We start from the raw sequence: 144,179 nt of genomic DNA, 5'->3' as shown, positions 1-144,179 counted from the left end.
TCTTAAAGGTGCACCCTGTTTATGTATTTTTGGTAAACCGTACAGGTTTGGTGTAGACTCCCCTGGGTACAGCCTGTGGTATGAGGTCCGGTCAACAGCCTTGTCCTGTTCTAACTGCTTCAGACAGTCTATCGCCCTCTTGCTGTAGCCACTTCCTGGGTCTCGTTTCAGGGGCTCATAAGTATTTTCATCACTGAGTAGTGACAAAATTTTCTCATGATAGTCTTTCTGGTTTAGCAATACTGTGCACCTACCCTTGTCTGCTGGAAGGATGATAATGTTGTTGTCATCACTAAGTGATGTGAGTGCCTTCTTCTCCTCCATGGTGATGTTGGATGCTGGAGGCTTTGCATTGCTGAGACAGGCCAAAACTTTCATCTGTAGTTGCTCTGCTTCCACTTCTGCAATATTGTTGTTTCGAATTGCTGTTTCTGTGGCTGTGATCAGCTCCACTAGCGGGATTTGTCTCAGTGTGACAGCAAAATTCAACCCTTTAGCAAGGATGTTTTTCTCTGTTTGGGTGAGCTGTCTGTCAGACAAATTCTTCACCCACTTGTCCACATCCTCGGTGTCGCATCCTTCTCTCTTCTGGTCACTGAGGACACTCTCCGTATTTTGCGGTGGTTTCTGATGTACAACAAGTAAGTCAAACTTCCTTTGTTGCCTGTACTGTTTATAAGATTGGGGAAACCTGCAGTCAGCTGAGACTGAAGAAGTCATTTGGATGAGTGACGAAACGTTTCTCGCACAAAAAACGCTGAATGAAGATGAACAGAATCAACTTTTGGACATTAATTCAAGGACACACGGGACTTGGATTGCTTTAAGCCGTGCTCCATGCAAACTAAACCAAATAATGTGTTTGCAGCACAATATCCACATTGCAAGTTCTGATGTCACTACCAACTTTTCATTGATTAAGCACAATACTAATCATGCTGGAGAACAAAACAGCACGACACTAGCAACATGACACTTCCTGTTGCTAGTGTCTGCCTGCTAAAGGCACCCAGTCTAAAACAGGGAATCCTGAAGGCAGGGAGACATGTATATATGCCAAGTCTTAATGGCCTTTGGAGAAAAGTGCAATTAAACGCTCAATCATGTGAGTTTATCAAAGAAGAAAAATAAGCATGTGTAGATTTCTATCAGTGAGTGAGGGCGTTAAGAAACAACCAGTGTTGGGTAAGTTACTTTAAAATAGTAACTTAGTTACATTACTAGTTACTTCTCTCAAAAGTAACTCAGTTACTTCAAGTTACTCGTTACTTTCAGAGTAACTAGTTACTAGGGAAAGTAACTTTGGTTTTACTCAGAATTCTCTTGTTAATGTGTTTCTTCCATAACTTTGCCAGTTTTCTAGCTTGCTTACTTGCCACAAGTGCACTGTGCCACCTACCAATAGAAAGGAAAAGATAATGTGCATATTTCCACAAGAGAAATCCCACGCCTGGACCGTCATTGACTGCTGCCATGATTCTAGCCTACGTCACAGAGTCATGTGCGCCTTTTACATCCAACACAAAAACTGCAGTCGTGGTGCTTTCGATTGTACTCAGAACTCGGAAATTCTGTCTTCTGAATAGGAAGATGTAGGTAACACCAGACTGCAGATGAGCTGCATACAGGGCTGGACTGGGACAGAAAATCGTCCCGGGCATTTTGACTAGAGACCGGCCCACCATTATAGGAAAAATCATAAAGCCTTTGAATGAAAATAAACACTGTTGTGACAGTGATGTTCACTGTTTTGATGGTATATATGCATCAATCTATCAATCGTTTGTTGTAAGATTCAGATAATTATTTTTTAAAAGCGAGACATTTTAAATGAGAATAAGAAAGAAAAGTATTTCTTTGTGCCCCCCATTCCCTGTTAATGCCCTACATGCCCCCCTGGCAACACTTTGCTAGATCCGCACCTGCACAGTTACCAGCTGTCAGCTACTTAGAAAAGGATCCTGGTGTTATTTGTCTCTCAGAAACAGTTCATAACTTCCCTTCAACTCATTCATGTCACCTAAAAGGTAAACCTGTTTCTCCATCAGCTGTTCAGCTCTGATGATTCAGTAAGGACATCTCCTGGTTTCATCTTCATGTTTCCCTCTCACCAGATAACCAAACCATATCATGACCAGCAGCTTTACAGCTGTGGCTCCAGCAAACATCAGCTGATACTAGAAATTAATATTAAATAAATTCTAACAACAGCTGATCAAGCTTAAACGTGCTGCTGTTGTTTAGCGCGACATCCGCTGGTTTCCTCTTTCGGCGCAAAGTGGGCGATAAACAAACAAGAGAGCCGATCAGCTGATCATTGATCAGTTTCATGATTGAAGTAGAAACAGGAGAGGGAGGGGGGAGAATGAAAGAAGAAGAGGCAGCTGTGCAGCAAAGACAGAATAACTCCAGCTTTGTGCCTTTTTCATTGTAGCTGAATTACGGGACAAACTGTTCCTTTTCACCTCAACAAGAAATGCGTAATATTTCTCTGAATACCAGACGGGACGGTTGGCAACTCTAATAACTTATGAACAAAATAAAGTTCAACATCAGTAACATAGCACCCACCCAGCTGTATAGAAACTCCATCATGCTAGCTAGCACGCAGTACGGAAAAAGTCAGAATAACGAAAATAAACTCCACCTAAACTTGGTTCATATCTGACCCAGAGAGACTGCAGGTCATAACTTCTTACCTGAAGTTCAGTTCACACTTGGACCGGCGGCCGCCTCGGGTCTCTTTTCCTTCTGCGTCCCCTTTCCTTCATCCACCTGCTGCCTCCACCACTTGCTAATGTTACTGAATCGGTGGAAGCTCCGCGATAGCCACCACACGAAGTAACGAGTAACGAGCCTATCTAAACCCCAGTAACGACTAACGCGTTCCTGATTTTGGCATAATAACTAGTTACCGTGCTCGTTACCACAATAATAACGTAGTTACTGTAACCAACAGTTACTGTGTCCCATCACTGGAAACAACACACTGATGTGCGGGTGTTTCATGTGTTTTTCACACGTCAAAGGCAAAGAGTTCAACAGCACACTTATTTGTCATGATTGCCAGCACAAGCACACATAGGCTATGACTGAACAAAGGCACACATGTTCTCATTTCCTTCACAGTGTCTCATGGGATCCTGCTAGCAATCCATTTGCTGACACACCAGGGGTGCCAAACTCATTTTAGTTCAGGGCCCAAATGGACAAATGTCTATTCTCATGTAGGCCGGACTGGGAAAGGACAGTTCAAAAAGTACAAGCACAACATAGCTGTTAATTACAAAACACCTCAAGTTATTTAAGAAATTCTGAAGACAAAGAACACAAACACACAGTGTCTCAGTGATTCACAGGACTATCATGCAGCACTTTCACAGTTAGGTCGCATAGTTTATTTGACTCCCGATACCTGGCATCTTTTAGCTTTCTCCAGCTCATCAATATCAGGTGTCACATTCTGAGTGGTAGCTAACTTCAGGATGTGATTCAAGTGCTTGTGTGTGAGCCTTGAGCGCAGTTTTGTTTTATTTTTGCTCATTGCAGAGAAAACTTGCTCACAAAGATAATTGGTTGTGAACATGCACAACAGTTTTGCAGCGAGGACTGTCAAGTTGGGGTAACCTGTCAAGAGATTATGATAAAATGTGTTTGAGCCAGTTGTGGCAAATTTGCCCTTCAAATCCGAGTCACGCTGCAAGTCTATTATTTTAAGTTGGACGCTGACGGGCAGAGAGAGGGATTCACGGAGGGACGCAACTGGAACAGGAGTTTCTTTTTTGAAAAATTGCAGCTCATTTTTTACTTTACAAAATCATCTCGTGGGCCGGATTAAACCTGTTTGCTTCAATAAGCCCCTTGGTTGCTTTGTCTCATGTTTTGGGACATTATGCATCTGCATTATGAAACAGTGCCTAATCAGTTTTACTACATTTAGCTGATGTGAGCAGACAGTATGTGTCTGAACACCCCAGAATTCAGTCGGCTGCTTCTGTCCTGTGTTACATCATCAATAAACAGAATCACCTGCACTGATAGCTAAGCTATTTATTTTCCAGGATATAGTTACATCGTTACTTTGTTAGAGTTATTTGATATTATATTTTGCACTATCCAACTGTATATTACTGTATACTAGTATTCTTATGGCATATATTTGTATATCTTATTCCCATGTTCCTCTGTCTCTTTTGCTGCATTGAGCATGTGCATGACAAAAGAATTTCCCAAGGGATAAAGTTCTTCTTATCTTATCTTAGTGTCCCAATGCCACTGGCAGCTGTGCACACTCAAACCTGCACGTTTTACAGATGTGGTGTGCTTTGGATCATGAGCGGTTCCAGGAGCTCTGATTAGCAGTGGCGTGTCTAGAAAATTTTTGTTGGGGGGGCCAGGTAGGGGCACAGATTTGGAGAAGGGTGGCAGATGTAATTGGCAGATAATGTTTAAAAAAAATTATACCAACCGTTAACCATAATTCAATAACCCTATAAACATAATAACCGAATGCGCTTTTAACTCTTATTAGAATGAGATTTTAACCACTACGGTGCAAAGTTTTTAGATACTGCGTTGATAAAGTACAAGAGATACAATCAGTCAGTGTTTACTCAGCATTCAAGGACAGCAATATTTGCATAGTATTTTTACTGACATATAGTGCACATATGTTTTGGGCAAAAAACAAACAATTGACAAATTAGCCAGTTCCAATGTAAAACTTTATCTGCCTGTTAAAAAAGAAGATAATCTTCTCACAAACTGGTGTTTGATTTTGAAACAGGAAAAAAGTGGGGAAACAACTGAAAAGACTAATATTTGAATAAAACCTGAAAGCAAGTAAATACTTTCTATGCTGCCTTATGGTAAACTTTGGTAATATTGATAAAGAACAACACTGGCTGATGATGAAATACAGTCAGCTGGCATGGTGACACTGCCAGTATTAACCTGCAGGACTGGACTGGGACAGAAAATCGGGCATTTTGACTACAGACCGGCCCCCCAGGTATTAAAGCCATAAAGACTTTGAATGAAAACAAATGCTGTTGTGACAGTGCCATATGGAAAAGAAATAGTAAAAACTTATATGACTTAACTCATGAAAGTGGCCACTTTCTCATTACTTTCATATATTGTTTTAGTAAGTATCCAAAACATACAAGATTCATTATATAATCTTTCAAGGGATCTTATACCTGTTTTTACTCTTGTATGCTTTTCATACAAGTTTCACACAAGACAGATACAAACTTTATAAGATTTAACTGACGGTAAAAAGTCAGCACAATGAAAATAAACTCCACCTAAACTTGGTTTATATCTGACCCAGATAGACTGCAGGTCATAACTTCTTACCTGAAGTTCAGTTCACCTGACACTCGGACTGGTGGCCGCCTCGGGTCTCTCCTCCTGCCTCCCCTTCCCTCATCCACCTGCTGGCCTCTGTGGAAGCCCCGCCATAGCCACCACCAAACAACTGAGTTATTTTCACACATCGACCTGCATCTGGCCAATCCACCACCTCTCATTGTTCATGCCCTTACAAAAAAAAATAAAAAATAAGTCACCAGGCATATACCCGGTATGCCCGATGGCCAGTCCAGCTATGTTAACCTGCAACCAAATCTGCAGCTCCATACAGCAATGTTACGACTTAGATTATATCTTATAACTCATAACTCTTATGTTAGCTGCCCTCAGTAGCATACTGTCTGAAATATTCCACGGCTGCAATAATTCTTTAAGTGTTATTTTTTCCTTGGTATTCTAATTTCACCAAAGTTTACTAAACTCAACAAACTTAATATTACTTACCGGGACATTTATTCTGTCCTCATTTTCTTTCACCGAAAAATTGTTTCCTGCAGTGCCGTCTTTCTGCTTGGCTCTCCTACCTTTCATTCTGACATTCTGACCTTAATATAACTCCTAACCTTAGCTCAGAATGTAAACATGTAATTGTATAAAGAAGCAGTGGTTACCATTCCATAGTAGTTACTGTTGACCATTATGGGACCTCGGCTCCTTAAATAGACGTATTCCTCCCACCAGTCACTCACCTAGAGCCGAAACAGGAATCTAAAGTCTTTCATTCCAAATCATGAAGCAGTGATCACTCACAGATTACAGAGCTGGCAAAATAACATTTACTCAAGTAAAAGTTTACTGAACCCAAGTATTATCCTGAGATACTTTCATTAATAAAAATGCAAATACTGAACGTATGCATTTCATGCTTTAAATAATCATATATTTAGAAGATGCTATACTTTTCTGCACTGGCAGGCGAGGACAGGAAACATTTCAGGCACCTTCACATCAATATTATGGCTGTGAAGCGACTCACTGTGAGTAAAACAAAGTGTTTGTCAAAACTGCAGCAGAGCCACCACAAACACATTTAACTCATTCAAAGCTCAGAGCCAGAAGCTTCAGGTTAAAAGTAGTGCTGTCAAAATTATACGTTAACGCAAATGAATCCGCCATCACGGTCAACGTAATATATAACGTATCTGGAGTGAAGAATAGTGATGGGATTTCCGGCTCTTTTTAGAGATCCGGCTCTTTCGGCTCAGCTCACTAAAAAGAGCCTGATCTTTCGGCTCCGAACCGGCTCTTCAGGTTGTTTTGTTGCTTTAATTAATTTATTATTAACAATAATATAAAATTATGCACAAAAGGAATTACTAATGTAAAAAAAAGTGGTTTTATTTATATATGTTTATATATAAATATTTACGGTGGCCCCCTAAATATTTTTATTTATACTTATATTTATATATTTATACTTATATTTATATTTATACTTTATACTTTTATTTATTCACTCCACATAAAATGTAATAAATAAATCATATAATACAAAAACAAACTATTCACAGGTCAACTTTTAACTATTTCAATTTTCATTTTTTTCCTTTTAAACAATTTAAAGTGAAACAACACAAAACACTGCAAATCACAACACAATTAAATATAAATTAAAATATGAAAACAAAAAGAACATGCACATTCTCTGTCATATGGACCTGCATGAATAAACTTTCTGAATCCTTTATCATCTGCAACTGAAAATAGTTGTGGATGATTACTATACCTTTCTAATGCTGGGCTCACACTGTGCGATTTTTGGCCCATTTTGAGCCGATTTTTGAGTCGTGCGACCGTTTTGGCGATCGGCCCGATTTTGGCCTTCATCATGCGTTGTGCATCGTGTAGTATACGTGGGGTAACGAGAAGCGATTGACACCTCACGACCAGCTCCCGATCATTAATTGCTTGGTCGTGAGGATTTCAAACCTGTTTGAAATCCTCGCGACCGTCGTGAGGGTGTCACCGCAGTTTCTCACACTGCGCACGCGCAAACACAAATGTCAGCGAAAAAGACGGCGCAGCACAGCTGTGCAGCGTGTGATCTGGACACAAGCGATGGAGGCACAACTTGTAGAACTTTGGGAAGCTCATCCGAGCCTTTTCGATGTGGCCTCACAAAATTATCACGAACACAACAACCGTGAAAATAGTTGGATCTACACTGCTGCTCAATCACAGCTGCCTGATCAATGTTTTTCATTAGCAATTTAGCAAAGTTGATGGTGGTGGTGTGTCTGTGTGAGTGAAAGACATAGAGGGAGAGCGAGCGACAGAATTTCTGTTATAACCTTCATTTTATGGACGCACACAGTGTGAGCACTCAGGTCGCATCAGAGCATCGGGTCGTATAGTGTGAGACCTGCATCGTGACCTATGAACTTCTAAACCCTGCGAGTCAACCGTAGAGTTTGAGCAGAAGCTGAATCGCGCGACTGAAAAAATCGCACAGTGTCTGCCCAGCTTAATGTGACGTTGTTGTCCCTGGCTCTCTCTCTCTCCCTCCCGCTCTGTTCCTGTGCTACTGAGAGTGTACCTATCGCCCCTCCCCCCTCTGCCCAGCGCAAAGCACAAGGCTCGCACGCAAGTGAAGCGGAAAAATAGTGTGAGTGAGACGGTGAGAGAGAAAAAAAAAAAACAACCCACGGCAAGCGATAAAGAGCCGGTGTTGTGCCAAAGTAGTTACCCCCGGCAAAAATTGTTTCCCCATCTACGAGAACGCGCAAAGTAGGAGGAGCCACTTGCCCAGCTCCGTTCTGTACGCTACTTGTCACTGATCTGCAGTCGACGCAATAAAGAGTAAAAGCTGGAAAACAGCAGACTCTATTAATTTCATAGTTTCGTGACATTGTAATGTGTCGTGTGGAAGACAATTTACCTTAAACTGTACACTGAAATAACCTGCTGGGAATACTTTGTCTAGAAAAAGACTTTGATACTATAATACTGTAAAACCCGACGCGATTATGGAAACACGTCGCTCTCCGGTGAATTTACACTCAGTTTACACTTTGCAGCGAAGCTATCATGAAGGAGTTTATTTGCAAAATAAGTCACAGTATAACCAATAAGTACAGTAACTTTGAAGAGGATTTCTTCTTCACAGCAAAAGTTATGGAGGGATACAGATTTTATCAGGCTGTGTGGCATCAGTTGTTAAAATGTGTGCCCCCCCCCCCCCCATCTATAATGCACATTGGCAGAGTTTTTCTTTGTAAATAAATAAAATTTAAAACAACATTTAAATACATATATTTATCGTCTTTGTAAGTAACAGGGCTTTTCAAAATTTTGCAAGTTAGTTTTGGCCAACCTTTTGTAGGCCTACTTGACTCAAACATTGTCAAATTTTTCCAAAATCTCCGGTCACGTGGGTTTTCCTCATCAATTATGCAAATTAGCTCACGTTGTGCACACAAACCGAAAAACCAGAGTGCCTCTGAGATTACTTTACAATTTGTTTTCGAAAATAACAAACACCACAAGAGGATGGAACCAGACGAGTACAAGATTTTGGTTGCATATGAACTGAAAGGCGAGTATCCAGCGCTTTTCAACGAAAAAGAGAAATTTCTTCTCCGAAGAAAAGCTGCTATTTATGACATTGAAGGTAATAACTGCAACTTCGTAGCGTTTATAAATGTCATCAATACATATATATTAACACATATACAATTTTTTACTGACAGAATGTGGAATTGAACTACTTTGAGTTGATATTTGTATTAAAAATAACTCCATGATATCTGAAGGCCATTAGTTATAATTACTATACACATCCATCACTTTTTTTAGTATCAGTAATACAGTCTTGTGTGTGGCATAATCTTTTTGGCTTCTGAAGTAGTCATACTGTCATAAATATAGAGAACCAGTCCAATAGTCACCCCCAAATTATATCACATACATAACTGATTCATTACATTCAAGATGTATTGTCATGACTTTTACCACATATAGACCTGTCGTGGTTTAAACAGCTATGATAAACTTTTCTATTTTCTTGTTTATGTTTAGGGGAGCAGCTGTTTTACTGGCGCTACAAAGGCACAGACAAAACCATAAAGACAACAGTAGTCTGTGGGGCTGATGAGGCAAACACAATTTTTTCAGATTTTCATGCCAGTCCTACTGGGGCCCATTGCGGGCAAACAAAAACAAGAGAAGCCATTTCAAAGCAGCTCTACTGGCCACGAATGTCAGTAGACATCGATAACTGGGTGGGTACTCCAAAACAAACTCTATGTAATTCTACTACAGCTAACTTATTTTAAGAGGAACACAGCAATGTTTTTGTATCTCTCAAAATAAGTTATGTAAACCTTGATCATCAACTCTTGTGTTTCTTATTGAATTGAATTACCTTTGACTGGATGCTGTAATGTTTGGACTCAGAACTAAAAAACAAGTGACCACCAAATACTCGCCTTATTACCTAATGTTTGGCAGAGAGGCTCGCTATCCTTCCGAAATCCCAGAAGAGTTCATGGTATGTCTTTCTGTCTGTGACAAACTACACGAAAATCCCACACAATGAAACTTTTTTAGTTTTTGAGGCACAGGCAGATCAGTTTCACCGCCATAAAAGCACTACACCACTGAATATTTTTATGGATCGTTCCACCCCTCAATAACAGTTTTCTTCATGTCCAATCAATACACTGAAGCTTTGCCAGAAATACATTGTGTCTTAAAACTTAAGACACTTAATGTCAATTTTTGCAAAGTTGGTGACAAAGTTTTAAGAGCTAACATAAGAAGCCAGCAGAGGAAACTTGAAGCAAACTTTTTAGGGCCTTACATTATTACAGCAATCCAAGGTAAAAGTGCAGATCTTCAGGATTCCAATGGGACAATCATTCCAAAAGTAAATAAGTTAAGCAAAGACAGCATGCCAAGAGTGCCACACCGGGGTTTAAAGAAAACAGCAGCCACATTACTAACAGCACAAGGTCCAGCAGTACCACAAGCTGCAGCAGCTCCAGCATCTGCTCTAGCTTGACAGGCTACAGCAGCACCAGTGGCGGTAGCACCATCACCACCTCCTCCGAGAGCTACACAGGCTACACCACCAATGGCATCACTTACATCACTACCAGTTCAAACACAACATCCATCTCCAGTTCCACAAGGTATAGCAATAACGGTGTCAGATCCAGAGTCAGGAGCAACAGCACAGAAAGAGAACGAACCACCAGAACCAGCCACAAGTGCTACAGCACCAGAACACGCTACAGCTCTACAAACCAAATCCCAAACAGCAGCAGACCCAGCCTCACAGACCATAACAGCAGACCAGGGGTCCGTTCTTCGTACCTCGCTAAGTACCGTAAGTTAGCTGGATTTGATTGTTGACGATTTCGCGTGATCTTGGATCGTTCGGTTCTCCGAAGCTCATCCAGGACTTGCTGTCATAGCAACAGAGCCGTAAGCGTAAACCTGCTCGGGAGCAGGCTTACTTTATGTAAACAGGATTAGATCGCGGCCACTCAGGTATGTCCGCTTCATGTATACGAAAGCAACAGCGATATTTTACCACTGTTTCACCATAAATAAATATTATCAATGTAACTAAAGATAATGCAGCACTTGATCCTTTTATTGATTTCATACAGATACATACAGGTCATTTCCTAAAAAAAGGGAAATGTACTATTAATCATTCTATTTCATGTATGTGATTATTACAGATGTAATTCATATTTCAGAGTAGTAATTGTAAATTACTTCGTGTAATCAAGATGAGAGACCACGGCTATAAAAGCGAAGGTGGATTTGGGAAGTCTGTCGCAGCCATGTCCTGTCCGTTTACGCGAGCAACCCATTGCGGAAGGTGCAAGATTGATAAGGAGAGTTTTCAGAATTCAGCGTATATTGCGGGACAGACAGGATCCTTTAGCTCAGCGCGACAGTGTGCTCATAGAGAGATATCGATAACTTGTTGACGAGGGGGTGCAGGACCACCACCTGTCTTTTTTTTTGCTCTGCCCTTTTCTTGGTTGCTGTTATGAACAAACAAACAGATTATTTCAGGGTCTCTTTTCAAGAGACGAAAAGCAATATAAGTGATAAATATTACCATTCTGTAGAATATTCTTATATTTCACTTTTACTTGTTCCCATGTTCTAGTGGGTCCTGTTGTGGCTCTAATGTGAAAGGGGATATAATATAACATATTATAATATAATATAATGTAATATAATATTGGATAATATGGTGTGATATGATAAATCTACCCTACCGCCTACTGGTGTTGGCCAGAGGGGCCGATGGCGCAATATGGCAGCCTGGCTTCTGTCAGTCTGCCCCAGGGCAGCTGTGGCTACAACCGTAGCTGCCTCCACCAGTGTGTGAATGTGAGAGTGAATGAATAGTGGCATTGTAAAGCGCTTTGGGTGCCTTGAAAAGCGCTATATAAATCCACTCCATTATTATTGTTATTATTAAATCACTTACGAGTTTGATTTGTCAGCAACTTTCTGCCAGCCCTCTCTCCTTGCTTTTGCAGCCTTTGCAGTGTTCCCTTGCGTTTTAATTAAACTCTGAAACTCCTGAAATCCCTCACTCAAGAGTTCTTGCTCTGCTGCCGAAAAATACCGAGCGCGCTCCTTCGACATTTTCGCCAACCAATCAAAGGGTTGCCGATCAATGTTTCTACTATCGATGCGTAGCTCCTGTTAAGCCACCCAGTGATCTCACATTACTTCATCCAGCTGTACTAATCGTCAACAACAGGTGTGTTCGGAGAACCGGAATAGCGAGCTCAAAGTTAGCGCGATGATTTGATCTTGGATGTGTCATTTGATCTTGGATGTAGTAAGCGAGGTACGAAGAACGGACCCCAGGCCTCAAAGACCACAACAGCAGACCCAGCCTCAAAGACCATGTTAGAGCCAATCTATAGAGAAATATTTTTGATACTGTTTCAGTTATTATGTTACATGTTTAATTTTGTATAATATGTTGTTAGAGAATAAATGTTGCGCGTTTAATTTGTGTCGGGTAAGAAAACATTACAGCGCATGTGTGGTAGCAGGTTAGAGTGAGCCAGGACGGCAATGGAAATGTGCGCTGTAGCAGCAAATAGTTTTTTGACCGTGACATCTTTTGTTTGTATGTACGAGTCAGAAATAAATCTGAACAGCTCACATTAAGAAGTGGAAGAAGTATTTTTTCGAAGCTTGGGACAGAAATTCGCCACTACAGACCACAACAGCAGACCCAGCCTCACAGACCACAACAGCAGACCCAGCCTCACAGACCACAGCTTCAAATGCTACAACCACATAAGCCTCACCTCCACAGATTACAGCCCAGCAATCTACAGCACAAACCATAGAAGCAACAGTTCCACCTGTGACACCAGCCCCAGCAACAGCCTCACAAGCTACCCCTGCACCACCTCCAGCATCACCACCTCAAAGATACACTGAACCTGTTGCAGAGAAATGTAAATAAATATAATATTTTTTTATTTTTTTAAAAAGGACTTTTGTTCCTATGACAGTGTTTGTTTCAGTACTCTGTAGATCATGGCATAGCAAATTTTACACCTTTAACCAGATTTTTTTTAGGTATATTTCTTAAAAGAATCTTTAAATTTAACAATATGTTAATGCTTAAAAAAAAAAAAAAAAACCTTCATGGGGCAAAACATTATAGAAAACTTGTAAAAGGATGTAAGCCACGTGTGTAAAATTACACAAATGAAAAAGTGAGTCCTTCAAAACTGAATCTTTCTTTTGTTGTTGTGTAACCCAGAATGTTCATGATTGATATTGTACATCTGATGTACACTAAGAGTGAAAAGTTTGGACACACTTTCATTTTAATGTTGCTTCTTAATTTCCCTGTCTATTTTGTAGATTCATTGTTGATTAGAACTCCAGGCATCAAAACTATGAATGGACACATATGGAGCACTAACCCTAACACAAAGGATGTAGTAAACCAGTATGAAAGAACCAAAAATATTTTTTATATCTTGGATTCTTCAAATTAGCCACTCTTTGCTTTGATCACTGCTTTGCACACTCTAGGCCTTCTGTCAGTGAGCTTCATGGGGTAGTCACCTAAGATGATTGTCACTGCATGAAAAGCATGAACACACAGAAAAACACTGAATGGGAAGGTGTGTCCCTAACTAGTAGTGTATGTTCATCATTTTCTTCTTTTCTAAAATTGCTGTCATATATGCTGCTAGTGACATAGAATGCCCACTACAAGAAGTATATTAATGTTGTGATGATGACTGCCTGCCAGCAACAGTTCGAAAGATCAAATACTCTTTAAGACGCTGCTTTTAACAGCCCAGAAATTGACACTCTATTTTAGAGATGATAAAACTAGTTTTGGAGGAGAAAAATAACATTTTTCCAGAAATGGTTATGTAATAGTAAAGGCCACAGGTGCAAGCCTTGAGCCTGAGTATTTTAAAATATATTCATGTAGCTTCAACTAAACATAATTTTAAAAAAAATGTTGTAATAGGTGTTTCTGCTGGAAAAAAGATTTGATAGGGGGCAAGAGCATTTCTATTTCTATTTTTTCTAAATTCCTTTTCTTTTATTAATATGAATTTATTTAAATTTATTTAAATTTAAACATTGTAAGTGTAACTTTACCCCCAAATAAAAGCAAATTTAAGTGCTCTTTTTTTCCTACAAAATACATTGTTAAACCATGTGCCCATTTTAACAGCATTTTAAAAGTATTTACCCTGAAACACGCCTTTTGTCAGACAACTACATAAGAAATTATGCATTTTAAATTTTGATTTACATTTTGCCCTGCTGACTTATCTCTTTTTCTCATTACTTTTTGTAGATATAATGGATGCCTGGGCTGGAAAGAGTCCTCACATTCTACTCTCAAAAATTGGTGCTTACAAATTATTCTACTGGGATATCCAACAAATTGGTCCGGAGATGGAGTTGGAAAGTGAGGTACAGTGATCTTTACTGACAACAATGCAACTATCAGTGTTTTATTCCTTGACAACAGTTAAAAGTCTATTAATGCATATCTTGCGATCATGGTGAGACAATGCAATCATCATAATTTAGCAAAAGCAGCATTCATTGATTCATTTTCAATGACTGCCATTTGGAAGAGAAAAGCTCCAAGACTCAAGGTAGGTATCTCTAGAAAGAACCTTGTGTGTATTGTTTAAGTACCTCGGATCATATCCACATCCAGATTTAGATTGGATAACAGCTTATGGAGAAAGAATGAATTGAGACTGGGGTTTGTAGATGTGGATAGTTTATTAGACTTGCCAGTTCTGTTTTGTTCTGTGCTTGTCTGGTTTCCTCCTTTTTTATTTTTTGTACACACTCCAATCAATGCTGAGATTTGCAAACATTTGGGCTAATATCTCTTTTGAAATCATCAACACTGCTTCATCTCTTTAATAGGTACCTTTTTATTCTCAAGTGATTCATACGTCACTGTTAAAGAGGCTTAAACATTATTCTGCAGATGGTACAAGGATCGCATTGAAAATGAGTGAAAAATGAACTCCATGTCCAAAAAAATCCTTAGAAAGACCTTTATTAGTCTTGGAGGAAGTAATGTGCAAAACCACTTCTAAAAAATATAAGATAGTTCAGCTTCTTGCACAGGTTAAAGAAATGAGGGGTGAATCATGGCTGTCGCAGAGTACTTTATAAGTGGATGATATATATCATAAATTGCTTTAATAAAAAAGGACTCTAAACAACATGTTATTGCATTTCTTTTTTTTTAATGTCTGAAGTTAATATTTTTATTCTTTTGTTTCAATTTAAGATCAAACCCATGGAGCATGAAGTCATTCTGGGAACTGTAAATGAACATCATCACTGGACGTTAGTGGTAAAAAAAAAAATTGCATTTAAAATATTCATCAAATCAGTTTTATAAGACAAATTCATGGCATACAGATAGTCTTAAGTATTGAATTATTACATGTAATTCTCCACATAATTTTACTGTAGGTCATTTACCCACAAGAAAAGAAGTCGCTGTATCTTGATCCACTCGGAGAAACTAAACAAGGTATCCAAAATTGTTTGGAATCAACAAGGTAAGGATAAATGTTGAAATTTATTTTGACCCTTTTTTAAACTCTTTGTTGCTGTTGTTATTTTTGTGTTTATTATGACAATTATAAGTATGATGTCAATCAAAAAAAAAATGGTACTCACAATTAAAAAACTAGCAGTAACAGTTTTAAATGTTTGTGTTGGCCTTCTGATATTGTGGTGTTATGGGTTAATTTTGCCTTTAAAGAGAAGTCTCCCCATGTTTCAATGTTTATTTGAGGACCTGATGTCTGTATGAGATGTTTTTACATTAGAAAATAGAGCACGGGGAGAATAATGTTTAGTAGTTGCATAAAGTGTTGTGGAGGTTTAGCAATAAAACATCAGACAAATGTCTAAAATAATTTCACATAGGTTATACATGTGTGAATTTCATCTTTGCTCCTCCTCCACATCTCTTCAAAGTGTACTGTGTAAGTGATTGATTTCTATATCATGGGCCGAAACAGGGGAAAAAAGCACAAGTAATTGTTCACGGAAATGCATTGTAGACTTTTAAAAAGTAATGATTTTAACAAAACAGTGTGGTCAGTGTTCCTAACTTGATGTTCAACAGACACTTAAGCTCTCCATACTGTTCGCCTTTTTGTGTCACCAAAATTTTACGATATTAGCCTATTTAGTCATCTTAGAATCTCTTTTTCAGTTTGCTGAAAAGATCTTGCGAAAAGAGTCAGTAGACTTTCCGTCTACAAAAAAAGGCCAGAAACACACACAGGCTGCAAATTGCCACCACTCCTCTCCTAGAGACAGGTAACTCATTTTCCACCATTCAGTGTTCAGACATCGTGAATATTTTCATCATGATGGCTGTAGAAACAAACCATATAGTTGTTTGAATGAACTAATAAGTGCAGTAGGTAGTATACTCTATGTGCAATTTTTCACTTTTTAAAACAGATGACTTGACAAACATCTGTCATTTCTGCGGGGAAGAAGAGCATGCAACTGACAACAAATGGGTAATGACATCAAGAAAGACTGCTAAATGTTATGATCAATTCCCATAAATGAAATTTTAACATTGGGATTTTTAATTATTTATTTTTTTACAGATTTAGTGTGAGATGTGTTTGCGGTGGTTCCACCAGCTCTGCGTGAAAAGCCCACCACCAGAAGATGTGTTTATTTGTTTCGCTTGTACATAGTTGACACTAAAGGTCCACAGCTAGTGTTCTTATGGCACACATTGTTGAGAACACATATCTACATATATAGATGTAGATGTTAAATTAAGAAGTCTAAAAAAAGAAAATGGTCTCCAAAGTTATTTGTCACGGTCGGACGGTTCTTTCCCGACGACCCTGCTTGTGTTTATGTTTTCTGTGTGTGTGTGTTTGCTTCTCCCTCCCTGGTCCTCGGGGCTGTTTACGGAAGTGCGCGCCATGGGAGAGGCGTGTCCTGGCGACTGTCGTCATTGGGAGTCCCTCTTCGCTGTTGTCGGCCCACCTGCAGCTGATTACCGGACCAGCCGTTGGTAATCATTCCTCCCGGCTAGAAAGGGGTATTTAACCTGGACTCGCGGCGACAGTCGACATGGGATTATTACTCCGAACTGGTATAGTCTGTGCGAGCAGTGTGAGCTTGTTATTCGGCTAGCGTGTGGCTAACGGTGGATTTTCCTTCTTCCTCCAGGAGGGGCAAGCGGAGAAGCGAGTTGGGGAGCACACACACTAAGGGAGTTACAACATGGAACGCACTGGGAGCAAGGGACGAGCATGATTGGAAAATTGCACTTTTGAGTGAATTGTAGGACTTGTCTGTCTGTTTCACTGTAAATAAACGCACTGTGTTTCTGTGAAGAAGAACCGCGCCTGGGTCCCTCTTTTCCGTGACATTATTGTAGTTATTAGCTATATGACTTATTTTGCAAATATACCCTTTGTGATAGCAACGCCAATATGGATTACAGATGGGGGGGCACACATTTTGGCAGCCAATGCCACACAGCCTGATAAAATCTGTATCCCTCCATAACTTTTTCTGTGAAGAAGAAATCCTCTCCAAAGTTACTGTACTTATTGGTTATACTGTGATTGATTTTGCAAATAAACTCCTTCGTGATAGCTTCGCTACAAAGTGTAAACTGAGTGCAAATTCACCGGAGAGCGACGTGTTTCCATAATCGCGTCGGGTTTTACAGTATTATAGTATCAAAGTCTTTTTCTAGACAAAGTATTCCCAGCAGGTTATTTCAGTGTACAGTTTAAGGTAAATTGTCTTCCACACGACACATTACAATGTCACGAAACTATGAAATTAATAGAGTCTGCTGTTTTCCAGCTTTTACTCTTTATTGCGTCGAGTGCAGATCAGTGACAAGTAGCGTACAGAACGGAGCTGGGCAAGTGGCTCCTCCTACTTTGCGCGTTCTCGTAGATGGGGAAACAATTTTTGCCGGGGGTAACTACTTTGGCACAACACCGGCTCGCGTCGTTCACGTCAAAGATCCGGTCTATTTCGTTCGCGACCGACACATCACTAGTGTAGAATGACTCAAACTCTCTGAAATGTTTCTGTCAACGCATTTTGGGCAGTTTGTCCAAGTAGAGTTACCTTCGCACATACGCAAATGGGCAGTTGATGTGGTAGTGACGCAGCTGAGCCAATCAACTATGCAAGATGATAAACGCACATTTGCCATCTAGATAGGAAAAAGTATTATGCACATTGTGCAAGAAGGAATTTTCTTTTCACCAAAGCACTTCCAGCATAAACTATCACATTGACGTGAAGCATACGTTAGTCGGGGATGCTGCTAGGACTTTGGCTAACGCGTCACCCAACTTGCGACAAATTACTCACGAAGCATCAAGGACTCAGTAAGTCAGCCTCGAACATATTGATTGGCACAATGCCAAGTGGATTGCAACAAACTGCTGAGCTGTTAATATCGTTGAGAACACGCGCTTTACAGAGCTTTGATTCCTCATCTCAAAGACTTTAAGTGCCTCCTCGAGAGTGACAGAGAGGAGTGGATAAATGTTTACAGAGTTTTCTGTTAACATGAATGTTCAAGATGTTCAATAAACGCGTTAAGTGTGTATATTTCCCCTTTTTTCTCGAATCCGTTTGCTCATGCAAGATGAAATGCTATTAATATAAATAAAAAAAATTAATGATATTTAATTGTGATTAATCAAAAGTAATCCACATTAACCCTGTGATGAATCAGATTGAACATTTTAATTGTTTGAGAGCACTAATATATATTATATATTAGTGTACTATTAGTATGTAGGTTTAGCTTGATTACACCCAACACTGATGAGGCTGAAGTGCTAATCAGTGAAATCATGAACACAGAAAAGTAGTGTCAGCTTGAGATCCACCATCCAGCAACATTTGGAAAGTGTCAGATTGGCAACAGCTTCAAGAAGGCTGATTTCTTTTTTGTCTTTATTTTGATAAGTTTATTTGCCACATAATGCTTTGGACACGTCAGATCTGTGTTGAGAGGACTCAGAAGTACAACACAAAAGCAAAGCTTTTAAAGCCGAAAAAGGGCCTTTATTTGCAAAAATACATTGCAGGTCTATATATACATATATATATATACATATATATATATATATACATATATATATATATATATATATATATATATATATATATCTAGATCTATCTAGATCTATCTATCTCTATCTATATAGATATATCTCTATCTATCTATATCTATATAGATATATCTATCTATCTATATCTATATAGATATATCTATCTATCTATCTATCTATATAGATCTATCTATCTATCTATCTATCTAGATCTATCTATCTATCTATCTATCTAGATCTATCTATCTATCTATCTATATAGATCTATCTATCTATCTATCTATATAGATCTATCTATCTATCTATATAGATCTATCTATCTATCTATATCTATCTATCTATCTATCTATATAGATATATCTATCTATCTATCTATCTATATAGATATATCTATCTATCTATCTATCTATATAGATATATCTATCTATCTATCTATCTATCTATCTATATAGATATATCTATCTATCTATCTATATAGATATATCTATCTATCTATATAGATATATCTATCTATCTATATAGATATATCTATCTATCTATATAGATATATCTATCTATCTATATAGATATATCTATATATCTATCTATCTATATAGATATATCTATATATCTATCTATCTATATAGATATATATATATATATATATCTATAAACACCCAGCACGCCCCTGCGGGCGGTTTATCCTTCAAGCTCGGGTCCTCTACCAGAGGCCTGGGAGCTTGAGGGTCCTGCGCAGTATCTTAGCTGTTCCCAGGACTGCGCTCTTCTGGACAGAGATCTCCAATGTTGTTCCCGGGATCTGCTGGAGCCACTCGCCTAGCTTGGGAGTCACCGCACCTAGTGCTCCGATTACCACTAGGACCACCGTCACCTTCAACCTCCACATCTTCTCGAGCTCTTCTCTGAGCCCTTGGTATTTCTCCAGCTTCTCGTGTTCCTTCCTCCTGATGTTGCTGTCATTCGGAACCGCTACATCGATCACTGCGGCCGTCTTCTTCTGTTTGTCGACCACCACTATGTCCGGTTGGTTAGCCACCACCATTTTTTCCCGTCTGTATCTGGAAGTCCCACAGGATCTTAGCTCGGTCATTCTCCACCACCCTTGGGGGCATCTCCCATTTTGACCTCGGGACTTCCAGGTTATACTCGGCACAGATGTTCCTGTACACTATGCTGACCACTTGGTTATGGCGTTCCATGTATGCCTTGCCTGCTAGCATCTTGCACCCTGCTGTTATGTGCTGGATTGTCTCTGGGGCATCTTTACACAGCCTGCACCTGGGGTCTTGCCTGGTGTGATAGACCCCAGCCTCAATGGATCTTGTGCTCAGTGCTTGTTCCTGTGCAGGCATGTAAAGTAAGTAAGTAAAACTTTATTTATATAGCACCTTTCAAGATAAAAATCACAAAGTGCTTCACAGAAGCTAAAACCTAAAAATAAAAATCAACTAAAAGCAAGTTTAAAAAGATGGGTTTTTAGCCGTTTGTTAAAAGCAACCACTGAGTCCACAGATCTCAGGCTCAAAGGGAGAGAGTTCCACAATCTGGGGGCCACAGTTCCAAAAGGTTTGTCGCCTTTTGTTTTCAGCCTCGTGTGCTGGACAGCAAGCAAGCCCTGGTCACATGACCTCAGGGACCTGCTGGGAATGTATGGATGTAAAAGTTCACTTATATATGTTGGTGCTTGTCCATGCAGGGCCCTGAAAGTCAAGGTCAAAACCTTAAACTGGATCCTGAATTTAACGGAGAGCCAGTGCAGCTGAATCAGCAGGGGTGTGACATGGGAGGACTTGGAGGACTTGGTCAGAAGCTTTGCAGCAGCGTTCTGAACAACTTGCAGACGCTCCAAAGAGGCTTTACATAAACAAGTAAACAAAGAATTACAGTAGTCCAGACGAGATGAAACAAATGCATTAATGACAATTTCTAATTCGGAGCGCGATACAATGGGACTCAGCTTAGCAATGTTTCTCAAATGATAAAAACAGGAGCGAACCAAAGATTTTACATGGGCATCCAAAGTCAGAGCTGAGTCAATACTAACACCAAGGCTCCTGATAGACTGTTTTGCAAATGTAGCAATGATTAGTGCTTCCGTGCTGTCTTTCAGTCCAGCTTTGTACAGCCACTGGTAGGATTTCTGGATATCAGCCACCTCCTCTATCTGCTGGTGGTACATACCGTGCAGGGGCCTGTCCTTCCATGATGGTTCCTCGCCTTCCTCCACTTTCTTGGGTTTCTGCTCCCTGAGGTATTCACTGAGCACTCGGTCAGTTGGGGCCATCTTCCCAATGTATTCTTGGATGTTCGTTGTCTCATCCTGGACTGTGGTGCTGACACTCACCAGTCCCCGGCCCCCTTCCTTCCGCTTAGCGTACAGCCTCAGGGTGCTGGACTTGGGGTGAAACCCTCCATGCATGGTAAGGAGCTTTCTTGTCTCGATGTCAGTGGCTTCTATCTCCTTCTTTGGCCAGCCTATTACCCCAGCAGGGTACCTGATCACGGGCAGGGCGTACGTGTTGATGGCCCGGATCTTGTTCTTACCATTCAGCTGACTCCTCAGGACTTGCCTGACCCTCTGCAGGTACTTGGTGGTTCAGCTTTCCTAGTGGCCTCTTCGTGGTTCCCATTCGCCTGCGGGATCCCCAGGTACTTGTAACTGTCCTCTATGTCTGCAATGTTGCCTTCTGGTAGTTTGATCCCCTCTGTTCTGGCTACCTTCCCTCTCTTTGTTATCATCCAACTACACTTCTCCAGTCCGAACGACATTCTGATGTCATTGCTGTATATCCTGGTAGTGTGGATCAGTGAATCGATGTCTCGTTCACTCTTGGCATACAGCTTGATGTCATCCATGTACAGGAGGTGGCTGACAACTGCTTCATTCCGTAGTCTGTATCCATAGCCAGTATTGTTAATGATCTCACTGAGGGGGTTCAGGCCTATGCAGAACAGCAGTGGGGACAGAGCATCTCCTTGGTAGATCCCGCACTTGATGGTGACTTGTGCTATGGGCTTGAGTATGTCCGCCACATCCCCATTGAGTTCCTGATGAAGGCTCTCAGGGTCCTGTTGATCTTATATAGTTCTAGGCATTCCAGGATCCAGCTGTGGGGCATTGAGTCATAGGCCTTCTTGTAATCAATCCAGGCAGTGCACAGGTTGGTCAGTCTGGTCTTGCAGTCTTGGCTGACTGCTTGGTCTGCCAGTAGCTGGCGTTTTGCGCCTCTGGTATTCTTGCCCATCCCTTTCTGTGCCCCGCTCATGTATTGACCCATGTGCCTGTTCATCTTAGCCGCCATGATGCCTGATAGGAGTTTCCACGTGGTGCTGAGGCAGATTATTGGTCGGTAGTTTGAGGGGACTGGTCACTTCTGGGGGTCCTTGAGTATCAGGACTGTCCGGCCTTCGGTTAGCCATTCCGGGTGTCTCTCGTTAACTAGCAGCTGGTTCATTATTCATTCAGGTGCTCGTGGAGTGCAGTCAGCTTCTTCAGCCAGTAGGCGTGAACAATGTCAGGGCCAATGTTCCCTCTAAGCTGCTCATGTGCGCAATTGCGCACTGCTGGCACAGTCTCTGTGCACATAAAATCTGCGTTGCGCACAAAAAAAAAAAAATCTAACCTGAATTGAAATTAAAATTAATACTTCAACAATCCTGTTTTGCAGTGTTAGTGAGTGACTGGCTGCTCCCATTTGGGATTAGAACGATGCCAACTTATCCCATAGTTCAGCCAATAATGCGTATATACGCAGCCAATCAACGTCATTGACAGGCTATGACAGCGTCCTTATGTGCCCACACCGGTGTTTTAGCAAAGCGGCTGATGTGGAGTGAAGCCACGTTAATGACAACGTGTACAACCATTGGAGATGTGAGCAGGACAGACGGAACAACAGACGGAAAAAGTGTGGACTTTATACCAGTTTTTAAAATTGTGTTGATCGGCCACGTAAAACCAGAGTTGTGATAAAAAAATAAAAATAAAATAAAAATAGGCAATGTTTGTTTTTCTTCCTGAATACTATAATTGTTTATATTTGCTGCGGGAAGAAACGGTAAAAACGGCGTTTTATAAGAAAAAAGGCTCGAAAGCCTTTGAGCAAAAACAAACCCCACCCCCCTCTTCCTTTCCTATTCGTCCAAGAAAGTACCATGTCGACCAATCAAAAAATGATATGGCAACGTGGCATCTAGTTGTTAAGAAACGGGGTGAATTTTTAGGAGTGACGGCGGTGTTTTGAGATGTGAGAGATTTGAGACGTTTAGTGCAAATCTTGTGTAGTTAGTGTGTAGTGTAGTTTCGTTGTGTGTGTCAGAACAATGAGGCGACGGCTGAATGTTACAGGTGTTACAGCAGTGATACATCTGCTGCTGTCAGGCCTGCAGGTATCAGGCTGTTGTTCTCCTTCATCGCATAGTGGACAGAAATTATTTTTTTGGAGTGGCACAAATAATTTTGTGTGGCATCAGATTTGATGCAGAACAGCTGATTGTTCTGTAAATAGTTTGAAATGTTTATTGAAAAAAAAAAAATCGCCTTGGCTGCATTAAAAAAAAAAGCTGCAAAAAACTTTGTTTGCATAACTCAGTTACTTTTTTTGAAGAACTATATAAATAATTGCCCAACATTGGTCGTTATATACTGTATTTTGCAGACAGAGTTACAGGACTCTCTCCCAGACCACAGACTCATAATACAAGTCAGAGATTTAAAAAATAAAATTAAAAAAACAAAACAAAAGAAAGACAGTTGTGTTTTCAAAATTGGAGTTCAAGTTATTTTTACTTCCAATAGTGTTAACATACTGCACAGGTCAATGACTAGAATTTTTTAATTTTTCATTGTAAGTGGGGCCAAAGCAGTTAATTAAAAGTCGTCTAACATAAATGTAAATGCTGTAATTTGATTATTTTAAACAGTAGCACTGCCAGGCTTCTACCTTTCTACCTTTAAAACCCGGAGAGCAGCCAAATGGCTTTTAGCTAAGCTTTAGCTTCAGCGAAGTGGAAGCTAAATTGGCTAGTCATTCATATGTAAATTAGGTTGTTACCTGGGAATTCTGGAGGGGAGGGGGGGGTGTGTGATTGAGGGGGTGGGGGAGCTGCTAAAAGCTGTGAACTTCCTTTTGTGTTCGTCTTGATGCATTCTCAATCATCCAGGGAAATAAATCTCCAAAAGTCACCAACTTGGAGTGTTTCAGTTTGCCATCTTAGGGAGAAATCAACACACATGGGTGTATGTCCTTTGTTGCTGAGATTTATTGATAAAAACAGTACAAAAAAAAAAAAAAAAAAAAAAAAAAACCAACCATTTGTACACATATTTACAAATGGCCTGCTGAGTGGTGCACGGAGCATGTTCATTGGTTCATGGACCTCCCTGAACTAATGGCATTTATTGCAATTGTCATCTTGCGGGGGGTTAACAGGGTTCCATCTCTAAATGACTGCTGGTCAGCAAACCTGGGAAACCCACAGATCATTGGAACTATGGCACGAAACCGCTTCCAAGACATCATGCAACACCTACGCTTTGATGACAAGTCCACCCGCAGTGATCGAGCAAAGACTGATAAGTTCGCTGCAATTTCCAGTGTGTGGGGATCATTTGTCACCAACTGCATCACGTGCTACAACCCTGGTCTACATATCACCGTTGATGAACAGCTTTTCCCATCAAAGACTCGGTGCTGTTTCCTGCAGAATATTGCAAGTAAACCTGACAAGTTTGGGATCAAGTTTTGGGTGGCTTGCGACCTAAAATCCAAGTACATTTGCAATGTCTTCCCATATCTTGGCAAGGACCCCAATCGTCCCACTGGGGAGAGACTTTCTGACAATGTAGTAATGAGGCTGATGGAACCATTCCTAGACAAGGGCAGAAATGTTACCACGGACAATTTTTTCACATCGCTTTCACTTGCGCAAAAACTTCTTAGACGGAAAACCACCATCCTCGGCCCAGTCAACAAGATTCGCAGGAAAATTCCTCAATCCACTAGACAGATCGCAATGAATTCACCACTCAGGTATGTTGCAGGTCTTTTGTGGTTCTATGTTTATGTGTTTCATTGTGTGTAAAAGGGCTATGGAAATAACAATTTATCTTATTTCTTAGGTGTTTTCAGGAACACGGCAACTGACCAGCGCTGTGTTCCTCTGCGGACAGTGTACTCCCGAACCATCTGGTCCATCACATCCACGCCACACTTTGTTTTGTTGTAAAGGGTGACAGTGTTTGGCTTCCTTTTGATAGTGTTATCAGTCTGAACCACGCTGTGCATGCTGCTAAGAATATAGACTTCTTCCGTTTGGCCGCATATGCCGTCAGCGTGGCAGCAGAGGTTGAAAACACCTAAGAAATAAGATAAATGGATAGTACTGGATGGTACTTGGATTTTAGGTCGCAAGCCACCCAAAACTTGATCCCAAACTTGTCAGGTTTACTTGCAATATTCTGCAGGAAACAGCACCGAGTCTTTGATGGGAAAAGCTGTTCATCAACGGTGATATGTAGACCAGGGTTGTAGCACGTGATGCAGTTGGTGACAAATGATCCCCACACACTGGAAATTGCAGCGAACTTATCAGTCTTTGCTCGATCACTGCGGGTGGACTTGTCATCAAAGCGTAGGTGTTGCATGATGTCTTGGAAGCGGTTCCATGCCATAGTTCCAATGATCTGTGGGTTTCCCAGGTTTGCTGACCAGCAGTCACGTAAAGATGGAACCCTGTTAACCCCCCGCAAGATGACAATTGCAATAAATGCCATTAGTTCAGGGAGGTCCATGAACCAATGAACATGCTCCGTGCACCACTCAGCAGGCCATTTGTAAATATGTGTACAAATGGTTGGTTTTTTGTACTGTTTTTATCAATAAATCTCAGCAACAAAGAACATACACCCATGTGTGTTGATTTCTCCCTAAGATGGCAAACTGAAACACTCCAAGTTGGTGACTTTTGGAGATTTATTTCCCTGGATGATTGAGAATGCATCAAGACGAACACAAAAGGAAGTTCACAGCTTTTAGCAGCTCCCCCACCCCCTCATCCACACACCCCCACTCCTCTCCCTCCAGAATTCCCAGGTAACAACCTAATTTACATATAAATGACTAGCCAATTTAGCTTCCACTTCGCTGAAGCTAAAGCCTAGCTAAAAGCCATTTGGCTGCTCTCTGGGTTTTAAAGGTAGAAAAGCCAAATGGCTGCTCTCCGGGAGTTTAATTAATAAACCATGTGACTGGGCTGGATTAGATGCCGGCAGACTCCCTCATCGGCACCAATATTCCTAATGTAACAAGCCCGGTGTAGTTCTTCTGGCAAGAACTTGGTCACTTAAAACCAGTACAGCAGTAAAACATTTTACATGAGGTGGACAGTTTATTGCTTGGACGTGGAGCTGGGGTAATCCACAAAACCTTCTTGATTTGCGACTGCAGAGCAGGTACATGAATAGGCATGCTGCGGCTTGTTCGGTCTCACTCTTCTTCACATTCTTCACAAGTTTATCCTCCTTTCGAGCTCAGAGTCATTCACAGACCACCTTTTCTTCATCTGGAGTGTTAACAAGCTGTATAGAGCAGATCCTCGTACCCAGATTCTGCGATGGCCAAATTTAGAAAAGATTTTCTCATCAGTCCGGAACTTCTAAAGATGTGTTCTGTGTGGGCAAGGGCTTTCAATTATGGTGGTTTCAGGTGAATTTATGATGATGGAACTTTCAGGTGTCTGTATGATAAAGAGAAAGAGAGAAGTGTTTAGTCTGTGTATTATCAAGTCAAGTGTTTGCTTGACTCGTGAAACAAACTGAGACTGGACACTTGTAGATGCACGAGGGGGGCGACAGCTAAGCTGGGTTAGAACAGATCTAACCCAGGCAGCTGAAAAATCAAGCCACTGTTGCAGTCCCCAATCTGCAGTTGCTCTAATCAGGTCCCTTGAGTATGTTTACAGCCTGTTAGAGAAAATGCCCAGGGTCTCTGTGGCAGAATGAATGGCTGTAGTCAGCTCTTATCAGTCCAAAAGTTATGGCTGCGTAGTCCATATCTTTGGGTAAGCTTTCAAGTGGAGCGGAGTAGAGCTCGCTTTACACCCTGGGCTGTGTATCTGAACTGTGATCTTTTCCAAAACCTAAGTAGTTTTGTTGCTTAGACCTCCATGTATCAGACAATACAATAGAAATAGAGGTAGTCAGTAAGTGAAAGTACATTTAAAATCCATGCGTCAAACAAAATGTCTGTGTTGACAGTCATGTGGCCTAAATCTTTTTTTTGCATCGTTGTGGAAATTTGGGGATTTCTTGGGACTGTTATAAAAGCGTACATCTTTTATAACTTTACGAAAACAAGAATTTGGTGCAAATGTTTGAATTTATTTTGGACATTCTCTAATCCGCACCGTGTCAGAATTATACACGCATGCTCCAATATATAGATCAACCACCCCTATTAATATTAATGTCACGGCGAGTGAGATGAGCCGTGTGGGAAATAAAGGAGGATCCAAAAGCAGGCACTTGTAAAGGGGTGAGGGTGGTTTATTATATACGAAATAAATATAGACAAACAGCAAATGGAGCACGAACTAAACTAGACTGGAAACAACTAAACTACAGAGCAGAAACCTGGACAAGAATGAGAACGAGCAGAGGAGAATGACAATGGACAGCAGGGAGAACACATGGGTGAGACATGGTGGATACACAGACGGACCAGCAACTACAAACACAGAAGACGCGACTTAAATACACACAGAGAAACACAGGGAGATTACACACAGGTGGGGAACACAGCTGAGAGTAATCAACAAGACGAGACAGAGGTAAAACTGAACACACACTCACACGAGACTCAGACCTTCACAATAAAACAGGAACAAGAAACCATCACACAAAGACGCAGACTCGACACAGAGACAGACAGAAAAAACAATATTGTTATTATTGTTTTATAGTATTGTTCTGTTTGTTCTTATCCTCCTGCTGCTAAACTAATTTCCCCTTGTGGGACAATAAAGAAATTGAATTGAAAATGACACATGGAACTAAACTAAACCTGCAAAAACATGACAACTCAAAATACTGGGTCAAACTGACCCAGAACCGTGACAATTAATGTAAATGTCCTTTAGCCAGTTGCACAACAACCAGGTGCTTTTCATAGCCAAGAACCGTCTTATGGTTGGATGCTTGAACCCTCTTCTTGGCTGAACTGGTAAAGAGTCATTCGTCTCAAATTCTGTAGAATTTTAGCTTTAAATATCACACATACTTTACATACTACATACTAACATTTTCAGTGGCCTTTCTTGCCATCAAAATAAACCTGGATCTGTAATTTGGGACCGGTACATTAAAAAAAAAAAAAAAAAAATGTCTGCGTGCTGACAAGTTAAAAATATATTTTTTTTTAATACAGGAAGTGCAGAATTATTAGGCAAATGAGTATTTTGTCCACATCATCCTCTTCATGCATGTTGTCTTACTCCAAGCTGTATAGGCTCGAAAGCCTACTACCAATTAAGCATATTAGGTGATGTGCATCTCTGTAATGAGAAGGGGTGTGGTCTAATGACATCAACACCCTATATCAGGTGTGCATAATTATTAGGCAACGTCCTTTCCTTTGGCAAAATGGGTCAAAAGAAGGACTTGACAGGCTCAGAAAAGTCAAAAATAGTGAGATATCTTGCAGAGGGATGCAGCAGTCTCAAAATTGCAAAGCTTCTGAAGCGTGATCATCGAACAATCAAGCGTTTCATTCAAAATAGTCAACAGGGTCGCAAGAAGCGTGTGGAAAAACCAAGGCGCAAAATAACTGCCCATGAACTGAGAAAAGTCAAGCGTGCAGCTGCCAAGATGCCACTTGCCACCAGTTTGGCCATATTTCAGAGCTGCAACATCACTGGAGTGCCCAAAAGCACAAGGTGTGCAATACTCAGAGACATGGCCAAGGTAAGAAAGGCTGAAAGACGACCACCACTGAACAAGACACACAAGCTGAAACGTCAAGACTGGGCCAAGAAATATCTCAAGACTGGTTTTTCTAAGGTTTTATGGACTGATGAAATGAGAGTGAGTCTTGATGGGCCAGATGGATGGGCCCGTGGCTGGATTGGTAAAGGGCAGAGAGCTCCAGTCCCACTCAGACGCCAGCAAGGTGGAGGTGGAGTACTGGTTTGGGCTGGTATCATCAAAGATGAGCTTGTGGGGCCTTTTCGGGTTGAGGATGGAGTCAAGCTCAACTCCCAGTCCTACTGCCAGTTTCTGGAAGACACCTTCTTCAAGCAGTGGTACAGGAAGAAGTCTGCATCCTTCAAGAAAAACATGATTTTCATGCAGGACAATGCTCCATCACACGCGTCCAAGTACTCCACAGCGTGGCTGGCAAGAAAGGGTATAAAAGAAGAAAAACTAATGACATGGCCTCCTTGTTCACCTGATCTGAACCCCATTGAGAACCTGTGGTCCATCATCAAATGTGAGATTTACAAGGAGGGAAAACAGTACACCTCTCTGAACAGTGTCTGGGAGGCTGTGGTTGCTGCTGCACGCAATGTTGATGGTGAACAGATCAAAACACTGACAGAATCCATGGATGGCAGGCTTTTGAGTATCCTTGCAAAGAAAGGTGGCTATATTGGTCGCTGATTTGTTTTTGTTTGGTTTTTGAATGTCAGAAATGTATATTTGTGAATGTGGAGATGTTATATTGGTGTCACTGGTAAAAATAAATAATTGAAATGGGTATATATTTGTTTTTTGTTAAGTTGCCTAATAATTATGCACAGTAATAGTCACCTGCACACACAGATATCCCCCTAAAATAGCTAAAACTAAAAACAAACTAAAAACTACTTCCACAAACATTCAGCTTTGATATTAATGAGTTTTTTGGGTTCATTGAGGACATTGTTGTTGTTCAATAATAAAATTATTCCTAAAAAAAATACAACTTGCCTAATAATTCTGCACTCCCTGTATGTCCCATATTTGTACAGACACTAGTAAAAAACTTGCAAAAGGGATAATTTCTGAATGGTGTATTACTGAATTTCCCAATGCAAAAAACAGGTAATTTCTTTTCAACATAAAATTGTTAGCCACAAAAAAAAGAAAAAAGAAAGAAAGAAAATCACTTCTCTTTTCAGCTCCTTGCAAAAGAAATTTATCCCAGTGAACTGTGTTTCTTCCCAGCAGAGAGAAGTCCAGTATGGAGCACACAAACAGACCTGGATTATTATTCTTTTTCAAGAGCTGTTGGAAAAGAACATTTTAGTAGCTACAACTTGATGCCTTCTGACAAAAAAGCAAACTTATTATTAAATCAGTCAAGGCTGCGTTTCTGTTTGTTTTATAATCCATTCTGGTCTAATTCAACCATCAGTCAAGGAAACCACGTGTGTGAAACATTAAGTCTTTTAAAAGGCACCGTTTATGAAAGTAGTAGTATAGTAAAAAATTACCATTAATAAAATGGAACCCTCTCCAATGTCGCTGCGAAATGTGTTACGCTAAAAAGAGAAGAAAATAATACTGTTAAAGCACAAACACCCTGACCAGGGTTTAACACAAAGTGGACTCCACAAATGTTAAGAAACAGACAAATCACTTCTGTTGTTCTTATTACTGAAATTCATTAGCAAGTAAGACTATAATAAAGACTCAGTCACAAATAGCTGAGTTGAAAACATTTCAAAGTATATTAAAAATTATATTAAAGAGACAATGTCCTAAGTAAACACGAGCTGTTACACTGTGGTTGAAAGGTTTGTCACTGAAATCTTAGTTTGTTTGCACCTTTATTTTCCATTATCTGCATTTGTCATTCAAAATCTAGTTTAAACTTCATTCCATCGAGCACAGCGACTAGGCTTTCATGAAAATCCTTTCATAAATATTTGTGATATGATGTGATATTCAGATCCCCCCCTTATAATAGAGACATGCAAGAGCCCACCCCTCTCACTTCATGCTTTCAAATAACTGCAACTTTAATTGGATCCTAATTCTCCGAGCTTCAGTCACAGTGTAGCATCCATCAGTAGCATCCACAGTCTTAAAAAAATATCTGTACCACTGTCATCGCCTCTTCTTCTTTCAAGTTTGGAATCTGAAGCAGAAATGAGACAGAAGCCAAAGTCAAAGTTAATTTCCTCATCAAAGTGACAAATTTGCTATTACGTAAAGTTTAACACATACTCTGTCATGTTCTCACAGAAATTATACAGGAATTGATCTTCTGATTCTGATGAATAACAATATGTCTGGGTAAATGCTGCTATACCCTTGTATAGAGCAGGACGATATGACCTAAAATATTTATCACGATATACTTTTGAAAATTTGAGATAACGATATAACTGACAATATAATTGACACGAGACAAAATTCTTTACAACTCCACAACTTTATTAGTGCAAAAAAAAAAAAAAAACCCAATGATTTTCACTTAAACAAGCAGCTGTTTTTTATGTCCAAGTTATGTAAAAATTTATAAGTGCAAATGCAAATTCCTCGCTGACAGTTTAACCAAAAGGCATTTCCAGTGGAAACTGGCCGACATATCCTCAGCATAACCATGTATAATATCCACAACACTTAAAAAGAGCTTATACACACACACACCCAATACAGTAATATTATGTTGAAGCACAGTACGCATCGCTCCGCCTACGATAGCCGTAATGCTCCGGCAATCCATCAAGCGGTGCGGCTTCGTAGCTTAGCAAAGTCGTACTGAAACATTTGACAGATTTTCGAGCGCCGTGTACATGAAATCGTTTCGAGGTCAGTAAACACAACCAGAGTTCATACATAAGGCACACGGGATTATAAGGGGCTCTGTCGACTTTCAGAAAAATCAAAGGATTGATTTTAAGTGTGCCGTATTTTCCAAACACGGTAATAACGACGGCCCGCTAGCATGCGCTACCAAAAATAGTGCTTTGTTGTGTATCTGACGGACGAAAGCTGAACCAGTTCCACACCAGTGAAGCTGCAGCATTTTTACAAACCTGGGGCCCGTTCTTCGTACCTCGCTAAGTAGGTTAGCTGGATTTGATTGTTGACGATTTCGCGTGATCTTGGATCGTTCGGTTCCCCGAAGCTCATCCGGGACTTGCTGCCATAGCAACAGAGCCGTAAGCGTAAACCTGCTCGGAAGCAGGCTTACTTTATGTAAACAGGATTAGATCGCGGCCACGCAGGTATGTCCGCTTCATTTATACGAAAGCAACAGCAATATTCCACCACTGTTTCACCATAAATAAATATTATCAATGTAACTAAAGATAATGCAGTACTTGATCCTGCAGCACTTGATCCATTTATTGATTTCATACAGATACATACAGGTCATTTCCTAAAAAAGGGAAATGTACTATTAACATTCTATTACATGTATGTGATTATTACAGATGTAATTCATATTTCAGAGTAGTAATAGTAAATTACTTTGTGTAATCAAGATGGGAGACCACGGCTATAAAAGCGAAGGGGGATTTGGGAAGTCTGTTGCAGCCATGTCCTGTCCTTTTACGCGAGCAACCCATTGCGGAAGGTGCAAGATTGATAAGGAGAGTCCTCAGAATTCAGCGTATATTGCGGGACAGACAGGATCCTTTAGCTCAGCGCGACAGTGTGCTCATTGAGAGATATCGATATTCCCGTGAGGGTATTATTTACTTAACCAACTTGTTGACGAGGGGGTGCAGGACCACCACCTGTCTTTTTTTTTGCTCTGCCCTTTTCTTGGTTGCTGTTATGAACAAACAAACAGATTATTTCAGGGTCTCTTTTCAAGAGACGAAAAGCAATATAAGTGATAAATATTACCATTCTGTAGAATATTCGTATATTTCACTTTTACTTGTTCCCATGTGCTAGTGGGTCCTGTCGTGGCTCTAATGTGAAAGAGGATATAATGTAATATAATATAATATAATAAATCTACCCTACAGTCTACTGGTTTTGGCCAGAGGGGCCGATGGCGCGATATGGCAGCCTGGCTTCTGTCAGTCTGCCCCAGGGCAGCTGTGGCTACAACCGTAGCTGCCTCCACCAGTGTGTGAATGTGAGAGTGAATGAATAGTGGCATTGTAAAGCGCTTTGGGTGCCTTGGAAAGCGCTATATAAATCCAATCCATCATTATTATTATTATTAAATCACTTACGAGTTTGATTTGTCAGCAACTTCCTGCCAGCCCTCTCTCCTTGCTTTTGCAGCCTTTGCAGTGTTCCCTTGCATTTTAATTAAACTCTGAAACTCCTGAAATCCCTCACTCAAGAGTTCTTGCTCTGCTGCCGAAAAATACCGAGCGCGCTCCTTCGACATTTTCGCCGACCAATCAAAAAGTTGCCGATCAATGTTTCTACTATCGATGCGTAGCCCCTTTTACGGCACCCAGTGATCTCACATTACTTCATCCAACTGTACTGATCGTCAACAGCAGGTGTGTTCGGGGAACCGGATTGGCGAGCTCACGGTTAGCGCGATGGTTTGGTCTTGGATGTGTCATTTGATCTTGGATGTAGTAAGCGACGTACGAAGAACGGGCCCCAGTTCTGGTTTCATTCATCAATCCGCTTTCGCTCTTCTCATTCTCCGTCGCCGCCATGCTTTTTCCGCCATGTGCGTATGAAAACAAAGGCACTGCACATGCGTGTTTCACCCATATTCTATCGCGATATTTTCTTATCGTTGCCCAACATTATACCGATGTTACCGTGAACGGTATGATATGGCCCAGCCCTACCCTTGTATTCTTTAAGCCACAGGTATCACACACATGGAGAAGTTTCAGATTTCTGACGTTTTACTGTATTGTCATAGCTTTTCACAATTTTCTCTACTGATAAAGACTTTGCTATCATAATACACAAAACAAAGTAATTAGATAAGAGTTCAATAATAACCATTAAAAAAACAAAACATCAAATTTCCTCCTTTTCAGTATTACTGTAAATTTCAATTCCACAAAGGAAGACCGTTTATTTGAAAAACTGGAATTTTATGTGAATTTATGGGAATTATTCTCCTTTTTTCTGTAATTTTACACATTTAGCCATGCTGGAAGATTTCTTTCATGTACTATAGCAGCATTTGTTTATGATTTAGAAAAACTGAGAGAATACTGTTGAAACTGCACTATTTTTATACACTCAACAAAAATATAAACGCAACACCTTTGTTACTGCTCCCATTCCCCATGGGATGGACGTAGAGACCTAAAATTCATTCCAGATACACAATATAACCATCCCTCCCAAACAGTGGTCACAAATCAGTCCAAATGTGTGGTAGTGGGCACATCTGCTATATTGAGATAATCCATCCCACCTCACAGGTGTGCCACATCAGGATGCAGATCTGACATCATGAGTAGTGCACAGGTGTACCTCAGACTGCCCACAACAAAAGGCCACCCTGGAATGTGCAGTTTTGTCTCACAGCAAAATGCCACAGATGCCACAAGCAATGAGGGAGCGTGCAATTGGCATGCTGACAGCAGGAATGTCAACCAGATCTGTTGCCCGTGCATTGAATGTTCATTTCTCAACCATAAGCCGTCTCCACAGGCGTTTCAGAGAATATGGCAGCACATCCAACCGGCCTCACCACCGCAGACCTCGTGTAACCACACCAGCCCAGGACCTCCACATCCAGCAGGTTCACCTCCAAGATCGTCTGAGACCAGCCACCCAGACAGCTGCTGGAACAATTGGTTTGCACAACCAAACAATTTCTGCACAAACTGTCAGAAACCGTCTCAGGGACGCTCAACTGCATGCCCGTCGTCCTCATCGGGGTCTTGACCTGACTCCAGCTCGTCGCCGTAACAGACTTGTGTGGGCAAATGCTCACATTCGATGGCGTCTGGCACGTTGGGAGAGGTGTGCGCTTCACGGATGAATCATGGTTCACATTGTTCAGGGCAGATGGCAGCTGAGAATGTCCCAGTTCTTGCATGGCCAGCATACTCACCGGACAAGTCACCCATTGAGCATGTTCGGGATGTGCTTGACCGGCGTATACGACAGCGTGTACCAGTTCCCACGAATATCCAACAACCTCGCACAGCCATTGAAGTGGAGTGGACCAACATTCCACAGGCCACAATTGACAATCTGATAGACTCCATGCGACGATGTGTTGCACTGCATGAGGCAAATGGTGGTCACACCAGATACTGACCGGTTCTGGGTCCCCAGACCCCCAATAGCGCAAAAAAACTGCACATTCCAGGGTGGCCTTTTGTTGTGGGCAGTCTGAGGTACACCTGTGCACTACTCATGATGTCAGATCAGCATCCTGATGTGGCACACCTGTGAGGTGGGATGGATTATCTCAATATAGCAGATGTGTCCACTACCACACATTTGGACTGATTTGTGACCACTGTTTGGGAGGGATGGTTATATTGTGTATCTGGAATGAATTTTAGGTCTCTACGTCCATCCCATGGGGAATGGGAGCAGTAACAAAGGTGTTGTGTTTATATTTTTGTTGAGTGTATTAAATATGGATTAAATGTGTAGTTGGACATCCTTACATCTCTGCTTTAAGCAACAATCACATCTGAGCTCCCACTCACCTCATTACTCCTTTGAAGCCTCTGCGTGTACATGTAAAAAGCCACCGCCCAAAGGAAGTTGGTGAAGGTAAGGACACCTATTATAATGTGTAGGACTGTTTAAGAAGAGATTGAATATCTATTAAGTTCAAAATAACAGTCCCTTGATAACACATATTTATGCATGAATAAAAATTGTTGGGCTACTAAGAAACTTGTGCTCTAACAGAAAAGGCTCCAAAAAAGGGCCTAGAAAACTTTTTATATTTAACTAGACTATGTCTATATTTAATAGATATAGTACACACTGTATAGTTGCGCTTTTTTAAAGCGCTAAAATATGGTGCAAAATCTCCAAAAGTGGATTCTGATCATCTGAACGTAGCATTTGTGGGAGAAACGGTCTTTCCCTTTTCACGTAGATGGCCTCCTTGACTCCGCGCTCAAACCAGCGTTCCTCCCTGTCCAGGATGTTACATCCTCATCATTGAGTGTCCACTGGCCTGTAGGTGTAAAGACTGCAGAGTCCTGGCCTGACGAGGTAGCTCTTCTGTGTTGTGCCATCCTCTTAGCCAGAGGTTGTTTGGTTTCCCCGATGTATAAATCCTGACAATCCTCCTGCACTTAACAGCGTACACTATGTTACTCTGTGTCGAGGGACCGATCCTTGGGGTGGACCAATTTTTGGCGCAGCGTGTTTTGGGGTTTAAAAGCCACAGAGACCCGGTGTTTAGAAAAAAATGCATCTCAACTTCTCCGATACTCCTGACACGTACGGGATCACTACAGGTTTTTGCTTTGGCAGGACGCTACGTCCAGATGAACAGAATCAACTTTTGGTGATTTACCTACCTGGATGATTGAGCATCGTCAAGTGCAAAATTCTGTAATTAGTTTTATTATTTAAAAAATTATTTTTGGTTTAAGAATTTGATTTTTTTTTTTTTTCAAAGTGGCGGATCGCTTTTTGAATTCACCAGTTTCATTAAAGCATGTTTGGTACTACAACAAAATTGTCCATATACATTTTACTGAAGTAAGAAAAAGTTACGAATAAAACAAGCTTACTGCGCGCTTTTTTTCCAGCACCTATGGAAGAAAGGAAAGACTGTATGAGAGCAATGCAATTGAACACATTACATCAGAGCAAAAACGAAAACAAAGTCAGGAAAAACTATACTAGTAATATAGTATAACTATGAACTACATTCTTTGTTTATTTCAGTAAAAACTTACTTTCGCCCTGCAATGTTTCTGTGAAAGAAAGAAAAGACTGTATAAGTACAACAGCAAAAAACCCTTTTTAATCCGAGTACAGCATCAAGACAGTTAAACTTGTGGGACATTGTTGTGGTCAGGAAAGTAGCAGAGGAGGTTGTTAGTCATTTTCAGCTGCTTTGGTGTTAATGAAATCCACAATGCACTAGAGGGGCAACAACGAGACAAAGGAATGGTTGCACAGCTGGAGGACACTGACCTTTTTCCCTCCTTATCTTTTCTGACTGCTTTTCGCTAGTTTTGCATTTGACTGGGGCCAGTGTCATTACTGGTAGCGTGATGGGATGCCTGAACCCTACAGAGGTCACACAGATAGTCCAGAAGGTTTTCCGTCTCTCCCAGCACAGTTTCAAGAGCATAGAGGAGATTCTACGACAGGTAGTTACTCAGAGAGCTCGACAGGATTTTAGAAGGTCCTTAACCCATCAGCGTGACCGGTATCTGCTCCTTTGTGCAAGGAGGAACAAGATGAGCACTGCTAGGCTACATAATGATCTCGAGCAGGCCACTGGTGTGAATGTCTCTAACCAAACAATCAGAAACAGACTTCATGGTCTGAGGGCCCGAATTTATAAAATACCAGAACTGGCAGGTTCACCACTGGCGCCCTGTATTTTTCACCAATGAGTGCAGGTTTTAGGGTCTTGTTCACGAGTGAGTGGAGAGGAAACTGAGAGACTGACAAACGCATTGGGGTGGTGAACAAATTCCTGAGTCACTGCCATCAGTAGACTGTAGTGAAAACCTGATTGATAGGAACTCAATGTTCCTCACATCAGTGGAGGAAAAAGAAATAATTGACATTGTACACATGTGCAAATATAAAACATCTACTGATTGTAATGATATTGACATGAAAATCGTCAAGAAGGTGATTGAAGGAATTGTAGGACCTCTAACATATATTTGCAACTTATTTCAGACGGAAAAGTGCCAAACAAAATGAAAATAGCTAAAGTTGTGCCGCTGTATAAAACCGGGGATAGACGCCACTTCACAAATTACAGGCCTGTTTCTTTACTACCACAATTCTCCAAAATCCTAGAAAACCTGTTTAATAAACATTAGACAAATTCTTAGATAAATATAAATTACTCTGACAGTCAATATGGATTCAGATCAAAAAGATCAACATCTCTGGCATTAATCGGATCAATTGAGGAGATTACGAATGCTATAGATCAGAAACAGTATGCAGCTGGAGTATTTCTGGATCTCAAGAAAGCATTCGACACAATCAATCATGACATATTAATTAATAAACTGGAACGGTATGGGATTAGGGGGGTTGTACTGCAATGGGTGAAAAATTATTTGATCAACTGGTCTCTGAATGCTATTGACACCCTTTTCTCAACGAGAAATCTGGGCTCGGGAGAGCCTGAGTGCCCTGGAGGGACTTTCCCTGCCGGATACACGATGGACGGGTGGCAGAACTGGAGGATCATGTGCCTGGCGGGACTGTCGATCGAGGACGCTGAAGATATCTATCTATTCGGAACCATGATAACAGGGTTCATGCTGATCGGAGTTGGCTTAGCCCTGGTTTATCGGAGAAATAAGAGAGCGGAACCGGCTGTTCAAACCCCCCCAAGGCTGCCCGCTGGAATCGAAATGGAACGAGGCGCAACCTCTCACAACGAACGTAATATGGTCAACACCTTGGAGACGCTTGCAGCTGCTGTGAAGGCTCAAAACAACACCATTGAGCGTATGAGGGGAAACATCAGAGAGAGGCCTGCTCAAAATGAGACCCTTGAGCGACAGTTGGAAAACATCGCGGAACGGATCACTGCAGTTGTGAGGTCTCAGAATCAAAAGAATGATAACACCATGGAACAGAAGTTTGATACCATCATGGGGAGGCTCGCGACTCTCCAACGGAAATTAACAAAACCAACATAAACATTGCGGATCCCCATCACGGCGCCAGCTGCAGGCCCAAGGCTGGAGCCGAACAATCACTCCCTGATAACGACTGTGTTACGGCTATTCTTCCCATCCCATGCAAGGACACCTGGATTGGCTGGAGGACTGTTTACTTAGCCTGATAGGCCGAAGGACACTGTCTCAGCTAAACTATGGACACGCACACACACACACACACTTACACTGATAAGCACTCACTCATCCCCCCTCCCTTTCCAACGCCTTCGATGCTTGTGCCCTCCCGGGGAAGATAGCAGTCAACTGGACCAGCACAGATGCTGCAGGACCGGATGCGCTGTCTACACCGGCTCTCTCTTACCCTTTACCCGCCCCTGTTGCTTATCTTGTGTTTCTATGGTGTATTGATAGTCATGTGCTTTTGTGCTGAGGTGTTTTTTCTGTTATCAAACTGTTCTCCCACTAGGAGCTCAGTCTGAGTGGAGTTTTTTTTTCTCCTCCTCTTACCTCATGTTATGTATTTTCGTTGTTTTTTTTCCTATCAGCCTACCTTTCTGACATGTCTGCCCAATGTGATGTTTGTGTAAAGTTGGTCAGAAGGTTCCTTTGTAAGTGCGCATGCGCCATTAGCGTGCTGCCTGCTGTAACCCTAATTTCCCTCGGGATGAATAAAGTATTCTGATTCTGATTCCTCATCATGCTTGGACATTGCTTGTGGTGTTCCACAAGGCTCTGTACTGGGTCCAAAATTATTTATTATTTATATAAATGATATTTGTAAGGCATCTGATATATTAAAATTAGTATTATTTGCAGATGACACAAATATTTTTTGTTCTGGGGGAATCTAAAGGAGCTGCTGGATACAATTACTTCAGAAATGTGCAAAATTAAAAAGTGGTTTAACAGGAACAAACTATCACTAAATCCAAGTAAAACTAAAATAATCTTATTTGGGAATTCCCTTAGAAATGCACAAGTGCAGATTCATTTAGATGGTGTGGAAATTGAAGGAGTACTTGAACATAAGTTTCTTGGTGTGATTATAGATGATAAATTAAACTGGAAGTCTCATAAATCATATACATAACAAAATTTCAAGAAGTGTCTCAATCTTGAGTAAAGTAAAACACATTCTGGACCACAAATCACTCCACATTCTCTATTGTTCCCTGATTGCACCGTATTTGAATTACTGTGCAGAGGTTTGGGGCAATACTTACAAATGTTCGCTATCATCAATCTTTATATTACAAAAAAGGGCCATAAGGATAATCCATAAAACTGGTTACAGAGATCATACAAATCCACTATTCTTAAAATCAAAAATTCTAAAATTCACAGATCTGGTTCATTTTCTCACAGCACAAATTATATATAAAGCAAGAAATAACCTGCTTCCTGACAATATTCTAAAAATGTTTTCTAAAAGGGAACGGGGATACAATTTGAGGGGGGAATTAAATTTAAAACATCCTCGTATCCGTACAACATTAAAAGGTTTTTGCATCTCTGTGTGTGGAGTGAAGCTGTGGAACAGACTAAGTAAAGATATGAAGCAATGTCCAAGCATGGCACAGTTTAAAAAGCGGTTTAAGGATATGGTTTTTACAGGGTACAGGGAAAAGGTAGAGATTTGATAGGATGTTCTTGTCTAATATTTTCATGTGTGTGCGCGCGTCTCACACACACACACACACACACACACACACACACACACACCTATATATATAAAAAATACACATGACATATAATGTAATTGCAAGGAGGTATTTCTGTAATCTATTGATACTAGATAGTGGAAAAGGGGTGGGATTAAATAAGCTTATGCTTCTTCCTGCTCCTTTTTGAACATGAAAGTTATTTGGAGTTGTGGTTGCTCGTTTTCCTTTTGTTTTGCTTTGTTCATTTGTCTCTTTTAATTCTATTTTGTTGTACTTTTTCAACATGTTCAAAATAAAGATTCAATCAATGGTACTGCAATGAAATTTCAGCAAAACGGGCTGCTGTATCATATTTTACTTTGATTTTCAGACCTACTTTGAATTCAGCCCTCTGTAGGTTGTCCATTCATTCCTGACACATTATCCAGTTCTTGTCAGTATAAATTTCCAACAAAAATCTTCCCCTTTGTGATCTTAAGGAAAAAATCATATTGCTAAATTTTTTTCAGCAGTGTTTGATAGTCAGAATTTTTATTGTTGTTGTTGTTTTTAAACTTTGAGACATTCCAACAATCAAGAATGACAACACAACAGATTGGTGCAGCATAGAGTTTTGCATAGCAAATTTCTGGTGCTGACAGGGGCAGTGTTTAAAAAAGAAAAAAAAAAAAAAGTGCAACAAAGTGCCTTTAACTCTCATTCCTTACAATGGCCAAGAGCATAAGGTATGAAACTGCTGGTCTTTCAGATTAAAGAGACTTTCAAATAAAGTAATTTCATTAGCAAAATTCAGGAAAGTATCTTTTAAAAATGAAGAAGAAAACATTATGGGCGATCGTGGCTCAAGAGTTGGGCGTTCGCCTTGTAATCGGAAGGTTGCCGGTTCGAGCCCCGGCTTGGACAGTCTCGGTCGTTGTGTCCTTGGGCAAGACACTTCACCCATTGCCTACTGGTGGTGGTCAGAGGGCCCGGTGGCGCCAGTGTCAGGCAGCCTCGCCTCTGTCAGTGCGCCCCAGGGTGGCTGTGGCTACAATGTAGCTGCCATCACCAGTGTGTGAATGTGTGTGTGAATGGATGGATGACTGGGTGTGTAAAGCGCTTTGGGGTCCTTAGGGACTAGTAAAGCGCTATATAAATACAGGCCATTTACCATTTATCCTAACTAGTAGTGCAATGTCTTTTCACAAAAGTTTTTATTATTATTACCCTTACCTGGACATTAACTATGCATGCTATGCAATTCTCTTTACTGGATGGTTGATTCAGCTGCAGCTGAATACGTTGTCAGAATGATCATTAATCACTGACGTAACTTACCATCCTTCTGTTGCAAATTCAACGGGGATGATGGAGTTGTTATTGTTGCTTCTGTGGTTGCTGTTGCAGAAGGTGTCGCTGTCGTCTTATTTGTTGTTGCTTCTGTGGTTGCTGTTGCAGAAGGTGTCGCTGTCGTCTTATTTGTTGTTGCTTCTGTGGTTGCTGTTGCAGAAGGTGTCGCTGTCGTCTTATTTGTTGTTGCTTCTGTGGTTGCTGTTGCAGAAGGTGTCGCTGTCGTCTTATTTGTTGTTGCTTCTGTGGTTGCAGTTGCAGAAGGTGTCACTGTCGTCTTATTTGTTGTTGCTTCTGTGGTTGCTGTTGCAGAAGGTGTCGCTGTCGTCTTATTTGTTGTTGCTTCTGTGGTTGCTGTTGCAGAAGGTGTCGCTGTCGTCTTATTTGTTGTTGCTTCTGTGGTTGCTGTTGCAGAAGGTGTCGCTGTCGTCTTATTTGTTGTTGCTTCTGTGGTTGCTGTTGCAGAAGGTGTCGCTGTCGTCTTATTTGTTGTTGCTTCTGTGGTTGCAGTTGCAGAAGGTGTCGCTGTCGTCTTATTTGTTGTTGCTTCTGTGGTTGCTGTTGCAGAAGGTGTCGCTGTCGTCTTATTTGTTGTTGCTTCTGTGGTTGCTGTTGCAGAAGGTGTCGCTGTCGTCTTATTTGTTGTTGCTTCTGTGGTTGCTGTTGCAGAAGGTGTCGCTGTCGTCTTATTTGTTGTTGCTTCTGTGGTTGCAGTTGCAGAAGGTGTCGCTGTCGTCTTATTTGTTGTTGCTTCTGTGGTTGCTGTTGCAGAAGGTGTCGCTGTCGTCTTATTTGTTGTTGCTTCTGTGGTTGTTGCTGTTGCAGAAGGTGTCGCTGTCGTCTTATTTGTTGTTGCTTCTGTGGTTGTTGCTGTTGCAGAAGGTGTCGCTGTCGTCTTATTTGTTGTTGCTTCTGTGGTTGCTGTTGCAGAAGGTGTCGCTGTCGTCTTATTTGTTGTTGCTTCTGTGGTTGTTGTTGCAGAAGGTGTCGCTGTCGTCTTATTTGTTGTTGCTTCTGTGGTTGTTGCTGTTGCAGAAGGTGTCGCTGTCGTCTTATTTGTTGTTGCTTCTGTGGTTGTTGCTGTTGCAGAAGGTGTCGCTGTCGTCTTATTTGTTGTTGCTTCTGTGGTTGCTGTTGCAGAAGGTGTCGCTGTCGTCTTATTTGTTGTTGCTTCTGTGGTTGTTGTTGCAGAAGGTGTCGCTGTCGTCTTATTTGTTGTTGCTTCTGTGGTTGCTGTTGTAGCAGTACAGGCTGTTGGTGTTGTCGTTTTTGCTGCTGATGTTGGTGGTGGATTGAGTAAACATAAAGGTGGTTTAATAAATGTAATCACAGGGATTTTAAAGGTACAGAAAACTTAAGTATTTAGAGTTTGTCATACATTAATTATGTTAGTGGTCATAAAAATACATTTTGGGGGAAATTTCAGACCGTTTCCAAATTAATTATTAAGATTCTAAATCACTGGGTGATTTAACAGGTTGGTGTGAGAACTTCAGAAACTGCCTGAGATTTTCCTGTATACCCGGGACCACACAGAGGACCTTTCTGTGAAGGGCTGCACACTGACCAGTACATTTAAAACATGACACTGTTTTACAAATGACTTTTTGTAAATTTGTGAATTTTCTATTACAAAATGTTTATTTAGCTGCTTTACAACAGTTTGGTGTTCTCTAGCTCAAAACACAGAAAAGCTTACTTGCAAAATACTGAAATGTTTCCAAATGTTAATCTTAACAGATAAAGCTTAGGAAATATGATCAAATATGTATTTCGTCCATGTGTGAAACTCAAAGTTTCTTTAAAGTCAGGATATTTACATAAAACAAAAACAAAATAAAAAAAACAAAAAAGAAACTTAGAGGTTTCTTTAAACATTTTTCTTGAATATACCTCTGTTAGCGTGAATTGTTATGTTGTCATTTTTATGCTTGCCAACTCTGATGAAAGAATTCCACTGTCCCCACCCACACACACACACACACCCACCCTTGTCTTAGAACCACGTGGACGTTGCTTTGCTGTGATGTGTTTTGTGTGAACTGTTTCTCAATAAAAAGCAGCGAGAGGAGGCCAGATTTGGGGCACCTAATCAGAAAGTGCAAGTGAAACGATCGATCGCTTTTGCCTTGTTTTTTTTTTTTCCACGGGAATAAGTCCTGGATACTGGATGGGTCTGAGTTTAGACCCAACAACCTCCATTGGATGGAGTCTGACTGCTTTTAATCTCATTTTTGGGCAAAGAATAGAAAGACAGCAGCAGCTGCCAAGCACTGGAAAAAATGTCTTTTTTTTTTCCATCTGCTAAACAGCAATTTCCAAAATAGAAAAACAAATATTCATCTTTTCCAATAAAATGAAAAATATAAGTCGCACTGTATGTGTGTGCATCCTCTTTTAGAAGTGAAAAGAAATTTCTTGTTCAGTCAAACACGGAGAACACACTTTGTTGTCGTTTTTCTGCTTTTAATGGCTAATCTTGATCAAATATAAAGTTTATGGCTGTATGATGGTCAACTGGGTATTTTTAGGATTTTTTTTTTTTTTTAAAGTAAATTTCTAGGATCTGACATCAGCTAGAAGCAAAACACACACATGCACTGTTTCAGCATTAATAAATAAAATGTGTTTCCTACCTGGGTTGGGAGAATCTCGCTTACACACTTTTTCTAAACAAAAAAGAAAAGAGAAAAATATGGAGACAAGGTTGTGAATTTTAAAGTCAACACACTGTAAAACATCCCAGTCACACATTGTTTAAAACCGAAACAAAACAACAGAAAATGTGGATGTAGGTTTCAGTACCTGTACACACATCTCCACACCGGCAGACACAATAGCAGCATGGACACACATGCTTACAATGACGTAAATACAAAGCGCCGACCCGACGCATCAGAATTGTGAGATGTCGGCTTTCTCATCCGACGGCACGAACGCAGACACGCTGTCGGGGCTGAAACCCGACATGTCACAGATTCTGATGCTGCAGGTTTCATCACTCTCCAACCAAAGTTCACTGAACCAGCAGGAAAAGAAGATCAAAACTACGCTTCACATTTGATAAACATCGTCTGTGTACTTCGAGGACAGTTTCCCATCTCAAATTTCTGTTTTCTGCATTATTTGCTTGCTTTTTAGTCTACTGTTGTGCACAGCACTGCACTGCCGTTTTGTTTGTTCAAAAATTACCTGTGACAAGAAAGTTTAAAGAAATGTAAACTTTTTAAAATTATACCAAATTGCAAATCTCTTAGCTATGTCTCTGATAACACCTCTGTAACTTTGCTCAGCAGCATCAGGTAATGTTCATATGCTGAGTTCAGTTTCAACTGCAGAATATTTTTAGGGTTATCTGCTATAAAAAATAAATAAATAAATAAAAAACAGGCCAGGAAAATCACCTTCATGTTTTTTCTGTTTCATCCTCAGTTACTACAAAGGCATCTGCTGTGATGGTTACACCTTTGATAAAGTCTCACAAGTGTCAGTACTGATACGTGATCAGAATTATAATATTTCTGACTGTCTGAGGCAAAATTTCCCCGATTGAAATCGAATCGAAACCTTGTGAATGGGAATCGAATCGGTCATAGAAATCAGTGACCATAGACCTGTGTATGTGTACTTACCGTACACTTTACAGATGTCTTCTGCAGTGGGTTTTTGTGATCCTCCATTTGTTTTGTCTTTGGTGAAAAAGAAGAAAAATGTTAGCGGTAAGAACCAGAAGTTCATTTTAGGTTTATTGTAGGAGATCCACATTTTACGGTTTGAGGAAGACCTGCTCCTTTTCTTTCTCTGAATTTCTAAAATGTCTAAGCTCGTTACAACAGTCGGTGTCACAGTGTTGCTTCTCACAAAGACATTCAAGCAGCAAGTCTTTAAACTAACCACAGCTGAATGTTAGACAAGTATCAAAATGAGGCGATACCTCGTAGACCCTTGGCTATATTTGTCAAGCACATGAAGTGGTAGAAAGGGACACTGATGTTCTCATCCGCCTCGTTACATGGCGGTTTATAGCCCTGCAGGACAAACAACATGTTTATCAGATATAATCCTTGTTTAACCTGAGCAGGAAAAAACAAACAAAACTTGAAGAAGAAGAGATTTGTTTCCTTGCCATGTTATTCTCGTCCTTAAAACAGTCCCGTAGAAAGCAGGTATTTTCTGTTTTGCTGTTAGCACAGTCTTTGGCTTCCGTTAAACTACATACAATGATGTCCTGCAATGAAAGAAGGGCACATTTATCATTAACCAAATATAAGTCACTCCAACATAAACTTAAATACATTTGGACATTTTCTAGTTTTTAAACAATGTTTCACAAAGTTACCTCAGACTTGTTCATTATTTTGACGGTAATATTCTCTGGCAGCCTGTGTAGTGTAGTTGTATTCTAAACATAGAGAAATGGTAAAGAAGCAAAATACATCAATAGTTATGTTTATTTTTAGTGAGTGATCATCACAACTGAAACTGCAAAAATCCAAAGAGAGTGAAATATATTGGCTGCTAAAACACAAATCTGCTGGGGTTGGAGGCCCCAGAGGGCTGCTGGTTGTCTAGAACCTGATCCCAACACCCAAATCTGATTGTTGGCTTTGTCTGTCATTTCATTGTTTTAAATAAAAATGTAATCATTCAGAATTACAAGAAAATGGAAACAAAAAAATGTCACCAAAGGCACCAGGAAGTTTTTGTATCATATATCTTTAACTAAACTTTTTTTGGGAAAGTAATGTACAAGCTATAATGACACCAAACCCTTGTTTTATATTCTCAACAGATTGCATACAAAGCTTACAATCTCTGACCTTGTGCTCACCACAAGTCCTTAAAAATGTATTTTTTCCATCACTGACAACAAGTAAAAACTTAACTTGGAGCTCTGTGTGTTTCACACTGAAACAGACGCAGACTTCCACACTTTCTTTACAGACCATTTAAATATGGGACCACTTTTAAAGTAGCTTATTAGCTCCTAAGATGTAGACAACAGCATAATGCAGTTAAGCAGAAGTAAACACTCATTACAGTCTTTGAATATTTGTTGTTTTGGGGCCTGATTTACATCATCCTCATATTACCTTTTATCTTAACACCCTTGTCATCCAGCATTAGAGATCAGCCTATTAAGAAATTTAATAATTAGGGAAAATAACATTTTTTGTTACCCAGTCTTTTTTTGTGAAGTGGTCCATACAACCTGCTTCTGATGGCTCGATCGGGATTACCTGGTAGACAAAAGGTTGTTTAATTAGACGGACAGAATTACCACCATATAATGAACATAACTTGTATAACACTATATAAACTAAACTAATGCAGACCTAAATTTAAGGAGGACAGGCTACCAAAAAATGACAAATGAGTACTTTAGGTCTCATAGCTTTTTAATAAAACCAGAAGTTACAGTAATCAACAAAACATTAAAACTAAAAACATTCGCGCGCCTCTCGAAACTATTAAGTTCGGATCACCAAGAGCACATTTTACAGCACTTATATAAAAGCAAATAGAGTAAAACTGCAAAGAGAACACTCACACTAAAAAGCAACAGGCAGAGAAAACAGCCGTGTGACGTCATGATTCCCTCTGTGATCTTTGCAAACTACAGTGAAACAAAAAAAAAGCAGGAGAAAGGTATATTATGGACACAGACACACAGAAGATTTAAAAAATAAAACGAAATCCCAGAAATAAACCCTAGACAAAACATATCTGTCAACTAAGGTGTAGGTCTGTTAGGTTATGTTGTGGTCAATGTTCCCTCTAATTTTTCACGTGTCTGAGCGAACACACAAACTCCCTGAGCGATCTCTTGGACCACTGTGAGCGACATCAGACGTGTGACATCAGACGTGTGCCAGCATGACCACAGTGCACTGTGGTCATGCTGGCATCGAATCCATCGAAGTTTCATGGTTTATTAAAATAATCAAATTACAGCATTTACATTTATGTTAGATGACTTTTAATTAACTGCTTTAGCCCACTTACAATGAAAATGGAAAAAAAAAAAATCTTGTTCGTGACCTGTGTAGCATGTTAACACTATTGGAAGCAAAAATAACTTGCACTCCAATTTTGAAAACAATTTTCTTTTCTTTTTTTATAAAGCTCTGAGAGAGTCTGTAACTCTGTCGGCAAAATACAGTATATAATGACCAATGGTGGGCAATTAATTATATAGTTACTTCTTCAAAAAAGTAACTCAGTTTGGCAAACAAAGTTTTTTGCAGCTTTTTTTTTTTTTTTTTTTTTTTTTTTAAAATGCAGCCAAGGCGTTTTTTAAACAAACATTTCAAACTATTTACAGAACAGCTGTTCTGCATCAAATCTGATGCCACACAAATTATTTGTGCCACTCCAAAAAAATAATTCCTGTCCACTATGAGATGAAGGAGACCAACAGCCTGATACCTGCAGGCCTGACAGCAGGAGATGTATCACTGCTGTAACACCTGTAACACTCAGCAGTCGCCTCATTGTTCTGACACACAACAACACTATTGACTACACTACACACTAACTACACAAGATTTGCGCTAAACGTCGCAAATATCTCACATCTCAAAACACCGCCATAACTCCTAAAACTTCCCCCTTCCTAAACAACTAAATGCCACGTTGCCATATCATTTTTTGATTGGTCGACATGGTACTTTTTTGGACGAATAGGAAAGGCAGAGGGGGGTGGGGTTTGTTTTTGCTCACAGGTGGAGAGTGCTTTCAAGCCTTTTCTCTTATAAATCGCAGACCAAGAGGACCGGAAGTGCGAGGCTATGAAATGGGACCGTTCAGCCTTCAGGAGTTTATTAAAGGCAGCCATCTGCTCCTTGCTCCCTAAAATATAACAGGACATTGGAGTCCATCTCACACTTCAGTTCAATCAGTTTTCTGTTTGACGTTTATTCAGCTGTGTGAAAACTGGAACTTTAATTTCAGCAAAACCGATTTAATCAAGGACAAATAAAACACTGAAAAAAGCCAAACAATAACATTTTTGTGACTTATATATTGTGCTTAACCCAAGTAGCGAAAGACCACGGAGGTCTGAAAACAATGTTCCGGGAGTCCGATGTTCTCGGTGGCTCTAATGAGCCTTAAACCCCGGGTCCCCTATTGAGCTGGTATGGAGGACCACAAGAGCCACGCGCATCGAAATAAAAAAAAAAAAAAAAAAATTCGTGCTTAAATAATGAATTGTAGAATAAAATCTGCATTTGTAAATTCATTTTTGAATTCCAATTTAATAAACTGATTTTTAAAATGCTTTTTAAGTCTTCATTTCAAAAACCTTTTTTTGAATTGCACTTTAATAAACTGCATTTCAAAATCCATTTCCCTTTCCTGTTCGCTCAGGGAATAACATGTGGATTAGCAGTTGGATTAACAACTTCATTTTAAAAATCCTGCTGCTATTCAAAGGAGATTGGTTGGTCAGACACAGGCTGTCTGCCAGCCTGGATTTTTCTAGCTCATAGCTTCACCCTGCTAAGAAGCGTGTGTGCTTGTACAAAGGCCGTTCAGCCTCGGGAGGGACCCTGCAGCGAAACGGAGAGCACAACCTCTGACTGAGTGCCTGTCTGACCACCTGTGAAGGTAACGTGCTAACATGGCTAACGCTAGCATCACCGCACGTAGCCCCGTTATTTTAAGGTCATCTTAGCTCGTGAAAGTTTTACGTCGCAGCTGTACGAGCTCGCTACGTGTTCTCTAAGCTGCTGTGCTCTTCACAAATAAAGCTGGAAGCAGCTCAGACTATTAGAACCCGTAGGGTTGCCAACCGTCCCTTAAAAAACGGAATCGTCCCGTATTTCGAAACAAAAGTACACGTCCCGTATTGAGCTAATAAGGGACGCACTTTGTCCCGTAATACAGTGAGAATCAAAAGTAGTCTATAAATGTTTATGGAATTAACACTTTGTTTGAAAACATAATTCCCAGCCCCTCTCCTGCTTTGTGACCAATGAGCTGACAGCACACTTATGACAATTCGAGTATGACAATTCAGATTATCTCATTGGTCGAGGAAAGGTCGCTTGCGGAGAAAATACCGGAAGACAACAGATGACCACAACAAGAAGCATGGCCAACAGGGAAACAAACGCCGACACTGCGGTGCAAGTCTCGGACGACAGTACACCTAAAGCTGGGCAGACACTGTGCGATTTTTTCAGTCACGTTATTCAGCTCCTGCTCAAACTGCACGATTGACTCGCAGAGGTTAGAAGTTGGTAGGTCACGATGCAGGTCTCACACTATACGGCCCGATGCTCTGATGCGACCTGAGAGCTCACACTGTGCCTCCATAACATGAAGGTTATAACAGAAAATCTGTCGCTCGCTCTGTCTCTCTGTCTTTCACTCACACAGACACACTACCACCATCAACTTTGCTAAATTGCTAATGAAAAACATGATCAGGCAGCTGTGATTGAGCAGCGATGTAGATCCAACTATTTTCACGGTTGTTGTGGTCGTGATAATTTTGTGATGCCACATCGAAAAGGCTCGGATGAGCTTTCCAAAGTTCTACAAGTTGTGCCTCCATCGCTTGTGTCCAGATCACACGCTGCACTGCTGTGCTGCTCCATCTTTTTCACCAACGTTTACGTGTTTGCGCGCGCGCAGTGTGAGCGGCTGTGGTGACACCCTCACAAGCGATTGATGATCGGGAGCTGGTCGTGAGGTGTTAATCACTTCTCGTTACCCCACGTATACTACACGATGCACGATGAAGGCCAAAATCGGTCCGATCACTCAAAAATCGGCTCAAAATGGGCCAAAAACCGCACAGTGTAAGCCCAGCATTAGAGCAGCAATGTTTGTTCCCCTCAGAGAAAGGGAAGAATGGGAAAAGGAAAACACCTGGCTGGAAAACGTTAATATGGGCATGTGCAGTGAATATCAGCGCTATGTGGCCAGAAGTGTGATAATATAATTTATTTTGTGTAATAAATGACTGCAAGGATAGATGATTACAACAAATAGATGACTAATACATAAAAGTAATACATAGATGAATAATGATGATGAGTTATGATGCGTAATCATGGGAACAAGTGGGTTTACAAACAGGAGCAGCTGATTAGAAAAGCTGAAATAATACCTCAACTGAAGCCAATTGTACTAAATGCACTAAATGTGCACTGTTACAAGAATGTTTTTCTTTCTATTGTTTTCTATTATTTTAAGTTAAGCAGGACAGAGTTCTTTTAATGAAAGATTTACTTATATTCTCAAAAGTTAAGCATGACAGGCTTCTGTTTAAGAAAGAGACCTGTTTTACTGTGTTAATGTTGTCATTTTGAGCTAAAAATAAATGGCTAAATGATCATTTGTTTCACATGTGTTCATATCACAAAGAATAGAATATGCATCTACTTAAATCAACTTCAAGTCAAATGGTTAAAAAAATAATTTCACACACAAAAAAAGAGCTAGAAAATTCACCACACTGGGAAGGGTGAAGACAACTGGGTCGCCCGGCCCTGGCCACGAGGTGTCCCTTATTTATTTTTCAGGGAGTTGGCAACCCTAAGAACCAGCACTGAGGCCTGTTACATTTATACAGCGTTAGAGCAACAGCTGCAGCCTACAGCCTTTAAACTAGCGATTAAAATGCTGACAGTAAACTCGTCAGTCCAGATGTTACCACATTACTTTGTGATACTTAAGAGTTAAAACAACTGAGACAGGCTGATTAAAACAACATCTGTCAGTTCTCACATTTAATATATCAAGACTGGAGATCACACTACTGATTTCAGTTCATTTAATATGTGAGTGCACAGATTCATTCTCAACTGGACATAAACGATGATCAAAGGTTGTATATATGATGAATTCATCAAATCCCAGCCTCTAACACGGTGCGCTGAATCTTAGCTTTGAATGTCCAGTATATTCTAATCAGTGCAATGTAAGAATTCACTGAACCTACGGTATCTACACCTGTGTGGCAAAGACACAGATAATGAAATTTAATTGTTAATACAATATATATCATGAGAAACGAAAACTGAAATTGATTCAGCTCAGTACTTTTCTCTGTATGCTCTGATTATAAAGGCCTTAAATTCTGTGATATATACTGTAAATGATTTTCACAGAGGTCTTAAAGTAGTTAAATCTCTGCTGATAGTCTGGTTGTTTATATTTTCACGTTTTTGTCTCTGTAGGGCTGTTTGATGACGATTTGGACTCCTCTGGGAGATGTCACACCCACATCTGTTCCATGCTGCAGCCATGGATGGTGTTATAGCTCTGAGTCAGCTTTGGGCCATCAGACGCACACACTGGAAAACCAGCACCTGGACTTCGTCATGCTGCTGTTGTGAAAATACTGGTTACTTGTAGTTTTCTCAGTATAATAAAGTGATCCATTGCTCCCACTTCAAAAGTGTTAATTAGCTCTGACATCTGTCTCTGTAAGCAGTGATTTATCAGCACAAAGTATTGACAGATCAAAGGCATTCATTACAGTGATCCACAGCACCACATGTTAATGTGTTTGTTTTATTTAGTATCACTGATCAGTCTGTGCTGCAAATTTCCTCACTGTCAGGGTTTTGACTAAAGTCTATCTTTATTGTTTCTGCACACCACACAGTTTGTTTCCTCCATTATTTTATCATTTAAATTATTATTAACTCATTCACTGCCATTGACGTCCATAGACGTCAATGGCAGTCAACGTAAGTTGAACTGAAGCCCACCAGCAGTAAAAGTAGACCTGCAAGGAGGTGCAGGGTTTGAGCACGTATGGGATTGCGCAGTGAGACAAAAATGTGGTGCAAGTCTTGTTGTGTTTCACTGCCAGCCATTTGAAAATGGCTGGCAGTGAATGAGTTAATAACGATTATAGATACAAACCCAAATCCAATTTTGTTAATAAATCTAAAGGCAAAATACAATGATTTTCAAATCTCATTGTGACAAAGTGGGTGAGAACACCATTTGTCCATTTTCTTAGTTGACGTTCTTGTTTTGAATTAACCATATTTCATATGTAGTGTTGCGGCTCCTTCAACCAATGGCCGCGGCAGGCTAAACATGAGGACACAGATGACTCGCAACAACAAACTGATAAAATACACTTCTGTACCATTTGCTCCTTTTATTCCACATGCAACTGTCCAATATATAAATCAGCACATGGGATTAACTATTAAACAAATGCACAAACAAATAACTGCAACTCACCAATAACTAGGGTTGCCAACTCCCTGAAATATAAATAAGGGACACCTCGTGGCCAGGGCCGGGCGACCCAGTTGTCTTCACCCTTCCCAGTGTGGTGAATTTTCTAGCTCTTTTTTTTGTGTGTGAAATTATTTTTTTAACCATTTGACTTGAAGTTGATTTAAGTAGATGCATATTCTATTCTTTGTGATATGAACACATGTGAAACAAATGATCATTTAGCCATTTATTTTTAGCTCAAAATGACAACATTAACACAGTAAAACAGGTCTCTTTCTTAAACAGAAGCCTGTCATGCTTAACTTTTGAGAATATAAGTAAATCTTTCTTTAAAAGAACTCTGTCCTGCTTAACTTAAAATAATAGAAAACAATAGAAAGAAAAACATTCTTGTAACAGTGCACATTTAGTACAATTGGCTTCAGTTGAGGTATTATTTCAGCTTTTCTAATGCTAATCAGCTGCTCCTGTTTGTAAACCCGCTTGTTCCCATGATTACGCATCATAACTCATCATCATTATTCATCTATGTATTACTTTTATGTATTAGTCATCTATTTGTTGTAATCATCTATCCTTGCAGTTGTTTATTACACAAAATAAATTATATTATCACACTTCTGGCCACATAGCGCTGATATTCACTGCACATGCCCATATTAACTTTTTCCAGCCAGGTGTTTTCCTTTTCCCATTCTTCCCTTTCTCTGAGGGGAACAAACATTGCTGCTCTAATGCTGGGCTCACACTGTGCGATTTTTGGCCCATTTTGAGCCGATTTTTGAGTGATCGGACCGATTTTGGCCTTCATCGTGCGTCGTGTAGTATACGTGGGGTAACGAGAAGTGATTAACACCTCACGACCAACTCCCGATCATCAATCGCTCGTGAGGGTCTCACCACAGCCGCTCACACTGCTCGCGCACAAACACGTAAACGCCGTGAAAAAGACGGAGCAGCACGGCTGTGCAGCGTGTGATCTGGACACAAGCGATGGAGGCACAACTTGTAGAACTTTGGAAAGCTCATCTGAGCCTTTTCGATGTGGCATCACAAAATTATCACGACCACAACAACCGTGAAAATAGTTGGATTTACACTGCTGCTCAATCACAGCTGCCTGATCATGTTTTTCATTAGCAATTTAGCAAAGTTGATGGTGGTGGTGTGTCTGTGTGAGTGAAAGACAGACAGAGAGAGCGAGCGACAGATTTTCTGTTATAACCTTCATGTTATGGAGGCACAGTGTGAGCACTCAGGTCGCATCAGAGCATCGGGCCGTATAGTGTGAGACCCTGCATCGTGACCTACCAACTGCGAGTCAATCGTGCAGTTTGAGCAGGAGCTGAATAACGTGACTGGAAAAAAAAAAAAAAAAAAAAAAAAAAAAAAAAAAAAAAAAAAAAAAAATCGCACAGTGTCTGCCCAGCTTTAGGTGTACTGTCGTCCGAGACTTGCACCGCAGTGTCTGCGTTTGTTCCCCTGTTGGCCATGCTTCTTGTTGTGGTCATCTGTTGTCTTCCGGTATTTTCTCCGTAAGCGACCTTTCCTCGACCAATGAGATGAGTGGTAATCTGAATTGTCATACTCGTAAGTGTGCTGTCAGCTCATTGGTCACAAAGCAGGAGAGGGGCTTGGAATTATGTTTTCAAACAAAGCGTTAATTCCATTAAAAGTTATAGACTACTTTTGATTCTCACTGTATTACGGGACAAAGTGCGTCCCTTATTAGCTCAATACGGGACGTGTACTTTTGTTTCTAAATACGGGACGATTCCGTATTTTAAGGGACGGTTGGCAACCCTACCAATAACTGCACTAATTACAATGCCAACTTACAGTTTGACCTATGGCATCAATTAGTGCACAAATACACATAAACCATCAAGTTCCAGTCAAAATACATCAAAATCATTCAAGCTGCGGTCAACAGAAAGTTTTGCCTCATGCTCATCCTACCTTTCTGCTCATCAACATCAGGTGTCGTGAACAGGCGAGTGCAACCACATTTATCATCTACCACACCCATGAGACACGCCCCACACCCATGCACCAATACAGTGAGTCCATTTAAACCAACCCACTTAGTCAAAAAGGAACAACTCATATGGCTCCTACATACCGGCCCCTAATTATTTTAGAGCAATAATTACATCATACTTACCATGTAGGAGACGAAGGCTACATTCACACTGCAGGTCTTAATGCTCAATTCCGATTGTTTGATCAAATCCGATTTTTTTGTCTGCTTGTTCACACTACAAATAAAATGCGACAGCAAACGCACTCTAGTGTGAACGTGTTACACCACTCCAGGACAACTTGGTGTAAACAGCAGAACCGAGTTTATTTGGGTACTTCAGAACCGTGGCTTTCACATACAGAGCCCAAGAATACACTCTTCTTCTTTTCCTTTTTCGAACATAGTTTTTCTTTTTTCGTGACTGCCCCCTACTGGTGGAAAAACATGTAGCAGCCAAAAATCCAAACATATAGTTGAATAACACAAATACCAACAGATTTATGCAATGTTTTGGACATATTTTAGCTTTACACTTTACCAAGTGCTACATTCCTCCCCTGCTAAATAAATGTTGTCCCAACATTGAGGAAACATGACAATAAGAAACAAAAATAAACAACTATAGTTCTCTTTTCCTTGTGACAACGTAGAGATGGCGTAAGTCGGAATAGGGTTTAGCAGTGCTTTAAGATCACTTTCACGATGCACTATTGGACCTCAGGTGACAGAATCGCATGTTACTCTCTTACCAGATAAGCATCGGCTTATAACAATGCTGAGTTGTTTCCAACAGTCCACATACAAGCACCGCAGCAATTTCCTAATGTTGTAAACCTGCTCAACATTTGGCAATAAACCCCATTCTGATTATTACCCTCTAAGACATTACTATCACTTTATCATGTGCTCCGGAGCTTATCAACTTAGATAGTAACCATTTAATCACAATTAACCTCAAACATAACGATCCAATGTCTTACGCTACCATCCCCAAAAGTATCAAATACTTGTGTCACCATACTGGTAAGGCCTTGTAAGTCCCCATACATTTTTGAAAAATAACATCATTTAAATTAAAAAAAACTCTTTCACAGTTCAATAATAATTAACTGGCACATAAGCTGCATAGTAAGGCATTTGTAGAGCAGGCCAAGGTACTCCAAACTGGTCATAGAATGGCGGTGCTGCTGCACTGGCATACAATGGGTTAACACTGTGACCAATTGCTCTTTGAACTGGTTGGCCAAACGCATCATAAGTCAATATTTTCCGTGGACATCTGTCCCTCTGAGATCTTCTCGGCTGCGGTTCCGACAGTTCTGGGTTCATTTCACTGGGCTGACCTGGCGAAGCAACAGTGTCTGATGATGCTGAGGTGTCATGTTCAGCGTTACCTTGTCCATTCACCATTTCTACTTGAAACTCTTCAGCATCCACTCTAAGCTCCGTGCTCTTTCGCTGAAGGTCCTGGTCCAGTTCAGTAGCAGGTGCAGACACCATTAAATCCCCTTGAGGCTGACAGTGGTGGTGCCTCACTCTCTGAGACCAATACTGTTCTTCATCATCTGAGCTCTCTATATGGTTCGATGCGTCTTGTTAGCATGTTTTGGTTCGTGCAACTGGTCCGTCCGGTTATTGTCTCCCCAGAAACATTTCCGTTGTCTTTTTTCCTATTTCCATTGTGTTGTGTGTGCTTTTGCAACGTTTTTCTTCTTGCAAGCGGTTTTTTTCTTGCAAGCGGTTTCTGAAGTTGCAGTCCGTTTGGCCTCTCAGGGCCACCGTACATTTGCATCAACAGCATGAACTAAAATGGCCATTTTAATCTCTGGATCATTTAAAGAGATCTTTCCAAAATCAAGGTTCACTGGCCAATTAATTTCTGGTTCAGCAAGAAACTTTGGCCATGACAACCAGGAATCATCCATTTTTACCTGATTGCACCTAAAAGGTAAACCAATGGTCTAATGACCATCAACCAATTTAAGAGTCCATCACTGACTTCATAAACTGCTGATCTTCTCTAGACAAAGCAAATTGCTCATCCTGAATACATTCTGGAAAATCAGCCTTCATTTGACGTTCCCACAGCTCATCCAATCTTGCCACGGAAATCCTATTGAAACTCACATCAAAAATGTCAGTCTTACGATCCTCTCTGAGAGGACCATTCACCGTCCAACCCAGCATAGTTTTTACTGCATAGGGACCTCCATCCTGACTTCTAACAACCTCCCATGGCTCTAAAGCCTTGGGCACATTGGTCCCGATCAACAGGTCTACCCCGGAATTTATCTCCAGTATCTTAACAGGGCTCTAGAGTGCGACCAAATTTTTCAGTGGTGCGACTAAAAATATATATATATTTGGTTGCACCTGTGCGACCAACTGTTCGGGTAGCAAAAAATAAATTAATTAATTAAAAAAAATCAAAAAAAAATCTGCAACCTTCCCTGTGGTCAACAACAGACACACATTATGCCCCTATCATGGAAGTGCAGGTGGAAGTGGGAGGTGAGTAGCTTGACTAAAGCGACATCAATTCATTATATCCTGAATCGACTTTTAAATATAACCGTGTTTTGCCAGAAACGCCAGATTCTCAGATTAAAGCTCACAAAACCATTTCAACAACAACCAAACAGCAGATGAGAGCAGGTACACGGACTCCACACAAAGACGTAAACACAGACCCGACGCATCAGAATCAGCTTTGTCTTTCTCGGCTTTCTCACCCGACGGCCCGTAGACGGACACGCTGTCGGAGCTCAGCGATCCCGATGCATCCGGTCCGCTGTGTTTACGTCTTTTTGCGCCGATTCTGAGCTGCAGGTTTTGTCTCTCCAACCAAAATCCACCGAGCCAGCAGCAAAAGAAGCAGCAAACTGCGCTTCACATTTGATCAATGTCGTCATGAATTTTGCTGTTTTGCTTCCACGACTATTAAAATCACACTTCATGCACAGCTAGCTCTCTCTCTCTCTCTCTGTACTTCAAGAACAGTTTCCTGTCTCCAATCTCTGTTTTCTGTATTATTCATTGGCTTATTACCCACCAGTCTACCGTTGTTTACAGCGCTGTGGCTGCTGTCTTTTTCTTTTTCACTTAAATGACCTCGGACAAGAAAGCCTGTTTTTTCTGTTGTTCAATACTGAAGAAATTTAAACTTTATATGCAGAACATTGTAGAATATTTTTAAGGTTATCTGCTATAAAAAGCCAGACCAGGAAAATCTCCTTCATGTTTTCCTGTGTTTTATTCTCAGTTACTTTCACACAAAGGCATCTGCTGTGATGTTCACAATTCTGATAAAGTCAGTACTGATAAATGATCAGAATTATAATATTTCTGACTGTCTGAGGCCAAGTTGAATCGAACCGGGACTTTGAAAACCGGAATCGAATGGATTATAGAGATCAGTGATGATACCCAGCCCTAGTGAGCAGCCTAGGCAGGACAGAAGTGGATGTAGCTGTAATAGGAAAAGAACTATTGCTAACTTTTCTGTTAAGGCCTGATCCTTCTGAAATTCATAGCCAGTGCTCTGACACGGTGTCATCAATCTTTGAATGCTGAAAAAGCACAGTGTATCCAGAAAAACACATATTATATCAATTATAAAATTTGTGTGCGCCTAACTTTTGTACCGGTACGCCTAACTTTTTAAAGTTAGGCGTACCGGTACGCCCATGGCAAAAAGTTAGTCTAGAGCCCTGCTTAATATAGCGCAAATGTGGCCATCTATCGAGATCTTCCTGTCGAGGAATATTACATTGATGAACAGGCATGCTTTTCTGAGTAAATAAGTCAGGCAAGTCACAGTAGTGATCTAAATCCAAACCAGCTACTTCAAAATCTGAAACAACATAACTACTGACCATTTTCTCCTGACCCATTGTCCGCAAAAGAATGCCAGTTTTCCTTCCTGAAAGATTCAGCCTATTCATGAGCCCTTCAGTACAAAATGAAGCTGGGCTCCCAGGATCTAGGAAAGCATAGGTTATCAGTGACTGATTACCTTTCTTGGCCTTCACTCTAACGGGTATTATGGACAGAGCACTATTTTACTCACTGGCCCCAGTAACACCACTGCTTTGCACAGCACATGAAGGACCTTCATCTGGTGGTTCTCCCCCTCCTATAGTTTGCACTGCAACACTTTCCCTCCGCTTGGAGTGAATATGTAAGAGTGTGGGGTGTTTCTGTTTACAGACTTTACACAAGAGACGTTTCCTACAGTCCTTGCTTCTGTGCCCAATGCGCAGACAACCATAACACACGCCATTCTCTTTCAAAAAAGATAATCTTTCAAAGTGCAACTTTCTTTCAAATGAAGGACACAAATCCAACATATGCCCTGCTCCACAAAACAAGCAAACCTTGGTCACAACTGAACCACTCTCTCGCCTCAATCTTCCCTTCCACCTTGGCCACTGTAGTAGCAAAACTACTCCGCTTAGCCTTAGGGTAAAACTGAGACTTACCTCGCCTCTTTTCTGGTGGCTGTCGGAGGATCATGTATATCTCCAAACAATGGGTCACTTGCGATCTTAACTTGCCTTTCAACAAACTCAACATCGCTAAAAACCACTTTACGTTGAAACCTCTCCTGCAGATCGCAGACAACATTCCTCCATTTATCCCTGAGCTTATAGGGTAACTTTTTTTTTTTTTTTTTATAACTGCTTGCATATTAGCAGAGACATCCAACTCATGCAAGGACTCAACATCTCCCATTGCATTACAACATTGCCTTAATAAAAACCCATTTTCCTGCAAAGCCTTCACATCATCAGATTTTATAGGTGGCCATTTACTGACCCTTTCAATGTAGGCAGCAGCAATTTTCAGCGAAGTTCTCTTGGAGCAAAGATTTAGCTTTAGCATATCCATACTCAGCAGGCATATACTGACAGCTTCGGACCATTTCTCTGGGATGGCCTCTAGTGTATTGCACGAGAAAATATAAACAAATCTTAGCACTGTGAGCTTGACTCTCCACCATGTGCTCAAAAGCTCTCATAAATGTTTGATATTGCAAAGGATCGCCATCAAATAACTGAATGTCACGACTTGGTAGCAAAAACAGAGACTGCTGCTCAGCCAGTAAAGTTGTCATTTCATTTTGTTTCTTCAAAACTGACTAGATGATCATAACCCTCACCACCTTGCACTGTATGTGTAAGAGGTTTCGATTGTGCGTGAGACTGCGACATCATCCGAGTAGTCGAAACTGCACCTGGAAATACCTGATATAACTTCGTCTCCGACTGTTCCAACGAAACAACCTTAGGCTGAGAAGTATTTTTAACCTCTGGGCCTCACATCCAATACATGTGCTTGATGATCACTTGCATCGACACCCTGATATGGTTGCTCTGGTAACACAGGCTTGAACGTCGGAGCATTGGGATTTAAAAACGACTAAACGCCCCTGCTCTCGTTCTAAATACGAATTCATTCCATCAGATTTACCATTAACAGCACTTGAGACTCGGGACATTTCAGAAGTTTTTAAAACATTCACCTTTGCTGCTGAGGCTGCTATTTCAGTCAAGCAGCTCCTTTCTTTTCTTAGGCTGTGTTTCTTGTTCTTCCAAAGCATGCTTTTCTTTCAACAACCTCTGTCGAACAAGAAGGGCAGCCATGTCAGCCTCTGCCGTTATGTGTGCTGACAAGGCAGATGAAACCATTGAGCCACTGAGTGATGATTTACTTTTCCTACAACTTCTGCTTGCAACATTAGAGACGCTATCACTTGGATTAACATCATCTATCGCAGCACCTTTACCAACATTCCCGGCGTGCCTAGAAGCACCAGAACCATTTCCAGCAGGTAATACATCAGAAGACTCAACACCAGGTGGATTTAAATGTGGCAAATCAAGCTCAGACACCTGATTTCTACTCTTCAGGTTTCCCTTTGCATCATGAAGCAATTTCTTTATCTCTTCCATAAACTCAGTATTATGTGCTTGCACACTTATAAACCAAGCAGTTTGTTTTTCTTGCTCCTCTTGAGGAAGCAAAGGAAGCAAGGTTTCATGCAGACGAGTTGCCTCATTAAGCAACACAGACAAATTCTCTAACTGAGCCTGAACAGTGGAAACATTATCTTCAGATTGCTTTAATTCTTTAACCTTTATGACCTTTTTAATTTTATTAATCTTAGTGTGACGTTCTGTTTGAAGCTGTCTTTTCTTTCCATCCGCATCACCACATTGTATTAATTGGCGTGTCTCCATTTTTTTCAAAACATTACAAAATCCAAACACTAAACTGCAACTATGCCACACATATTGATTCCAACACATCAACTTGATGACATTCCCTTCAATAAACCTTGGACACACACAATTAACAGGAGCAATATCCCCCACTATCTGCCTATTAAACCTAACTCAACCTAGTCTTCCGTACATACTAGCGGTGGGTATTTATGTACCTCCATACTGTCAGCTGTGAGGAAGACAAACTGTCTTAAACACAAACTGCGGCGGTACTCCCAAGCCAATGGCTTCAGCCGCCTGATGCACAATACCTAGAAAGCAAATCAGTACAACGCCTAGTGCAGCTGTACTGCTGAAACCTAACGGGAATAAGACTCCTGAAAGAAATCTGTTGTGTGTAGCCAAAGGCTTCGTCTAAAAGCTGCATGGACAAAGGCAACAGCAAACTATAAAACTCATCTATATATAAATAATCCAATAAAACCTACAAACTTTTCTGTTGACAATTTGTTGCGGCTCCTCCAACCAATGGCCGCGGCAGGCTAAACATGAGGACACAGATGACGCACAACAATAAATGCATAAAATACACTTCTGTATCATTTGCTCCTTTTATTCCACATGCAACTGTCCAATATATAAATCAGCACATGGGATTAACTATTAAACAAATGCACAGATTGCACAAACAAATAACTGCAACTCACCAATAACTGCACTAATTACAATGCCAACACACAGTTTGGCCTATGGCTAGTGATGGGACGTTCTGTATCGAGGCTTCGGAGCGTGTGTCGAGTAATGGAGGGGGCGTTTCCGCGAAGCGCGTATCGAGGCTTGCTTCATTTATGGGAGGAGCTGAAAATGATGACGTCCGAAGCCTCGCTGCCCGGCTGTACCACGTGACTGGTTCATGAAGCGGTTCGAACTTTGCCGCAAATAATCATTTTCCATACTGCCAGCATAACTATACACAGTATACTGCCATCACTACAATATACATGTTTTACACACTCCTTTTGTTGTTGACATTTACAGGCTGTGTGCAAAATGCCACACTCTTCAAATTCATGCCAGCTATTATTTTTACGTCCAGTAGGTGTCCTGCTAGAGCAAATGAAGCTTCATGAAGCTTCGCGTTGGGGTGAACCAATTGGATGAAAAGCTCCAGTGCTTCATGGGGCTTCATCTGCCCATCACTACCTATGGCATCAATTAGTGCACAAATACACATAAACCATCAAGTTCCAGTCAAAATACATCAAAATCATTCAAGCTGCAGTCAACAGAAAGTTTTGCCTCATGCTCATCCTACCTTTCTGCTCATCAACACCAGGTGCGGTGAACAGGTGAGTGCAACCAGATTTATCATCTACCACACCCATGAGACACGCCCCACACCCGTGCACCAATACAGTGAGTCCATTTAAACCAACCCACTTAGTCAAAAAGGAACAACTCATATGGCTCCTACATGTAGTCTGCAATAGGCAAACATCTACTATCCCAGGTTTCTTTATGTTTTGCACTTTTACAGATTATATAATATAACATCTTGGTTTAAATCAATTCCTACGAGTTTGTTAAGTTAACATGTTCTTTATTTCAACTGTTAATTTTTATTGTTTAAAGTTACCTTACCTACCTGTCTTACAGAAACAAAAGGAGGAAATGTTGTTTTACTTCCTGCTTTATACCTTCTGGGTTAATCTGAGATCACAGGAAGAGACCAAGTAGTTTACATTGAGTAGGCTAACCACGTTATCAAATTAATGCATTTAAGGTGAACTAGCAAACACCGTCGTAGTTACATGCGGCTGTCTTGTTTGATGGCAGATACTCCCTTCTCCCTGGACAAAAAGGCTAAAATGACCAAAGAAAAAGTGGAAAACAGCTAAACGTGAGAGGTTTTTGGATAAAGTTGGTGGTTTGTTTTTTTTTTCAATGATTAAGCACTGCTTCCAGCCAAGAGTGATACCATATATGCCCCATAGCTGCAGAAAAGGCTAACATTGTTATCTTTTTACAAAAAACAGCTAAACATGAGAGGTTTTAGGACAAAGTTTGTGTTCTTGATTCTTTAAGCACCGATTCGAGCACCGTTTAAGCACCAGCACCGTTTCAAAAGTACCGGTATGGGATAAAACCTAAACGATACCCATCCCTAATGATGGTAACAATCTCCAACCTCCTCTGAGCCTTCCTTCAAAACACCGAGCAATGCACAGCTTCTCAGACGTAAAGACTGGCAGAATCTCATCATCTGCAGTACATCTAATCGAAACACTCAGCCAAAAGTCTGAAAATTAGTTGATCCTGTAATGGATATTAGTGCATGGGCTCAGCACCACACTTTGAGAGATCACTATCTGTGAACTCTGTTCACTGTGTGATCCGCATCTGCATTGAGGATGTTTGAAACACTGTCATTTTCTCTGAGCCTCATTTAAAATAAAAAATCTAAATTTTAAATTTCTTTCAACTTCAAAACATGTTGATGATGTAATTTAGCCATTTAAATCAGCTGTGTTCAAGATATATCTAAAACCCTGCAGGACCCCAGCCTTGAGGCCTGGAGCTTCCCAACCCTGTTTTAAAGCAACATCTGCTCCCATCCAGATGACGCCTCTTGAATATAGCACAAAAATAGCAAGACGATGCTAAAACACACGCACTGCATCTATTACAGTAGAAGTAGAAGAAAACAGTAGAAGAAAAGCCTGCCTGCCATGCACACCTTTTAACAAGTCACACATTTAAGGTGTGATGAAACAAAAAAAAAAAGGAAAAAGCAGACCCGGACTGCTGAGCAGATAGAGTCCTCCAGGATAGCATTCCTCTCAAGCATCTGCCTGCTATGTTCCCAGACTGTAGTTACAGGAAGAGCTGATGTTATAGTGTGGTAAACTTGACACTATCCAGATGGTTTTGAGACATGCTCTAGTTATCAACATTATTATTAAACAACAACATGTCTGTTGTGTAAATCAGATCAGTAACAGGCAAAGATTAGTCCCAATTTTGGTTCCGATCATCACATAAACTTTTGTTCCTAAACAAGCAACAGGTCAGCTGAAGAATCCTTATTGTTACCTAGAAATGTACCTGGGACAGAATTTTTAAATCAAACTTTTGTTTCACAATTGTTGCGCTTTGTTTTGAAATCTTACTTGGTAAAAGGTTAAAATGAAGCATGAATGCTGGTGACCAAGTTCGCCACGTATGTAGCTCACGCCGAAGGCAATAGTCATGCACAGTGGCGGTCCTAGCCTGTTTGGCGCCCTGGGTGAACACTCCATCTGACATCCCCCCCCCACACACACACACACGCACACAAAGACACACACACACGGACACACATACATAAAACATATTAAGGGTTGTACATTAACATAAAACTGTTGTCGGGACCACACTGAATTTCACCAGAGAAGCACACACACATGTGAAGAGAGAGAGAGAGTATGCATTGTATGCAAACAGCTACCAAACAGCCATCATAATTCGTCATACAATGAGAACAGGACAAATCAACAACTGACAATGACTAATTAATATTAAACTGTGTATCATAATGTATTGTTTGGAGTTTAGTCTGTTACTGTTGCTATTTTTTCCATTTCTTCTTGGAGCAACTGTAACTCACATAATTTCCTTAGGGATTAATAAAGTATTCTGATTCTCATTGTTTCAGGATGACCTGCCATTATCCAACGACACATCTGCTTACCTGTATCTGTTGCTCGTTTCTCCTCCTCTTCTTTTCTCTTTTTTCTAAACTGAGCACCTGATGGCTTTGAACTTTTCTTTCCTACACCTTAGTTCACAGATTCGCTTTGTCTTTATTTCTTGGATTTCGCTCAACCCAGGATTCAAATCATGCAAGGGCGTAGATTTGGCATGGACCACCAATATTCAGCGATTATTGAATTGTCCCCACCAATAATTTGATCGCTTCGAGTAAAGAAAAACAAACCCAATAGAAAGAAAAAAAAACGATCTGTCGACATCTCATTCACCCAGCGGTGCAGAAAGAGTTCAATTACGTTCTCTACTGGAGTCCTACGTCATGTGACAAATATGGCAATGTGATTGGCTGTGCCTTTCAGGGAGCTCTGCAGCAAACCTGCGCTGCCAGGAGGAGAGGAGGACGGCAGCAAAAAGGAAGAACCTGGATATAAGAAAGTATTTTTCAAAGAAACCTGTAAGTCACTTAAAGCCAAGTTCACTCATAAAATGTGTCATAATAACGTTACAGGCTATGCTAGGCTTTGGCCCACATCAGTCTAAAATTGTATGTAACCATGAATAACGTGTTTTGGAAACTAACTGCACAACAGGCGGCACTATTAGTTCTCTCAGTCTCAGAGCAGCATTTCTAATTTTGATTGAAACTGTCAGAGAAAACGGAGCCTCGAGCAGCCAGGATATTAGTTTACAGAGGCTGTTAAAATGATATGTCTAACGTTAAAATGTTGGTGACACAATAATTTCATCCTAATGGTGCTGACATATTCATAGGGTTAATTTTTGAGACAAAATGTCATGAGGTAGTCATGATTTTGCAAATATTCCAACCAACACAAAGCTCAGGGAGTAATGGTGACACAAGATCACAGGTGAAATGATGACTTGATGGTTCATGACTGTATTTGAAGCACATGTGTGACTGCATGTATGTGGAGTGTCTCACTGTTATTCATCAGGTGACAGAGGCAGCTCTGCCATGTTGTAGCTCAGACAGAGGTGGAGAGGCGAGGTCACAGGTGACTGATGAGTTGGTGCTACAGATTAACTAGTATTTATTATCATGACAATTGTTAGGCTGCTGATGTAAATTGATTCATTAGTGTATGTTTGACAAAGAATCTGAATTGACATGTCTCACTTTTTATATGGCACGAATCCATGTGTTATTTTGTCAGATGACAATATGTCCTAGTGCAGTCAGAGGGGAGGAGCCAGGGCCAAAGCTGAGGCACATCAAGCACACAATAATACTTTTAATCTGAGGATAAAACGCAGGTACTGAGGCTGTAAGAAGCTTCAGTGCTCTCAGAAGACTAAAAAGATGGGTAAGGTTAGCAATGACTCAAATGAGATTAAACAATGCTGCTGTGTGTCCACCAGGAGAGGCTGGACAGTATAGATGGAAAACCAATATGCCAGCAGTTTATCTCAGTTAACGAGAGGAGCAGGCATGTGGTTGGCTGCTTCACATAGTGGACATTGAGTTGTTGTGTGGGACACCAGTAGTCCATGTCTGTTGCTGTAACAGTAGTTCATGTTTGGAATAAAACATCCCAGCTCACTGAGTTAATCGGGGCAGTAGTGCCTAAAATGTTGCAGAATTTTGCTGAGAGATCTTTTACTTTGTGGTCATCTGAGATGAGTAGTTTTATGGACAAAACCCAGCAGGTCATTCAGTGTTCCCTTAGTGTTGATGTGTCAGAGATGTTGGTGTAACTGAAGTAATGTTGTTAAGTCCTTAAAGTCATATTCTTTTATTGTCATGACTGTATTTGAAGCTATTTTTATACCTGATTTATATGGAATATGGCTGAAGTGAACTAAAGCCTAAAATAGTCATTTGTTTAATAGTAATTTAACATTATATAATTCACATATAAAACTATGAATTGTGATTTTAAATGGTTTAAAAGCATGTAGAATAACATATGTACCAAGTATATTTCTCCTCTTTTTATTAAGAAGCAAAAACAAAAAGGAAAAAAGAAACAGGGCAGGGTTCGGTGGTTCCGTCCCCACCAATGCCAAAACCAAATCTATGCCCTTGAAATCATGAATACATAATGGGCTTGGATTGACAATATTAGGAATGAAATGCGCTCTATTTGGAAGCAGCCGGCCCCGCCCCTTTCGACGGGTTGTGTGTGTGTGAGACTTTAAATCATCAAACTGTAAATTATAAATTTTAAATTGTTATTGATCCCTTTACCCCGAGTCCTAAAGTGTATATTTGTTTTCTTACTCTTCTTATATTTATTGTTTGTTTACTTGCACTGCTGTAACTGGAGCGTCGTCTCGTCTCTGGACTGTATGGAGCGGCGATGACAATAAAGTTTACTTTGACTTCAGCAGCGAGCATGCGCACCGAGGGCTCTCACGCTCACTTTTCGCACACAGAATTTCGAAAAAACATCGGTGCAAATTATAAGTCTGTATCATGATGTCTGGTGTTTTCGTGTTTGTTGGTTATTAGATGCAGCTCCAGCCAGAGACTCCCCCGCCGACCCGCCCTCTCCTCCCTGTGCCGCAAGCAGCAGGCGCACCTCGCAAACGGAGGGCGCCCTTACTCCCGACAAAAGGGCGATAGAAAACCGATCCTAAAATGCGCTGGCCCTCCACCACGATGCACCCCTGGGCCACCGCCCGTATCAAAAACCGCTACTGGTCACGCAGGCATGATACCCACGAATCCGCTCTTTGTACGTGTTTCTATCGTTAACGGTGAACGGCGACGGGATTAAAACACTCTGAAGTCGGATGATTGTTTCTGATTTACCCCCTCGGATGTGTGCGTGTATCGACAGATCGATAACAGCTGACCTAGAACTCAAGCATGTTCTTTATTCTGAAAACGCGCTCTGCTCACGGCGCACACATTATATGCCTGAACCAACTTTGCACAAATTTCACATTATTTTCGCTCGTCACACTGCGCACAAGATACTTTGACAGGCGTCACAGCGCTACTGCTCAGCCACATGTCTATGTCCAGTTAACTGAACACGCGCAACACCGATTTCGCAGAAAAGCTAAAGATGACCCAATTTCAGCGACACACACTGAACACACAGTTAGAATGAAGAATGCTCTTTGCTGCCTACCTTGGAGAGATGCTGATTCGTTCTGGCATCTTTACTTTCACTTTCAGCTTTCGTAGTGTTGCACGTCGTCATCGCCGGAGTTTCCAGACTATTGCCCGGGGCCTATTTAAATTGAATTATGAATTATTTTTGTCACAAAAGCAGAGGCGGAGCCAGACATTTGAAAGGGTAGTATGCATGTGGGATTTTCTTTGGGGGGGGAGGTTATAAATGACTGAAAGATTAATTGGCTCTGTTTTGAGTTTTGTTTAAAAAAATGGCTTCATATAGGGAAAAATATATATCACATGTGCAGGACACCTTAAACTAGTTTTTTAATTAAGCAGCGAGGCAGAACAAAGTCGGGGCTGTATCAAGACACAGGGACTAAACCCCAATTCAACCAGACCCAGAACTGATCCAGAATTAAAACAGGACTACAACAGTTCAAAATCAGGACTACTGAGGACTTAACCAAGACAGAATCAGAACTAGATGATAGTAGCACTAAAAATCATCATAGACCTGCACTACACTTATTTTTTAATTCTACCAAAGTCCACTATTTAGATTGAGAAAAGTTTATATAATTATTTATCCTTGTTGTGCAAACAAGCCTGCATAACTTAATAAATATAGAATTTGAAAAATAACAAACCTAAAAAGAAACACTAGGTACGAGATACATGAGGACCTGTGATACGGTGATACTTGTGGTAAACAACCATTTGACTAACGTGTGTCTCACCTGCTCTTGTTCATCTCTGTTCTGTCCTCATTCTCTCTCTCCCTCTTTGTGCTGACAATCAAGCCAAACACCAACATCATCAAATATACATGTACACTGAAAAATGTTTTGTTCAATTTACTAAATTTTTTTATGACAAGTGGTTGCACGAAATAAATTTGTTTGAATCCAGAAATATTTTTTAAGTTAACAGAATTTAATTTAAGCGAGTAAAGCCAACATATATTTTTTAAGCTACTTTAACTTAACTGTTGTGGATACGACTTAGTCAAATAATATTAGTAATTCCAACTAAGGTTGTGTTAAGTGTACCAGAATAATTTGTTTCCTTTAAACTTATGTCCCAAAGTTATATTCAAATCAATAAAATTGTTAATTTGTCTCTATTTCAATTAAGTAAATTTTACTTAAAAAAAATATTGCTTACCCTGATTTGTAGTTCTTTTTAATAACGCCAATAATGAAAACTACAAAATTCTTTCACATCATTTATTAATGCAAAATTTGTTGCAAACAGAATAAGAATCCACATGTAAGGGAAATTGCTGTAATTTGTATAATACAAATTACAAAACTTTTGCCTATGAACTAATAGCTTTAAAAAGCTCTATTCAAACAAAACAGAAACAACAGACAAGAGAAATGTTAACCAATGTTTCTCTTCCTCTAACAAAGAATAAAACACTGCCAGCGGTATAAAGTATCACAATTAGAAACTGATGCATCCACAAACTAACCAAAGTTTCAGACTTGCTGTTCTGCGATCCATATTTAGAAATTGCATTTTAATAAGGTAATTAGACTTAAAACTAAACTTGTGTTTTCCTTACTGCTTTCCATTCTAGTCCTTCCTTGAGGATTCTGAATGTTTTACATGTTTTCTGACCTAACATACTTGCGTCAAAACAATAGTCCTAAAGTGTTACCAGTGTGCTGCAGTGTGGTAATCATGCAATTATTATTTATTTATTTATTTTTAAATCAGGTGAGTTAACACTGATTATAGGGCAGCAGCTATCAAGGACCGGAATAAAGAAAAATTGCTTCGGTAAACTGAATAATTACAAAGTTGCTCTTCAAGCTACTCAAATGTACCAAACGTGAAACATTCATTATTGAAAGTGAAAATGTTCAATCAAAACATAACACAGAACGTGAGAACGAATGATGGTTATACAAATATTTCACTCCTATTCACAAGAGCACCAGTCATTGGTAATTTACATAACAAAATGTAAATGGATGTGTGGTTTTAGAAATCTTCCTATCCAGTAGCAATTTTGTTCTTCAGCCCAAGGACTTTGGGGGAGAGCTTTTTCCCATCCAATCCCATCAACACTTTCTGAATGAATTCATAATAGTGCCTCAATTCCTTGGGGTAGGCTAGGTTTAGTGCATAGATTACTCCAAGCATCAATGCACAAGCTTGGGCCGGAGATCCAATGTTGTCCATGACCATCTCCCCTTCAACAAATATTCCAATGTCATCATAATGTCCATTTTGTCCATCCTCCTTGTTGATGACATAAATGCCCATGGTGTGCTTCTTCAGGTCTCTCTGGATGTCATCTCCTTCAATGTCCTAAACATTTAATAAAAAGGTAAAAGAAAAATTAACTCTACAATTAAATTCCAATCTAGTCGTTTGTGTGTGTGTGCAAATATCTAAGAAGTGTGTGTATAGATGACTTGCTAACAATGACTTACCAAGTACTCTCGAATAAGGCTTCCGTCCTCTTCACCAAGGTAGAGGCAAAGTGCCCTGAGAACTGCTTCCCTCTTCACTTTAACATCACTTTCAGCCTGTTTAAAGAGAGTTGCTGATTAAACCAATTTGGAAAAAAGAACAATGTCTGACATTCGCAATAAGTAAATTTTATCATAAGTCAGTTCAAACATAGTAAATAAAATTTATATATGAAAATTTCAAAATTTAGATTGCTTGGCCGGTCACCTAAAATGGCTTATTTGACTCACCAGTGACTTGCCACTTAAGACAAATTAAATCCAAATAGAATTTGCAATATTCAGATTTACCTCTTGCATGATCTGCAAGTGGTGGGCAAGTTTCTGCCCAGAAACACCGCCCTTCTTCTGGAAAACTGTCATCAGCCGAGGTGTAATTCTGTCTAACTGTGCCGCGAAGGTCGTCTCCAGTTGAAGTGTTGTAATACGCTGGAATTCAGCATTTACCTGTATCGTATCACACACACAGAGAAAAAAAAAAAAAAAAAAAAAAAGAAGACTGGTGCTTAATCATTGGTATGGTTATTTTGTTATTTCTTCATTAAATGCTACAATGTAATTGCCATCACTTCATAAAGCATGATTAGCATATGGGTTAGTATACAGTGCATAAAGGATGTTACTACTGTTAATCAAAGAAGAAATGAATGGCATCAGTCCATTTAGCGGGTTTAAAGGGTTTTAAAAAGCAGATATTTGTCTGTTTCAGGTGGTTGGCAACACATTTTCCTGTGCTCTTTGTCCGCTGGTGGGAGTGTCTCACCTGTGAGGTCAGCACCTCTCGGTGGTGAGAGGTCTTAGGGGTTTTAACTTGACCCATTTATTTTTTTTATCTTATGAGCAACAAAGTTTGTTCATCACATTTTTAATTTACATTTGTTTAGCACATGCTTTTAACAATCTGAGGCTAACTAAAAACTAATAGCTAAATGAAAGGTTTTAGGTTAATTCACAATTGATAATCTGATTTCACTCTATTAATTATTGAGATGATTAATCAATCATTTCAATAATCAAACTCACTATAAAATAGTTTGGGCCCTATATGTAGTGCAAACTTACTTAAACAATCAAAAATTTATTTTATTCATGTTTCTACACTTTAAGTCACTTATGTTTTTCATACACAACTTGTATTTTAAGTGCTGCTCAAATAAATACTCTGTACGGTACACAGGTCAATCACTATAAATGCCAGCCTCTTTATACCTATATTAGGGATCGTCTTAATCCAAGTGGCCCAGATTAATTAATGTATAACATAAGGAATTACTGAAAAGAACACTCAGCAAAAAAAAAAAAAAAAAAAAAAAGCATGCCTTTACCTCATTAATCTGGAAAAGTGCAGGCCACCTAGCTTTAAACTCCCCAGCAGTTGGACTTCCCTGCACCACCTCTTGTCTACGGTAGGAAAATGTTCTTGACATCTTCTGTCTTACATCTGAGGCACTGTTTCTTCGTCTGACGTCGGTCAAAAGCTCAACCCTGATGTTTTCTAGACTGTCATCCGTTTCGCCAGCTGGGTGTAATGGACAAAAATTGACCTCAGCCTTTTTAGGCTGAGGTCAATTTTGCATGTGGGATACTGTGTGGGATACTGCTTTGACAAAGATGCACTTGTATCCAGATTTGCCATGTACACAAGTTTGATTGTACTTCGGTCTTGAATGTCTTGCATTGATGTTATGTTCATAAACTCATTATTGAAGTCAGGATCCATGAATTGAATACGAAAGTCTCTTTCAATTCCAAATGCTTGGCAAATTGTGCTCTGAAGATCAGTCAAAGTTCTTGGCATCCCAGATGGAACGTCAAGTCTCCTAAAATCATCATCTGCCACAATGACTCTCAGCTTCAGCTGCTCTGCCATTCTTCAATCTGATTTTTAAAGACATTAGGAGAAAAAAAAAAAGTTAAAATACTTTGCATTGAATAATTTTATTAGGGAGCACAAGAGTGCAGAACTGCAACACAGGTTTTACGGGTAAAAAGCAGTTTATTTAATTTTATTCTATAGCTTCATACTGGGTTTTTTGCATACGTCAGCCAGAATCCTCAAAAAGTGTCACTTTGCTTTTAGTGGTATGTGTTGCAATTCATCCTTTATCAAAATGTTTTGAGCATCATCAATGATGTTTTTTTAAGACACATGACAACATGAGGCATGTTTGGCCAAAAGAACTCAAATGTAATGGAAAAAAAAAAATATTACCCTTGTGGGAAGTATCCAATCCTTATTAAAAATAAGCTAAACATTTGTGGTACCCCTCCTGTTGCCATGAAGATAACTGCAACTGAACACATGCAACTGAACACATGCAATTGAAGACAACATTTACTACCTTCTATATGTATGAATCTTTTAAGTATGACCATTCGCCGGCCTCCAATCCTGTAATCTGCCAAGGGGTACTGGTCTACCAAGGCACCAAGATCAACGAGGGAGATGTGTGATGTGGGAAAAAGTTCAAAACCTCTAAAATGCTCCCTATACCAGGCACCCATCTCTTTGACAATGAAGCTCAGGTTTTCCTCCACAACAACCATTTGGACAACTTCTGCAAATTCAGGCAATCCAGCAGAGGAGCCATAAACTACAATCATGCCAGGCCTGTAGTTTGTTCCATTCACAGAAGCATTCTTTGTGAGCTGAATATGGGTAATATCAGGGAATTTAATCTTCAAGTCTCGCTGTACATCATGATGCAGAATGTCAACAGAGACAGTAGAAACAGCTGAGACAGTTAGGCTCGGCCTTACAGTTGTGACAGACTCCAAGTGGTATGCCATCATGAACTGATGTTTCACTGCCAGTGACAGTAGCACATTTTTAAAGCACCGTGTGTGACGAACAACCTGTTTGAAAAAACTGTGCTTTGCCTCGAACCTCATGGTCCACATGCCAACAAGTGGCCCAAAGAATTTAATCATCTGTGGATAATGCTCCACAAAATGATGTTTTGGTAACAGCTTCAGTCCTGGAAACAGCTCTTTCAACCTACATCTGTGGTCAGAGACTCTAGACTCAAGGAAAGCAATTGATTTTTCTGTGTGTGCTGGTGCAACAACTAGTTCAACAATATCCTTTAGGTCCAAAATTACCTGCCAAGCTGTTTCATCTGGAGGTACCAAGTGTCCTACCAACAATGGAAGGAATCGTAAGAGACTCCAATTTTTATGAGCATTTCCTCCAATGCTTTTGTTCTGCATGAAAGTCCTGGGAATAGCATGAGGGCGATTACTCTTGTCTGCCCATTTGTAGGGAAATGTCAGAATGGACTCATTGAGGCTGTCAAGTGTAAAATATTTTTTCAAAATTAAGATATTCAGGCAGTATGCCAACTCAACTGGTAATATGCCCTCAAATATGTCATGTGCAATATCTGGAGGATATCCACTGCAAACACTGAAATGGGAGAGATGTGCAGAGAAAACACACCGTCTTTTAACACCGTGACATGGTTTTGCAGAACTCTGTGCAGAACTTACATGCATTTCATGTGTCTCTTTGCTTCTCAGAGTAAACACACCTGAACTAACCTCTGTTTCTTGAATATCAGATCTTTTGGCCTCACAAAATCTGCAAAAGTATTCACCTGAAAAACTCTCAATAAATCCAGAAATACTGTGTGCTCCTAAATTATCTGCTATGACACACTGTATTGTGCCCCTGACAAATTCTCCAAGATGTGCAATAAAAATCCCTTGACTTTCCAAAGTAACAAGATCACTCAACAAGGGCTCTAGAATCTTTTCATATCCATATGTCTTTACATCTTCAGACTTGCAGAGTAAAGCCAGATAAATGGAAGTCAGTGATGAATGGCAAGCAGGTGGTAAATTGCTAAGAGTCCAATATATGGCACAGATTTTGTGCTTTTTACGGGAAGTGCCAAGTGGATTGCAAATCTCAAAATCGTCAATATACAAATTCAGTAAAACTCGCAATTCACCTGCTGATAAAAAACTGTTTTCTTTGAAAAACAACCCCTCCCTAAAAGACCTGTAAATCACTTCTTCCCCACTTTGTTCTGTTATGCGACTACCATCCAAAACCTTAGCAAGAAGGTGGCAATCACTGAAAAGCTGCTGTAAAACCTTTAAAACTGGAACATACTGAAATGTTCTTTTATTTTTTTCATCCAACACATACTCTACAGGCTCTACAACTTTAAAATTTTCCTTGTAGAAATTTTTGCGCTTAAAGGATGTTGCTAGGGGACAACCTTTACCTACCGATTTATACACAGGATGAGATGTACACAGTGCAGATGCAAGTTCTTCAATGACTGACTGGTCTATTTGCAAGCTGTGACTGTTCAATGTGTCTTGGATAACTTTTGCTGCCGTACACAAAGATGCTGTGCCCAACAAATACTGAAGTTCCTCCAAAAGTTCATCAACTGCAGCACTTGGAACGTGAAAAATATTTTCTAGTTTTAATAACACTGCCGCAAGCTTTAGCTGAACTACGTCTTCATGATCATTTGATGTCTCTAAATCAACAGGCTGTTCGCCACCCCACAATTCCTCAGCATTTGAAGCATCATGCTCTGCAGTTTCAGTTGCAAAAGATCCTCTGACAATATCCTCTTTGAAGTCTACCAGCGAGTGTAAACTGTGCTTGCAACTTTTGTGTGACTTAAAGGTACTGTAAATATTTGATTTGTAGTCACAACCTTTAAACATACATGTTACTGTCTCATTGTTTTTTAAATGACGGCTAATGTGCACAAAATATTCACGCTCTGTTCCTAATTCACTACAACAACATAACTGACAGGAAAAAGTTGTAAATTTGTCAGAGTGCTCTGGGGTATTGCTATGATTCCTTGACAAGTGTGTCAGAAGTGAATTCCAAGTCTTTAAAAGACATGGACACTCAGGATATAGGCACTTAATGTGATGGCCACGCCCAAAATGACTATGTTTCAGTATATAGTGCTTAAGAAGTTCTGATCGTCTAGAAACTTCTGCACTGCAGTCTTTACACTTCCACATAAACTGGACAAACAAAGAGAGAAAATTTGAAACAAAAACAAAAAACACACTTAGTACTTTACACAAAGAAAACTTTAGCCGTGGTTAACCTACAAGAATGGATGCATCTTAGAAGTATGCTTGTAGGCTGTATTATCTAGAGCAGGGGTGCTCAATCCCAGTCCTCGAGAGCTACTGTCCTGCAGCTTTTAGATGCATCCCTACTCCAACACAGCTGAATCAAATGTTTGATCACCTCTTCAGCATGCCATCAAGTTTGGAGAAGGCCTGATAACAAGCCATTCATTTGATTCAGCTGTGTCGGAACAAGGATGCATCTAAAAGCTGCAGGACAGTAGCTCTCGAGGAATGGGATTGAGCACCCCTGATCTAGAGCATTCTTTTCCCAACTCTGTTCCTTGAGGATGCCCATCCTGCATATTTTTGATGTTTCTCTGCTTCAGTGCACCCTGACATATTAACTATGTCAGTGACAGACTTGTGCACAACTTGAAGAAATTAGGCTAAACATTAGTTCAAATCAGTGTGGCGATGCAAGGAGGCATCTAAAAAAAATGCAGAACAGAGGTCTTTGAGGAACAGGGTTGGGAAACACTGATCTAGAGTGCACCTAAAATCTGATCAGGTTAGAAAGCAATACCATAACAGTGCCAATTGAACAATCAAATAAAAGGAAAAAATAAAAACTAATATGTTACAGCCAGCAACTTTCATGTTCAACTTTAAATAATTTTCTCTAAAGGATGGGAACTGTTGGCAACACATGGAATCAGTGTTCTACGCCCTAGTCTTTATATATTAAAAAAAAAAAAAAAAAAAAACTACAAAATATAGAGGCATCTTTTCTTAAACTATATTAATCATATGTAATAATTGATATTAATTAATATCAATATTAATAATCACAAGAACCCTTAAGATGAGATAGATAAACTTGTCAATGCAATACTGTCGTGATAAATATGTACAGAATTTGCATGTACTTACCAAAATAACACAGTTTCCTCGAATAAACAATAACACATAAGGGGAAGAAAATCTGCCAGAAAAGGAACACAAATACAAAAAATTAAAATGAGGACTTTAGAAAGACAAACAATTACCATTTCCAAGCTACTTCATGATACTCCCTTGTAAAAAAACAAATCTTACTTGTGCCTCTGTAAAAACTACAGATGGCACAATACCACTTTTTTTTATGTCCGATACCGATATCATAACTTTGATTATCTGCCGATGCGAATCCGATAGTGTATTTTATAATAAATAAAACTGGGTTTTTTAAATAAATATTTTGCTGCATTTTGTATAAGTTCATACTCAGTTTAAAAAAACCATTAAAACTATTCTGTTATACCTGTATGCAAAAAATACACTGCACCCAAAATATTTTATACTTCAGCAATACTGATCAACCTAAAAAAAAACTTACACCATCCTCCTTATTCAGGTATTCTAAACAGTACATAGAAATATTAAACAACCTAACTAATAGGGCTGCCAACTCCCAGCAAAAATATTAGGAAACCACCCCCCACCCTCTGCCTCATAATGCTTAATTGACGTAATCTACTTTAATGCACAGAAACAATTATTTTCCTACAATAATTCGATTCAACATATTTCTATACATTTAACCAGATCACCACTTTGCTTGTAAGATTTAGATAATTATTTATTAAAAGCTAGACATTTTAAATGAGAATAAGAAAGAAAATTATTTATACCCCCCTTTCCTTGTTAATGCCCTACCTGTCCCCCTGACAACACTTTGCTAGACCCACCCCTGCAGTTACCAGCTGTCAGCTACTTAGAAAAGGATCCTGGTGTTATTTGTCTCTCAGAAACAGTTCATAACTTCCTTTCAACTCATTCATGTCACCTAAAATGTAAACCTGTTTCTTCATTACCTGTTCAGCTCTAATGATTCAGTAAAAACATCTCCTGGTTTCACCTTCATGTTTCCCTCTCACCACATATACAAACTGATATCATGACCAGCAGCTATCACGGCTGTGCCTTCAGAAAACACAAGCGGATACTAGAAAGTAATATTTAAAAAATTCTAGCAACAGCTTATCAAGCTTAAACGTGCTGCTGTTGTTTATCTGCCGTTTTCCACTTTCTAGCGCAAACTGGGCGATTAACAAACAAGAGAGGCAGGACTAGCCACAGAAAAGCCGATCAGCTGATAATCGATCAGTTTTATGATTGAAGTAGCAACAGGAGAGGGAGGGGGGAGAATGAGGGAAGAAGTTTTAGCTGTTCAGCATGAAGACACCGAATAACTCCAGCTTTGTGTCTTTTTTCATTCTAGCTGAAGTACGAAACAAATCGCTTCCTTTCCCCCACAATACAAAACTCTGACAGCCAGTCCAGCTGTGGCTCCATACATCGGTTGTTAAGCTCAGCATGGAAATACTATGCAAACATACAGAGATGAACTTACACACTTGCTTTACTTCTCTGTGTTAGTTTTCTCTGAGATTAAATGCAGCGGTTTGGAAGCAGGTAGCGAGGCTTTAAATGCTAAACCAGACCGCTGACAGGTCTCGCACTCAACAGCTCTATCAAGTGAAGCAACTTCTTTTCTGAGTTAATTTCAGTTCTGACAAACATCACTCTCAGTGCCTTTTGAGCTCACATTATTGACAACCACTGAGTTATTCTCCTCCACAGTTTTCAACCATTATTTTTTTCTGCACAAAAGACGTTGTGCAACGCCAATCCTACTTATTTCCTACTGCACCCCTGACTGTGCAGGTGCGTTCAGAAGCCCCCTCCCCCGCCCGACTATTCCTTAATGCCAATGTTGTGGCGGGAGGGACGATTTCTCCACTTAAAACTGCAGGCGACTGTACAGTGAACTTCACAGCTAACTACAACAGAGAAATTGCCTCGTTCCATAATTTGTTAGTACAACGTGTGCCACCAGAACTAAGCTAAAAACATGACAATTTAACGTAGCAGTTTTAAATTACTCTTTTAATAGAGCAGTAGCTAATAGAGCACATAGCTAGCTTAAGTCAAATCACGACAAAGTTCAGAGGTGTACAACTACTTAGACTTCTTTCTCCATGTGCACACGTCTTAAAGAGTCAACATGCTTTGACTGAGGTAAAAAATAAAACAAAAACGACCGTAAAAGGTTTACTTACCAAAGCTAGTCCACCTTTACACGAAGTTGTGTGATTAACTTGAGCCCGCTTGCAGCACACAAAACGTCTGCTTTCAGTCCGCGCGCAAAATGGTGGCCTGTCCTAACGCATGCGCAAAATGGCCCAGCAGGAGGCTATGAAAAACATACTTAAGCATTTTGAGCTACATTTAATTAACTAAAATTAATTGGATTAAAACGCAGGGAATGTATTCTGGAGTTACTCGAATTATATATGTAGACAGGAATTACTCATTTGAATTAAAAAGATATACCAAAATAAAATATGCTATATCTAAAAGGAGCCAATATCACTTTTTTCAGTGTATATTTGATAATACATAGTACATAAATATCTGGTTTCAACTGCAGTTGAAACCAGATATTTATGTACTCTTCAGATAAAAACACTTTTTTAATTGTAACATCAAATCAGACTAAATGTTTATTTTTTTAGATTGATAAATATAAAAAACATATTTGTTAACTTTAAGAGTAAAGAGAGAAACTGTCTGTATTTCTTAATTGCAAATGGCACCAAATTGTATTCAAAACTGAGCCACACTTATGGAGCTCCACAATTCTTCTCCTGGTGTTTTGGTTGACATCTCTTGATGTTCCCATGACACAGAAACAGCCTCTGTGTTTTGCCTTATATGCATCCACAGGTGTGCCACCAGTTTACTCACATGGACTCTACTAACCTATCAGAAGCTTCTTCAGCTCAGAATGGAATCGTCTGGAGTTTCTTATTAATTAACAATAAACTTAATTCAATTCAATTCAATTTTATTTATATAGCGCCAAATCACAACAAAAGTCGCCTCAAGGCGCTTCATAGATACAGAGAAAAACCCAACAATCATATGACCCCCTATGAGCAAGCACTTTGGCGACAGTGGGAAGGAAAAACTCCCTTTTAACAGGAAGAAACCTCCGGCAGAACCAGGCTCAGGGAGGGGCGGGGCCATCTGCTGCGACCGGTTGGGGTGAGAGAAGGAAGACAGGACAAAGACATGCTGTGGAAGAGAGACAGAGGTTAATAACAGATATGATTCAATGCAGAGAGGTCTGTTAACACATAGTGAGTGAGAAAGGTGACTGGAAAGGAAAAACTCAATGCATCATGGGAATCCCCCGGCAGCCTAAGTCTATTGCAGCATAACTAAGGGAGGATTCAGGATCACCTGGTCCAGCCCTAAATATATGCTTTAGAAAAAAAGGAAAGTTTGAAGCCTAATCTTGAAAGTAGAGATAGTGTCTGTCTCCCGAATCCAAACTGGAAGCTGGTTCCACAGAAGAGGGGCCTGAAAACTGAAGGCTCTGCCTCCCATTCTACTTTTAAATACTCTAGGAACAACAAGTAGGCCTGCAGAGCGAGAGCGAAGTGCTCTAATAGGGTGATATGGTACTACAAGGTCATTAAGATAAGATGGGGCCTGATTATTTAAGACCTTGTATGTGAGGAGCAGGATTTTGAATTCAATTCTGGACTTAACAGGAAGCCAAAACAGGAGAAATCTGCTCTCTCTTTCTAGTCCCTGTCAGGACTCTTGCAGCAGCATTTTGGATTAGCTGAAGGCTTTTCAGGGAGTTTTTTGGACATCCTGATAATAATGAATTACAGTCGTCCAGCCTGGAAGTAATAAATGCATGAACTAGTTTTTCAGCGTCACTCTGAGACAGGATATTTCTAATTTTAGAGATGTTGCGCAAATGGAAGAAAGCAGTCTTACATATTTGTTTAATATGTGCTTTGAAGGACATGTCCTGGTCAAAAATGACTCCAAGGTTCCTCACAGCGTTACTGGAGGCCAAGGTAATGCCATCCAGAGTAAGAATCTGGTTAGATACCATATTTCTAAGATTTTCAGGGCCGAGTACAATAACCTCAGTTTGATCTGAATTAAGAAGCAGAAAGTTAGCGGCCATCCAGGTCTTTATGTCTTTAAGACATTCCTGCAGTTTAACTCATTGGTGTGTGTTATCTGGCTTCATGGACAGATAGAGCTGGGTGTCATCGGCATAACAGTGAAAATGTATGCTATGTCTTCTAATGATGCAGCCTAAGGGAAGCATGTATAATGTAAACAGAATTGGTCCTAGCACTGAACCCTGTGGAACTCCATAATTAACCTCAGTGTGTGAAGAGGACTCTCCATTTACATGAACAAACTGGAGTCTATGAGATAGATATGATACAAACCACTGCAGCACAGTACCTGTAATACCTACAGCATGTTTTAATCGCTCTAATAGGATATTATGGTCGACAGTATCGAACGCTGCACTGAGGTCTAGCAGGACAAGCACAGAGATGAGTCCACTGTCAGAGGCCATAAGAAGATCATTTGTAACCTTCACTAAAGCTGTTTCTGTGCTGTGATGAGCTCTGAAACCTGACTGAAACTCTTCAAATAAACCATTCCTCTGCAGATGATCTGTTAGCTGTTTGACAACTACTCTTTCAAGGATTTCTGATATGAAAGGAAGGTTGGAGATTGGCCTATAATTAGCTAAGACTGCTGGGTCTAGAGATGCTTTTTGAGTAAAGGTTTAACTACAGCCAGCTTGAAGGCCTGTGGTACATAGCCGATCATTAGAGATAGGTTGATCATATTTAAGATCGAAGAATTAATTAATGGCAGGACTTCTTTGAGCAGTTTTGTAGGAATGGGGTCTAAAAGACACGTTGATGGTTTGGAGGAAGTAATTATTGAAGTTAACTCAGAAAGATCAATTAGAGAAAAAGAGTCTAACTTAACATCAATGGTACTAAAAGTAGCTGTAGATAATATTACATCTGTGGGATGAAAGTTTTATTTGTAAAGAAATTAATGAAGTCATTACTAGTTAATGTTGAAGGAATGCTTAGCTCAACAGAGCTCTGACATTTTATGGAGCCTTGCAGACTCGCTACTGCTCTGTGATTGTGAAATAATAGACTGGGTTAATTTAGACACATCAGCAGGATGCAATGAGGCATCTCTGCAGCCAAAAACTGGATCAGTAATGAAGATAGATAGTTTGTTTCCGTGGTTCGCCTTAAGACAACCTACTATCCACCTCTAAGGGTTTGACATGAAACATATGGAAATAAAAGTAACAGAACGAGAAAATAAACTGACTGCAAGCATTGAAAATCCTCCATATTCTCCATCTGTCCATCCCAGGAATAGTCCCAACTACCAAGACTGTATGTGGTAACATCCAGCATGGAAGCTATTCGTAATGAATGAAAAAACTATTGCTGTGCCTGGTTTCCTATGCACGAGGCCATTTGTGATGTTTGCTGGAGTATGAACAAAATCACATGTCAGATCTCTGATTAATCCATGTTGGTACTGCACATATACAGATTTTGTGAAGCAGGCTCACTGTCTCCAATATGGAAAAGTGCACCTCCGGGTGCTGCTACTTCCTCCCACATTCCAAAACCACAAAGTCAATATTTTCATGTTAACTTGTTTTAGGATGTGAACTCTGTGACAGTCTGGACACGTCCCCAGACTGTTTGGCATTATGTTCTTTTCATTAAATGCTAGCTATGCCAGATATAACCTCCCGATCAGCTGCCAAAAAGTGGTTTCTGATGTTTTTACGTCCAATATCTTTACTTATATTAGTAAATTGACTGTAGGGAACAGGATTCATGAAGGGGGCATATATAAAATACATAAACGACCTGTTTTTGAAGTACTGTATCTTTATCACTCTGCCTATTTGTACCCATATTGTCATCAATCCAGTTCTTGTTGATCTGTTAAGTAAGTCAAGTAAGTTTAGAAAACTGTGATGCTGTTGCAATTTTTGCTGCCATCTTGGCTAAACTTCGAGGAAAACACATTTTTAATGTCAATAATGTTTTTTACCTAAATGAAATACAAAAGACCCTTTGCCAAAAACTGATTGCAGTGATAGGAATGTTCTTTGTGAGAGATATGACTGACACATTTTTGAGACTTTAGGGTGAAGTCATTTATAACAGCTTAAATTCCCGCAATTACTTTTTCCACAACACTGGAACCATTTGAAAAGTCACGTATTGCGTTAGAACCCGAATTCTGAACCCTGCTGCCGTAACTCTGAGGCTCTGGCCTCACCATCATCGCCATCACCGTACTTCCCAAAGCGTCAGAAATGGCTTTGTAGCCCTTGGATGACTGATTGTTTCTCATCCTTTTCTTTAGATGTGTTGCTTTTTCTTTTTAGCCTACTTCACTTTGGCAGTGATTTCTTGATGCAACATATCTGGCAAAACTGAACTGAGCTTTCAGTTAAATCAGTTAATTAAATAAATAAGTGCATTTAATCAGTTAATTCGTGATTTAAAAAAACCAAAAAGCATTTCTTTATCTAGAAGGGTAAGCATTTTCCCCATGTATGGCCAGGTATGTTTGGATAAAATTTGTCTACTTTTACAAACCAATTAATCATTTTAAAATCTGCACTTTGCATTTTCTTGAATCATCCTTGAATATTAAAATTTTGACAATCTGAAGTATTCGTGTGACAAACATGCAATGATGCAATGCAAATAAGATCCACAAAGAAGGCAAATACTTCTTTCACAACAGTGAATTCGCTTCCGTTCTTAACTTCAGATCATCTGTAGCAAATATTTAAATCTTTATTCAGCTGGCATGTGACTTTGAGACACAGACACATAAAGACTCGGCTCTAATTATAGAATCTGACCCAGTCGGAAAACTGGAGCACTTCTGGGCTTCTTGTCCAAAGCAGAGCTGGGACTAAGCAGTTTGATAAATTCAACACATAATTATGATAACAATACGACATCAGCTACAGACACGCTGGTGCGGACAGTAAATATTTTATTTTACACAACGCATCAGATCCATCTGTGGAAGGTGATCAGAGTCCACAAATGCATATAATGCAGATTTATATGCATTTTAGAAAGAAAACGATGTACTAAGGGGAAAAAACCCAAAACCCAGCAACCAAAGAAAATCATGAAACAACTCGAGCAGTTACAAAAGTGTTACCAGGTTACACACACATGTCAAGAAAAAAAAAACAAAAACAAACAAGCATCAAACTTGTTTTTACATCAAACACCTCAAAGCATTTAAAACCAAGAAAGAAACAGTTAATAATAACAAAAAGACACGTTACAAGGTTTGCTGCAGGAAGTATACTAATTGGAGAAAAATGCACTGAAAGAGTTTCACTTTGTGAACATGTTTCTTAAACCTGAGTACAGAGAAGAGGCTCTGTGGGAACGATCCACTTTATGTCCCGTGGAAAATTGTAAAATAACAAGTGGGCTGTTAGTACTTCTGTCACTCTGCCCTTAAATGGCAAGCAGCTGGCAGGAACAAATCATGTCTGGCACAAACAGACAACAAATATAACTTTGTATAGTGACATGAATGCAGCGAGACACAGAAACACAGCTGCATTCCCAGCTGTCAACATCTGTAGATCACATGCTGCCATCTTGCCCTTCCCATAACCCCTGTAACAACTGTTACTAAAATACAGAAGTATAGCCACAAATTTATCAAAAGCGACATTCACCTTTTTAATCGCTACGCTAAGCACACGACACAAAGAACATCATTGTTCTGTTCCCTTCTTAAAATGCTGCACTTTTAATAACATCCCTGGATCCCAGACAGAACACAGCCTGAAAGCTCTAACTTGATGTTGTGAGCCATCAGAGACGCCCATTCGGTCATTTCACAGCGTTTTCTCATCACTCTGTCTTGCTTTGCAGTCTGTTTCTGGTGCTCTCAGCACTTCCCCGATAAAGAAAGAACAACAGACGCGAAATCTTCCAGCTGGGCCAAAGACTTCTCATTTAACGTTTGTTCTAGTTACATCGCATTTGATCCAAAAGTTCAAAGCCTCTGGTAAATAACTTGTCTCACGTTGTTTACTCAATGCCAGTTAGTGTCTTCTTAAGCTGTGTTTTGGACAGTGTCTGGACAGTTAAAAGGAATATTTGTCTAACTTTTCTTTGCCGTTTTACTCGAGCTTCTTGGACTGGATGGCCTGTGAATGTGAGGAGAGCCAAATCTCAAGCTTGAAATGATAAGAGACTTTTGAAGCTTGTTGTCTGGAGGTCTGAGTTGTAGTTGGCTTTTCCCCCCCTTTCTTTACACTTTTACCACCTTTATCCAAAAGCACATTTACTGATAATACTTGAACTTGAGGAGATCTTTGAATGCAGGACTCTTACTTGCACTACTATGAGCAGTGTTTTGTAAGTATCAACAAGCCTTAGCAGAGCGTGGCTAAGCACCAGCAAGATAAGTGAAGAAAAAGCCCACACGCTAGCAAACAAACTAAAAACAGCATTTTAAAAAAATAAAACGTGACAATCGTTTTAAAATGCGGCTTTGATTCCCGAAGCTTCCCTAAAACTCGCCCACATATAAAGCGATGTGCTTTGTGGCTGAACAGTCGGTTCTCTCTCCGGTTTTAAAAATTAAACTAAATTGTTAATTATTGATTCAGGCTTATGTACTGCTTTTATCTGGAGAGCGAGTGACCAGGTTTACAGAGACTAGACTTTCACTGGAAACCATCACTCCCAGCTGATAAACCAACCTTTTCTGTGTCCACTGACTTTAACAAAGCCCAACATGCACAGTAACCTCCAACATAATGCTGTAATGAATGGTGTCAGTGCACTCTTCACTTTTAGTGAGATTAAGGGCGTCTTAATGCTTTCCGCCGATTATCAGGGACATTCGTCTCACTTTCTCTGCCTCCAAACATTTCCTCCTCGAGCGATGACATCTGCCCCCATTTTTTCCCAACATAAATACATATTTTGCTGATCACAGATTTTCATATTCTGACAGAAAACTTTAAAAAGTTGAATTATTAAAGTTCAGAATACAAGAATGTTTGTGTGTTTAGTGCTGATGCACAAGAGGCTTCCGAACGGATGAGGTACGGGAGCGTCGTGGCTTATCTTTTGTCACTGAGTAGGAGGTTTTAAAAAAAGAACAACAACAGTAGTTATGTTAATCTGTTGGCCTGTGAAAGACTGCTGTAAATGTTTGTTTTGTCTAAAGACCGCAGAAGACAAAATATCTGTATCTCTGAAACAAGCTCTCTGTTGTTTGGCTCCGACTTCGCTTCGCTTTTGTTTTTACTGGAGCTTCTTGGACTGTGGCTGGCCTGTGCCTTTGGATGACAAGGAGGTTTTGGGATCAGCTGAGAGAAGAGCCATGATGTCCTGCATAGCCTTACTTATCTGAACTCCAAACCTGTGAGAGTCCTGGGAAGGAAAAAAAGAAAAAAAGTATTGAGAAGTGAAAGGGAAGTGTAGAAAGCAGACAAACGTGTTATTGGGTACATAAATAAAACCACAGAGAAGGAAGAAAGAACATGGACAGAAGTGAGAAGTCAACCCCTCTTTAGAATGAAGAAGGGATATTTAGCAAGTTTCAAAATAAAAAGAACAAAATGTTTATAGACACTGATCTCATACATTAATTTCAATTTCATTTCAAGGGTCCTTGGGTCCCAGCATTCATGTGGCCCCTTCTTAAAAATCACTAAACCCATTTATACAGTCTTGCCACCAAAACACACATTAAAAGCTCGGGGAAAAGGACACAACGTGTGAGGCATCCGAATGTCCCGAATTCCAGTCTGACTGCACAATGAGTGCGTTCTGCAAAACCAGAGGCTCATCTGAGGAACATTTCGGCCAGGGACCGGACTGACTAACAAAAAGTATGTCATGTGAAGGCCACATGATGAAAAACTGAATAGGCCTTAAAAGGTGCACATTAGTCTCAACTCCATGAACTGGAGGGCATAACAGACTGCTTTAAAACAGGACTGAGTTCTCGTTCCAAAACCCAAGTACTGTCAGAAAATGCTTAAATTTTTCTTGCATAAAGTGAATCAGACGAATCTCAACATTCTCAGAAAAAACAGGAACAAATGTTGTCATTGCTTTTTCCTGTCAGAGGTTGTGTTTTCAGGTTGTCTTGTCTTTCTGTCTGAGAAGACTCAGTCCAGACATTATGTCCTTTAATCAAAAAGACTGATTTCCCGATAAGCCCAGGGAAATCAAGGTTTCTCACTGTATCCTCAACCGGCCCTACCGTCACGTTTGCATCATGTAAACTGAGTATTTTAGGGATCCAAACATTTAATACTATTTAATTCTGTTTTATCAAGATTGTGCGCTTATTGTGAAAACTCCCGCAATAAGTTACCACTGTGAGGCTCGGTTCATCGTCGTGTTTTTGCCCCATTCGAAAAATGTTGATGCTTTTTTTTTTTTTATTACCAGCAAAACAGAAATATTGTTAATATTTTTTTGACTTTTCAAAGGAAACTTCCCAGGGTTTTATTCTTTTGTGAGTTGGGATTCATTTAAGCTTAGATAAGAGCCTAAGATACATTTTTTTTGTTCCCAAAACCCCCAAAATTTGAAGGTTTCTTAATTTCAGGTAACCCATTTTGAGCCAGAACTAACATTTAGGTCTGATACGAGTTGTGCCTGTGCTGTGCAAAGGAACCAAGTTGTCTACACTGATGATAAATTACAAAAAAAATAAATAAAATACAGCAACTTAGTGTATATGGAGCTAAATTGATGTCCTTAGTTTGCAGACTGTTCCCCTTTTCTCATCATCAGACACATACTTCACTGGAAATCCGATGCGGTTTTCCTCTGAAAAGGCCTTTCATCTTCTAGACTTTTTTTTGTTGCTGACGACGTCATCAAAGCTTGCTGCACACTTGGAATCAACCCACAGTCACATTAAGTGCGGAAAGATTTGGTATTGAGGCTCAGAATTGCGAGGATCACCAGGTAAAAATCAAATGGCTGTTTTTGGCATTTATTCTGAAATTTAAAAAAAAAAAAAAAAAAAAAAAAGATTTTAGATGAATGTGTGTTGACTATGAAGAGCTGATGATTAAAAAGGAAGTGAAAATGAGCGAAAGCGTACATTCTTCCCTTTCGTGGAACAATGGCCATACCCTGTATACATGACATCATAGCCTGTCTTATGAAATGATTCTGTGAAAATTCAGTGACAACTGTCATTTAAAACCACAAACCCATCCCAAACATGAAAAATCCTCCACCGTTTGTGGTCATGCTGATGTGTGATGTTAACCTTAGTCAAAGTGTTTGTTTACTGTGTAAATACAAGGATGAGAGGTGCACAAGTGTCAAGCTGGCTTCAAGCATGACATTTCAACTACACTGAACAAAAATATAAACGCAACACCTTAGTTACTGCTCCCATTCCCCATGGGATGGACGTAGAGACCTAAAATTCATTCCAGATACACAATATAACCATCCCTCCCAAACAGTGGTCACAAATCAGTCCAAATGTGTGGTAGTGGGCACATCTGCTATATTGAGATAATCCATCCCACCTCACAGGTGTGCCACATCAGGATGCAGATCTGACATCATGAGTAGTGCACAGGTGTACCTCAGACTGCCCACAACAAAAGGCCACCCTGGAATGTGCAGTTTTGTCTCACAGCAAAATGCCACAGATGCCACAAGCAATGAGGGAGCGTGCAATTGGCATGCTGACAGCAGGAATGTCAACCAGATCTGTCGCCCGTGCATTGAATGTTCATTTCTCAACCATAAGCCGTCTCCACAGGCGTTTCAGAGAATATGGCAGCACATCCAACCGGCCTCACCACCGCAGACCTCGTGTAACCACACCAGCCCAGGACCTCCACATCCAGCAGGTTCACCTCCAAGATCGTCTGAGACCAGCCACCCAGACAGCTGCTGGAACAATTGGTTTGCACAACCAAACAATTTCTGCACAAACTGTCAGAAACCGTCTCAGGGACGCTCAACTGCATGCCCGTCGTCCTCATCGGGGTCTTGACCTGACTCCAGCTCGTCGCCGTAACAGACTTGTGTGGGCAAATGCTCACATTCGATGGCGTCTGGCACGTTGGAGAGGTGTACGCTTCACGGATGAATCATGGTTCACATTGTTCAGGGCAGATGGCAGCTGAGAATGTCCCAGTTCTTGCATGGCCAGCATACTCACCGGACATGTCACCCATTGAGCATGTTCGGGATGTGCTTGACCGGCGTATACGACAGCGTGTACCAGTTCCCACGAATATCCAACAACCTCGCACAGCCATTGAAGTGGAGTGGAGCAACATTCCACAGGCCACAATTGACAATCTGATAGACTCCATGCGACGATGTGTTGCACTGCATGAGGCAAATGGTGGTCACACCAGATACTGACCGGTTCTGGGTCCCCAGACCCCCAATAGCGCAAAAAACTGCACATTCCAGGGTGGCCTTTTGTTGTGGGCAGTCTGAGGTACACCTGTGCACTACTCATGATGTCAGATCAGCATCCTGATGTGGCACACCTGTGAGGTGGGATGGATTATCTCAATATAGCAGATGTGCCCACTACCACACATTTGGACTGATTTGTGACCACTGTTTGGGAGGGATGGTTATATTGTGCATCTGGAATGAATTTTAGGTCTCTACGTCCATCCCATGGGGAATGGGAGCAGTAACAAAGGTGTTGCGTTTATATTTTTGTTGAGTGTATTTAAAGGATTGGAAGTCTGAAGGAGGCCATGTTTTTAAAAGTTGGATTTGGTTTTGGCACCATTTAGAGCAGCGGTCCCCAACTCACGGGCCACGGACCGGCCCGTGAGTTGTTTGGCACCGGGCCGCTAGAGTTGAGGCTCGGGTGTGAAATTTATGGTTTTCATCATTAACTCAGTTTCCCTGGGTCTTTTCCTGTGTTGTAGTTTTTATTTTGAAAGAAATATTTATGCGTTACCATGGTGACCAGAAGAGCATCAAAGGGCAGACAGGAGGACGTTACTCTCACTGTTGTTGGCGCATTTCATTTTATTAGCAGCTTGACAGTGCTAATAAAGTTACTCAATCACACAGTTTTGGTCTTGGTCATATAATTTTATTTTGTTGTATCTGCGACACCTTAAAGGCCAGGCCATGAAAATATTGTCTGACATTAAACCGGTCCGTGGTGCAAAAAAGGTTGGGCACCGCTGACTTTGTGAGAACCAACTTCTAACTTGTACTGTAGGGACTTATCCAAAGGTCCATCTGAGCCAAGGAAAACTAAAAACTATTCAGCATAAAACCAACACTTTAGGATTGACAGAGCCAAGATAAACATCCTGGCTTTTTGGGTCTGTATGCTGGGTTCACACAGTAAAAAATCTTGTTTACAAATGTGTTACATGGGGTGGGACTACAGCTCAGGAGGTAGAGCAGGTCATCTACTGACTGGAAGGTTGGATCCAAGGGAGGAAATACTTCCAATTTAGTGAAGCACCTAACAGGTCAACACCCAGATCTGTTCAAAAAATTCAAGTTAAGCATGTTTCAGTTCAGAGTATGTTGTCCTGAAATGCACATCTCCATTGGGTTTGAGAAAGCTGACACTGCCATTGAGAAGTCAACAAAAATTTCTGCAATGGCTAACACCAAATGCTAATGCTATGCTACCATAAAAGCACTATAACACCAACAGGATACCATGGCAACCATCTTAACATTTCAGCTTGTGTCTTGTCATCAAAGCATGTTGTCAACATTTTAAATAAATGAGCAGCCACCGTGTCAATGTTTTAAAACGACTTAAACTTAAAGTTTAAATATGTTGTTATCAAGAATTCTACTGGTATTGGACACTGGAATACCAGTACTACCATTCTGGGATTTGCGATCTTCTCTTTCCAAGACTGTGCCAAGTTTAAAAGGCTTGAGAATATTGTCTGGTGTAAATGTGATTTCCTACAACAGTGTGTGATGTCTCTGAACTCCAAGACACGGAGACGTTACTTACAGTCTGACTGCAGGAGTATTTGGAAGACACGTGGAAGTTGACCATATCTTCACCCACGATGATGTATGAAACTCCATAACCATCGTCAGCGACCTGACATGACAGTGAAGACACGAGGTTTCGCGTTAACGCCTCACATACCACCCACCACAAATACATTATCTAGTCTCCTTGTCTTAAAAGATGTAAATGTGCCCACTCACAGGTCCAAAGCCCCCACCAAGCGAGATGAAATCCGGGTGGTTCTTCAGGTCGAACAGATTCATCTGCTGAACTGGAGTCTGACTGGTGGAGAGACGCCAAGGCTCAGACAGAACCTTTAATGAGGGATTGAGTGAGAAAAACATGGGGTGAAGCAGAAGCAGATGTGACCAGCTAGAAGACACCAAATTACACAAAACCTAATTATGATCTTTTGAGTGTCGCTGCGGAGCACGAAGGTCCTGAGTTCAATTCCACCATCAGGCCGGGGCCTTTCTGTGTGAGTGCTGAAGATATGCGTAGCCTATTTGAGAGTTTAGAAATGTGTTGGAAGGTAGAATTATTGTAGAGACACTGCCCTCGATGTAATAAAGGCCTGAGTGTGTCACGAATTTAGGAGTAGATTTCTAGGAGCCCCCCAGTTTGAACTGAAAGTGAGACAAAGAGAAGTGAATGTTGAGTGGAAATTCCCAGGGGATACCTGGGTGGGAGTCTCAGTGTTTGCAGTTTGTTAACTCTGTTTTGTATGTGCTTTAAAGGAATTTGGTGGGTGAGGACATTACTTTTATGACCACCAGGAAGTCACAGACATAGACACACACATCCACACTCACGTGTGCACACACATACACACAGGTACGCGCATACATTCACTCACATAGACATACGGGTACGCGCACACACAGGCACTCACGTGCTCGTGCACATAGACAGTGTTACAACCCGGCTCAAAAGCCGCAACATAAAAAAGGAGATGAATACCAGAGTGTTAGTGAGAAGAGGCTTTATCTTAAAATGGCATAGCAGGTTGGCTCAAATGGCTGGTACCACCGAGGCAAAGACTAGTGAGCTCTCTGGGAAGCTTGCCTCAGGTGTGCTTTTATCCACACCTGACTAGGTGTGGCCAATTAGCACCAGCTGAACACACTGAGCAGATTAGAGGCGGCAGAGGGACGTAACAACAGACACAGTTTGCAGCACACCGTGGGGGTTTTATGATGGGGTCGCTCCTACAAAACTGTGTTTCACAGACAAAGGAGTGAAGATTTTGCAGAGGGACGGCCTGGCAAGTCTTCCCTTCTAGAAGATTGCATGCTTAAATGAAGATGAATAAAGATGAATAAAGTTTTTGTGAAAATGACTACTGTGTCCGGTGCCGTCTCTGGATGCCCGAGGAATAAAAGAACCGAGGTGAATGGTTGTCTGTCGCTATGTGTTAGCCCTGCAAAATGTCCAGGGTGTACCCTGCCCCTCACCCTGTGGTAGCTGGAATAGGCTGCAGCCTGGATGGAAGGACAGCTTTGCATTCTTGACTGATTATATACATCGACTCTTTATTGGATCAATATGGATTGCACAAAGGGAGCCAATAGTCATGTATTCATAATATGTTAGATATGCATCTTTAAAGCAGCTGATCAATGACACACTCCATTTTGTTGTTGCGCTCTTAATTGTTTTATGGTTTGTATTAATAAAACTGAGACAGTGTTAAATTTCTACATTTATGATATGAGCTCTCCAATCCATCAATAAGACTGTAGGGTCACCGGAAATCCTTTTTCTCTTTACTCAAAGCATGCTGTGTGCAGTATAACTGGAAACTAGAGCCTGAGGACATAACGTCATCAGGACAGTGTTCTGATCTGAAAGCTACACCCACACTTGGGCATATATGGGAGCGTTCACTGGCTTTCACTTTCTTCTGTCCACCTGACATCAGAGTCTTTGGTGTTTGTGTCTTGGTGCAAGTTTGTTTTGTCCAACAAGAATGCTGCTAAAGAAGTGCACGTCCATTTAAATCAATGCAATCTGTTTACATATGAAGACAGTCACGACTTTTCAAAGAGCTGAAACTCATTCGCGTTGGTCCCGTTTAACCTGTTTGGACTTTTAAACCAAACAGTGTATGAATATCAGTACATCTAAATGTAGCCATCCTCTGGAAAAGAGCCAAGGCTTACTTCTTTGAGGAAAGGCGACTCCACTCCCAAGTATTTGGAGACTACGTAAAGGCAGAAGAGATGTCTGTCGATTCCTGCTCCAGTCATAGCCATCCGATAAAGGTTCTGGTGCCTCTCAGAAGCCAGTTGGAAAAGGCGTCTGCATTCCTCCTCTGTCTGTCAAAGCAAACAAACTTCTGTCACGACCAGTCCTGTCCGTACTTAGTAGCACTTATGAACTTACTGCTGTGCTATGTGGGTGGATGTGTACACATGTTGCTCCTGCTGGACGATTTAACACATAATTACCAACAGTTTGATCCACACAGCTTACCAGCTGGATTTCTGTAGACCCACTCCAAGTGTTAAAAGGTGTGTGTGTGTGTAATTGCTGGTGAATACAGTGTAGTGCCCTGCAGTGTGTGTTCTACATACACTGCAGGGCACATTAACTTTCATGTTCACTGCTGCATGCAGAGAGGCGCTATGAACGGTATCCTTTCTGCCATTACCCAACTTGTTGACCTTAGGCCTACGGCTGAGGAACTTGAGCAATATTCCAATGTAGTTCTCACTGGTTCACTCAGCTAAGTTTGGACAGGCACCTTGAACACTGGCACTCTGCATTCGTTTTTATTTTTTCAACTTTAAGCTTAAAAAAATGAATAACAAGTATTTTAGTACTTCGGTACCTCTCCACTCTCCAGAGCTGTGATGAAAGCACAGCTCTCGTTGGAGCAGGAGCGCACAGTCTCTGTCCGGCCCTCCCTGAACAGACGGGTCATCGATGCCTCGTAAGTCAGACAAAAGCCACCGCGATCCTGGAAGCAGAAAAGTGAAAGCAGGTGGGGAGAAGTGGTTTGAAGCACTAAAAGCCAAACTGGACATGCTAGCTGATATGTGTGTGCGCTACAGATCTGTTCTGAATGGAGGATTTTTCCACTTTGATAATACAAAAAGAATATTGTGTTTCAATTGAAGAGGGAAAAAAGGGGGCAAAGCTTCCTTTGAAGGCTGGGAGATAACTACTCCAGGGATCAGGAAAGTCAATTTTGATGAAAGTCTACTATTATAAAGAAAATGGTTATTAAGGAGTTACACAGGACTTAAGGAATGAAAAAATCTCCACCTGATAAGCAGATTCACTAACACCATCAACACAAATATCCATCCTTAATGACAGGTCGTCTCATGGGAACACAGGAAGATTGAAAAGTTGCACAAACTGAATACAGGCCTGCAGTTGTGTTTTCTTGGCTTGTAAAGCCAGAGATTAACAAAACAATTCATATACAGGGTGTGTCGAAAAAAGTCTTTCACTATGTGGTACCCTGTAGTATGCCAGTTGTAAGCTGATCTGGATGAAGGCGTCTGGGCTGACTCGGCATTTCTTGATTCGTCCTTTGCCAAACTCTCTGAATGGAAACACGTGACAGTCGACATCATCTGCCAGCGCCTGTGCAACAGCTAGAGAGCTGCTGACCTGAGCCTGAACCTGAAACACAGAGAATCACACTGCAAAATTAGCATTGCGTGTAGAGCAGGGCGATATGGCCAAAAATATTTATCACGATATATATTTGAAAATTTGCGATAACGATATAACTGACGATATAATTGATGCGAGACAAAATACAACTCCACAACATTACTAGCGCAAAAAGACAACCTTCCATTTATTTTCACTTAAACAAGAAGCTGGTTTTTATGTACATTAAAGCTTTATAAAAATGTAACAGTGCAAATGCAAATTCCTTGCTGAACGTTTAACCCAAAGGCATTTCCAGTAGAAATGGGCTGACATATCCTGAGCATAACCATGTATAATATCCACTGAAGTTAAAAAGAGGTGCTTTGCAACATTAAACTGCAGTGTGCAGTACGCATTTTTCGGACCATAAGGTGCACGGGATTATAAGGCACATTAAGCGAAACAAAGCAGTCAGATAAATCAAACTTTATTAAACTCATTCTTCTTGCTTCCTCCACTTCTGTACCATTGATTCATTAATGTTGAATTCTCTGGCAGCTGCTCTATTCCCATGTTGTTGCAGTATATTAATGACTAACCTGGTATTGTGGATAGATTATCTCAGTTGTTCTCCTGACTGAAGTTTGGTCCGTTTACAGCATCCTGCCATGCGATTGCATTTGTCTCTAACCATGAGGAACCTTCACGTTAACTTTTATAAGTGGAAAAGTGTTAGTGTTCGTCCTCCAGCTTCACTGTTATGTTATGCTAACATAGCTGTGTCGCTAGCGATCACGTAGCACATCATTATATACCAGCTAGCCCAACTTCAGTAACCCTACAAACGTCACCACTGTTTAGTTTCCTGTCTTCATTTATGTTGGAAGTGATAGCAGAGCTGTACGTTTGAATTTTTTCAGAAATCTCTCAGTCAGAACATGCAATATCATGCTTAGGTAACTAGCGAAACTAGCGAGCTAACTTCCGCTAGCTTCCTGCTAACTTCTAACTCCGTTAAATGTAATAACTTTTGTTTTCATGGATGCCTGGAAGTTAAACTTTATAGTTACACCTGGTAAAGCAGCAATACTGATCGTTTTATTAAAGATGAAATAATTTAGACAGTTTTCAACTCTCAGTGATGCTGCAGTGTTGTTTGACCTGAAGTCAAATATACGGAGTTTGGGACCCAGATTACTCCCAGATTTAAGAGCATCTTAGTCCGACAAATACGACAATAACGACGGCCGCTTGCATGTTCTGCAAAAAAATGTGCTTTGTTGTGTATCTGACGGACAAACACCAAACCAGTTCCACATCATGGAAGTTGCACCATTTTTACAAACCAATTCTGGTTCCTCAACAGTCGGCCATGTGCGTATGAAAACAAAGGCACTGCGCATGCGCATTTTACTCCCATTCTATCACGATATTTCATTTTCCTATCGTTGCCTAACATTATACCGGTATTACCGTGAACGGTATAATATGGCCCAGCCCTAATTGCGTGACAAGATTTTGAGTGAAAGTCAAAAAGCCCCAGATGTTGTCGTGCAAATCAGTTTACAGCTGCCATACAAGGCAACACCCTTTAAAAGAACGCACACATTTGAGCAAAAACCCAGTACAGTCTGGTTTCTTACCAATTCTGTATAGAAAAATTTTTCTCTAGATTACAGTGGTGAAAAGACCACAGCAGATAAAGGTGGAAGCAGTTTTGTGTTTTGTCCATTTCTAGTGAAAGCTAAAGACTGAAGGAGTGAGCAGAGGTCAAACAGAGCCTGTATCCATAACTGTACAAAATGAACAATTCCAAAATTGTTAAGATATTATGAGATATGTCTGAAAGTTCTCAGTCATCCCGGTCATCGTAGACTTCTGTTTGAAAGAGGCACTTACTCTCTTTCCTCCACTTCTGCCAATGTGCACAAACCTGGACTTCCTTTTATGAGGCCACATATAACATCTGTTATTCCAAAATGTGGGCCTGTTGAAATCGGTGCTGATTTTTTTTCAGTGGTTTACCAAAAATTAATACAATACAGTCACAGAAAGAAAAATAACAGTACTTTGTCAGTTTCAGCCTTGTTTAAGATTAGTGTGACAGATTGAGATGTACAGTGATATCTGCAGAGTCTTTGACATCAGTTGGTCCAATGTTAACTTCCATCTTTGTCAAAGGAGCTTGCAGAGAAAAGCGTCTGGACTTCTTTAAGTTGCTTGAAGACGTTTCACCTCTCATCCGAGAAGCTTCTTCAGTTCTAAGGTCAAATGGTGGAGAGTCCCAGATATAAACCTAGTGGGAGTGACCCCCCACAGAGGGACAAAAGGACCCCCTGATGATCCTCTAATCGCCTGAGCCAAGGTGGGAAACTGGGCGTGGGTCCCAATCAGCCAGAGTTTCGGGTGTGTTCATTGTGAAACCTGGCCCCACCTTATCATGCGAATTCCTGAGGTCAGATGGCCCAGGATGTGAGTGGGCGTTAAGGCGTCTGGGAAGGGATCTCAAAACTGGATTATAGATGGCAGAGAGTTGGTGTCGTAAACCCCCGCCTCTGTTCAAAGATGGTCGCTCACAGTGGACATAGACATCTTTGTACATTTTCTTCTGTAGATGAATTACAAGACAAAGCAACGCCTACTTGACTCCACAGTGTGCCGAGGTCACTCCACTGTAGCTACAGTCCTATTCCTGTCCTCACCGGATGAATTTATATTCCTATTCAGGTGGAACGTGGGTACCAGCTCACAGTGTGAGATGCTCGAGAATATACTCCGGTGTCCCGTTATATTATAGATAGCAAGGAGTTTATTAAACTTCACCGAAACAATCTTCAAACTTCATTATTTTTAGTTAGCACATACCTTAAACACTTAAAGCTGTAAGCTAATGATAGTTATATAAGAGCAGATGCTGCTGGTGCAATAAGCTGTACGTTTTACGTCCAATGGATGATGATCTGATTAGTCGACTAATCGCAAATATAATCGGTGACTAGTCGACTATCAAAATAATGGTTTGTGGCAGCCCTACAGCCCACACCTACAAACAGTCAGACTCCAACCTCCACCATGGCCAAGACCAGAGAGCTGTCTAAGGACACCAGGGATAAGATTGTACACCTGCACAAGCCTATCTCAAACAGGCAGGAGTTTGGTGAGAAGAGATCGACTGTTGGAGCAATTATTAGAAAATGGAATAAAAACAAGACCACTGACTATTTAAAACAATATCAATACCCATTATCTATGACATACTCCTACATGTTTGTGTAATCCATGTAAACATCTGTCATGCCCTTATCTGCTTTACTTCCTGAAAGAAAAAAAGAAAACAAAATGACTCAACAGAATACAGCACTGTCTCCTTAAAAGTAAATACTGCCAGGAGAGAGAGTCACTCTGGCAGAATTTATGTTCCAAGTGCTTCTTGTTGATTTTAATGATGTTGAGGCCAGAAGTTGGAGGACCAAGTGAATGTTGGAAAGAATAAGCAGCAGCCTTTACGCTTCTTTCAGAAACCAAGTCTTTCCTCTTTTTACTGACTGTATGTGTTAAGACAAGGTCACTTTTATATAGAAGCAATTTTTAAAAAAAACAAACAAGAAAAACCATGGCTAAGTACACAGGCCACTTAGAGCTTTTCAGAGTGCTTCACATTAAAAGGTTCATTAACAAACACACGACACACACTCATCTGTGGACGCACAGACATAAACGTTTCCGATATTTTGGTTTACAAGGTTACAAGACTCAGCTCACAGCTAGGGCTGGGCCATATCATACCATTCACGGTAATACGGTGTAATGTTGGGCAACGATAAGTAAATGAAATATCGCGATAGAATATGGGTAAAACACGCATGTGCAGTGCCTTTGTTTTCATACGCACATGGCGGAAAAAGCATTTCGGCGACGGAGAATGTGAAGGGCGAAAGCAGATCGTTGAATGAAACCAGAAATTGTTTGTAAAAATGCTGCAGCTTCAGTGGTGTGGAACTGGTTCAGCTTTCGTCCGTCAGATACACAACAAAGCACTATTTTTGGTAGCGCATGCTAGCGGGCCGTCGTTATTACCGTGTTGTTTGGAAAATACGGCGCATTTAAAATCAATCCTTTGAGTTTTCTGAAAATCGACAGAGCCCCTTATAATCCCGTGTGCCTTATGTATGAACTCTGGTTGTGTTTACTGACCTCGAAATGATTTTATGTGCACGGCGCTTGAAAATCTGTCAAATGTTTCAGTACGACTTTGCTAAGCTACGAAGCCGCACCGCTTGATGGATTGTCGGAGCATTACAGTGATACGTACTGTGCTTCAACATAATGTTACCGTATTGTGTGTGTATAAGCTCTTTAAGTTTTGTGGATATTACACTTGGTTATGCTGAGGATGTGTCGGCCAGTTTCCACTGGAAATGCCTTTTGGTTAAACTGTCAGCGAGGAATTTGCACTGTTACATTTTTATATAACTTTAATGCAGATAAAAAACAGCTGCTTGTTTAAGTGAAAATACATTGATGGTTTTTTTTTGCACTAATAAAGTTGTGGAGTTGTAAAGTATTTTGTCTAGTATCAATTATGTCATCAGTTATATGGTTATCGCAAATTTTCAAATGTATATCGTGATAAATATTTTTGGTCATATCGCCCTGCTCTACTCACTACGCAGATATGTCTGTACATGGAAAGAGTACGCTTGAGTGGGTAATCAACCTCATCCACACAGGCAAGATCACGGAAAATCTATTTCCAATGTGCAATTCAAACATGGCAAACAAACAGCTGGTGTATACTCTAATTGACAGTTAAGACTGAATACTCATTTGTATTACTTGTAATACTTACTTCTCTAGGAATCAATAACCAGGATATAACCAGGACAAGCAGGATGCACACGCACACACACGTGCGCGCACACACACACGTGCGCGCGCACACACACATGCGCGCGCGCACACACACACACACACACGTGCGCACACACACACACACACACACACGTGCGCACACACACACACACAGGATTTCATTTTATCACTGAATACATTTCAGGATTGATGAGACAGGCTACCAGTTTGGATGACAGCCTCACCACAGTGCTGCTGTTTGAGCTCCAGTTCTGCTCATTTCTAGTGGAAACCATCCAACAAACCCATATGGAAAAGATATATATAAATCTTATAAAGTTTGTATCTGTCTTGTGTGAAACTTGTATGAAAAGCATACAAGAGTGAAAACAGATATAAGATCCCTTGAAAAATTATATAATGAAACTTGTATGTTTTGGATACTTACTAAAACAATGTATGAAAGTAATGCGAAAGTGGCCACTTTCATGAGTAATCTCATGAAAGTGGCCACTTTCATGAGTAATCTCATATAAGTTTTTACTATTTCTTTTCTGTATGGGAACCAACATTAGCTGACACTAAAAACAAAAATTAAACAAATAAAATAAAAATGTGAGCATAAGTACAGAGTCCTGTTGCCTGCGCCAACAACAATTTAATGACACAGTTGTGGACTATTTAAACTGTCTGAATGAAATGCATTCAAAGCACAGTGGCTTGGACCTTCCAAGCCACAGCGAGATGCAGAGTTAGCCAAGACCCAAAGCACAAACATATGTACACACTCATGCAAAAAGAGAGATTTGACACGACTGAGGTTGAATGATTTGGAGAAGAGAGAGAGAAGGAAAAAAAGGAGACTAAAGGAGATTAAAAACACTCCTCCACTCCTTACAGATGCCCGCCCACTGAGTCAGTGATAACACAAACCGAACCCAAAACTGGGGAGATCGAAACTGTAAGAGCGGGGGATATTCCAGTGACTTAATACAAGAAAATAACAACATGAAAACACCGAATTCTGTCATCATTTGTTGGATCTTTCATGGAAAGACTGCGTTATCAAGAAAGCATGCTCCCTGTCCTCTGTACTTTCACCCAGCACATGAAATGTCCCACCAGAGACAAAACTTTGGACTTATGGTATACCCTGTAATTAAGTAATCTGCCGTGTTCAGTTGAGTTCTCACCCTACTGACTTGGATATTGTGGGAATGTTTAGCTTATTTTAGAGTTTAGGAAAGTGTTAGAAGGATATAGAATTAGTGTAAAGACACTGACGCTGCCCTGGATGTAAAAAAAGGCCTGAGTGTGTCATACGCTTAGGAGTAGATTTCTCGGAGACCCTGCCCCAGTTGAACTGTGAAAGTGAGACAAAGAGAGGTTAATGTTGAGTGGAAATTCCTCAGGGCATGCCTGGGTGGGAGTCTCAAAGTTTGTAACTAAATAACTTTGGTTTGGAAGGGAGATGGACTTTTATGACCCTCAGGAAGGCGCGTACATAGAGATATACGCACATAGTGCTTTAACTGTTACGCCCACACATCCACACGCACACTCACCTGCACTCACATACACACAGGTACGCGCATACACTCACTCACGTGCTCATGCACATAGACACAGACACAGAGTTTGCAGCACACCGTGGGGGTTTTATGATGGGGTCGCTCCTACAAAACTGTTTCACAGACAAAGGAGTGATTTTGATTTTGCAGAGGGACGGCCTGGCAAGTCTTCCCTTCTAGAAGATGCATTGTTAGAGTGAATTGTTAAATGTTTGTCATTTTTATGTTTACCATTTGTACATTGTTTTAAGGAATTCTTTCTGTCCTCCCCTCCCCAGATTCTTAAGATTCTGGGAGGGGGGCGGTAGTGTTTTTTATCACAGGAGCATCCTTGTGAAGGTCTGTTTGATGTTGGTAAACTTCCTCCCCTTTGTATGGCTTCACTGTGTTATCTAGGGTGAACCATCTAGGGTGTGGGGGAGACTACCCCCTTTATGACCAAGGATGTTCCTCCTGCTTTTACACACACACACACACACACACACACACACACACACACACACACACACACACACACACACACACACACAGCTTTGTCTTAGAACCAAGGGGGCGTGGCTTTGCTCTGACGTGTTTTGTGTGAACTGTCTCTCAATAAAAGGCAGCAGGAGGAGGTCAGATCTGGAGGTCATTTTCGTGGTGGACACAGACGAGGCCTCATTGCGCAAATAATCGATCGATCGACTGTCTTGTTTTCTTCATGATGAATAAGTCTCTAGAATTAGCGGGGCTTGTAGAAACACAGACCCAACATGCATGCTTAAATGAAGATGAATAAAGATGAATAAAGTTTTTGTGAAAATGACTACTGAGTCCGGTGCATCTCTGGAGGCCCGAGGAATAAAAAAGAACCGGGGTAAAACTGATTTCCCAACAGTTTATGAGCAGATGTTTTATAGCGAATGAGAACGCAGGAAGCCCGATAAGGGGCAGGTCTTGGGAAGTGTTAAATTTCTACCTACTCCCAAAGCTTTCACTAAAACTGACACTGCAGACTGCACCAAGTTATGAATTATCCATCATCAAAAACCAACTCATGACCACTATACTTTTCATATCCAAAACGAAACCAAAATTCCAGGCAAAGGCTCAAATATTATGTACAAGCTGCCGCTACCACAGAAAAACACACTTTAAGTTGTCTAGGCTGGTGGTATTGTGTTGTGAAAGGGAGATGAAGAAAATCCCCGCCCGTTTCCTCACGCTTATTTGGCTTCAGTGGGATTTTTCCATTATAGGAAAACACCTCAGTCCCCAGAATGAGAGCATGTGTTCTTGACAAACATTTCCACTAACCAATACAAATACAGAAAACCAATTAGACATGTACTGTACCATACAAACGTGACACATTCCTCACCACTGTATTTTTAATCTTTTCCTCCCTTTGTCTAGTTGACTATGCACTTTGTGGATGAATGAATAAGATTCAACCTGCAATCAGAGCATTTCTCAAAAGACAAAACAAAAAAAACAACCAAAAAAGTTAAAAACTTTAAAAATAAAATGAACGAATAACATCTGTCTACACCCTTAATCACCAAGAAGAACAACTTTTAGCCAATCTAGTCAGCTGTCCTTATCCCTTGCCTCTGAGCTTTGTGCACGTGAGCACATGTAGGTGTGGCACTAAATGATTAACACGTCTTCCATAAAACACTGAACCCTCTTGTGCTGCAGTCTATTCTAGTGCACAATCAACAGATTTTATGCACTAAACGGGAAGACGCCACTGCAGAACTAATAACACTAATGTATCACTAATATCACACTAATGTTATGAGTAGACAAAAGACCCACAGACTCGCATTAATGTTTCAAAAACAACTGCGCATTGTGTGACATCGGTTGGAGCTACTGTATTTTTTGGACCATAAGGCACACCGGCTTATAAGGCACATTAAGCGTCTCTCTCTCTCTCTCTCTCTCTCGCAAGCCCTGGTCACATGACCTCAGGGACCTGCTGGGAATGTATGGATGCAAAAGTTCACTTATATATGTTGGTGCTTGTCTATGCAGAGCCCTGAAAGTCAAGGTCAAAACCTTAAACTGGATCCTGAATTTAACGGGGAGCCAGTGTAGCTGAATCAGCAGGGGTGTGACATGGGAGTACTTGGAGGACTTGGTCAGAAGCTTTGCAGCAGCGTTCTGAACAACTTGCAGAGGCTCCAAATAGGCTTTACATAAACAAGTAAACAAAGAATTACAATAATCCAGACGAGATGAAACAAATGCATGAATGACAATTTCTAATTCGGAGCAATGGGACTCAGCTTAGCAATGTTTCTCAAGTGATAAAAACAGGAGCGAACCAAAGATTTTACATGAGGATCCAAAGTCAGAGCTGAGTCAATACTAACACCAAGGCTCCTGATAGACGGTTTGGCAAATGTAGCAAGTGGACCCAAGTTTTCCATAACACAAGGTAAATGGTAGGGGTGCAACGATATTCGTATCGATATTGAACCGTTCGATACAGTGCTTTCGGTTCGGTACGCATATGTATCGAACAATACAAAATTTGTAATTTATTTTATCAACTTTCCTTCTGACGATGCTGTCTGTGTTGAGCGCTCAGTGAATCTGCGTTCGACTACTCCGCCTAGGCTGCACTGTCGAGCGCAGATTCACTGAGCGTTCAACACAGACAGCATCGTCAGAAGGAAGAGCGCAGGGCACCTCCCCCACCCTCATTCAGATCTGGCGTTTGGAATTATTTTGGTTTTCATGTGACGTATGACCCTGAAGGTAAGCGAGTCATGGACTAAAGTAAAACAGTATGTTGGATGTGCCACGCAATGCTCAATTACATGGGTGGGAGCTAGTGTGTTAGCGCAGTTAGCTCGTTAACGTGTTGGCCGTCTAGCCCCATGCACGGGGCGATCGGCGGTAGCTCGTTAACGGAGATTTGCCGTGTTGTGGCGTTAAGGTCATTTCAACGAGATTAACCTGAAAGCACTAGTGGGAACACAACGAATATGACTGCACATTTACGCTGACATCATCCTAGTGCAAAGACAAAAACAACAAGCATGCTACTAACTTTAGCCGAGTCATTTAGACAGCTGTTAGCACATGATTCTCCTTATCCTGCTGAGAATATAGCCCAGAAGAAGCGGATAGTATAGCTTTTATTTTGGAAAGAGACATTTCTCTGTAATAAACTCTCTTTTCCAAAGATGAGTGATTCCTCAATCAGATACAGGGCTTGCAATATCACTAGCCCGACGTCCTGGGGCTAGCGATTTTTTTCAGTCGGGCTACCAAAATCTATCTCTGCCCTGCCCGTCGGGCTATTGTAGGAAAAATATATGTCAATGCTTTTGCATTCTTTCAGAAATGTAGCTGGGTAATTATGTCATTGGCATCGATGAGCCACTGTCAATATGTGACATATTGAAATCGCGTTTGAATTTGCGCTTGTTTTTTTGCTTTCACTTTGCAATCGTGTGAACTGTGTATAGAGAGCGACAGCACTGATCTGTGAGTGATGATAATTTGTGCACCAATTCCTCTGACATTGTCTCATTAATCGTTAGCTTACTATGCAAACATGACAAGTGAAATCTCCCGCAGCTTAAACATGTGAGAGGTTGATTGCGCAGAGAATCGCTGAGCTTATGTGAGTGCGCGTGTAAAAGCAGCAGGATATATATTTGACTACGATGACCTGGATGACTGAGAACCTTCACAGACAGATATATATTTTAGTTCTGCTGAGCCAAATAAGACCGGTCAGGGTGAAGAAGTGACAGCCAAAGAAAAGCTTACCACAAAACGGAGAAATTATGACAAATCAGACTATAAGGCAAAAAGAAAGTGCAGCTTTATGGTTTCATGGACAAAAGAATTTCTGTGGCTGCAATATGATGAGCTAAATAACCAGGGCTGCACATAAGTGGTCCGCAGGTGCGCATTCGCTGTCAAAATAAAAAACACGCACAAGGGTTAGGGTTAAATTTAAAAACTGCACTTTTGAGTTAAAATATATATTTATAATTTTAATAAATGACAAATTAAAAAGGCATGAACATCTTTTTGTATCGAAAAAATATCGAACCGAACCGTGAATTTTGTGTATCGTTGCACCCCTAGTAAATGGCCTGCATTTGTATAGCGCTTTTCTAGTCCCTAAGGACCCCAAAGCGCTTTACACTACATTCAGTCATTCACCCATTCACACACTGGTGATGGCAGCTACATTGTAGCCACAGCTGCCCTGGGGCGCACTGACAGAGGCGAGGCTGCCGGACACAGGCGCCACCGGGCCCTCTGACCACCACCAGTAGGCAAACACGGGGTTAGTATCTTGCCCAAGGATATTTGGCATGCAGCCAGGACGCAGCCTGGGATCGAACCACCGACCTTCTGATTAGTGGCTGACCTGCTCTGCCACCTGAGCTACAGCCACCCCGTACAACATTTTTTTAGGAGCACAAACAAAAACTTCAGTCTTTTCCTCATTTAGTTGAAGAAAGTTTCCAGTAGGGCTGCACAATTAATCGTTAGAAAATCGCAACCTCGATTCATACTTATGTGCGATCTCATTTCCAAATGACAACGATTTAAAAAAAAAAAAAAAAAAAAAAAAAAAAAAAAAAAAAGATGACGATTGTACCGCATCTTGATCCGGGACATAAGCTGCATGAAAACAAGCGCTCACTCTTCCTGCTCAACAAATGACAAGGGCGGAGCCTTATACCTCGTGATACAGAAGTCAGCTGGCAGGGAAAAACAACGGCGAGCACGTGAGAGATGACGAAGCTGTAAAGGCCAAGAAAGTGACAGGAGAAAATCCGTCCCGGTCAACCACCCAAACATCAATAACGGGAACCTTATACAGCGCTTCCCTATACCCGTTGAACTCCCGCAGGCACAAAGAAATTACGGAGGCTATCACTTATCACCTGACCAAAGATATGGCTCCCATCAACACTGTGCAAAACGAGGGATTTAGGAAAATGATCAACACCCTAGACAAACGCTACACAGTGCCGTCCCGCAACTATTTTTCTATTGTTGCACTACCTGCTCTATACACGCAGCGTCGAGCAACGGTGGAGACGGAATTTCAAGCAGTACAACATTTTGCAGAAACCACAAAACGTGAGACATTTGTTGTTTTTATGTTTATTTATTGTTTTTATGGTCAGTCTCAACTGTTACGAAGTTGATGTGCATTTAATAAGTGCAATAAATATTTATACTGGAAAAGAAAATCGTGAGAGAATCGTGATCTCAATTCTAATCCAAAAAAATCGTGATTCTCATTTTATGCAAAATCGTGCAGCCCTAGTTTCCAGCCATCCAACCTCTAATGGAGTCTATGCACTTATGCAAAATCTGTAGCTTGGAAACATCATGGGGCTTAAAGGAGATATATAACTGAATATCACCTGCATAGCAGTGATACAAAATGTCCTTAAAAGTGCTCAATAAGTGTTGAAGAGGAAGTAAATACAGTAAGAGCAATAAAGGCCCCAAAACTGAATCTTGTGGCACACCATAGGCAAGAAAAGTGTACTTAGAGGTAGCCACAGAAAAGGATCGTTCATGCAAATAGGATTCAAACCAGTCCAAAGCAGCCCGATATACCCACCCAGTGTCTCAGCCGATCTAGCAGAATATGATGGTCCACAGTATCAAAGGCGGAGGTCAGGTCCAACATCAACAGAACGGAGCATTCTCCTGCATCTCATCTCATCAAAATGTCGTTGGAGACTCTAAGAAGTGTAGTTTCAGTAGAGTGAGCTCTACAAAAGCCAGATTGGAATTTATCCAGAATGCTGTATTCATCTAGAACAGCTATAAGCTGCTTAGCCACAACCTTTTCTAAAATCTTAGCAATGAACGGTAATTTTGAAATCGGTCTTTAGCTACTAAGAAGAGAAGCATCAAGCTTAGGGTTTTTAACAGTGGGTGAATGACAGCATTCTTACAATAAACAGGGACCTGACCAGAAACCAGTGAGGTATTGATAATTGTGAGCACACAGGGACCAACAGACTGAAAGACATTTTTAAACAAAGATCCAGGTAAAATATCAAGAGAGCAGGAGGATGCTTTCATTGAATTAACTAACTTGACCAGCTCAGGTAAGGACGCAGGTAAAAATCTTTCTAACATTACAGGCCTAGCTTGAGTTGGAGCAGACAAGAGAGACACAGAAGGAGAGATACTGTTCCTCACGTTACTGACTTTTTCAACGAAGAAAGAAAGAAATTTTTCACAATCTTCATTTGATGAAATTGGGACAGCACGTGGAGCAGGAGCAACAATATCACTAATTGTGTCGAATAGTACCTTAGGGTTACCTCTGCTCTTAGACACTAAGTCTGAGAAATAGGCCGCCCTCGCATCTCGAACTGAAGTGTTAAAAGAGACTAAAAGGTCCTTTAAATGAAGGAGATGGACATGCAAACGCGTTTTCCTCCATAAACGCTCAACCTTACGGCAGCAACGCTTTAAGAAGTGAATGCTGTCATTTAACCAGGGAGACGACTTTGAAACCGGAGCTAGTCTAACTTTGACAGGACAAACATTGTCTAAAATACAAAGACAATGATTATTAAAAAGATTTGTTAAAAAATGAACATCGTTATAAGGAGATAAAACTAAATTAAAGGCATCGGAAAATTTAACAGCAGTAGAGGAATTTAAGATGAATTTAAGACGCTGTCAAAATAAAAAACGCGCACAAGGGTTAGGGTTAAATTTAAAAACTGTACTTTTGAGTTAAAATATATATTTATAATTTTAATAAATGACAAATTAAAAAGGCATGAACATTTTTTTTGTATCGAAAAAATATCGAACCGTGACACCAAAGTATCGAACCGAACCGAACCGTGAATTTTGTGTATCGTTGCACCCCTAATCAACGCGTATATTAAAATCCCCGACTATAACCAGTCTGGACAGCTTCGAAGTCGAGGATAAAAAGTCACTGAACTCCTTTAAAAACATACCGTTTAGGCCAGGTGGACGATGCACTACAGCGCAGTAGAACAGTCGCTCCTTATACTGTAGATTTTTCTATAAGAAGACAATCTGACTTAGTTGAAAGTCAGGTTAAGCAAGACCTACTTAGAGTTTACAGAAGTCTTCAGGAAGAGGTTCTTATCCATGTCTGTGTGTGATTTTTAAGACATGCAGATAACACAGTAACTATTATCTCAATGAGTATAAAATGGAATTACTACTGTTTAAACATCAAATTGGTTGCTGGGAAAGGATAAGACCTGTTACATCATGCTTTCATTTTACTGCGATGTTTTCAGTTCCTTTTAACCTGCAGTAGTTTTGAGGACTAATTATTTTGTGCGTCCTAATTTCCATCCGTGGCAGCACTTTGTACACTAAAAATAAATAATAGGATGCAGTTTCATGCACCTCCTGCTATTGAATAATGCGCTGGGCTTGCTCTGTCAGGATGTCAGTGGGTGGGGGAGACATTGTGGAATAAAATATAGGTCAGCTTTTCTCCAACAGAAGATTTATGTGTTGCTCATGAACGTAGTCACTGCTGCAGTCCCAAAGTGGAGCCACAGGCCTTACAGAAGAAGGCTTAATGGCGTCTGAAATCCTTCAATTGTTTCCACTTCCGCTGACAACAATTGACATTGTCATAGCTGTGAGTGTTGCCACGGCCCACAATATCTTTTACTTTATTCAAACACTTGCAAAGGCAGAGGGAGCAGTACAGAAACACTGTTTTAATGCTAGCATGGAGAAACTTGAACAAAGTTCATAAAAACAAAAAAGAAAACCAGAGTGAAAACAGCTCAAGGAAAGAGGGCAGCAGAGTTGTTCGATACTTCGCGACCCTTGAGCCCTCACTGCTGAACTGCACCTGCCTTCCTCCCACCCTGTTGACAGCATTTAGCACCATGACAAGTATCATTTTGAGCTAAAAAGCTTCTGCTGTGGACGTAACCTCACAGCTTAGACGGTTTGGGAGTGAGACCGGAACTCTTTCTCAAAATGCAAAGTGACAGTTGAACTGGAAACGAACCCATGCTAACACAATTATTAGCATATCAGTAGAATAGAGTAGTTAGGTTTGTGGTTGAAACCTCAAACTGTTCCTGTGTGAAGTTTGCCTGCTCTCCCTGATGACCTGACTGGAAAGCAGTAGGAAATCTCCCAGTTCAATTATAACTCGCTTCAGTGACAGTGAAAGTTATAGTTTAGAATAGTTTCACTCAAGTCCTGATGAGGAAGATGGGGTCATTAATTGCACCATCGGTTAATGTTGTGGGATAGAATTAAAATTCACCCCTCAAACTGCTGAGCTGGTCTTATACTCTGACAGTGCTCTCGCTGTCAGCCAAGGGCTCAGTCACGCAGGCCTAGAGACTGGTTAACCACCACCTGGTAATCTGACTGCAAGTGAAAAAAAATGCAAAAAAAATCCCTTACAGATTTCAGGATAATATTCCTCAACATAAAAACGCTGCAGAGAAGAAGGGAGCATGATCAAGAAATGCCAAAGCCAACCCAGGACTGTTCCAAATGGAAAGACATTCAATTTCATAGAAACCATCTATGTCCACTGTGAACGACCATCTTTGAACAGAGGCGCTGGCTTACGACACCAACTGTGTCTCTATAATCCAGTTTCGAGATCATTTCCCAGACGCCTTTATGCCCACTCACACCCTGGGCCTTTTGACTTCAGGAAATCATATGATGGGGTGCGGCTAGGTTTCACAGTGAGCTCACCCGAAACCCTGGCTGACTGTGACCTACACCTCGACTTGTGCGATAAGGTAGAGGATCAACGGGGGGTTTATGACCCTCTTGGGGAGACACTCCACCATTTGACCCTAAAACTGAAAGCTTCTCAGATAAGAGGTGAAACGTCTTCAAGTAACTTCAAGAAGTTCAGATGCCTTTTTTTCCAAGCTCCTTAGACTATGATCACCTGCATGACGGAGAACCTTCACAGACTAAACAGTGAGACTTAAATCACATCTGATGTACATCAGACTAGAGTCTGTAAGGGCAAGATGGTCTAACATGGTGTCAAGACTACATGCATACATCGTATATACACACGAGATTCCAGCGAGTTACTTTGCCCTATCTTGAGACAAGTGAGGGCAGTTTCACACTAATCAGACACACACATGTTGCCCAGCATTCCTACCTCTGCCGGGATGTTCCAGACAAGTCTCTGAGGTTGGGGTAGAGAAGGCTCCACATCACCTTTACAGTGGCCGTCCTCGGTGTAGCCTAGCTGGAAGGCATCTGTGGCCAGCGTGTACTGGAGGAAAAAATAATAGTGAAGGAAAAGATTATTGAGACTTAGTATGAGAGTTAGCACAGCCATACTTGCAAAAATGTACCCCATTATAAAAGGGGAAAAAAGGTTTTTTTTAATGGACGACACAAAAATAGAAGAGAGATGATGAGTGCTTGAAAACTCAGCATAAGCATTTTTTAAGTTGCTGCTAATGCACTTGATTAACTGATTATCTACAATTGTTAACATTAAATGTTACATTTCATGACAGCCCAATTACAAAAAGACGGAACTAATTTTTGGAAAAGTTGCCAGGACGAAGTCTGTTCTCTCTAAAGAGCAGAGTTAGGTTTGCAACACTGCATCAAACAAACCACAAAATCTGTGACAAGCTGGACTTATTAAGCCAGAATCAACAGCGCAACATTTGGAAACCTTTTATAGACAGGAAACTACAGAAAGTCTAGAGTTTTTGGATTTTCAGACTAAACCAGATAACAATGGTAAGACCCTTGTGCATAATTCAGGCTAGCTGGCAACATCAAAGCTTAACAAATGAACTCAAGGATCGAATATTTCTTTATCACTGGCCAAAAGAAGAAGCTACTTAAAGTAGAATATTTAAAATGAGCTCAGACAAACATGATGCATTCATGTGTATGTGATATACACATGAATGCACTCTATTCTTTTTAGCTGCCCGGATCATTGGCTGCAGCTAACCCTCTCTATTCCAGCACACCAACCGCCTGCACGTCCTCCTTTCACTACATCCATGAAGCTCCTCTGAGGTCCTCCTCTTCTCCTCCTGACTGGCAGCTCCATATTTAACATCCTATATTCAATGTTCCCTCTAATTTTTCATGTGTGTGAGCGAACACACAAACTCCCTGAGCGTCCCTTGGACCACTGTGAGCGACAGCAGACGTGTGCACTGTGGTCACGCCAGCATCCAAGTTACATGTTTATTAAAATAATCAAATTACAGCATTTACATTTATGTTAGCCGACTTTTAATTAACTGCTTTAGCCCACTTACAATGAAAATGAAAATAAATCTTCTTCATGACCTGTGTAGCATGTTAACACTATTGGAAGTAAAAATTACTTGAACTCCAATTTTGAAAACATTACCTAAAAATGCAGCCAAGGCGTTTTTTTAAACAAACATTTCAAACTATTTACAGAACAATCAGCTGTTCTGCAGATTTGATTCCTGTCCACTATGAGATGAAGGAGAACATCAGCCTGATACCTGCAGGCCTGACAGCAGCAGATGTATCACTGCTGTAACACCTGTAACACTCAGCAGTCGCCTCATTGTTCTGACACACAACAACACTATTGACTACACTACACACTCACTACACACTAACTACACAAGATTTGTACTAAAAGTCACAAATCTCTCACATCTCAAAACACTGCCGTCACTCCTAAAACTTCCCCCTCCCTAAACAACATGTTGCTATATCATTTTTTGATTGGTCGACATGGTACATTTTTCCACCAATAGGAAAGGCTGGGTTTTTTTCGAGCGTTTTCCTTATAAAACGCCGTTTTTACCGTTTCTTCCTGCAGTAAATATAAACAACGACAGTATTCAGGAAGAAAACCAAACATTGCAGATATTTTATCATAACTCTGGTTTTACGTGGCCGATCAACACAATTTAAAAATATAAAGTCCACACTTTCTCCGTCAGTTGTTCCGTCTGTCCTGCTCACAACTCCAATGGTTGTACACATTGTCATTAACGTGGCTTCACTCCACATCAGCCGCTTTGCTAAAACACCGGTGTGGGCACATAAGGACGCTGTCATATCCTGTCAACCACGTTGATTGGCTGCGTATATACGAATGTGAATCGCATTATTGGCTGGACTATGGGATAAGGTGGCATCGTTCTGATCCCATACAGGAGCAGCCAGTCACTGACTAACACTGCAAAACAGGATTGTTAAAGTTTTAACTTTAATTTCAGTTCAGGTTAGATTTTTTTTTGTGCGCAACGCAGATTTTCTGTGCGCAGAGACGTGCCAGCAGTGCGCAATCAGAGAGTAGCTTAGAGGGAACATTGCTTATATCTGATATATCCACCATCTCTCCCCTGCACATGTCCAAAGCATCTCAGCCTTTCCTCCAAAATGCTCGACCCAAGCGGTTCCTCTGACGTACTCATTTCTAAATCTGTCCAATGAAAATTCCTCTTTTGGTACCCCATCATACGCTTTCTCAGTGCAGCTCCTTCTGACATTCTCCACCATCCACCATCAAACGTGCAGTTTAAGGTGCTCTTTCTCAGCGTGAAACCATACTGCTGCCTAAAGATAATCTCTGCTCTCCTCTCTTCTTAACCCAGGGTTAGAAATGTTCATTCTTAAACATCATCATGTAACTGAAACACAGATTTCTGCAGTCTTAGTAGTTTTGCTTCTTATATCAAGTCAAATTAATAAATGCTGCTAATATTATCAGATAGCATGTTTTAGTCTTGCTTTTATCTCACTGTGGTAAAAATGGTGGGTGTTGAAGGCCATTAGTTCAAGTCTGATTGTGTCCCCGTAAGTGTCACTTCCTCTTTGCTGTGCTTTCTAAGATAATACTGTAACACAATCAGATTCTTTTAACACAGCCAGTTCCTGGAACTGGCTCCATCTGGAACTTTCAACTTGCAGCTGTGCTATCCCTGTGTGATAAATGCATGTCAGCACAAATTCAGAAATAAGACCAAGGATCACCTCCCAAAGGTGCGCTACAGTTGGTGCATCAGCCCAGGAGTGCTCTGCATTCAGCCCACTCTTCCCATTCTTGTAGATCACAACGGAGAAGGATTTATCAAACCACCTGGGAGAGGAGAGAAGATAAAGCATAAAAGGAGATGCGTGTTGCCACAGCTTGTGTAAAGGACACCCGAGTCGAGTCGCAGATGCAGAAATAAGAATCCTGGCTTTAGACCAGACAAAACAGATTGGAACAGGGCAGGTCTATAACCAGTGTCACAACAATGATACCGATGCCATGCAGATATGCATCTTATTTTTCCTTGTATTCTTAAAACGCATTTAGTTTAGACAACTACCCTGTGAGACAAACTGCTCCACGCACCATCCCCCACACAGAAAGCTTTAAATCTGTCAATCCTTTCTGTCAAGGTTTCCTGTGTGGAGTCCAAATCAGCCTCAGGTGTCTGTTTGGTGTCTGTAGCTGAATTTCAATGAAGAAAGTAAAGGATTAAATAAAGGATTCATCACAATCCTTTATTTTTACATGTCTGATAGTGGTTTTTGTCACCATCACAAACCAAAGGAGAATCCTTGGCAGCCTGAGGCCTGTGAGAAGTGGAGTAATCACAGACATGTTGCTGCGGAGGAATGATTCTGTGACCTCAGTCCTGAACTCCTAGTAATGCACATTTATTCTCCAGAGATGTAAGTATTACTGTTAGCATCACAAGTTTTTTGCCAGGTGTGACTCACTGAGCAGCTGAAATCCCGTTACACTGTTTTGCAAGAAAGATGACTAGATACACATAGCAGCTGACAGCATCTGTCATAAGACAACAAAAGCTAAACATTAGAAACTGATTACTAGGGCTGGGCTATATCATACCGTTCACGGTAATACCGGTGTAATGTCGGGTAACGATAGGAAAATGAAATATGGCGATAGACTATGGGTAAAACACGCAGTGCCTTTGTTTACATACGTACATGGCGGCGACGCAGAACGAGAAGAGCGAAAGTGGATCATTAAATGAAACGGATGAACCAGAGTTGGTTTGTAAAAATGCTGCAACTTCAGTGGTGTGGAACTGGTTTAGCTTTCGTCCGTCAGATACACAACAAAGCACTATTTTTGGTAGCGCATGCTAGCGGGCCGTCGTTATTACCGTGTTGTTTGGAAAATACAGCGCACTTAAAATCAATCCTTTGATTTTTCTGAAAATCGACAGAGCCCCTTATAATCCCGTGTGCCTTATGTATGAACTCTGGTTGTGTTTACTGACCTCGAAACGATTTCATGTACACGGCGCTCCAAAATCTGTCAAATGTTTGCTAAGCTACGAACCCGCACCGCTTGATGGATTGTGGGAGCATTACGGCTATCGTAGGCGGAGCTTCGCGGAGTGATACGTACTGTGCTTCAACATAATATTCCCGTATTGTGTGTGTATAACCTCTTTTTAAGTTTTGTGAATATTATACATGGTTATGCTGAGGATGTGTCGGCCAGTTTCCACTGGAAATGCCTTTTGGTTAAACTGTCAGCGAGGAATTTGCATTTGCACTGTTACATTTTTATATAACTTTAATGCACATAAAAAACAGCTGCTTGTTTAAGTGAAAATACATTGATGGGGTTTTTGCACTAATAAAGTTGTGGAGTTGTAAAGTATTTTGTCTAGTGTCAATTATATCGTCAGTTATATCGTTATCGCAAATTTTCAAATGTATATCGTGATAAATATTTTTGGTCATATCGCCCTGCTCTACTGATTACTATATTTTTGTTTCACTTCACTAATCTCCTGCCATCCTGTGTACTACTCTGTTGGTATTTCAGGTGAAACCAGCCATTATTATGTACAAATCTTGCCACGCTAACCAGTATGTTTTTGACACGATTGAATGAACTGACAAAAGACACCAAAACAAAGCATAAAAAAGTGTCTAGCACAGGTGGAGATGTTTGGTGTGTGTGCAGGCATGCGTGTGGAGTACTCTTCCACTCTTACAATCTGAGCTCAATAGTTTAGTAAATTCAGTCCATTTTTTGCAGTAGTTATCAAATTTGTCCCTATTAAGTGTCCAAATCAAAACAACAGTCACCTCATGGCACTTTATACTGCGAGGGAAAGCCCCTACAAGAAAGTCCAATGATATGAGCTAGCACTTGGCAACACTCTCCCCCTGCAACTAAGGCATGGGGTGTTAAGGGTCATGTGACTCAGCCCTAACTATATGCTTTATAAAAATGGAAAGTTTAAACCTAATCTTAAATGCAGAGAAAGTGTCCGTCTCACTAATCCAAACTTGGAGCTGAAGAGGGGCCTAAAGGCTGAAGGTGCTACCTCATCCTACTTTTAAATATCCTCGGAGGCACTGAGTGAAGTACTTGTTTGGAGTAACATGGTACTTTCAGGTCTTTACAATAAGATGGACCACGATTAGCCAAGATCTTATATGCATGGAGATAAAGATCATTTTTCCTATGTGGAAAACATCAGCATCACATTACATCATTCTTACATGGACGGACTATGAAGCGATCAGTTGCCACAGGATTCCCAGAGCATTCCCTTGGGTATGTATTCTACTCGAAGTGGTGATGTGATGAAGTATCTTTTGTCTCCATGATGAACCAAATAATGCTACAAATCTACCTTCACTTTCCAATTTTTATACAATGCTTACTGCAGTTAGGCTCTTGAAGGCACCAAACACCGTTTTAAATATACCAGATCCATAAAACCCCTCCCCACACAGGTTCCTTAGTGACCTCCTCACCTGTCATAACATTTCCCATGAAGCAGAGACTTGGCGTAGCGGTCCAAGTTCCCCTCTGGGTCATCTCCCCTCATGCCTTGCTCCTCGTCGTCCAAGGTTACAAAGAAGGCCGCCCTCTCAATGATATCCAGCGATCTCTTGTTGACCCCAGAGCTGAAGTACTGCTTCCTCATCTGAGCCCAAGGGATTCTGGGAGGAGATGACATATATATATTATAAATCATTGCTTTGCTCACGGGTCTGTACTCACAGTCAGCAAGTCTTTTTGCACAATTGTCCTAAAACAAAGTACTAAAAGAGCCTCGGAAGTGGAGAAAGTTCACAGAAGGCTCAACTCAGCGGAAACTACAGACGCTCCATAACAATCATGAGAAAACGTACTTCACTAAACACTGCATCCTTCTCAACTACTTAGTCCACTCTAAGATAACTTAAGACAATCTGAAAACTCACAAAACATCAAACTATTGTTTCCATCAAGCAGACTGAAGCTTCCAACAAAGTTTCCACACAGTCAAAGACATCAGCATGTGCTGCAAATGTCAAAATCAGATGACAGTTCTTGGACAAAAGCCCAGTGATGTTTTCTAAGATCTCGTACTGTGTCGGATTTGCTGGTCGGCTCACTACTTTAGTAATACACACAGCTTGACGGACGGGCCATTAATGCAAAGGCTCATTGGACTGTTCCTGCTAAGCACGTCGGTGGCACTTTTCACACTTTGTTTGCTTTAAGCCATGCATAATGTGCAGGCAGCACAATATCCAGACTGTAGTTCTGATGTCATTTCCATCTTTTTGTAAATTCTGCACAATACTGATCATACCAGAAAACAAACCAGCACGAGACTAGTAACAGGATGGGAGCGCCTGCTAAAGACACCCAGTCTAAAACAGATTTAACATACACAACAATATTTAGCTTTAATCACAACAGGGAATCCTGAAGAGAGGGAGACATGCATATATGCCAAGTCTTAATGGCCTTTGGAGAAAAGCGCAATTGAAAGTTAAATCATGTGAGCTTATCAAAGAAAATCAGTATGCATAGATTTCTATCAGTGAGGGCATTAAGAAACAACACACTGACATGTGGGTGTTTCGTGTGGGTTTTTTTCCACATGTCAAAGGCAAACAGTTCACCAGCACACTTATTTCTCATGATTGCCAGCACAAACACACATAGGCTATTATTTTATTACTACCTGTAATTTATTGCAGATTACTTGTATTTGCTTAATTGTTTACTAAATGTTTGAGGTGTTAAATAAACCAAAATGGAGCAAAATATGGGCGTGTGCGGTTGGAGGATGCGTGCGTGCGTGCGCACGTGCGAGAAGGGGGGGGGCGCGAACATTTTTCTTGTAAAACAAGGGGGGCCCAGCAAAAAAGTTTGGGAACCTCTGGTATAACTAATCATATGTATCAGTAAAGAGCTCTGATTAGTATATTATGGTGCCATCCAGTGGTCGCGCTGTAGCTGCCTCTGAGCAACCTGCTAAATATAAAGACAGCAGGTTCAAACAGCTTTATACAAACTGGCTGTGTTTCAGTAAAGAAATAAAAAAAATTTAATTATTTTATTTTAATGAAAGAAAATAGTTTATTTTAACCTTAAAAGGTTTATTCAGTTTTAAAGAACCTCTTATCAATAACCCTTAAATACAGACTAGAACCTGTTCATATTTCTCCCAAATATTTCAGTTAGTCAAGTTAGAAAATGTATCAAAATTGCCTTCTATAGCCTGTATATAAAAAGGGATAAAAAGGCATGTGACGTCACCCGCTTTTCCCCGACATTTAGAAAATTCCAACAGCAGCACAGTGTGCCATGTCAAATTTTTGGAGCCAGTAGTAAGCATATCAGGATGATAGGGGGCTGCCACTTTGTACGCACCTGTCTCCAGCAGTGAGAGCTCCCAGCTTCTCCTCTCCAGGAAGCGGGGGTGAAGCGTCATCCAGGATTCTCTGGATCTGGTCTTCAATCTCCCTGGGGGACAGCAGGCGGCCTGCCCGGTACACCCACAGGCGAAAATAGCGCCCCCTGTGGTACACTGCTACAAACTCGCTGTCTAGCCAGTGCTGGAGCACATCTGTGAAAAAGAGTAGGGCCGTGGCATATTATACAGTCTGCAACAACAATAAGATATAACCATGAGATGTGTTTACATTGCCTAAAGTGTGTAAAAAGACAAGCCCGGGCATGTCTGAGTGTAAGAGCGCATCAGCCTCCGATGATAATTTAGTACCTGATAATGAACTTCAATACCATACTTCAATAATGCTACTTCAATATCCTCATATCCTGAATATCCGGCTTCAGGTAATAGAAATAAAATGAGCATATAATAGAAGAACAGCAATCAATAGAATTTAGCAGAGAAACAGCTTCCCTTATTAAAGACACTTGAGCGAGAGAAATACAACTGCAACAATCAAAGTGCATGTTTATGTGCTGCATCTACTCTGAGTATGTGTGTGTTTGTTACCAGTCTCGACTCCTGGTGTGCGCGTTGTGTTGAACATCCTCTCACACTGAGCAGCACACAGGGGGATGACGGTACCCGGAACGCGGCTCTACAGCACAAAGACACAAACACACTGGCTATTTTCCATTTGTTTTAGATGGACATTAGACCCTTAGATAACACAACCCATTGTTATTTGAATCAATGGAAATCAGCAGCCACACAACAGCCACTGACCACTAAATACAGCCTACACAGATGGCTGCACCCTTCCGTTGCTCTCGCTTTAAAGGGGAGCTGTAAAAAAGCAAGGTGGGTAGTAGACAGACGATTTTGGAGCACATCAAAGGTTCTGCAGTACCTCAGGAAACAAGAGTCACTGCCAGAATAAACTGACTATCAAAGGCATGTGCACCCATATTACAAAATGGGCTGTGGACTACCTTCCAAAATTAATGATAAGTTTAGGACTTTTTACTCTCAACATTACACCTTCCCGCAGGAAAGCACCTTAATGGATAACTTTAACCCTTTAAGACCCACCACAGAACCAAGTCAGAGCATATCGTTATATTTTTACATGTAAACTGATCTCCTGCTATTTTAAAGTGGAGGTTAGTATAGTCATACACTGGTGCCCTTCCATCCACAGGAAACAACTCACTTTTATATAGGTTGAGCTTGTATCCTGAAAACTGACCAAATTGGTGAAATTCAATTCAATTTTATTAACAATTCAATCAGAGAACAGATGGGTTTGGCTGTTGGAGGGGTGCTTTACTGAGCTGTAGGTCCTAAAAGAATAAATGCCTTTTTACATGCCAGCCCAGCAATTTCCTTCATCACCACGAAGGAAAACAGTCTGTGTGTGTCCGAGTTCGGTTATTTTTTGTGTCACAGGTTAACCTGCTTATACAGAGACCCCCAGTATGGGCTACTCCAGAGCCTTTTCAACAGAGATAGAAACGACAGGGAGCAGGCGCATCTAGTACACGTAGAGGTGCCGCAAAACCCCACAGAGCTCAGCAGCCAGCGCAACAAATTCTGCATCCTTGGCTTTTAGTTAGCAGTTAGCAGCTGTTTCTGCTGTGAAGGGGCCTTTATGTTTCTTGTGTGTTTGTTTTATTTTGTTCTGCTTTGTCCTGTTGTACTTGCAATGGCGTTTTTTGTTTCTGTTTCTTGTTTTTGTACTTGTCCTGAGGGATAGGGCTACTATGTGGTATGGGTAGGGGGGTAAACTGCTTAACGCAATTACAAGATATGTGAGTGTGTCATTATTCTGTATTCTGTTATTTCTGTTCCTTCCTATCCCACGCAAAGCCACCTGGGTCGGCTGGAAGACTGTTTACTTAGCCTGGCTGGGCCAAGGACACTCTCTCAGCTAAACTCAGGATACACACAAGCATGTGCTGTCTACACCGGCTCTCCCTCACCCTTTACTCACCCCTGTTGCTTATCTTGTGTGTCTGTGGTGTACTGACAGTCATGTGCTTTTTGTGCTGGGGTGTTTTTTTCGGTTCTCAAACTGTTCTCCCATTAGGAGCTCAGTCTGAGTGGAGGTTTTTCCCCTCCTCTCACCTCATGTTGTGTATTTTCGTTGTTTTTTTCCCACCAGTCTCTCTCTCTGACATGTCTCCCTAATGTAATGTTTGTGTAAAGTATGTTTGGTCATAGGGTTTCTTTGCATGTGCCATTTAGCATGCTGCCTGCTGTAACCCATAATTTCCTTCGGGATTAAAGTATTTCTGATTCTGATTCAGTTCAAACAGTCATTGTGAAACCTACTTGTTTGTTGTTTAACAATTCTGTGTGCATCTGTTTTTCTTTGTTACTTCAATTTAATAAAAATATCTTTGAGAAAAAAAACTTGTCTTTTATTCTGATCAGTCCAATTACATCTGAGACCATGTGTTTAAAAGCAATGCCACAATATTAATGCAATATTTCCATTGAATCCCTCTGTATTAAAACTGAATCTGAACTTTGAATACATTCTGGTCAACATAATAAAACAGGAGCTCATCATTTCAGCCTGAGAAACACTGACCTTTTTAAGATTACTGATGCAAACTTCTGACAGTGACAGGTATCATCAGAAATTTTATTTTTATTAATTTTAAAAACAAACAGCGCAACAGACGCAAACCCACTCCATCGCATTATTTTTCCAATCTGCAGAAATGTGTGCAGCCTCACCGGCTTCAGTTCCTCCCGGTTCACCTTGCGGCGGTAGAGCAGCAGGGCAGTGATCGTGTTCCCTGCCCTGGCCGCCTGCACTGAGGTTGGTGTCACGTACAGAAAATCCTGGAAGGACCACACAAGGGATAGATTTAAATAAAAGACAACTATCAGAAGATTTTTGATTTAGAACCAGAGGAAGGAGAATGAAATGTTGGATGATTCCCTCGTCTCTCTAAAAACACAGCCAACAAGATAAGGCTAAAAGGTTGAGCTGGACTGACAGGAAGCTCAGGTTTAAAAATGACAACAGGATATGAGGTGTAGATTTAATCAGGATCACATCAGGATCACGGGTAAAGAAAATAAAACATTCTGACTTTAATATAACTCCTAACCTTAGCTCAGAATGTAAACATGTAATTGTATAAAGAAGCAGTGGTTACCATTCCATAGTAGTTACTGTTGACCATTATGGGACCTCGGCTCCTTAAATAGACGTATTCCTCCCACCAGTCACTCACCTAGAGCCAAAACAGGAATCTAAAGTCTTTGTTCTTTTCAAACCAGGAGCACAAAGCATGAGGATTAAAAATTGCAAAATGTATTGCTTTACAGTTGCAAGCTTTATAAGAAAACTTGCAAATAAAAAGGGATAAATTACATTATGCATCAGCTGTGTCAGTAAGGGCACACTGACCGTGCACCACAGAGCAGTGACTCAAACCTGTAACAGTCAAACTCAGCACCCGAACAAGACGCAGCTCCTCAAGTTTAAAAAGTTCAAACACCAGGACGTGAGGACGTATTGTAGTGATAACAGAGGTCGTGACGATTTACAAGGAGGACAACAACAACAATTTGCTTTTTAAATAAGTACTGCGTCACTTCTGTCAGTTGTCACTCACAGATTACAGAGCTGGCAAAAGAACGTTTACTCAAGTAAAAGTTTACTGTGCCCAAGCGTTTGAAGTACTTTCATTAATAAAAATGCAAATACTGAACTTATGCGTTACAGTTCTCCCTCGCTATATCGCGGTTCACCTTTCGCAGATTTTTTTTAATTTTATAAATACAGCACATTGTGTTCTGCGTCCTGATTGTTTGACAATGATCTACAGCCAATCTCGTGCCATGTTTCCTGTACAGTAAAGAATGCATTCAGCTTGTCAAATTTACATAAATCTTAGATCACCAGCAGTGTGACTAAGTGCAGTACTGTATGTTTATAAGCCTTCTTCCCAACAAACACAACAATGTTGATGAAATGTTGCCACCTGCGTATTCCTTTGGTTTCCGTCTATAATACTGGACTTATTTTTCTACAAAGGTTTGAACTTTGAGAGTTTAAACAAGAGAGAAAAGTGTGAAAATGTTCGTGCCTGTCTGAGAAAAGTGTATAAAGTGTGTAGGGAGGGGTTTACAGCCTTAAAACATTATAATAATTGTAAAAAATAAAGTTGGCTACTTCGCAGATTTCACTTATCGTGGGTTATTCTTAAAACATAACCCCGGTGATGAATGAGGGACCGCTGTATATGCTTTAAATAATCATTAAGATGCTGCTATACTTTTCTGCACTACCAGGCGAGCACAGGAAACATTTGTGGCACCTTCACATTAATATGAAGGCTGTGAAGCGACTCACTGTGAGTGACACAAAGTGTTTGTCAAAACTGCAGCAGAACCACCACAAACACATTTAACTCATTCAAAGCTCAGAGCCGGAAGCTTCAGGATCAAAGCAGCTAAATGATGGGCATGTCCTGTGACCTGGTGAAGTTGTTAACAAGCTGGAGAAATGATGAAAATAACCGACATTTGTGTTGTTATATAAACCTGCTGCACCTGCTCTGGCAAGGTTAAAAAAAAAAAAAAGCAGCCATGCACAAATTCATATTCATGGAATTATTGGGGAAATTGTAAAGTTTAGTAATTTGTTTAATTATAAAAATGATATTATGCAGTGAAGAAGATTGTTTTTTGTTTATATACAGTCAATTCATTTAGTTTGGACAAAGGTCAGCGTGTGTTGCCCTTGAGCATGAGTAACTCTGGGTTAGTCAATACACCCTCCTGTACCCCTCGCTGTCAGCTGCACTGGGTGTACTTCCTGCTGAATACCTACATAATTGGTGGCCCACAGAGCTTTAAGTTTCAGGTAGCGTTGGAGGCGGTTCCCCAGATTCGACTCAAACTCATTGGCCAGGTCTGACATGCGTTTAAACTCCGGGTCCGTCAGCAGAGGGCGCACCGACTCCAAGTACTGATAACAGCAAACATTCAGGCAGCGTTAATCTGATTCTTGAATACAAGATGATAAGGATAAGGATGGGGAGAGAAAACAAACTTAAATGTGCCACCATGTGTTCAGGTGTATGTTCACGCTCACCCTGCTCACGGTGTCTTGGATGGCTGGAACGGGGAGGTGAGGTAGAGACGACTGATAGCTGTACAGCAAAGGCTTCCTGCTTGACAGCAACCTCACCAGAGGCTGAAAGAAACAGAGGTCAAAGAGGGGAGACAGTTTTAGACGGTCATTACAGACAGCGTGCTTTCAATAAGAAAATGTAATCTTATCCCTAAAAGAGATTTTCTACCTTTTACAACAAAAACCCTCAGTCTTTGAATATTAGAGAGGGCTGGGTGCGATCTTTATCACAGTTTCTTTAAAGTAAAGCTCCCTTTCAAAGTTCTCTTCCAGCTAGGAGGCAGATACTGCTCCGATCCAAGACTGAAAAACTGGAGCTGTTTATTTAATCATCATGATTTTCAAAACCAGACTCCATGGACCAATCCTCCAAGATCAGATGAACATTCCTACTTCCAAGCAAAACTCACGCTTAAGCGAGTATTAAGTGTTGCTGTAAATCATCACCAGCAGTAGTTGAATTTTTTCTCCCAGTCAGGGCTCTGCAGGCTTGACAGAGTGTGCTGCCATCTACTGTAGATAACAGACGAGCTCAGAAGCTCGAACAAGCCCCACTTAAAAGGAATTAAACTACAAGAATGAGGCAAAGCAAACAATCCAGTGAGACTGTTACTCTTTCAAATCAGAGAAACATGTTTAAAACAGCTTTACATCATTTCATGTTTGCAGCATTTTTGGACGTGTTATGTGCTTGAAAAGAAAAAACCCACACAACACTATAACATGGAACCATTCAGCCTAAAAATAATCAATGTGCTTTTGGTTCATGTTATCCAACATAAATATTACACAGCAGCCTCTGGAGGAAGCTGTGGGACCGAGCAGGAACGTGGCTTACCACCCAGACTTTGGTGGTGTTAGACATCCGGCCGTGCTTTTCAAACATCCACTGGTGGTAGGACAGCAGCAGTTTGAGGCAGAACCTGAGGGCGAGGATGAGGGAGAGCCACAGCAGAGTGCTGAAGACCAGCGCTGACACCATAGTCTGGCCCTGGGCACTGAGGGACATGTGGAGACTGCACAGAGGGAGTGAGATCGCTTTAATGATGCGAGCAGCTACAAGGAAACTTTTTCAATAGACAATAAATAATACAATCTGCAGGAAACTGGGAGGAACAGTCTTGATAAATGACCTTTTTAAGAGATGTCCCGTTGCTCTGTTTGTTACTTTAACAGAGCAGTGGGACATCTCCCATATCTGATAAAATAACTAAAAAAGACAATTTTTGTAATTTTGCCTCTACACACCACCATGGTAATTTACAGCCATATTTATCGGCAACACTCAGAGTCCAGCCCAGAGAGGCTCAGATATAACCAGACAACTGCCTGGTAATCAGTTTCAAATGTGAGGTAATAAGCAGTATTATCTGATTACAGCTACACTAAACACCGATCGGAAGTATTTTTATCTACAGCTAAGAACTGATGCAAAAATAGACTTCAGTGTTAGTGACCAAGACAGCAGCTTTTAGATTCCAGTGGCTCCAAAAACTGCTGCCTTTGACAGGTTAACACAAAATTATAGAATAAATAAATAAATCCGTTCTTGATAAATGCAGTTCTCCCCGAATAATCTGTTACTTTAGCAAAACTGAGAAAGTGTGCATTTCACTCACATAGCTCATGTTTAATCTTACCGTGAGGCTTCTGACAGTATAAAAATACAACAGCAACACCTAGCGGGCCACTGAGGAAGTGAACTGTGCATAGTATTAAAAACAATAAGATGTTAGGATATTAGATGTTATGATATTAGATTGCATTTAAAAAGTAATAAACTCATAATGAAGGCAACAAGCACGGGCAGTTCAGTTTTTTTCTGTAGTCTAGTACTGCACTAGTACAGCTTGGTAATCAGGAAAGTGAGTTTTGACTCTCCTGAGAAACCTCGGTTCCTAGCGTTCAGGTGGATGTAACTGAGACACGCCACCTACCTATCAGCTGTTGGCGAAGACACTTGCTGACGGCAGCGGTCGTCCCCAGCAGGACAGTGCACCCCACCACACCACAAAACTAGTCAGGAACATGACAAACGGTCCGAGATGTTGGCCCGGTCTCCAAACTCCCCAGATCCCAATCTGAGCCAGGATGTTTGAAAAACAAGCCCAATCACGGAGGCCCAACCCTACAACCCCAGGAACCCAATGTCTCCATCCCCCTGGAGTCCCACGTCCATGCCCCGACGGGCCAGAGCAGTGTTGGCACCATGAGAGGGGACCTACATACAGTGGGGCAAAAAAGTATTTAGTCAGCCACCGATTGTGCAAGTTCCCCCACTTAAAATGATGACAGAGGTCAGTAATTTGCACCAGAGGTACACTTCAACTGTGAGAGACAGAATGTGAAAAAAAAATCCATGAATTCACATGGTAGGATTTGTAAAGAATTTATTCGTAAATTAGGGTGGAAAATAAGTATTTGGTCACCTCAAACAAGGAAAATCTCTGGCTCTCACAGACCTGTAACGTCTTCTGTAAGAAGCTTTTCTGTCCCCCACTCGTTACCTGTATGAATGGCACCTGTTTGAACTCATCATCTGTATAAAAGACACCTGTCCACAGCCTCAAACAGTCAGACTCCAAACTCCGCCATGGCCAAGACCAAAGAGCTTTCGAAGGACACCAGGAAAAGTATTGTAGACCTGCACCAGACTGGGAAGAGTGAATCTACAATAGGCAAGCAGCTTGGTGTGAAAAAATCAACTGTGGGAGCAATCATCAGAAAATGGAAGACATACAAGACCACTGATAATCTCCCTCGATCTGGGGCTCCACGCAAGATCTCATCCCGTGGGGTCAAAATGATCATGAGAACGGTGAGCAAAGATCCCAGAACCACACGGGGGGACCTGGTGAATGACCTGCAGAGAGCTGGGACCAAAGTAACAAAGGTCACCATCAGTAACACACTACAACGGCAGGGAATCAAATCCCGCAGTGCCAGACGTGTTCCGCTGCTGAAGCCAGTGCATGTCCAGGCCCGTCTGAAGTTTGCCAGAGAGCACATGGATGATACAGCAGAGGATTGGGAGAATGTCATGTGGTCAGATGAAACCAAAGTAGAACTTTTTGGTATAAACTCAACTCGTCGTGTTTGGAGGAAGAAGAACACTGAGTTGCATCCCAAGAACACCATACCTACTGTGAAGCATGGGGGTGGAAACATCATGCTATGGGGCTGTTTTTCTGCCAAGGGGACAGGACGACTGATCCGTGTTAAGGACAGAATGAATGGGGCCATGTATCGTGAGATTTTGAGCCAAAACCTCCTTCCATCAGTGAGAACTTTGAAGATGAAACGAGGCTGGGTCTTCCAACATGACAATGATCCAAAACACACCGCCCGGGCAACAAAGGAGTGGCTCCGTAAGAAGCATTTGAAAGTCCTGGAGTGGCCTAGCCAGTCTCCAGACCTCAACCCCATAGAAAATCTGTGGCGGGAGTTGAAAGTCCGTGTTGTTCGGCGACAGCCCCAAAACATCACTGCTCTCGAGAAGATCTGCATGGAGGAATGGGCCAAAATACCAGCTACTGTGTGTGCAAACCTGGTAAAGACCTATAGTAAACGTTTGACCTCTGTTATTGCCAACAAAGGTTATGTTACAAAGTATTGAGTTGTATTTTTGTTATTGACCAAATACTTATTTTCCACCCTGATTTACGAATAAATTCTTTACAAATCCTACCATGTGGATTCATGGATTTTTTTTTCACATTCTGTCTCTCACAGTTGAAGTGTACCTCTGGTGCAAATTACTGACCTCTGTCATCATTTTAGGTGGGGGAACTTGCACAATCGGTGGCTGACTAAATACTTTTTTGCCCCACTGTAATATTAGACAGGTGGATTTAATGTGGTGGATGATGAATGTGTGCACTGGTGATTGAGACATGTGATCACCCTTACACTCATGTTGGTTTCAGTTCATTCATGTCACATGTTCAGCTACAGTCATTATAATGAATGTCACTGTTCGCTTTCACCATGCCCTCTATCCTGCCAGTTATATTCATCTGTTTATTAACCTTGCTGTCTGAAATGACTCAGAACATCATGAAGGCAACAGGTGCAGTCAGTGAATCAGTGATGCTTTATGCAAGAATATAAAGCTACAGTTAGTAGTCAGGCTGGTAGGAAGTAGAGGAAAGTTCAGGTTTAAGCACCACACCCACAATCCTCTGTACTGACTCATCTTGTTAACATGCTGAAAAACCTGCTATATATGTATACACAACTCCAGCCCTCCTCACTGTAAGGCCTTAGAGTGCTGCTGCACCTTTAAGAAGGAAAAACTCACACACTTGGAAACACTTCAACTGGACACATAATTCCAGTCCTAGTTATCACAGCAGTTATTGTCATATGGTCCCCATGAGATGTTTTTAATAAAATGTTTCAGGTTTCTGAGTCGCGGCAGCATCACCATTAGCAGCAACACAGCACAGGGACATGAGTGAAACTGTGGGCAAATACAGTGTGCAGAAATAAAAGCTACTAAGCAACATAAAAACATGAGCAAGAGCAAAACTTCCAGAACAACATGGCATCAAAGACATAACAACTGAACTGAGGAGGTAAGGAAGATGCTGGGCTTAAAATAAGCATCACATTATAGTTTCTTGACACTTGATTGGTCTGCAGAACTCTGAGAGAAGTTTGATCAATCATGGGCCTTGCTCGCTTGCTCGCCAAAAGCTCCTTGGGGAAGATACAGAGCTGCTCTCGAGGCGTTCTTCACAATGAATGATTGACAGAACAGCTCTTAGATGTAGAAAAAGAACAAAAAAGTGCTGTGTGAATGGGTGAATGAGCTGTATGAAGTGTTTTCAGTGATCGAGTATAGAGTAAAAGTCTATTTGCAACTGTTAAGTCAGATAAAGTACCCATGAACCATTTTACATTTTCACCACTTCATGTATCCACCAATCATGGTAGCTTCATCATTCTCTGCTGCACGCACACACATACATACACTTCGTCCCTGTCGTCACCCACAGCAGACGAGATAAGAGCAGAGTTTACCCTGATAAAGCTAAATTATGATTCCATGTGCTCACCTATTTTTGCACCTTCAGATTTGCTACTTTGATTAAAACAAAACCCAACAACGACACAATTATGGTCTAATTTGTCTACTTTGCATTATCAAATCATTTTGCCCATTTAAAGAACTTTGCCACTGACATTGCCGTTGTGTACCTTAGCGGCAGGTGCTGCTGTATCTTGGTGATGAGCCCCATGCTGGGATCCGACTGCATGTACATGGTGGCCAGGATTCCTATGGCAACGAAGAGCCAGGATGACGGGCTGGCGGGGTACACTCCTTTAATCAGACTGTTCTGTTAGCAGAGAAAAAGAAACAGGCATTGGGATTATTCAGCGGTGGCTCTGAAACAAAGTGCAGGTCAGACCTTCAGAGGTGAAAAACCATCTTCCATTAGCAGCTTTAATAAGGAACGCATTACAGATGTGAATATGATCCAGCACACCTGGTTTCACAGCTGTGTCGTTTCAGATCATTTTTATAAACTTTGCTCTAAAGCCAAACATGACACTGATGTGTTTCTTAATGTTCTAATCATGAGTGGGGAAACATTTATGGGTTTCAACTGTGTTTGGCCTCATTTGATTTCATACACTCACCAACAAACACTGAAGGTTACAAAGAGATTGTTACTGAACATAATGACTTCCCACAAGTGGTGATGCAAATATTAACAGCTGTCACCCAGAAGGGCAAACATCATACCAGGGTTACCCAGGTAGACCACGTAATACTGCCATGTGCAGTCAGCCCCATCCTGGACACGAATGACCCGCCTACTTCTCACAAAGGTAACAACAAGTAGAGAGTGCCGATTTGGCGGAAACACTGAAATTTAGTCAACGTTCAACTGCATACAGACTTCTGATGTGTAGCAGTATAAAACCACGTGACCACACGTGAAGCACGTCAGTGATTGTGAAATAATAGTAATCCTCTTGCAGCTGAAATGTTAACAAATCTTATATTGACAAAAAAAAAAGTAACAATGAAGGCATTCCCTTCCTGATTAATGGTATTCCAAGTATACCACAATAACTGTCAGTGAAAAGTAATAATTTTGAAAAACAGACATTATGACAGGACAATTAACAACATTTAACCTGTTTGTTTGCATTACTGATGAAGCTCAACACACACAGGCCTTCTCTGGATTTTGGTTGCTGAACAAAAGCTTAAAACTGAATCAGTCGATATCATTACAGCGGTGGTGCTGCCAGCAGGGAAGCTGCAAACTCTGCAACATCAAACCCAACATGGTTGAAGGGCGTTTCTCCCGTTTCTGCTTTCCTTTTCGTTTTCATTTATTGGCTGATATAAACGCCAATACCAATATATCTGCAAATAGCTAACATTGATAGATGTTTTGGCCCAGCTGATAAATCCATCAGGCACAAATCAGTAGAGATATTACAATAAAAAGTCCAAAGTCTAGGTTTTATTTTCATTTCAGTTAACTAAAATATTTTTCTCTTATTAATGCTTACAGATACAGACAGGTTTCACAGCAGCATCAAAGCACATCCTGCAGGTGTTTCAGGAGCATGAGTCCATAGTGAGACTGCAGGTGCACTGTAGTGTTTAAAGCTGAAACCCTTTATCAAGCAGGAAGAAACATTTCGCCTGATATGAGACTTTCTTTAAAGCACTTTGTTACCTCAGCTCCTGCACAGCTGATTTTAGAGATGGACAGATCCGATATTACGTATCGGTATCGGTCTGATACTGACGTAAATCACTGGATCGGATATCGGAGAGAAATAAAAAATGTAATCCGATCCATTAAATATCAAAAAAGCACCTCACAAAACTTTCGACACGGCGTAACTCAGCTCGTAGCACGTCGGAGCAGTGTGCTCACGTGATAGAGCGGCTGTGGCATGCAAGACAGCAGCAGGTTTAAGCTTGATCAGCTGTTGTTAGAATGTATTTATTATTACTTTCTACACCAGGATCTTTTTCTACGTAGCTGACGCTGGTAACTGTGCAGGGGCGGATCTAGCAAAGTTTAGCCAGGGGGGCTGATAGGGCATGAACAGGGAAAAGGGGGCACAAAGACATACTTTTCTTTCTTATTCTCATTTAAAATGTCGAGCTTTTAATAAATAATTATCTGACTCTTACAACCAAAGTTTTAATCTGATGTGAAATGTATAGAAGTCCATTACTGTATATAGTAACTGTTAAGTCTAAGGCTACGTTCACACTGCAGGCGAAAGCGCATCAAATCTGATTTTTTTGACCCTATGCGACCGTGGCTCAGGGGTTTGGGAATCGCATCTGTAACCGGAAGGTCGCGGTTCGATCCCCGGGCTCTCTGTCCTGGTCGTTGTGTCCTTGGGCAAGATACTTTACCCTAGAGTCTGCCCCAGGGCAGCTGTGGCTACAACTGTAGCTGCCTCCACCAGTGTGTGAATGTTAGAGTGAATGAATAGTGGCATTGTAAAGCGCTTTGGGTGCCTTGAAAAGCGTTATATAAATGCAATCCATTATTATTATTATTCATATCCGATCATGCTATGACAGTGTGAACGGCGCAAATCCGATATTTTCAAATCCGATCTGGGTCACTTTCGTATGTGGTACTGAATCCGATACATATCCGATGTTTTAGAAAGCGACTGCTGTTTGAACGGTCAAGTCGCATTAAATCCATTTTTTACGTCACTGACACAAGACAGACGCCAATTATCAGCGCTGGAGAAGACATCGTGAACGCTTCCTGGCCATCCAGTGTAGATGTTAGTGAAACTGTTGGGAAGACAACGTGAACATTTTCTTTGTACTGTATAATCTGCAGATTCTGACAGAAATCTGCAGCTATCCTTTGAAGCAGCGCTCCTCTAAAACAGCAATAAGGATCATTATTAGGTTATTTACATTATTATGTAAATAACAAAATAACTTAAAGCAAAAATTGGGAAACGTGAAGTCCGAAGTCTTTATATTAAGGCCATCAGTCAAACAATATAGTTTGTTCTGGGTCTAAACAGAGCGCGTTGTGTGTGACATCTTCTTTTGCGCATGCGGCCGCTTTGAGCGTTCACACTAGAGCGCGTTTGCTGTCGCATTTTATTTGTAGTGTGAACGAGCAGACAAAAAAATCGGATTTGATCAAAAAATCGGAATTGAGCATCAAGACCTGCAGTGTGAACGTAGCCTCATATACCCTAGTAAGCTATAGTACTTTTTCCTTTGGGAACCATCTGTGCAGTCTGCAATTCTGTTGAAGAAAGATGTTGACTCCACCGTAATTGTCGGGCTATAAGCCGCTACTTTTTGCACAAGCTTTGAACCCTGCGGCTTTTAGTCAGGTGCGGCTTTTCTATGGATTGTCCATGATTTTTGTCATATCGTAAGATTTGTTCCGCTGTTGTACAGCACTACGTTGCCTGGCGGAAGGGCATGTGATCAGACACACAGTATCGGGGTTCAAGAGTGGTGTGTTGGTCACATGTCCATCCGCCAGGAAACATAGTGCCATACGAAGTAGCGCGAAAAACAAACTTCAAAGCAGCGCTACGCGTTCAGCGGGAGACGTGGATGACGAGCGGCGATAAACTTGCGAAAAGCAAGTTATGCTCAACTCCACCGATGGAATCTGACAGCGTGGAAAAGTGTGAAAACATCCACGATCACCAACGGATTTCGAAGGGCTGGACTGTTGCATGATGGAGAGGAGGACACCGCCACGGCCCTTCAGAGGGTGTTTGACTCTGACTCTGACAACGAGGATTTCTTTGGTTGGTTTTGAAAGTGACAACGAAGGAGAGAAGCGGAGAGTGGATGACGAATCCACCCTGAGCCTGTTCGTTTCCGACACTGGAGGAGAGGACTTTGGTGGTTTTAGTGCGCAGGAAGAAGAGGAAGATGGTGGTGAAGGACTGACTTTTCTTCTTGTTGAAGCCGTGTCACTGCACCTGAGCCTAAAAGGTAGGCCGAATCTATTTTTCTGGTGTGCTGTAGGTTACTGTTATGTACTACATTTGTTACTCATTTATGAAGCACAGTACATGTTTCGTACTTGTAATTACCGCTACTTGTACTTTGCATAAAAAGTTATGCAAATATGTACCCATAACTTGTTTTTCACAATATTAATAAAAGTGATTTCTCCAAACAGCCGTCTCTTTCTTGACAATTCCCTTTGTGCATATTCTCTTACATATGATGAGTCAACATTGAAACACCTGCGGCTTTTAGTCAGGTGCGGCTAATGTATGTACAAAACAGGATTTTCCCCTGATTTTAGCTTGTGCGGCTAATATTCAGGTGCGCTCTGTAGTCCGGGAAATACGGTACTTAATTATTCTTGAAAAATAATTTATTTTTTTGCATTTTTTTTTAAACTGCATCAAATTAAAGTTGATTACGTTGATTAAGCATCATGAGGTGGGGGTGGGGGTGGTTCCCTGTTTTTTTTTTGTTTTGCTGGGAGTTTGCAACCCTATTAGTTAGGTTGCTTACTCTTTAAAATACCAGAATAGGGAGGATGGAGCAGGTTTAAGTTTATTAGATTGATCAGTGATGAACTATGAAATATTTTGGGTGCAGTGTATTTTTTGCATACAGGTATAACAGAATAGCTTAAGTGTTTTTTTTAAACTTCAGTTTGAACTTATACAAAATGCAGCAAGATGTTTTAAAAAAAACTGTTTTATTGATTAAAAAACACTATATCGGATTCAGATCGGGATCGGCCGGTATCCAAATTTATGATATCGGTATCGAACATAAAAAAGTGGTATCGTGCCATCTCTAGGTGATTTAACCACGATCACAGTGACAGCATGTGCCTATGGAGCGCCAGGACTGCAATAATGAATTAATTAAATACACCATTAAATAATTAATTAAATGTGGCAATAATTAATTAAAATTGGAATTAATTCATTAAATAAATAGTTATGACACATGTAATTAATTAATTATTGACACATTTAATTAATTATTTAATGATATATTTATTTATTTCATTTTGGCAGTCCTGGCGCCTGGCTCTCATCATGAAATAATTTTATCTGTCAGCCTCACCCATCAAACTCAGGGGGCGGGGTTAACGCTGATCGAGTCAAAACCATTGCTTTGGCCTGGTGGCCATTGTTTCTAGCACACAACAACCGGCATGTGGAAGCTAACAGAACTGAGCTTTGAAAAACCCTGTTTGTGTGTCACCAAATACCGTTTTAATATTTTTTTAGCCGAGAATGTAGTGGTTTAATCTTCATGTGTCTGGTCGGTTTGTCAAGATACAGCCTCTTTGCAAAAGTGTTTCGATGATTTCGGAGATGTCTGCCCAGTCTCACGGCAAAGCGTGGGATAGACCCGCTCGCCTCGCAAGCAATCCCACCGACAAAGCGCAGGCCCCGGTACACAGCTGTAGTAACCCCCGCTGACTTCTTTTACTGAGGTTATATTTATCGCTGTTTTATTTCCTGATGTTCTTATGTGTCCTACGTGTTTCAGTCGCCAATTCTGAATTATAACTAACATTAAAAACATGTTTAAGGAGGAGAGAGAGCAAATAAATCTGTTTAACATCTGATCTTTGGGTTTTTGTTCAGTAATCAGCGTGACCTGTGTATAAACACATAAAAGAGATAAAGTTGGTGTTTCCGTCATGTAGTAACTGCTGGCTTTAACTGTACAAAGGTTGTTCGACACTATGAAACACATACAGACTTCATGATGTTCGGCTAATATTTTTATTGTGAATATTAATCATGCTGACCTCGCTCTGTACACCACGCAGCGAGGTCAGCATATCCACGATATCCTCAGCTCCATGAGTTAACACAAAGTTTCCCAGCTGACTATCTAACTGCCAACCATTCCAGAGACGTGAAAATATACAGCATAAAGAAAAGTGTAAGAGACTCAGCAGCAGATTAGAATAACAGTTATACATTTAATAAATCACCAAATGAATCCAAGAAACGAGCAAACCTGTTCCGACAATTTGAATTTGTATTCCCTCAGCTGCAGACTCGCTGCTGTTTAAATGTTTGAAAAGGAAGATTAGATATAAAAAACGTCAAACATAGACTCAGTCTGCCTTCACATTTGATATGAGGCCAGCACGTATAGTGGCTGTGTCCTGTTTTAAGATCATACATGTAAAATTGTTGTCTGACCTCCGTCGATCCAGCCGCTCAGAGTCCGTGGTTACCATGGTTACTGCATAAGCAGCTATAATGTTAACAGCTGGCACTGAGGAAACCTACCGGCAGCATGGGTGTTTATGTTTTTCATTGCAAAAGAACCGTCTGAATGGTCAACTGAAGTTAACTTGGATAAATTATAGTTAAGGAGTATCACAGATAACGCCTACGTGAGCTGTGCGACTGTTCACCACTACACTGAAATCAGCAGGCTATTACTGAAATACACGTGCTATATCATAAACTATGATATAAATAGGGAGGTCCTATTAACATGTTTAGTTTTACAGGACACCTTCCTGCCTTTAGTCTCCTTCATGAGCGGTATTAGTTTTCTTCTAACATCCAGAAGTCTGCACGATGTGTTTCATAGTTTGTAACAAGCCTTTGACAGGTAAACATAACATGACCGAAAAAGCAAAAAAAAAAAAGAGAGAGAGAGAGAGTGTTGACATAAGAAGAGAAAATGCTCTCAATTATGGAGACAGACAAATGGTTCATTTATGTTTGATGTGTGGTTTGCATTTGTGTGGCTGTTAATAAAGTCAGTGCGCTCTAGGGGGCGTATGCATTCATCAAAATGGCCGAAGGCTGATGTGTGTTTATTCCTCCCTAAATATCGTCGGTGAAGTTTGCCATGCACGTCAGATTTTCCTGCGCATTTTTATACCTCTGCCAACAGAGAGAGAGAAAAAAATCACATTCTAACAGACAGCTGGTGCTTAGAATACAGTTGAATAACTATTAAAAAACAGATGATATAATATTTCTGTCCAGGTTGCAGACTTCATGATGAACATGCTGTTGCAAACTCTGCTCCTCTTGGTGGAAATGTGCCTTCTCTTTGTATAAAAACATTTTAAAAGTCAGTTTAATCTCAGAATTCACTGTTAAATCCAAAACACACCAGATAAAGAAAAACGAATAGTTCAGTCTAACACATGTGCCAGTGAACCATTAAACGTCTGTGAAACTATGCAGTTATGAAACGTAACTTTAACCTCAGCCAAACCGATTTGCTCAGTTGTAAATAAAACAGCGAAGTAAACGTGACCCGACAGACAGAACCTGAGTGAATGAAGTCCAGCGTTTAACCACTGAGAGCTAAAACTCAGCTGAGGTTTCAAAGCTGTGTGCCGGTGATTGGACATCAGCCGCTGATGAAGCTGTTCGCCTATAAAGTGCTCTGTAAGGAAACGAGCTCCAGCAGCTCTGCGCTCGGGGAAAACACTATATTTACTTATCTTGTGCAGAAAAATGCGCTGACATTGCTTTATATTGAGCACCGGCTGCCCAGTTAAACTGTGACTATCACCAGGTAACGTAGGCGTGTTTCTTGAATTAGCAGCAGGTGTTAAACAGCTGACAGATGAGGAGGAGGATGCATGCAGGTAAACTGAGGGTCTGTTGAGCTGATCGCTGGTTTCGTGAGAAAAATGTCAGCTCGTTCTTTATGTTACAGAAGCACAGAGACACAAGACCAGGCGGAAAGAGACGATCGTTCGGTGAAAATGAGAATCTGCGAATGCAACATGTGGAACACGGAGAGTGGAATATGTAAACAAACCGGTTAACGTAACCCCCTGGGTGCACTCTGCATGCTAACTGTTAGCAGAGCTAGTGAAATCTCTGAAAACATCTGAGCACTTTTGCAAACATGTTCTATGTTGACAACCTGACCAGACATACGGCGCGACATTCGCGGCTAAAACACTGTTAAAAGTGTAGCTGGTGACAGAAAAACGGGGTATTTTAAAACTACACCACCACCATTGCTGCCTGTGATTTGATCTGCATTCTGGGATACCTGGCTGCCCCAAGTCTACACAAGCAATCGATTATCTAGGATCGACCTGTTTTGACTTACTTTGCACGGCAACCAATCAAATGTTAGAGAAGCTGCATGGGCAGCGTTAACCCCGCCTCCTGAGTTTGATGGGTGAGGCTGACAGATAAAATTATTTCATGATGAGAGCCAGGCGCCAGGACTGCCAAAATGAAATAAATAAATATATCATTAAATAATTAATTAAATGTGTCAATAATTAATTAAATGTGTCAATAATTAATTAATTACATGTGTCATAACTATTTATTTAATTAATTAATTCCAATTTTAATTAACTATTGCCACATTTAATTAATTATTTAATGGTGTATTTAATTAATTCATTATGGCAGTCCTGGCGTTCTATATGTGCCACCCATTCCACCTGGAGTCTCCTCCAAGCATTAAACATTTATGGGATTCTCATACCTTTGTCCCCCCCCCCACTAGTACAATTTTGCATTTTGAACATTCTAATGAAATAAATGCTTTAAATGAACAGTAAACAACTTTTTTTTTAAAAATAAATCGTACACAGCCTGATTAGTCTGGGGTTGTGATGCTCACCCTCACGCGGCTGACTCGCTTCTTCCAGGATCGTACTCCAGACAGGTAGATCTGGTTCAGCGCCTGGTAGGACAGCTGCAGATCGATGCCCTCTGGTGTTATGGTGAACTGGAATGCCACTGCCTGGTGGGCCTCTGCCATTTCTATGGAAACACAAGCACAAATGTGAACACCAAGAGGAAGCGGTGTTTTGTTTACTTCTTATCTGATCCAAAACTAAACTCGATCTCTGCAGCCAGGAAACCATCATGACTTTGACTGTGATTGTGGAGAAGAATTTCATAACCTGTAAATTTTTGGCTTGCTTTATGAATGAACAGCCAATTTGATAAGCCTCAACGTAGCTCTCTGCACGATATTGTTACACTAATTTAATGAATCATTGGAATGTCGTTGTCTCACGGCAGCCCCATGCACACAGAGTACATGCTGCTTGCTGTTTGACTAAACCTGCAGTTGCACAGTCTGTTTCAACACTGAACTGTGTAAACAGCAGCCACCACGCCGACACGTCTCATCCTCAGTGAGCTCCACGCAACACATTTAATAACTTCAGTGGCATTTCTGGAACAAGCTAGATTTTGGCTTGTATAATTGCATATAACTCATCCTTTTTCCTATCAGACTTAAATTTCTGACCAGGATTTGGCAAGTCTGAGCAAATACCATCGTGCCTTCAGCAGCAGACAGACAGACCAGGTTTAACAGGAGGAACACGAGTCTGACAGGCAGTTTCACTGGAGGACTGACTAAATACTCTGAGTCACCGCTGCTCCTTGTTAGCGGAACATTGAATGACATCACTGGTTTCTCTGATGTTTTTTTGGAGTAAGGGTTCCGTTGAGGGGCAGGAGAAGAGCCTAGAGGGGCCACATGCAGACTAACAAAGTTTCAAGTAAAAGATGGTGATCCAACACCCATGAAGTTACAGAAAGCAGGCAACACACAATCTTTGAAGTCACGTTGCAGGGAGCGTGTTTGTGTTATTGCTTCCTCTTCTCGCTGCGCAGCCAAGCAACTGATTGCCACACATTTCTCACTTCCAACAACTATTTCTCTGCTGGTGTGTGTGAACGTGGGAGGGGTGGATGTGGACAAGCAGACACTGTCTCACAATGAACGCAGTTGCTGAAACTTTGCCCGAGGACACAGAACTGTTGTGTTCTCGGGAGGACGGATGAATGATCTGGATTCCTCCATAACCATAACTTGTGAACCCAAACAAGGTTTAACTGCCTTGTTTAAAAGCCCCACAGTGCTGGATTTCATTAGTACAGAGGTTCAGTCTTGCTTAAATAATAACTTGTGAGAAAAAAATAAATATTGGTAGGTGCTTTAATCTTCAACTGACAATATTTTGTATGTGTATTTGCTGACTAACTTAATAACTTGTCCGATATCGGTTTGTAGCAGCTAGTGTTGGGCGATATGGAAAAAATATTTATCACGATATGAATTATTTTATATCACGATAACGATATATATCACAATATACCACCTGACCTGTGGTCATATGGAAAGTATGCAGTCTGTAAACAGCGAGCGCAGAGGGTGGAGTCATTGTTAATGAAATGGATGGTTATGCTCATGTAGGACTGCGCATCTCTGCTCGTCCATAGGTCAGTCGTCAAAGCATAATGCACAACACTGCAAACATCCTTCTCTTCTTTGGCCCGGCATGCGTCATATAAGCGAGGCAACTCGACTTTACTGAAGTGCTTATGACCGGGCATAACGTACCTCAGATCAAGGACTTTGACGAGGTCATGAAAGCTGTCCTTCTCAACTACATAAACAGGGGCCATGAATTTACAAATGTAATGCGAGACGGCTCCTGTGGTTTGTTTATGGCGCTTGGACGTTTTCTCATAAGAGCCTTGTGTGAAAGACTGCTATATCTTCGGCTGGCTATAGTTTTTCTTTTCCCAACTTGCTGCAAAAAAACAGCATGTGCATCAAAATAAACGATTTTCAACAGTGTAATTTGAGTTCTAAGCATCCCAGAAATGATACAGAAACGCATAAAGTCAAACATAACTTTTAAAAACACCAGTATAGGCTTATAAGGCCCTGAAGGTAAAAAAAACAAACAAACAAAAAACTACATTTTCCGCGAAAATGACGTCACTTCCGGTTCCGGGCAGGTAATGGCGGACATGCGATAGTTCGCGCTGACCAACAACAACACTTCCAACATAGGAAGTGTTATGAAAAGTTGTTCGGCAAAGCGTGTTTCTGGAATATTATGTTTTTGTTGCTGCAAGTGCTTTTTATGCAATTTTTGCAAAGCTATATGTGGAAGGAAACCGTGACCGAGGACAAGCTGGTAGCATAAGATTTAAATGGTCTGTATTTGTATAGCGCTTTTCTAGTCCCTAAGGACCCCAAAGCACTTTACACATTCAGTCATCCACACATTCACACACTGGTGATGGCAGCTACATTGTAGCCACAGCCACCCTGGGGCGCACTGACAGAGGCGAGGCTGCCGGACACTGGCGCCACCGGGCCCTCTGACCACCACCAGTAGGCAACGGGTGAAGAGTATTGCCCAAGGACACAACGACCGAGACTGTCCAAGCCGGGGCTCGAACCGGCAACCTTCCAATTACAAGGCGAACTCCACAATCGCCCCAAGATGTAAGTACAACTCCTCCGGTTTCATATGCAAAAAAAATTATTGCCCTAGCTTACATGGTTCCAGTTATACAGGGATTTAAAAATAATTAGGCAAAACGGAGCGTGCCCACTCCGACCGGTTAATGACATATTTTATGTAATAATTTATAAAATTAGGTTAGAAACGATAGAAGACAAATGGCACGATAGACACTTTTCTATCGTCCACACGATATATATCGTCATATCGCCCAGCTCTAAATGGTAAATGGTAATGGTAAATGGCCTGTATTTATATAGCGCTTTACTAGTCCCTAAGGACCCCAAAGCGCTTTACATATCCAGTCATCCACCCATTCACACACACATTCGCACACTGGTGATGGCAAGCTACATTGTAACCACAGCCACCCTGGGGCGCACTGACAGAGGCGAGGCTGCCGGACACTGGCGCCACCGGGCCCTCTGACCACCACCAGTAGGCAACAGGTGAAGTGTCTTGCCCAAGGACACAACGACCGAGACTGTCCAAGCCAGGGCTCGAACCGGCAACCTTCCGATTACAAGGCGAACTCCTAACTCTTGAGCCAGCTCTAGTAGCAGCTCAGCAGTTCTGGGTCTTCTTTAGTCACCATTTGTCTTTCATGATACTTCAAATGTGAAAAGTCTGGACCGCAAGCCATTCAGCAGCCGGACTAATTTACTAAAATGCCATGCTGTTGTAATAAGTGCAGTGCGTGGTTTAGAAATGTTTTGCTGAAATATGCCAGGCTTTCCCTGTAAATTATGTCATTTGGATGGAAGCAGATGTGCAAGCTGCAAATCACAAATTTTTTTTTGTGAGCATTCATTTTGTCAGTTCAAACATTTGATGCATTTTCTCTGTTCAACTCCAAATAAAATATGGGTGCATGAAATTTGCAAATCTTTGCAGTCTGTTTTCATTTACATTTTACCCAGGGCACCAACTGTTTTATAACCTTGCACTGTTTTTGTAGTTACACTGTTAAACTGCTTTACTGTCAAGCAGTTACACACTTCACTTGGAATTTCCAGGAAAAACATCACTTGGGATGCTTTTGTGCTTATATTTGACTTATGCTGTGTCACTATAATGCTGCTGCCGGCAACTTGTGGCAATATATTTATACTCTAAACTAGAGATGGACCGATCCGATATTACGTATCGGTCCGAAACTAGCGTAAATCACTGGATCGGATATTGGAGAGAAACAAAAAAATGTAATCCGATCCATTAAATATCAAAAAAGCACCTCACAAAACTTGCGACACAGCATAACTCGGCTCATAACCGTAGCACGTCGGACCAGTGAAAAGGGAAAAGGGGGCACAAAGACATACTTTTCTTTCTTATTCTCATTTAAAATGTCGAGCTTTTAATAAATAATTATCTGAATCTTACACCCAAAGTTTTAATCTGATGTAAAATGTATAGAAGTCCATTACTGTATATAGTAACTATTAGGTCTAATATACCCTAGTAAGCTATAGTACTTTTTCCTTTGGGAGGGAACCATCTGTGCAGTCTGCAGTTCTGTTGAAGAAAGATGTTGAATCTATTTAATATTTATTGAAAAATAATTTATTTCTGTGCTTTTTTTTTTTTTTTTTTTTACACACTGCATCAAATTACAGTTGATTACGTCAATTAAGCATCATGAGGTGGAGGGTGGGTGGTTCCCTATTTTATTTTTATTTTTTTTGCTGGGAGTTTTAAAGCCCTATTAGTTAGGTTGCTTACTCTTTAAAATACCAGAATAGGGAGGATGGAGCAGGTTTAAGTTTATTAGGTTGATCAGTTTTGCTGAACTATGAAATATTTTGGCTGCAGTGTATTTTTTTTTTAAACATACAGGTATAAAAGAATAGCTTTAGTGGGGGGTTTTAAACTTGAGTATGAACTTATACAAAAAGCAGCAAGATATTAAAAAAAACTGTTTTATTGATTAAAAAACACTATATTGGATTCATATCGGTATCGGCAGATATCCGAATTTATGATATCGGTATCGGCAGATATCCGAATTTATGATATCGGTATCGGACATAAAAAAGTGGTATCGTGCCATCTATACTCTAAACGAGGTAGTCTGTCATCAGTGAAAGCCACGACAGATGTTTTCCACCACTTATGTTTAAACTAAACAACTACACTTCTCCCCCCACCTATGTAACCAGAAACAGGTGAAACGGACACTTGACCTTTCACTGGCTTTGCACACTTCGACTAGCTACAAGCCATTGCACCTTTTCTAAATGACCTCTGTAAATTCCTATAGGATTCCAGTCCTGTGTGAATGAGACGTCGACAGATGTTTTTTTCTTTCTATCGGGTTTGTTTTTCTTTACTCGAAGAGTTTAAATTATTGGTGGAGACAATTCAATAATCGCTGGATATTAGTGGGGACATGTCCCTTCCGTCCATGCCAAATCTACGCCCTTGTGTTCTAGTAGCGTTAGTAAAACTACGAAATGGACTGTCTTGCTGAAGCATCTGAACAACGTAGACAAGCTGGTTTTTCCTGCCGTTGGCGCGCGTGCACACGAGGAGGCGCGCGTGCACACGAAAGCATTAACATACACTACCTTAATGTAACGTATAGCCAGTAGGAAAGCTGTTTCTAGCTTTTTAACACGGAAGTTAAACTAGCACACACCAAACACGGGTGCTTTAAACAGTGGTTTTAAACTCTTACCAGTCTACTTAACTACTATCTTAATTATCTTGCCCACCGATCTTTCAGACTGAGAGTTAGATGCCATAATTAGCTTCGTCAAACTTTGTTTTGGAATGTCTTGCATATTCTTCTTTGTATGTTTCTATATTTACACCCGCCCATGGCACAAGGTCAAGTCCAATGAGTCAGTTCTGTTTGGTGTAAGGGCTTGTCCCAACTCACCAAATCAATACAAGGGAATAATGATAGCAGATTTGAGTATCGGGGAACTTTCCCACCACCAACCCGTCCTGGATACGGCTAAGCTCCTTCCATTCTTGGTAAAGAAAATGCCAACAGTGCAGCCATCCTGCTCACTCGCAATCACTTTGTTTTGTAGTCGCTTCTAAGTGTGGAGCGTGAGCTACCAAACAAAAACAGCTGCCACTAAAACCCCACACCGAGATCACTTGTGTGAACTACACCGTGTTAGTTAGCATATATATATACTGCAAGTGCACATTACTCCCATTTCACTTCAACTTCACAGTGGTCCATTCATGCTCGACACCAGCTTCCACCCCGCGAGATTCACAAAAGCCAAGAGCGCGGAAAATGTCCAGAATAGTTTAAACTGAGAAGTTAGATTTTTCTTTTAAGGTCGCAGTTCAAACAGTGGTCTTCAAAGTTAATCTAAACGTACCTCTGCAGTTTCTCCGTGTGAAGTTTAATACGCAGACGCTGGTACGAACCGCACCTCTTCCAGCAACAGAGTGCACGCCACAGATTGAAAACCCCCAACCGCTCCGCCGTCTGACAGAGATCGTCTCTATGTACAAAGATGCTGCACTCTCACACGCTCATGGGCCTTAATGTGTACGCATAATGGACATATGGCAAATAACATGAAATTGACACAAAGTTATAAAAATACATAGAAATGAAGTGTGTGTGTGTGTGTGGGGGGGGGGGGTATTTATGTCACTTTGACATAAATACATCAAAGGCAAATGTATTTATGTCAGAGTGAGACGTCTTTGCTGTAAATTTCTCCTCAAAAAACTACTGTCAGTGTAGGAAAACCCGCCCACTTGTGATTATAATACGCTCCTTTTTCTCATTAATTATAGCTTCTGAATTACATGAACGGGACCCTGGTAAGCAACATCTAGAAAACAAAAAGAAAAGAGTGCGAGACAGTCTTAGTTTGCCTTTATTTTATTTTTATTTTATTTTATTTTATCCCTCTACTGCATGACTTTTTAATTTTGGGGAAAAAAATTATTTCTCCCTATTTTGGGGGAGCTTTAGGGTCCCTAATAATATATCAATCATAAATTTGACACCCAGCCCCCCCAAACAGATATTGGTGTGTTGCTTCAAGGCAACACTGTGCGACAAGGGTACTAAAATGCCAAGTTATTCTATAATAAGTTGTATTAGTACAAGGATAAACAAATAAATACACAACAAATAAACAATGTAAACATTTCACAGAACAATAAAACACCAAAATGTCCAACATTTGACCCTAACCCCATGCACGCGCACGCACACACACACAAACAGACACACACACACACGTTGTGTTTCCATCACTTTTGGGAAATTACATTAACTTACCGTAATTGTCGGGCTATAAGCCGCTACTTTTTGCACAAGCTTTGAACCCTGCGGCTTTTAGTCAGGTGCAGCTTTTCTATGGATTGTCCATGAGCGGATTTGTTTTGTTTGTTCCGCTGTTGTACGGCACTACGTTGCCTGGCGGAAGGATCGGGGTTCAAGAGTGGTATGTTGGTCACATGTCCATCCGCCAGGCAACGTAGTGCCATACGAAGTAGCGCGAAAAACAAACTTCAAAGTAGCGCTACGCGTTCAGCGGGAGACGTGGATGACGAGCGGCGATAAACTTGCGAAAAGCAAGTTATGCTCAACTCCACTGGTGGATTCTGACAGCGTGGAAAAGTGTGAAAACATCCACGATCACCAACGGATTTCGAAGGGCTGGACTGTTGCATGATGGAGAGGAGGACACCGCCACGGCCCTTCAGAGGGTGTTTGACTCTGACTCTGACAACGAGGATTTCTTTGGTTGGTTTTGAAAGTGACAACGAAGGAGAGAAGCGGAGAGTGGATGACGAAGCCATCCTGAGCCTGTTCGTTTCCGACACTGGAGGAGAGGACTTTGGTGGTTTTAGTGCGCAGGAAGAAGAGGAAGATGGTGGTGAAGGACTGACTTTTCTTCTTGTTGAAGCCGTGTCACTGCACCTGAGCCTAAAAGGTAGGCCGAATCTATTTTTCTGGTGTGCTGTAGGTTACTGTTATGTACTACATTTGTTACTCATTTATGAAGCACAGTACATGTTTCGTACTTGTAATTACCGCTACTTGTACATATACCTAAAAAGTTATGCAAATATGTACCCATAACTTGTTTTTCAAAATATTAATAAAAGTGATTTCTCCAAACAGCCGTCTCTTTCTTGACAATTCGCTTTGTGCATATTCTCTTACATATGATGAGTCAACATTGAAACACCTGCGGCTTTTAGTCAGGTGCGGCTAATGTATGTACAAAACAGGATTTTCCCCTGATTTTAGCTTGTGCGGCTAATATTCAGGTGCGCTCTGTAGTCCGGGAAATACAGTACATTCATTTCCTGGAGACTTATCCTGACTCTACCCATCACAAGTCCCTGCCTGAACCTTACCCTAACCCTGACTCAAGCCTTCACCGTAAAATTGAATGATTTACCTTGCAATTTGTCCCCATAAAGTAGGCGAGACCTCACAATGTGAGTGTGTAAACAAATTTGTGTCCCTACACCAATAAGTAATACACGACCACACACACACACACACAC

At 40.8% G+C, this 144,179-nt stretch overlaps 3 protein-coding genes and 1 pseudogene across 6 annotated transcripts; all 4 read right to left on the bottom strand.

Annotated features, from left to right (window-relative positions):
- LOC113019947 (uncharacterized) overlaps nucleotides 1-6,014 on the bottom strand; it is a 7,951-nt pseudogene extending 1,937 nt beyond the window's left edge.
- A 20,374-nt stretch (nucleotides 6,015-26,388) lies between these two features.
- Nucleotides 26,389-68,173, bottom strand: LOC113021426 (mucin-5AC-like). Of its 2 annotated transcripts, XM_026166082.1 has the most exons (15): nucleotides 68,077-68,173; nucleotides 47,310-47,375; nucleotides 46,939-46,998; nucleotides 46,098-46,160; nucleotides 45,885-45,986; nucleotides 45,693-45,786; nucleotides 45,391-45,447; nucleotides 44,395-44,427; nucleotides 41,747-43,033; nucleotides 36,837-36,854; nucleotides 36,669-36,689; nucleotides 35,622-35,716; nucleotides 31,103-31,138; nucleotides 30,492-30,539; nucleotides 26,389-26,756 (listed from the first exon to the last, which is right to left on the bottom strand). In XM_026166082.1, the coding sequence occupies exons 1-15, from the start codon at nucleotides 68,146-68,148 to the stop codon at nucleotides 26,676-26,678; spliced, it is 2,133 nt and encodes a 710-aa protein (XP_026021867.1). In that variant the 5' UTR covers nucleotides 68,149-68,173; the 3' UTR covers nucleotides 26,389-26,675. The 2 variants fall into 2 exon arrangements, with proteins under 2 accessions (XP_026021867.1, XP_026021868.1); XM_026166083.1 differs by lacking the exons at nucleotides 41,747-43,033; nucleotides 68,077-68,173 and adding an exon at nucleotides 64,396-64,494.
- Nucleotides 68,174-69,317: 1,144 nt separating this feature from the next.
- Nucleotides 69,318-79,019, bottom strand: LOC113021425 (uncharacterized). 3 transcript variants are annotated; one of them, XM_026166079.1, is made up of 6 exons: nucleotides 78,709-79,019; nucleotides 76,538-76,589; nucleotides 71,875-72,427; nucleotides 70,841-70,996; nucleotides 70,511-70,606; nucleotides 69,318-70,385 (listed from the first exon to the last, which is right to left on the bottom strand). In XM_026166079.1, exons 3-6 carry the CDS (start codon nucleotides 71,974-71,976, stop codon nucleotides 70,068-70,070), a joined length of 672 nt encoding a protein of 223 aa, XP_026021864.1. In that variant the 5' UTR covers nucleotides 71,977-72,427; nucleotides 76,538-76,589; nucleotides 78,709-79,019; the 3' UTR covers nucleotides 69,318-70,067. The 3 variants fall into 3 exon arrangements, 2 of the variants coding, with proteins under 2 accessions (XP_026021864.1, XP_026021866.1); XM_026166081.1 differs by lacking the exon at nucleotides 71,875-72,427; XR_003272296.1 differs by lacking the exons at nucleotides 76,538-76,589; nucleotides 78,709-79,019 and having other exon boundaries at nucleotides 71,875-75,696.
- A 4,300-nt stretch (nucleotides 79,020-83,319) lies between these two features.
- LOC113021424 (carnitine O-palmitoyltransferase 1, liver isoform-like) lies at nucleotides 83,320-142,138 on the bottom strand. The gene is made up of 19 exons (XM_026166078.1): nucleotides 142,019-142,138; nucleotides 136,019-136,161; nucleotides 127,618-127,757; nucleotides 123,254-123,431; nucleotides 122,377-122,478; nucleotides 122,113-122,250; nucleotides 120,431-120,508; nucleotides 120,003-120,110; nucleotides 117,828-117,915; nucleotides 117,236-117,431; nucleotides 115,339-115,527; nucleotides 112,570-112,675; nucleotides 109,733-109,849; nucleotides 94,019-94,183; nucleotides 93,381-93,509; nucleotides 92,710-92,865; nucleotides 90,748-90,861; nucleotides 90,545-90,637; nucleotides 83,320-85,965 (listed from the first exon to the last, which is right to left on the bottom strand). Exons 2-19 carry the CDS (start codon nucleotides 136,157-136,159, stop codon nucleotides 85,837-85,839), a joined length of 2,367 nt encoding a protein of 788 aa, XP_026021863.1. The 5' UTR covers nucleotides 136,160-136,161; nucleotides 142,019-142,138; the 3' UTR covers nucleotides 83,320-85,836.
- Nucleotides 142,139-144,179: the final 2,041 nt, after the last annotated feature.

The sequence above is a fragment of the Astatotilapia calliptera genome, chromosome 4 (assembly GCF_900246225.1).
Source record: "Astatotilapia calliptera chromosome 4, fAstCal1.2, whole genome shotgun sequence".
Taxonomy (NCBI): Eukaryota; Metazoa; Chordata; class Actinopteri; order Cichliformes; family Cichlidae; genus Astatotilapia; species Astatotilapia calliptera.
The sequence above is the reverse complement of the archived record's forward strand: the minus strand, read 5'-3'. Positions and strand labels throughout refer to the sequence as shown.

Excerpts from the sequence above, each read along its gene's own strand:
- LOC113021425 (XM_026166079.1), bottom strand. The coding sequence starts at position 71,976 with ATGTCAAGAACATTTTCCTACCGTAGACAAGAGGTGGTGCAGGGAAGT. Across the intron at positions 70,997-71,874 it reads CACTTTTCCAGATTAATGAG|GTAAATGCTGAATTCCAGCG; the intron begins GTAAAGGCATGC and ends GATACGATACAG. Across the intron at positions 70,386-70,510 it reads GCCTTATTCGAGAGTACTTG|GACATTGAAGGAGATGACAT; the intron begins GTAAGTCATTGT and ends TTAAATGTTTAG.
- LOC113021426 (XM_026166082.1), bottom strand. The coding sequence starts at position 68,148 with ATGACGACGTGCAACACTACGAAAGCTGAAAGTGAAAGTAAAGATGCC. Across the intron at positions 45,787-45,884 it reads TTAAGGACGAGAATAACATG|GGCTATAAACCGCCATGTAA; the intron begins GCAAGGAAACAA and ends TTTGTCCTGCAG. Across the intron at positions 30,540-31,102 it reads AAGAAGAGGCGATGACAGTG|CGTAACACATTTCGCAGCGA; the intron begins GTACAGATATTT and ends TTCTCTTTTTAG.
- LOC113021424 (XM_026166078.1), bottom strand. The coding sequence starts at position 136,159 with ATGGCAGAGGCCCACCAGGCAGTGGCATTCCAGTTCACCATAACACCA. Across the intron at positions 117,432-117,827 it reads CACACCAGGAGTCGAGACTG|ATGTGCTCCAGCACTGGCTA; the intron begins GTAACAAACACA and ends TCTTTTTCACAG. Across the intron at positions 90,638-90,747 it reads TTGGTGGGGGCTTTGGACCT|GTCGCTGACGATGGTTATGG; the intron begins GTGAGTGGGCAC and ends CTGTCATGTCAG.